This window comes from Carassius gibelio, chromosome B19 (assembly GCF_023724105.1).
Source record: "Carassius gibelio isolate Cgi1373 ecotype wild population from Czech Republic chromosome B19, carGib1.2-hapl.c, whole genome shotgun sequence".
Classification (NCBI taxonomy): domain Eukaryota; kingdom Metazoa; phylum Chordata; class Actinopteri; order Cypriniformes; family Cyprinidae; genus Carassius; species Carassius gibelio.
In genome coordinates this window covers 31,721,938-31,830,961 of record NC_068414.1, presented here as the reverse complement: position 1 = coordinate 31,830,961, position 109,024 = coordinate 31,721,938, and the positions used below count along the sequence as shown (strand labels likewise).

General features: G+C 36.9%; 2 protein-coding genes across 4 annotated transcripts in view; both read left to right on the top strand.

Annotated features, from left to right (window-relative positions):
- The first annotated feature begins 15,447 nt into the window (after window positions 1-15,447).
- Window positions 15,448-100,258, top strand: LOC127979501 (glutamate receptor ionotropic, kainate 5). 3 transcript variants are annotated; one of them, XM_052585009.1, is made up of 22 exons: window positions 15,448-15,757; window positions 16,061-16,099; window positions 18,653-20,155; window positions 57,201-57,374; window positions 58,388-58,552; window positions 60,067-60,164; window positions 62,066-62,231; window positions 63,709-63,887; window positions 64,278-64,331; window positions 70,591-70,752; window positions 71,503-71,655; window positions 73,029-73,133; window positions 73,534-73,641; window positions 76,675-76,878; window positions 81,087-81,200; window positions 82,398-82,507; window positions 82,613-82,786; window positions 85,438-85,603; window positions 86,667-86,892; window positions 92,253-92,381; window positions 97,369-97,535; window positions 98,581-100,258. In XM_052585009.1, the coding sequence occupies exons 4-22, from the start codon at window positions 57,251-57,253 to the stop codon at window positions 99,190-99,192; spliced, it is 3,216 nt and encodes a 1,071-aa protein (XP_052440969.1). In that variant the 5' UTR covers window positions 15,448-15,757; window positions 16,061-16,099; window positions 18,653-20,155; window positions 57,201-57,250; the 3' UTR covers window positions 99,193-100,258. The 3 variants fall into 3 exon arrangements, with proteins under 3 accessions (XP_052440969.1, XP_052440970.1, XP_052440968.1); XM_052585010.1 differs by lacking the exon at window positions 15,448-15,757 and adding an exon at window positions 15,817-15,953 and having other exon boundaries at window positions 97,369-97,490; XM_052585008.1 differs by lacking the exon at window positions 15,448-15,757 and adding an exon at window positions 15,817-15,953.
- A 7,636-nt stretch (window positions 100,259-107,894) lies between these two features.
- The window catches only part of si:ch211-264f5.6 (carcinoembryonic antigen-related cell adhesion molecule 1), a 12,885-nt gene continuing 11,755 nt past the window's right edge, over window positions 107,895-109,024 (top strand). Inside the window, exons 1-3 of the mRNA XM_052585014.1 lie at window positions 107,895-108,029; window positions 108,245-108,298; window positions 108,748-109,024. The exon at window positions 108,748-109,024 is cut by the window's right edge and continues 8 nt beyond it. Coding sequence (XP_052440974.1) covers window positions 107,981-108,029; window positions 108,245-108,298; window positions 108,748-109,024 — 380 coding nt within the window. The 5' untranslated portion in view covers window positions 107,895-107,980. The remainder of the gene's footprint in view (window positions 108,030-108,244; window positions 108,299-108,747) is intronic.

Sequence of the window (109,024 nt, the reverse complement as noted above, 5' to 3'; positions counted from 1 at the left end):
ATATACTTAAAAAAAAAAAAGTATAGCTGAATTTTCAGCATAATTACTCCAGTCTTCAGTCACATGATCTTTCAGAATTCAGTCTAATATGCTGATTTATTATCAGTGCTGGAAACTGTGCTGCTTCAAGTTTTTTTTTTTTTTTTTTTTAAAACAGTGATACTTTTTTCTGAATTATTTTATGAATTAAAAGTTAAAAACAAAATAATGTTTTTAATATCACTTTTAGTTTTTGTGATTCAAAAATATCGCTCCACTTTGTTGCTATCATTATAGTTGTGGTGTGGAATTCACAGTTTTTTATAGAATTAGAGTGATTATTAAAACTTAAAAAAAAAAAGCAACTTAGTTACAACTACAGTTTTCATTCTTCTGGGCATCCGTTTACTAGTATTAAAATTACTGTATAATTAAAATGAAGTCCTTTGCTTTTTTATGGTTATTTTAGTCTCCTTCTCTGCTTGTATCTCGCGATGCACTTCAAAGCTATTGAATTGGGTTTTAAAAGCATGTATAGCTGTTATTTGAATCAGAATCTTTATTTGTGATTTGAAAGTATACATTTCTGTTTTGTGAACATTCAGTGAAGGTCAGTCAGAAATGGCAGGGCCATAGCAGGATAAAACCTCAACCAACTTGGCAAGGCTGGTGGTGCTCGGTGAATAGTAAGGTCGCGTTGTGACCTATGTGCTCATCACAGTGTGACTCAAAAAGGAGCTTGACCTTCATTGGCTCTCTCACTCCAGGCTGAAACCTCTGTTCTGTGTGTTGCGTATGCCGTGCACACAACGCTTTGCTTTCAAATCTGTCCTTCAGCAGCACCTACTCACCACGACCCATCATCCTCCACAACCACTGGAGTCTACAAATGTGCAAAGCCACATCCAATAATACCGTAAAATACTTCCTCGCTCAATACAATACAATACAATAGCTCATTCATTTTTAGAAAAAAAAAAGATGGTTTCCACCAAAATCTGATGCAGCAAAACCGTTTTCAACATTGATGATAATAATAAGTAATGTTTCTTGAACAGCAAATCAGTTGGAGTGAGTATAAATCTGCATTACTAAAGTTTGCTTTGCTACAAAAGTTTTATACATTTGCAGATCACTTGCACATTTAGAAACCTGTATTTTGACAATGTTGCTTTTGCTGTCATCTTCTATTTCCTTCTCCATCTGCTTCAGTGGTTAGTGTGGGAAGCGTTTCCAGCAGAACATTCACCTGCGGAAGGGCAGGCCTTCTGGCCTTCTGCGTGTAGCATGTGCAGTCACAGGCTGGCAGATCATCCATGCCCACACAATGGAAAGAATTGGCACCTGTGCGACCTGGCCTTCCAGCCGATGTCCAGCCTGGACAAACACAGCTGCTGCTTGTGCTGTGTACTGTCCACAACGCTAGAGCAGCCGTTCTCTAATCGGTGAGTACAACTCAATCACCTGATTACATATCATGATCATTAACATTTCAAACAAATTATGAGTTTTAATACTAGAAATGTGCATTTTATTTCTACTTTCATGGTGCTGCAATGAATCACAAAATAGTATTGACCCTAAAATGAGAAGTAAAATAAAATGGCTTTTCTAATAAGCAATTAAAAGCTCTCTGGGTTCACTTTACTTGCATATTTGTGTGAAAATAAAAAATGAAGGACTGAGGGTTTAACAAGGATTTTTCACTGAAATGTTGTGAAGTTAAAAATATATATTTTTAATTGTCTCTTGAGGTCAACAAAGGCTGCATTTGATCAAAAATGTAGTAAAACACTAATATTGTGAAATAGTATTACAATTTATGTATGTGATCAAAGCTGTATTTTCAGCATCATTACTCCAGTCTTCAGTGTCACATGATCCTTCAGACATTATTCTAATATGCTGATTTATTTATCAAGAAAAACATTCTGATTATTATCAATGTTAAAAATTGCTTAATATTTTTGTGGAAACCCATGAAATTTTGAAGAAAAAAAGTTACAATTTTAGATTAAAATTTAAAATATAAATCTTTTTATTTTTCAATAAAATGTTTCTAATGAAATATTTAATTGAATGAATGCATCATTACGGAACAAAAAAAAAAAGTACTGATTTTTTAAAATTAGTTTCCCAAACTATTGAGTGTAATGTATTCCCAAAGCAGAGTAAAATCCCTTGGATCAAATTACATTTGCCTTCATCTTGCCATCTTTAATAACATTACTATTTTAATAACACAGTTAAATAAAATCTTAAGCATATATTGACATGATTAGCAAATATCAGCCAAGTAAGTATTAGCCAGAATCTTCCTATTTTATAATAATATTGGTGAGGCAGTTCTCTGATATTTATCAGTTTATCTGAACTAGGGCATTTACTGATAACATAGCAACTGGATGAAGCAGCATCCTGCTTACCTGCCATTTAGCATATCAGCAGGGCTATTGGCTGAACGTTACATCACCTAATTAATATTCATGAGCCAGCCACATAAGTTCTATAATGTGTCCCTCCCACTTTTCAAACTGCTTACACGCCTCCTCTTCTGAACCGCTGCTTTGTGGAACCACTATAGAGACTGATATGTGTGGTGGGATTAGTATTATGGGATGGCTGAGACAATGGATGTGGACAGTTGGCAGCTGCCCGGGAATGCCGGCCAAACTCTAATGGTGTCAGTCTTCCAGCATTGTCCTTTTCCTAATGCCCAGCACATTGACCTCACAGTGTCATGATACTGGCTCCGGCCTGCCTCCACCACTTAGGCCTGAGTCTGCAATGCAGGGGAAGAAAAGGTGGGAAGGCAGAAGGGATCGAAAAAATAAGCACGCAAGTTTCATTGCACGCAATGACACTGTCGTGATGCCCACAGGGTCCTTCGACATTTATTGCTGCCTCCACTTTGCAGGCAAATAGCATTATCTTAACATTATGGACAACCAGCCAAATGACATTTGCAAAATGATGCTCTTGAAACTGATCTGAGATCTGTCCTCAGGGGAGTGAGGTAGGCAGTCACCTTTTGCAACTATCAGCATTTATCAAGAGCAACATTACATTAGGTGCTAACTCCTCAGCCGCGCACGTTCTCACGGAAAGCTGATCCCAGCAAATCTCTGACTCAATGTGAGAGCACGTTTTAATGCCCATTTTCCGATAATTCATCATTGCTTGAGCCTCGTGTCTGTTTGCAAATGTCCGAGGTGCCTGGAGCGTTGTGATAGTCTTTGGTTGCGTGGAGCGGTTGAAGAGCAGGGTCAGAAATGTTCCAATATTAAGGGAAAGGATGGTAATTTGAATTGTGTATTTGCAGATGTTTCTGATCATATATTGTGTGTGATTTAAAGTCACTTTTTTGCATTTGATGTTGATTTGATTTGATGGATCAAGCCAATAATTGGGTATTGTATTTCAGTTATTCTAATCGATCGAGTCATTTGACAAAAAAAAAAAAAAAAGTGTAATATATTTTGAAAGAAGTCATCATGAAGCTACAAATTACCCCTGAAAATCAATTTAAATGGTAATTCAGTCATCTTTTACTCACCCTCATGTCATTTCACACCCATATGACCTTTTTTTCTTTTGTGAAAGACTAAGGAATTTTTTACTGAATATCTTGGCTGCTCTTTTCAGTATAATGAAAGTTAATGAGGATTGTGAACGTGCCAGTTATCATATGGCTTCAAAAGACTAAAAGAATATATGAATGATTTTATATGCTTTTGTGTTTTTTGTCATTTTGGAGTTTAAAGTCGGCATGAAATGAAAAGTCTATTTTCTAAATGCAAGTTATAGAGCTTATTGTGATTAATTCATCCATGCACGCACACACACACACACACACACACACGTGTGTATGCTTATATGTATGGATCACAATAATTTTCATTTCTTGCCAATTTTCATTAAAAACTATAAAAAAATTTAATTGAATTGAAAAAGTCTGTTTCAAGTCCTATAGAAGACGGTAACTTTGTGAACATACAGTACATTTAACTTATTGCAAGTAAGTTACAAGTCAGTCATCTTTCTGAAAGTCTGAAAGTAGTTAAAATGTAGTTAAAAGGTAATTTGAAGAATTCATGAACAAATCATTCTTTTGAATCATATCGTTACAATTATTTTTTAAATATATTTCACAAGACTAGTCTAAATAATTTGAATCTTGAGTGGTATGATATTTTCAAGCAAAAATATACATTTCAGTTAGTTTCACACAAAAAGCTATCAGTTACTTTCAGGTTACTTGGAATATAGTGCACAACTCATATAGACAATTATTTATATGTCAGTGTAATGCTTTTGTGTCCCTTTATATGTAATGAATTGTATTTGGAAACACATTATACAAAAAAAAAAATATTTTGTGTTCCTTTGAGAGAGTCTCACAGGTTTGGAACGATATGCTTTTGAACTTTTAATCTCTTGAATAAAAAGCTTAATGTGAACAACAGAGACAGGGCACTTAACCTCATCTAGACCTGGAGGGCCCAGGTGTCTTGTGGTACATGGACAGTTCAAGTGTCAGGTTAAATGTAGTGACCTTCTGTGTAGACAGCGCGTGGGAGTCTTGAATGACAGGAGTGCAATTATTTCCAAGCCATGTTCTCACCTCGGTTATGGCTGCTTGCTTTGTGCAATGCTGCTTCAGGTGGTCACCGTGTCATTTTCAGCTACGTCACCTAAAAGCAAGAAGGGGCTAAGCACGAAATGAGCCTTCACATGCCACTGAAGGTTAAGGGTTCCACCAGTGGCAGTGGAAAGTGTTGCGGCGTTAAAAATGTGGTCATAGTAGACCAATACCAAGAAGCAAGAAAAAGATGTGAGAAACAAACCAATGGCAAAGCTAATCAAGTCAAGGCTAACAGACAAACTCATAAAGAGTCCTAAAAGCTCTTGAAATGCCCTTCTCCTTAATGGCTTCCATCCTAAATGTTGCCCTTCGCGCCACTAAGCCCTGCATCGAGAGGTTTGATTGCTTCTATCAGATGTTTTATTCACATTATGCTTAGAAGGAATGCTACTGAAGTTATATTGATGCGTTGAAACCTCTATTATTTGTGTTGAAACCTCAATTTCACGTGAGACTGGCGTACTGCTGAACGGATGGATTTTAAATTGACCGGAGATTTGGTGACAGTGTTTATTTGAAGACTAGCGAGATTTCCGAGAGAGTTCATAATGGTGCAACATTGCATGCTTTGTACATTTTCACTGTTTTACATTTGCCAGAATTGAAGAGTAGAAATTTTCTTGTAGTAACCTTTCACTTGAGTGTGGCGTCTTGCTTTGTTTAGGGTTGTGCTGTAAAGAAAGCAAAATTTTATTTTTTATTATTTGTTATAATAACACTAAAGAACTTTTCCATGATATTCACATTTTGTGAGATGCACCTTTACATCCACAGGAATGTTATAGAAAATATGAATGCTAAAATGCCGTCTAGTCAAATCAGTGAACTGGAACTAATTGTATAATTTAATATATATATATTTTTATAATAAAGGATCACATAAGCCACGTTTCATAGACAGATAATGTGAACATGTGGTAGAGCATATTGCAGGATGTAATCTCCACCATGCTTGGTTGCATATTCCGTATGTCCGGAGCATTACATCATGAAATGATGCACTGGAGACTCACCTTCCCCCACGCCGTCCCACAAATCACTGCGTGCTTTTGAAGTGAAAATGTTACATAATTGCAGATGGTCGTCCAGATGGTGATTATGCTCACCTTGAAGATGACCACATGTTTCGGCGATGCTCACATTGAGCTGCTCTGCTTTCAGAAGTCATTGGGAAGACTGCACACTCAAGCCTGTGTAGATTTCTCCGTCACATGGAGCCTGAACCGCGCTGAACTTTTGTAGCGCTTCATTAATTGCAGTGAGCCTCTGGTGCTGTCGGACTGCAGTGCTGCTTCAGTGGCGTGTGTTTGGAGGAGCTGCTGTGAGATCATTTTTCCTCTCGCAGATTCCTATCATCACATTGATCACTGCATGTAGCACATATACAGCGAATGATGGATCCCCGCTGAACACTCTGTGAGAGATGATTCCCTCCTCTCATCCCTCTCGTTCTTCCGCTGTCAATTCTTCATCTCATCTCTCTTTCATCTTTTTCTCTCTGTTGTCTCTTCTTTGTCTCATACCTCTTTTTCTATCATCTCTTCTTTCATGCAGTCTCTTTATACTTTTTATTTGTCTCTTCCCTTCATCTCTTCTTGTCCAATCCAATCTCTTTTCTCTCTGTTATCTCTTCTTTCTCTCATCCCTCGTACGCTTGCATTTTTTATTCCATTTCTTTCACTTTTCTTGCCTTTCATCTTTTCTCTGTTCTCTTTCTTATTCCTATTTTCTTCTATCTCTTTTTTTCATGTCAACTATTTTCTCTTGTTGAATCTACTTCATCCTCAACACTTTTTCTTTCATCTTTTTTCATGCCATCTGTTTTCTCAGCTGTCTCATCTTCATCTCTCCTGCATTCATTTTATTTTTTCATGAATTCAAATTATAATACATTATTATTGCATACTGTTTTAAAATGTACTACACTACAGAGGAGCAGATAATTGCCTCCATTTGCATTAAGTAGTATAAATAGCAGCTATTTTAACAATAATCTATAAATATTTGCACTTAGTGTAAATAACATATCTTTAAAAAATACTGCTTTTTTAACATAGTGCAAATAGAATCCATTGCTATCTGCACTTAGTGTAAATATATCACTGTTTACACAGTGCAAATAGCCGCTACTTTTATATATTCCACCTATTTTTAGTCACCTTTTGTAATATCAGTTATTCTGTCTTTTATCCCTTTCGTCAAATTTCTATTTTTTTATTCCATCTTTTTCTCTCTCTTGTCTCTTTTCCGTCTCATCTTGCCTTTCTCTTCTCATTATTTTCTCCTTCTTGTCTTTCATCTCGTCCTCCTGTCTGTCATATTTTCTCTCAAACCTTCTTATTATCTTATCGCCTTTTTCTTTTCATTGTCTGATTTCATCCCTCTTTCAGTCTTTCACCCCTACAGGAAATCAAACAAAATCTCTTTAATATCCCAATAGTTTCTTCTTACACTAGAGAGCAAACGGAGAGACATTTACTGCTTCTCAGACCTCTCCTCCAGAGAACAAGACCTCAGTAATCTCTTTATATCGTTTCCTTCTCTTTACCTTTCCCCTCTGTTTTCCACCTCGTTCCTGCGCACACACACACACACACACACACACACACACAGTCCTCTGTATCCTAATATCCGTATCTCCGTGGCCTTGCTAAGGTGACTCTGCCTGCAGTATCTCTGCCAGCGAGTGTAGAGAGAGAGAGAGTGAGCACACATCTGCACATGCGTGTGGACCTGTCGGCCTGTGCCCCTCTCGCTCTCCTGTCTTCTGTGAGGCAGTATGAGTCAACACGGTGAACGTGCATGAATTTAGCCGTCCTGTGGTTTGTGTGTGTGAGTGTGCATGTGCGCTCACCATACATCTTCATCAGTCACGCTTAATGCTTCATCTCCGCATTTGTCTGTACTTTGCATCAACATTCCCGTGCTTCCCTTCCCCTCTCCTCCTCCTGCTTTTCCCTCCCTCTTCTCTTCATCGAACCTGCAGCCCACCCTTTCCCACCTTGTCTCTCTCTCTCTCTCTCTCTCTCTCTTTCTGCATGGCTCACTATCTCTCACTCTGTCTCACTCACTCATTGATAGTGGAGCGCATGTGAGCGGAATGCTGATTGGCTAATCACTATTCCATGGATGAGGTCGTGTTGTGGGATGGAATGTCAATCTGCCTCTCTCTCTTTCTATGAACAGAAGGACCACACAGTCAAACCCGGGGAGAACAGAACGATTCTCTCTCTCCGTCGTGTCCTCTTTCAGTCCAGCTGACATATATAGGGCCACATAGTGGTGAGCTTGATTACGTTTAATTTAACCTGGATTACTTGTCTTTTTTGGGGGGTGGGGGAGAGTGTGATAAAATCTGCCGCTTTTCTCTTCTAGTTCTTCTCCAGTCAAGCAGAAATAAGACATTAACTAAAGCAACTACTAATTATATATGTTTAAAAAGTGGTCCAGTGAGACAACTTACCTCACATTGGGAGTTTACAAGAATCATTGGGAATATGTGAATGACTTGCATACTAAATAAATATGGGAGTAAAATTATTTGTTAATGCACAATTACTTATTTTGCTCAACATTGATCCCATTTTCAGAAACCTGCCAATTAAAGGTGTAATAATTAAGAGTAGGTGGGTCACAATAACAGATTTCCACTACATGATTATCATAGCTAAATGAATTCATGTTATTATTGTGATACAACAAAACTGAACACTGAAATTTATAACAAAGCTGAATTTTCAGCATCATTAAGCTGGTCTTCAGTGTCACATGATCCTTCAAAAACCATTCTAATATGCTGATTTGCTTCTCAAGAAACATTTCTGATTATTATCAAAGAAAACTACTATTTTGTGACATTGATTCAGAATTAATTGATGCATTCATTGATGAATCCATAGACATCATTTATTTGAAATATTTTGTACCATTATAATTGTATTTTACGGCCACCTTTGGTCAAATTAATGCACCTTTTCTAAATAAAAGTATAATTTCTGATTTAAAAAAAAAAAAAAAAATCTTGACTTAAAACTGCATGTAGATTTATTATTGAGATGTGAATGGAGAGAGGCAGAATTAAATGGCAATGCTGAGAAGACTGAAATAGGTTGAGAAGTTATTAGTAGTTTTGCATTTTGTCTTAAGAGTGTTCTGTAACTTGTCAAATAAAAACTGACAAGATGTGCTATTTTGCATACCTTAAAAACAATAATCAGTAGATGTTACTAGATCATTTTGGACATTTAAGTGAGTTTTTATTAACACAAGCCTTAATCAGGGCCCTTTGTGTAAGTCTTTGCTAAGTGACATTTTATTTACTATTACTTCTTTAATGGTGATTTGCAGCTGATCTTGCTTTTATGTGTTAACAAACACAGCTGATGATGGCGATCTAACTCTCCACATTTACTTACTCAGTTGTTTTTGTTGTGATGTTAAAATGAATGAAAATGACAGCATCAATCAAAGGCTGGTTTTAGGAAATCACATTCATATCTCTGTGTACATGACAGGACTGGTCTGCAGTTTGTACAGAGCTTAGAGGAATTTGATTGGTCTCCTTGTTTCATCTTTCCTTTTTTTTTTACATAATTATCAAGCCCCTAGATATACATAAGCCTATATTATATTTATGCAAAGCCTACTGTCAGCAGATGACCCTATAAATGACTTTATGCTATAGACTTAAGTGTTCATGCAACAGGCAGTAAAGCGTGTCCATGAATTTTAAAATCCTCACAAAGTTTTGAATTATAATCTTGTTTTTCAGTCATGAAATGATTTTTATGTATATTGGATTAGATGGGAGAATCATAAATCCTTCTTCCATTTAACACAAATTAAAGTAGCGTAAACGATGCTAACACAAATGTAAGGAAACTTTTCTCATTTACTGGAGGTGATCACTTTTAACAGTTTCTAATTCATTTCTGTGAAGAAAGATATTTACTATAGATATGGATTTTTTTTCTGAAAGAAAAACATGCCTGAAAATGTAGTTGACATACTTTTTTTTTGATGATGATTGGAGAAACTTTTAGCCTGTTTAGCATTCACTAAATATGCATCTAGACCTCATTACTTATCTAATAATACATAATAAATATTTTAAAAGTTTGCATACATAGTTGCAATCAAAATTATTCGACCCGTTTGACCTGCAAGAAGACATTTTGCTGCAGATGACAAGATTTTATGAAAACAAAGGTAAACTAGTAGAGAATGTTTATTAATAAACAAAGAGGTGAGTTGATGAATAATGGAAACAAAATCTAATTGGTTCAAAAAATTATTGTACAAAATAAATCAACCCCAAAAAGTCAAACTGGTGCAAGATCTTTTTTTTCTTTATTACCTCCAATAATAAATGCTGCTTGTAAGTGCTTAGAAACTTCTGTCAGCTCTCTACTGCAATCTTGGACCTATTTTCACTTGAAAAAGCTTCCAATGAAATGGTGGTTCCAGTGATCTTTGGTTTTCACATCTCCACCGCCTTCTTCAATCCAACCAAAAATATTCAATGAGATTTAAATCTGAAGACTACAGGCCACTCGAGAACATTCTACAACCCATCCCTGAACCAATCTTCATTAGTTTTGGATGTAAACATTGGGATGATTGTCCGGCAGGAATTTCCACTGACCTAGCTTCAATTTCTGCACCAAATGCTTGACAATGGCCTGATTCTTCAAAGGATCCATGATGTCCTTCATACAGTCATGATTTCCACTTCCTGCAACAGCAAAACACCTCATAACACAACTGGTTCTTCTCTGTTTGACCATGGGGATGGTGTTCTGCTCAAAATCCTTGCCTTTTTAGACCAGACATATCACTGCTCCATGGGTCCAAAAAGTCCCAGTTTGGTCACATCACTCCATAAAACATTCATCCAGAACTCCACAGGTATATCCAAATGAATTTCAGCATGTTTTAAGTTTTCTTGGCCAAAAGTACCATTGAGCAAGATTCCCCAACATGAGGGCCCTACTTGCCTTGTGTTCTTCTTATCTGCATTAAAAAGATTTTTCCTTCTTTCATCAGGTCATTTTGAAATTCTTTGGCAGTACATAGCAAGTTTTTCTTAGCTTCTCAGATCGAACATTTTATGATATTGTGCTTTTTCTGCAACACCCTCAGGTTTTCTGGTTCAACACATTTGAAGCTAAGGAATAAGGCTGCCTGCTGCGTTTCCAGGCATTTTTAGTGTTTTGGAAATCTTCATGTAGCCTTAGATTTTCTAAAGTGATAAAATTACAGTATTTCCTCTCTATAGCTTTTGTGAGAGCTCTGTTGACTTTACCATATTTGCAACTCAACTTTCGCAAATACATGTTTATATACCAGCTTAAGCTAATTCTGTTTCTAATAGCATTTCTAATGGCTTAATTTTGTTCGCTACTATACAAATATGTAACTTAAAAACAGCAATGTTTACTTGGGTTGAATAATTATGAGATTATGAAAAGTTGACCAAACGGCATCTTTCAGCTCAACTGCACAGCACTTTCTTCTCGGCATTGGTGGATTTTTTGTTGTTGGTTTCCCACACAGCTTATCACTGAACAAAATAGACTGTGTGACGCTGGACGATTACAGAGGTTGCTTTCCATTCAGATGTGAATGTATTGATTTTTGAAATACATAAAATATATTATGTTAATCACATATAATGTGAATCACTTTTGTATCACCTGTGTGCCATATTCCCAATTCCTAATTCATTTAGTTCCATGTTCTATGCCTGTCATTTTCTCAGATAAATGCTAAAGCTATTGCTAGTTTATATAAGAGGTTATTTAATAGAAAACACTTGCTCACTTGATACAGGTAGTACAAATCGCCAGAAGGGCAACTCGCACCTTTCTAATGTAATATTCTGGGGTCAATAATAGTTTGTGAATTCAGTTAACCTTTCATCTCAGTGGCCCTGTTGGCATTTTCGTTTTCTGTGCTTCCGCGCTCCATGTTCCCTCCCTCATTTCTGCTGCTTTAATCTCAGGTGAAAACACTGCCATGCATTACATACATCAATAAGCTCCTGCTGCGAGATCTCATTTCCTGCTGTCACCTGTGCGGACCAATGTCCCAGCGAGAGCTGACTCTACCAGAACAGAATGGATAGCTCATGCTCATGCTAATGATAATAAATCATGTGCGCTGTCCAATCAAAACACACTTTTGCTTCTGTTTGGGGTGCGTTCAATGTCTCTTCTACGGGAGGAACATGTACGGGAATGATTGTTTTACAGAAAGAGAGGGAAAATGAGACCGACGAGGGACTCACAATAACCAATTCCCTACAGGGCATCACTCTGAGCTGGAGCAGAGCGAGAGAGAAAACTGTGAGTGTAAATGCATGTGATTGAATGAGACAGTACATGAGAGACTCCTGCAGTGATGAGCTTAAAGCCTCAACCTTGCATGTTCAAATATGTGCAAACACTCTTTTACGTACAATTATGTTTTAAAATGAGCCATATTTTATTAAATATTATATAAATTAAATTTTATAGCACAATATACAATATTTATGAATCTTGTTGGATGAGGCATATTTATACCTTTTATAATAGCTGATATATACGTACACTTGTGTCAGCTGAATTGTACATGGATGTTGCTTCAGACTATTAACACTTAGAATTCACTTGACATTGTGACTGACATACTCCTTAGTCGTGGTAAATTCACTGTAACACACACCGTCTCATGGTTTATTACTTCAGTATTGATGTATGTGCATGTGTTATATGTGCATACATCCATGAAAAGCTGCTATGTACATTGATGTCTTCCAGATATTGTGTGTGACTGACATGATTTTCAGGGTAAAGCGCAGTCAAACTAGACTTCGCACTCCACTGAATTGCCACATGAAGAAAAGTGGAGTAGATGGTACTGTAAATTGTATTATTATTATTTGGGATTTATTGTTTACTATAAACCGAAGCCCTCGAGTATGACATCACATCTGGCTTGTTGTGTGAATAAATTCCTCGGCTTAAGGCTGAAAACACTATGTAATTTAGGGATAAAAGTCACTATCACAAAATAAACCTCAACAGAGCATTCGAGAACATGTACCTGATCATAATATCGCGCATAATACTCTAGGATTTTTTTTTTTTTTATCGTGCAAGGATGGTTAGGTGCCAGATATTTGATCTGTCATTTGTTTAAATCAATATTTTTCAATTAGACTTTAATTTACAGTGCATGTACTGTACATATTGTGTACTTACTTGAGAAAGTACTGGGTAGTATAAAGCAACACATGGCATAAGGTAAAGTCCAGGATTAGTACCTAGTTATTACCCAGTTATTGTAAATGCAATAATTGTCACACCACAGAACTGTCTTGTTGTGTTTTCATTCCCCATGTGCTCATTGTGACCTTAATTTCTCCTCGTGTCTGATTATGTCATTCTGTTCACCAGAGTTCTATTAATTATTATCATTTGTGTTTGTACTTTGTACTTTGTTCGGTATTATTATTCCCTAAGAAGCTTATGTTGGATGTTACCTCTCTTGGATTACCTGTTCTCCTGTCGATTTGAAATAAACCACTGTTTGATTGTATCTTCTTCATCTTGGACTTATGTTCATCCAGCCTGTTCAGTGACAGAATACCGAACCACAAAAACTATTTTAGCAGCGTCTTCGCCTCGTTTTGTTTGCTGTCTTTGACCGTTTTTATTTTTTTGTATGGATGAACCTGCCATCCTCGTCCTCCAGGGGAATCGCTCTCTTGAGGACCACACTAAAGACTTTGTGCTCCTTGCTAACCTCACACACTACCTGGACAACTGCCTCTGCTCGCTCTATCGAGCTGGACCTAACACCATCACACGAGCGCAGTTGTCTGGGGATGGTCCTCAAGAGGTCATCGTCACCTTCATCGAGTGAGTGCTGGTGTCCTGCAAGTAACATCTGACCGTGGACATCTCCAACAACAACACAAGCCCCACTCAGGACCAAGAGCCCAGTCAAGGACCAGCCTGTGGTGCAGAGCAGCCCGAGCCCACCACAGATGGAGAGCCCAGAACCTGTTGTGGTCATTGAGCCATCACCATCAGGTGCGACAGAGATGACGATTGCCCTGGAGGCTAGGACCCAAGTGTCTGACCAGGTGTGAGAGCCGACAGCTCAAGCAACAATGCATACAGCTGTGGAGATTGCTGGGCAATGGGAAAGCCCTGCCCACAGTGCCACCACTGGGGGTGAACACAAACTGGACCTGGGAGATTTAATAGACTTGCAGTCAGAGATAACCAACCTTCAGTTTTCACCCGACCAGTTTACTTGGGAAAATATATCACCCAACCTCCCTCGCCCGCCTCCTCTCATTGACCTGTTCCCTTCCTCAACACCCTTCCCATCAGCCTCTCTGCTCATCATCTGTGGTGTGGGCTCACCGCTGGTCTGCCTGTCTCCAGCTCCACTGGTGTTGTGTCTGGAGGATCCCTTGAAAGGGACTCGGTCTTGAGACCCATTGGTTCCACTATGGTTTCCAGCTCCCTCGTCTCCACCGTAGCCCATCAGTCCACCAACTCCACTGTGCTCCCTCATCCCTCCCTTGTCCCTGCCCCCTGGAGTCATCAGCCCTTCATTCTGCCCCCTAAATGGCTCCTCCCTCTGTCATCACCTCCCTGGACTCTGTCGTTCATCCTCCTCCTGGTCATCCGTTCACCTCCTGATCCTCTTTCTGCCAGCCCTTTGCCATCCACTGTCACCATCCCACATCCACTCCTTTGTCCTCCTCCTAATTCCCCCTCCATCCCACACTTTTTCCTCTGCATTGCGAGGTCGCTGTCACACCACAGAACTGTCTTGTTGTGTTTTCATTCCCGATGTGCTCATTGTGACCTTAATTTCTCCTCGTGTCTGATTATATCATTCTGTTCACCTGAGTTCTATTACTTATCCTCATTTGTGTTTGTACTTAAGCTCTAGTTTGTTTTCTTTGCCTTTGTTCTGTATTATTTGTCCCTTGAAGTTTATGATGGATGTTACCTCTCTTGGATTACCTGTTCTCCTGTGGATTTGGAATAAACTTCTGTTTGATTGTATCTTCTTCGTTGTGCATTTTTTCTTTTGAACTATTCATTAATGAATCCTAAAAAAATCACACCTTTTATCAATATTGATAATAATAGAAAATCAGCATATTAGAATGATTTCTGAAGGATCATGTGACACTGAAGCCTGGAGTAATAATGCGGAAAATGTATCTTTGCATCACCGAAATAGATCCATTAAAAAAATATATTCTAATAGAAAAGTTATTTTAAATTGTAATAATGTCACAATATTACAGTTTTTACTATATTTTTGATTAAATAATTAAGCCTTTGTGAGCATTAGAAACCTTTACATTTTTTTTTTTTTTAAATTAACCGTTAATTTGACATTATTATGTGAGCAAAAAGTCATTCAAAAGACACGAGACTACTAATGTACAACATTGTTTGCCTGGAACAACAGACAGTTTCATATCATATAGTTATAATCATAACTATATTATTATAGTTTCAGTAGTTTATTTTGCTTTCTGTAATGGTTTAAACTTTTTTTAAATCACTTGTATAGTAACTTCTAAATGTCTTAATCCATCGTTTCTACAAGGAATTGTAGAGTACTGTACATGGAAATCATCCTTGTCATGGGGTATGTGTGTTTTAATGGTGGATAAAGCTCAGGAGACCAGTGTGACTGTGATGAATGTACATTTCAATGTTTATTTTACAGTATTTGTGGGAGCGAGAGAGACAGGGAGAGAGAGAGAGATGTGCTTCTGATTGGACTGGAGGCAGTGCTGAAGAGGCACTGAAACACAACGAGAGAGTGAGAGAGAGAACGAGAGGGCACGAATGCAGTTTACACATTAGCCCAGCTGCCAGAAATTACAGCAAGCTCAATTCTGCTGGACTGGAACAGGGGGGGCGTGAAATGGAAGGATGGCAAGGACGCAGAAAATGAAGAGGACCCACCATTGCATTCTCTTGGGAAATGATCTGTGGTGAATAACCAGAAACCGCAGAAGAGGCTGAGAGAGAGAGAGAGAGAGAGAGAGAGAGAGGGGAAGAACAGGGGGAAGGAGGAGGAGGGGAGAGCCTAGCGTCCTCTGAGGTAGTGCCTGTGGAGCCGGTTCATGCCGCTGTGTGCATGTGTGTGTGAGTGCATGAATGCTGACATGTTGATTTATAGCCCCACGTGTAATTCTCTAAGACTCCGATTAGCAAGTCATTTTGCATGTGTGCATATGACCGGGACTGATGCAGCGAGCCGCTCAGACACTTGAGCTCCTCTTATATCTCCATCTGATGTTCGTCCTTTTCTCTCTTGCTCTTTTTTCTTTGTGTATGTGTTTAGAATATCAGTTCTTTTGGAATTCTGTTGAGGTTTAATTGTTTGTCTTTCTCTCTCTGCCAGGGCAGTAGACTAACAGCATCGCAAGTAAAGTGTGTACGGGTAAGTGTCTTGCTTTTCTTGTTTGCTCTTCTTCATTCCCCTTTTTCATGCATGATGCACTATGAGTTGACTACAATCATACACCCCCCCCACCCCCGAATTCCCTTGATCTGTTGTCCATCAGCCATTTTATCCCTTCTCATCGTCTCCTCCTACTCTTTCTTTCTATCTATCTTTCATTCTTTCTCTCATCTGTCACGGTCCCCCCACTCCGCTCCCCCCACTAGCCCCCTTCTGTCCATCCCTCAACAGCCATTAACAACTGTCTGTGTCACGGGAGCGCTCAACCTAAACCAATGCGCTCAGGTCAAACACATCTTTCACACGTGCTTCGCACAAACACACACGCAGTACTCGTATATCGTCATGGCCGTATATGCGTCTGCTGATGAACTCTGCTTGTATTTCATGGGTGAGGCAATGAGCATGCAGATTGATGGTGATTGTGACAGCTTACCCACGATGCTGTGCTTGTGCTGTCTATGCTATGAGAGTGTGAAGGTTATTTAACTTTAGCACCTGGGAGGAAGGGGAAGCATATAATCAAATTTATAAAACGCTCATTTTGGATACAGCAGCTTTTATATGGCATACGAACTTGTTGCAAATAAATCTCCCAATGAGTTCTCTTCAGTATCTCTTGTTTCTCTTAGAGAGTGATGTCACTTAATGGAGACCAAATGGAGAGACCTCTAAGATGTTAATTTGTTGTCTCAAGTTTCACCAAAATGCCAATGTTCGCAATCAAGAGCCAGGGATCTCAGGGTTAACCCAAATTCTCATCAAATACTAATTCTGTTTATAATAAATTAATAGCTCTGTATTCTTACTGTATTTCAAGTGTTGTCTTATTTGGTTTTCCTAGACACCAAGACCTCCATTAAGACTTCTGAGCGATGAAAGAGCAAACGCTGAGCAATAAACTTCCTGTCAGTTGCTAGTCAACCGTAGTATGAGGATCTCCCACCTCTTGACAACTCAGATATAAGGACAACATTTCCTAAACAATTGCAAAAGATAACAAAAGTATAAAGCAGCGATGATGAGTAAGGCGATATACTGGAAACCGACTTATCGCCTGCATGACGTGATTCATAAATTTCCGTGAAATAGAGTTGCGTGATATTACGGAGTGAAATACTGTTGTTGTCTCTACCTCTGTGTAACTGAGATGATGCGAGGCATCGGATTTATCAGGGAAATCTTCAGAGTTGTAAATCCTTTTCAGAGCCGCTATCTCAGACAGAGAGGGGCTGGAATAGAGGATGACAAAGCAGACCGAATTATGTTTCACTGTGCCAAGCGCGAGAAGTGCAAAAGAAAAACGAAACTCGTTTTCAACCTCTCACCTTCACTTGGTTTCTTGGCACGTTGCTCTGACTCGCTCGCGGAAGCATTAGATCACAGAGAGAAAAGTACAGAATGTGATCTTGGCGCCCTTTGCTGAAGTCTTTGTTAATATGTGTGCCGAAGGTACGGAGTTTGATGTCTGCTAGGGCTCAGACCTATTGATTTAACATGACTGCTTCTAAAATGGTGTAATAAGGCTTTGAGTAGGCAAAAATGGATTGGTTCGGCTTCATACACAATCAGATAGTACTAAGAAGTGCCTTGATTTACCTGTGACATGGCATGTTTTTCAAGGATAAATGCACTGATGTGCGTTTGAAGGGAATGTTTTCCCTGGAGAGACACATTTTGATTGTTTTCTTATGTAAAACACATTGGCACAGCTGTCGCACAGAAACCAGGACAACAAATCCCAAAATCAGATCAAATGTGTCCAAATATTTATAAAAGTAATACATTATGTTAGCCAAACAAACCCAAATCATTGCCTGTAAATACCTAATTAGATTTGTTTGAACGAGTCAAAACAAATCAAATTTGATTTGAGAGCCAAAGCATTATGTATTTTAATGGCTAAATGTGTTTACACTCGATTCTCATTCCATGCTGTAAAAAGCATCAGCTTGTGAGCGTTCATGTTTAAAAGCACAGTAGATTGGTAGATTGGCAGATTTAGAAACATGGCAACCACTTGACCGGCTTCCCCTCTCTCTTTATTCCAGCTCCTGCTAACAGGCTTACATAACATTCAAGCATGCAAGGAGCCAGTGTTTCGCTAATATTTATCAGAGAACATTTTCCATACGGTCCCTCGTAACACCACTTCACTCGCAGCGATTGTTCTCTGTTTAAAGCATTTGCATTGGCTTCTCACTTCATGTGAAGGACAATCGACTGTAATTACTTTTTATATAGAGAGAATTGTGCTTGAAGCTCGTATATATGGAATAAGAGGCAAGACTGTATTGAAAGAGAAGTTCAAGGACAGAGGTACACAGAAAAGATGGGAACGCTTGAAGGAAGGGAGAATGTCAGTGCAAGGACATCATAGAGTAAGAGGTGTGGACGATGCGACTGCACTCATAAAATGAGCAAGTAATGGAAAAAGACCATTTCGGGCCACTCTAGATCCCTGGCATTACATCATTATGTCTTTTCCTGCTTTAATTATATGTTCCTAATTGTCTGTTCCTCCGGCTCCAGGCTGTTTCCTGCTCCGTAAAGGCCCATTTCTCCACCCTTGGTGCATCTTACCGCTCCTGCCTGCTGACAGCAAGTTCTTCTTCCATACATCCCCAGACGCTCTCAGAATGCACCTACTTTCCTGCAAGCAGAAACACGGTGACAGGAGCACAGAGACTTGAGGATATCTGGCATTAAAAAGGAAGTAGGACTGAAAAGAAGGAACAAATCCTTGATTGGGATTTTTTTAATGAAATCACTTGACGTTTACTACTCTGAATCCATCCAGCGTTTTAAGTTGGAACGGAACCCTGAGGGGCTAAAGGAATAAGTGTCATCCAATCAAACGAAGATCCTTTGATTTCATATCGCACAGAGAGGATCCTAAGCGATACCATTCAACGGGAGATAATTGAACTTCCTGCCTGACAGGCAGCTGAAAATGGAGAACTAGAAGTTCAAGTGGTTTTTCTGGGGGATATGTTCAAGCACCCCACCACTCAGAATCAGATTGCAGGCCAGTTCTGATGGCCATCTTCTAGCGATCTGTGGCATTTGGTGTTGTTTTTTTCTCACTTTTTCTGATAAGGGAAAGACCTACTTTGGAATTATTTTGTATCTCAAATTTTAGACTAACATTCAACAGTTTTACGGTGTAGGTCTAGAAAGAAAAACAAAGAAAGAGAGATCAGATGGTGGCATGCTTTGGATTGACAATTCCGTTCTCCTCCAATCTGGGTAAAAAAGGAAAAATGTTTTAAATGCTTTAGTTTTGCTATTCAGATTCAGGTAAATTGAAAGTCAGTAGGAGAACAAGACCAAAGAAAGCGAAAATTGGAGGGAGGGGGCCAGATGCCACAGATCGTCGCAAACTCCTACCTTTTTAAAAGTTAAGCTTCTTTTTCCATTTTCATCTTCTTTTCATCTTGAAAATTAGATTTTTTTGTTCTTTCAGATGACCCTTAAGACTGTAAGGGAGACCGTAACACATTGCAGTGACTGAGATAGGGTGGGGAAAAGGAGGGAGAAGCTTTCCCCCCGTATCTGAAACAGAATGTTCTGTTGGCTTCTCATTTTTGCAGTTTTAGGTATTTATCTTGTCACTCCATTCTCAAACTCCATTTTTATCCCCCTCTCCGTGCCTCTGGGAGAGCAAAGGACAGAATTGAGTTATTTTATCCCTGCTGGAATTTTTTTTATTTGCCTTCCCGACTGATTTTTCTTCTGTACTCCTGTTTACCCCAGACAAAATGCTGTTGGATCTCAAGTCAAAATCAGGAACCTGATAGCATTTGGCAAAAGATTCCACAAGGAGAGCCAGGCAACAAGAACAAGAGACGGAAACCTAACCTCCGATCTTAAAAAAAGCGTGAGATCTGCTTTCCCCCTCCCCGTTTCAGAGGTGTCCTCCGATATTCCTTCCTCTTTTCCCCCGGAATCTGTCAGCATTCCCGACGGGACGCAGCCAGCTTGTATCCGTGCCAATCCTTTGATATTAGCTCCCGGTGTCGTCTGCTTCATTCTGTGAGTAGATCGCGCTCTCTCTGTCTGTGTGAGTGTGTGCAGTCATGTGTGCGTGTGTGTATTTGACTTTGGCTCCATATGGTGTTCAATCCCCTGTGTAGCTGTGCTTATCTATCGTCTGTTTACAGTATGTGTGTAAGTCTGGGTGGGTGTTTAACTTGGATGTGTACGGCTACGCGAACGTAAAAATGAGTCAAGGTTAATGGCATGGGCTTCTTTGCTGGGCTACTCATGCAAATAGTACATAGCTTGTTTTCCGTAATGGACAAATATATGTTCTGCTGCAGATGCAGTGTGTTTGTAGAGGCACGTTTGTCGTGTGCATGCACCTTTTAGGCTATAGGGTGACACCAGACTATGATTAGTTCCTGGAGGTTGTGCTCTAATGAATGCAAATTGATGGAATGTATTTTTCGTAAAACAAGCTCAATGGAGTGGCATATTTATTCTCTGTACTAATGCATGTTTGAAGTTTATCTGACAATAGCTATTCGTAATAAATGTGACTGACAATGCTGTTGCACCGAGACATTATTGTGTTTTTTTTTTCCTGCTTTGCCCCCCAGATTGAACAGCTGTGGTCTCTGTCTCTTGTCTCAGCCTTATTCCCCATCACTTGCTCAATCAGTGTCTGGACCTCACTTGGGGCCGGCCAATAATTGAAAAGCTATATTGATATTCTGCTCGGGGGAGACAGAAGGGAATAAATTCACTTTTATTTACAGTAACAAAAAGTACTTGTGAAACATGTTAGGTTTGAGCATCTTTTCTGGTTAATTGTTTCAATGCTGTTAGCTGGACTTGAGAATAACCAGAAGGTTTTTTGCTTTGCTGTGGGCTGACCATGTCTTGTTGTTTGGCTGCTGGTAATAAGCTTTGGGGAGATGAAAAATGATCCTGACAGGGCAACAATATGGATAAAACTGGGAATTTTGCGTGGTAGGCCACAGTTCAAGGAGGATGTACATCTCAAATGACAATTGAATTGAACTGAAAAAATGTTGCAATAGTGCTGATGTGGAGGTGTATCTGTTTTAGGCCAGAGATGTGATTCATTTACCACCTACATTGTTCTTAATAGTTTAAAAATGCAGTTTTGCTCCTATAAGAAATATATAGTTTAGGATTTCCATGATGGAAAAGCTTCGTAAATGTATTTATTCTCATGTGCTTCCTGTGGAATGACACCTGTTGGTTTGCTGCCTCCTGTTGAAAGTGTGTGGTTGCTAAAGTTATTGGTAATCTCAGAGTCAGAGTGGGCTCTTTCCAAAAATGCGGTGTTCCTATCTGTAGTCCTGGCACTGCACAGGTCAGCTGCTGCCATTCCGGTCAACATCTGTTGCGCTCTTGATCACAGCAGGTCCAGGCTATATTGCTTGCAAATTGCATGTTGATATTTTGCTCTAAGGGAACTCTTGTAGGAAACTCTTCATGCAAAAGAAGATCTAGAGATTGCAGTATACGTGCATAATAAAGAACACAATATGTGTCATAACATCTGCTCAGACAGGTTTTGAATCTGTGGTTTTCTGCGTAAAGTAACGTGTCTTGTTCTATTGATAGAATTATAATATTTCCACAATATCTAAAGGACTGCAGCTGCAATGTATTTTGGTAAATGGTTGGCAGAAAAGGTGAAAACCTTAAAACAGACTTGTTATCTATACTTAACTATGTTTAGTTATTCAGTAGAATGGTTAATGGTTTATCGGTTGTTGCCCACATATTCTTATATCTTGATAACTAACTAGCTGATGTATATCAGGGTTTCCACACATTTGACCAATTAATTCCCATTACATTTACTTTTTAAAGTAATTCCAATAATTTTATACAGATCCTTAACAGCTGCTTAAAGCACTAAAGTTTAAGTAGAAAATAATGGTTTACAATAGGAATGTATTATAATGTTTCTGCATTTTGTCCTAGTTTTCCATTTTTATAATTTATTATTATTGTACATACTTTTTCAGGCATGGAAATCATATTTAAACGGTTTTATACTTACAGATTTCAGTGATATTTCTAGTCATGTGTGATTCATATATCAAGTTAGAAACAAATGCTTCACTTTAATTTTTCTTTGTTTTGATTTTTCCTTCAGTTTTTTTATTATTGTTATTTTATATCACTGACTTTTTAATAGGCTAGGATTTTTTCTTCTTTTTACTCATGCCTGTGGCATACAAACCGCTACCAATAGACATACTGGATGAATAAATCTTTCATCTGTAGCTTTGTGGCTCTTCTGGTCAGATATTCTGGGTTTTGTTGGAATAGCGAATCTCAGTCAACAGTGTTCAATTGAGCGAGACACCTTGTTTTTTTTTCTGTCGCCCGTCCTCTTCCCATCTTTCATATTCTCCATTTGCCTTTGCAGCCACCATTTCTTTATTCTTCAAGTCTCTTTCTAAGTCTAGCTTTTTCTTCCAGTCCATGTAGAATTCAGAGGTCAGAAATCCACATATCCTTGCTGTGGTCACAGACTGCCACGGAGAGATGAGAGGGAGGACCAGAGCTTGAGAGCTAATCCATCACCGCAGTCAGTGCCAGGTCCCCTTGCGTGTGTATGAATGAGAAGGAAAGCACACAGACACCGTATAAAACAATGCTGTCCAAATACTAAAGTCCTGCTTTAATAAGCTTTGCCTGCACCTCCTGGATTTCTTACAATGGCGATTATAATGTCACATAGAAAAGTCAGTTCTATAGTTTTTCCTCACTTTTCCATCAGCCTTTGGAGAGTTCACCCACTAATGGAAATTCTTTATTTACACACACTCGTGTCATTCAAAACCCGTTCGAAAAAGACTTTTTTGCAGAGGACAAAAGAGCTGCACTATAACGTACTATAAAAGCATACAGTGACCACGAGCTTTCAAGCTACAAAAAGGAAAAAAATGTACCATGAAGGCACCATCAAAGTAGTCCATTTGACTCATGCTGCTTATTCCAAGTGTCCATGAGCATTCCAGTATGGCACTTCAAGTTTGTTATCTATGACACCAAATGCCATTGGTTCTTGTCTGGCTGCTCATGATGTGCCAGGTATGAATATGTGGACTAGCAAATGAATTTTGAGAGTTATGGCAGAGAAGACAACCAAAGCTCCAAATGGTGTTTATTGAGGAGTACAGTTGAAATACTTGTATACTCCGCTGTTTAAGATTACTTGGTTTTCATATTCAAGTACTGTACTTGTATTTAGGATGCAGCTTATCTAGTGAAAGTAGAAACAGTTCTACCAATCAGTTGCTAAAACCAGCCAGTGTCCAAAAACCGGAAAAAATGTTTTTTAGTTTATTATGCTTTCAAACAACTGCTTTTATCGCTGCTGAACAAATTTAATATTACAGAATTTTCATAACTTTTCAATGGTTTAAAATTTTTTTTTTTTGTTTAGAATAAATGTATTTCTTTTAAATATAAATATATACTTGAAATACATTTCAACCTATAGAATTCAGTTATGAAAATATTGATAGTTTAAAAATATATCAGCAGCTATAAACTTGTGGTTTAAGAATAATCCAAAAAAAAAAATATATACTTTGGTTGCTTTTCACTTGCTTTACCTGTTTTACATGTAGATGGATTTTGAAAATCAAAGACCATATCATCAATTTCACTCACGTCGCAAGATGCATTGTTTTTGGAAATGATGTATTATGATAATTTCTTCCAGTACTCGATAATGTAATCTCTACAAATGAGTCAAATACATTTTGTATGTATAAAAACAAATATAGTTCTGAAACCACATCCTGACTTTAGGTGTACAAAAGTGATTTGGTAGATATCAAAGTACATAATTAATAATTAATCCTGCTCTGCAGGAACTACATACTGTTGAACAATGAAATCCGCTTTAGTGCTAATAACCAGACTTTAACCACAAATGAAGAGTTATTCTACTTACTAAAGAAAATATGGGAGGAATGCAGTCACTTAAAGGTAGTTTGCAGTAGATACAGTAATGTTTAAATGGAAGCTATTATGTTCTTTTCATGGCAGTGAATTGCTTGTGACATAATATACTGCACCCTTCCTTTTGTAGCATTTCTATATGTAGCATTTGAAACTTTTATTAAGTGATATGTTTGTTTGCCAAGGAGACTTGAGAAGACTCTCAAATACTAAGGGCTTTGAATACAATGTTAGTGTGATCTGACCTTACAGCTCTCTGTACATCCTCTTATAATGTACATCTTTTATACCTTCTGCCTAATTCACCTGCAGGTTGAGTTACCAGTTGTCCACAACCAAAAGGTCTAGTCTCAGTTGCTTACAAGTGACAGATTAAAAAAATATTATTGATTAAAAAAGGCACTTCTATAGATTTTCTCCTGAACTTGTCAGGTCTTAGTCTTCATATCTATATTTAGGCACGTGCATGAATCTCCACCGCTACCGAGCCTTCACTTTTCCTCAAATAGCTCAGAGCTACAATAGCATGAATCTTGTTCTTGGCAGTTTTTGGTCCAGTGAATGTACATGTATTTTTCTAGATGACAGACACTAGGGGCCATCTCATTCACCGTGAGGCGAGCTGACTCCTGGCTTTAATTACACCAGCAGATCTCAAGGCTAAGGGCAGCCAATCACAGGTTCATCAAAACTGGCCTTGGAGCGCAATTCATCTCCATGTGTGGAAAGCAGATGGGGGGAGAAACGTAAAGGCCTTTTGGGATGAGCAGCACAAAAAATCAATATGTGCTGTCTAATGTATACACGAGCAGGGAGACCATCCCTACCTACCCAGAGGCTTACGTTTTAGATCAAAGGACCTAAAGAGACTAATCTTTGCTTCTGCTGGTAGATGGGGATGAGCAAAACAAGAGGGAAAGGGTTTAAAGCAGTTTACCATATGGATTAACATTGCACTTCCATTAAGGCCTGTTTCAAGCTAACAATTAGATATTTTATGTTAAGAAATTATGTTACAACTGTGCAAAATTTTATATTGTTAACAACTGAATAGTTGCCTATTATAATTAATATGGAAGCACTGTGTAATTACACCAGTTTTAGACTGATCAGATTTATTAGGAGGCATTTATATAAGGACTGCGAACAAATGGAAAAATATGCAGGGTCTCTCGCGAGGCAGTTTAAAAAAGTGGTAGCACTTTATTTTACAGTCCTGTTCCCCATGTACATACTATGTACTTAGTTATTTTAATTACTATAATATGTAATAACTAGGTACTAACCCTGAACTTCCCCTAAACCTAACCCTACCCCATGTAGTTACCTTGTATTACCAGAACTTTCTTAGATAAATACACTGTAAGTACACTATAAGTACATGTAAGTACACGTACTGTAAAATAAAGTGCAACCAAAATAGTTTGACTATTTTATTAATTTACTATTTTTATTATTTGATTATATTAAAGATGCAGGGTGCTCAAGAAACCACGTCCGTCTGAACGAGCAATGAGAAAGTTTTAATGTGCACAGCTAAAAACCACAAAGTCGTCATGCTAATTAAAACACCACTGCTGTCAAAGCTAAAAAAACATATAAGATATAAATATCTCAGCAAAAGATTCATTTCATATTTACAGCATCCTTCAGGTAATTATGCTTCTGCATTGATGTTTGGTATTCGGCTGCATAAACATGCTGTGAAATGAAGTTTAGCGTAGAATCTAAACAACTGGCCTATAAATTGCCTAATGGAAATAATTTGCTGTTAAGACCAGTAGGGAATCTCATCCTATTATAAGACTGTTAGGATATTAGCCTGCTGTAACATATACAATTCCAGCCGTCTAAGCATGTTCAGTGGACAATGTCATCATCGCTCCACCACAGAGTAAAGAAGCTCATTATACAACACCATGATGCTTCATTTCACATCTATCAGCAATTTTCCAGTGTAAATGAATGCCTTCGGTGGAGGACACGCACAGTATTGCCAGTCTTAGATCGTTATAAAGTAAACCATGTGTGCAGTTCTTTTCTCATATTACGTTCCTGTGAAATAAGTTTAATTAACCTTCTGCATGCATAACATAATTGAAGTTTCTCCTCATTATAAACCCATATCTATAGGCTGCGTCCATTAGAGGGCCTTTAGTACGCAGATATATCAAGAGTGCCTGCTGTTATCCAGCACAGATGCACAGATACAGAGGGATTGGCTTCTCCCCAGTGACACCAGAGTAATTTGGGACGCAGACCTGAGTCCTTCTGGACGGTAATCCCCAGGGCCCCATCTCTTCTTCCGTCTCAGCCACCGAGGGTTCCCCTTGAGTTTTCGTACAATTTGAAAAATTTAACAGGGATTGCTAGTTAATCTTTTGTTTCATATTTTCTCATCTCCAGCTTTAGACTCATAAAGTAGAGCGTGCTCTGACAGCCCGCGGCACGCAGCTCTAATCTGGGGAGGTTATTCCAAGGATGCGAATATCCCAGTGGCCGCAGACCTCTTTAAGCCAGGGCCTGTTGGAGCCATGATGGCACCCAATCAAAACGCATCGATCTGCTGTCAGCTTGAGGTATGTGTTGGAGAATAAGTAGAAGCACAGGCCTGGGCGCAGATTTAGCTTTACTTCAGACTCAAGGAAGACATGATTGAAGACCGGAAAACCCTGTTCTCAGGTCAGGGGAAAAAGGGCAGATTTCAGCAAGAGACTTTAAGTGCCTCCTCTCTTAACTTTATAGACTATCTACTGTACGACAACAATGGTACTCTATAAAGCTAGTATATTAAGTATGATTACATATAGATGAGCTGTTTCTTTTTTTTTTTTTTTGCAACTCTTACGTGAAATCAAAATGTCAGCATACAACCGACAGTTCTTTCATGTAATTTGACTCTTTAAGAGCTCCGTCTGCACTGTAGAAACGGTACACTGTGACATCTCTTTGAATATGATCTCTTTGTTCAACAATGTTTTTTATAGCTTAAATCACTGTCTTCATTTGTCCAACAGTCTTCTTCTATAATTTTGCTGACTATTAGGGGTGGAACGGTACACAGATTTCACGGTTCGGTGTATATATAATAGTTTAGCATTCAGATACGTTACGCACGTCCTGATATTGCTGAGTTAGATGTGTTCCTAGGCCAACATATTTTGTTGACCCTGGAACAACATTTTACTCAAAAAATGTATTCTTGACCATATCTCTACACCTAAACCTAACCTTAACCATGAGTGATCCTTAAAATAAGAGGAAATGATAGATGAATGACACTGATGTACAAGCAACAAACAGTGATTGTAAGCGTAAACTTCACAAAATCTATAAACTGGTTCTTCAAATCTGATTGGTTAATCATAATGTTGTTCCAGGGACAACAAAGATGTTGTCCCAGGAACATGTCTCACTTGGTAAAATCAGGTTCTGCGATACGTTACATCACAAATATGGAAATATTATGGAATATTTGGATTTGTGTCAAATGAGAGAGGTAGGAAACACGAGCACAAAGCTCCATTTGGCAAACAGTTGAGTGCACAAGCCTTTAAAGTAAACTCCTTTGACAGTCTGTGAGAGACAGGTTCAGAGTCAGCACATGGTCAATGTCTAGTGGACTTTATATTAATATCAATTAATATGCTAATCTAATTAATATGCTGATTGGCTGCTTAAGAAACATTTCTTATTTTAAATGTTAAAAACCATTATGTTCTTGAAATTTTGTGGAAACTTCTGTCTTCTTCAGTGGAAAACTGTGTTTGGAGTAGGCAGTGCTTACAAAACTAAACCAGATTATTTTTTTACGACATTTGGTTTTTGAAAGTACATTTTTCCACCGCAGCAGACAAAACACTGTTCTGAAATACTCTGACAGTTCTGTCCAGCGTAGCAACAAGTGTAGTCCAATTCCTGAACCAATGTTTTTTTATGAGCTAATTAGTTTTCTGAATCAAAAACATAATATAACCCTACTTTTATAGACTGAGCGATTTTTATCTTAATGATTTTATTTTATTGCATTATGCTAAGGTCTGACACGACTACTTCATTTGGCAACAGACTGCTCAGAAATTCTCTTTCTTTGTTGCCCCACATATCTTTCTCTGAAGTACTTCTGTTAAGGAATCATTTAGAATCAGAATTATGATAATTCCAGTCCCTAAATATTAGTTTACCCTAGAGCTAGCATTTTTTAATGCCTTTAAGATTAAAGGAGCTAAATTTACTGATTTATTAATTTTCAGATCAGACTGATTCACCAGGTCACTGACAGTTGACATCAGTTTATGTTAAACAAGCACCAAACCTTGCTTGCCTAAGACAGCAATCTGGTTAATATGCATAAACAATTTAATACATTTACATTGCTGTGTAAATACTGTATGATTGGAATTGTTAATGAAGACAAAGTAATGCAACAGTTTAGTATGCATAAACAAGCCCCTTACATTAATGTGCTTCACAGTTCGCTCATTTGCTAAAGTAATTGATTTGGTTAATGATGATGCCTACCTCTAATAAGCCACTGACATTTCATACTTGCTCAGTGGTAGTTTTATATTCCCTGCACTCGGTTCACTTCTTACCTTTGAGCTTGGTTAAAAGTCTGCATATAAGTCATATTTCTCAGTGTAGCTGTTTCAGTCTAGCCTTAATGGTGTGATTACCTGCACAAAGACATGTTGAGACTGACAAATAGCACAGGAAAAAAAAATCAAGTGTTGCTTTGCATGGTGCTAAAATGCGTAGTTTTCTCTTAGTTATATCATTTATTTTGGCTAAAATTTGTTTGAAGCAAATGTACTAACTGTTACACGACTGCGTATCTGGCCAGAGCATCTGTGATGGTTTGGCAGGCATAGTGTGGTCTGCTAAATATAATCCAGTATCAGTCGAGCACATTTTTAAGTTATGTGCTGTGTGCAGAGTTAATTTTAAGTTTGTACAATTTCATTCTGTAGTATGTGATTATGAAATAACCCAGTAAAATAGTAATTTGAAGAGTTTGTGTAAACACACAAGAGTAAAGCAGTCATGTAGAATGGATTGACTGGAGATCTGTTGGGACAAAGGTACTGTAAGGCTCCCATGGGCGCTTCAGGCTACAACACAAGACATTTTTATAGCTACAAGTTGTCTTACTCTACTAGTATGGTATAGTATTTTCCTTATGTGCTGTTGTCTGCAACGTTTTGCCAGTTTCAAAGCGTATTTACTGGTGTGGGTGGTAGAAACTGTGTGAAGAGACATGGCCAGTTGGCTCAGTGGGTTTCAGATTGGTTGGTACGTAATAAGGCACATCTTGGGACATCTTGAGATTTTTTTTTTTTTGCATACGGTTGGACGGTTCTTTGAAGTGCTCCGTGTTGGAGCCTCATACATAAACATGAGCAATGTTTGCTTTTGGCATAGAAGCAGCTTGCTTGTGGAAGTGGTGTACATCACTGTTTTGGGGCTAAAACAAGATTTGGCACTAAAGATTGCTGTATTGTTTTCAGTATGAACAAAATCAATGAGGAGGTTATTCCAATTATTATTCTGTTGTCAGAGCGAGTCAGTTAAGTCCATTTTGCACTGTTTCCAGTTCAGAGGCCACTGTCAGAGGCATTGCTTTCAAAACTTGTACACAAAATCCTGTCACTTTGTCGTGCATGACTATTAGCAGCACACACTGCCCAAGATAAATCTATTTTATTATTTTGCATCTGCCACACATCGTTGATCAATCAGAGCTAATTTTATGGCACTGAAAACAGCCAAGCTTGTTAGCAAACGCTTCTCCCACTGCTCTGATATTTTAACTTTATTGCAAATAACATAATACTTTGTATGTACAGTAAATGTTGTGTGAGATACCGTCTATATCTGCACTTAGTGTGAACAAGATTCTATTTGTTTTTATATTGTGCTAACAATGTTTACCAGTAAGAAAATAATACTATTTAATTCAGCAAAGATGCATGGAATTGATCAAAAGTTACAGTAAAGACTTTACCCAAATGTTTCTTGAGCAGCAAATAAGCATATTAGTGTGATTTCTAAAGGATCGTTTGACACTGAAGACTGGAGTAATGATGCTGAAAATCCAGCTTTGCATCACATGAATAAATTAGCGTTAAGTATATTACAATAGAAAACAGATATTTTGTACTGTATTAATACTTAATATTATGGTTGCACTATATTTTTATTAAATAGATGAAGCTTGGTTGAGCATAAGAGATGTGTTGACCCCAGACTTTGGAAAGGTAGTGTGTAGGTAGTCTGACATGTTGTTTTTATGTGGTCAAGAACAGCATTGATAGATTATTTCCCTTCAGTATATCTGTGCATTAATCATTTAGGCCAGTTTCTGATTAATGTAATTTTATTTCATTAGCTGTCACTTGCATGCAACACAGAATGCAATATTTACAGTAATAACCTCAATCAGAAATGCAATATGTGTTCATAGCGGGCAACATTACACTTGCACTGATGTGTGTACAATCAGATTTCAATAATAGACTCTTTCTCATTGAATATTCTGTTCATATTCATGCAAAACTTGTCCAGATACACAGTGTGTTGATCATTATTTTGAGAAATCAAGCATAGGAATGTAAAATGCCTTTTAATCAATGAATCATTTTCTACAAGCTAGGCTGAAGAGAGCTCCATCATCAGACTTTAGTCGACTGAGATCAGATCTTTACGAGATAATCTCATCTGCTTCACATGATCTCAACTCATCCATGTGATAATCAGATCAATGAGCATATGTAGTGGCTGTTCTGCATTGATTCTGTTCAGTTGAGGAGCTTTTAGTGGTCTTTACTAACTCTGATGACTTGAGTGGTTTATTGCACCGCCAAAAGCAGAGTCAAGTCACACCCCCATGGTCTCTAATATCTCCTATAATGAAACGCTGACCTCACCTCGAATCCTAGGGATCAAGTGTCTTGAATTTAGTTTCTCTCAAGTGAAGAATCTCTGTTAAAAGTTTTTTTTTTTTTTTCTTCAGTAAAGATTTTAAAGCGTAGTGAGTTATGATGCTCTGCTGACGTTCTGGTGGATTGGATCAATATGAGTGGCAAAGCTGGGATCTAGCCATTGGTTACCCTTCATTTATTGCCGTTACAAGGGAAACTAAAAAAGCTCCGGTATTGTGATCCTATGCGAGTCTTAATCCAGACTTTGATCACATTAAAAGTGTGCCAAAGCTCTCTAACCTCTCCTAACACCAGTAGAAATGGGCTGTGAGGGTATGAGCAGGAACACTGCAGGCCTTATCCATCACATATGTGCTCATGCTGCTTGTCACATCTGTTATGCATGTACTGTACCGTGCATACATTAATTTGAGTACAACAGAGGTAGACTGGAGCTTAAATAATGCATCACATTTGAGGCAATATTTTTCATCGAGGGCCAAAAAAAAAAAGAAGCTTTTCAATCATAATTAAGCTTGACTTGAGGTTTTGTACAAGGCGATCAGCTCATAAGTCGGCTGTTAACACTGTGGAGGCGTCAAATGTCAGTCATTGTTCTCCTCGCATTCAGACTTTGCAAGAAAATGAAATGCCAACTGCAATGCATTTAACTACATATTGTGACATTTTATGTGAAAGTGAACGGAATGTTTAGCATGAAATTATGTAGGCTGGTTCTTGACTTCTGTTATAATATCTGTATTTTTGTTCTAGTAGAAGGGTGGCATTTAATTCTTTCAAAAAAATAAAAAGTAATATATAACTTTGGTTCTTTATATTAGCTACTATTGTGTGGTAACCGTTATATATTATATACATTTTGAAGTGGCATCAGTTATTCAGCTATAAAAGTGTTGCCATGGGGGGAAACTAAACTAGTTGCAGGAACCAGTAGTGGAGAGAATTGTGTGAGATGCTGTACAGTCTACAATGGCAAGAATTCATTATCCACACAATACTGTCTGTCACACACTGTTTTTGAATTATTTCTTTACATGCTGTGTACTATATCCAATTCCCAGTATAATCTGCCATGGCCTGCAGAAAAAAGAAAGAAAGAAAAAAAAATGCTTTTGTTTCGAAGCATGGTTCAAATCTCCAAATGTTCAAAAGTTTCAAAATGCTGTCAAGATAAAAACCCTGAGAGTGGAGATGCAGGATGTGACCGGTTGTCCGTAGACAGTTTTTCCTCCTTTTGTCTCTTTATTTTGTGAGCTAGATATCTCTTGGCAGTTCTACCAGATTAATTGGTTGTGACATGACAAGCCACACTGAGACTCAATTTTTAAGACAAGGCGAACATTATGAATACTCTAAAGCCTTAGATCTGATCTGAGGATTTGCACGTGGCAGAGCAGTTTTGAGAAGCTGTGATTCACCAGAATGACGTGTTTGTCATCACCTTTGTGTTCTGTTTACAATAAAAATACAACTATAAATACAGTTCCTAAAGAAAACATGAGTGGTGCTTGCCTTTGAAAAATTTGCTGCAATGTGAATGATTGCCAGAGTGTTGCTATGCCTGTTACCAGGGTGTTATGTTTTCTGCTGGTTGCTAGGGTGTTTTAGTTGATAGGGTCTTTTAAGTGGTTGATGGGGGTGTTTTCTAAGTGGTTGATGGGGGTGTTTTAGGTGGTTGTTAAGATGTCCAAGGTGGTTGATGGGGTGTTTTGGGTGGTTGTTAACATGTGCAAGGTGGTTGATGGGGTGTTTTAGGTGGTTGTTAAGATGTCCAAGGTGGTTGATGGGGTGATTTGGGTGGTTGTTAAGATGTCCAAGTTGGTTGATGGGGTGTTTTGGGTGGTTGTTAAGATGTCCAATGTTGTTGATGGGGTGTTTTAAGTGGTTGGTGGGGTGTTTTGGGTGGTTGTCAACATGTGCAAGGTGGTTGATGGGGTGTTTTGGGTGGTTGTTAACATGTGCAAGGTGGTTGATGGGGTGTTTTAAGTGGTTGATGGGGTGTTTTGGGTGGTTGTTAACATGTGCAAGGTGGTTGATGGGGTGTTTTAGGTAGTTGTTAAGATGTCCAAGGTGGTTGATGGGGTGATTTGGGTGGTTGTTAAGATTTCCAAGGTGGTTCATGGGGTGTTTTGGGTGGTTGTCAACATGTGCAAGGTGGTTGATGGGGTGTTTTGGGTGGTTGTTAACATGTGCAAGGTGGTTGATGGGGTGTTTTAAGTGGTTGATGGGGTGTTTTGGGTGGTTGTTAACATGTGCAAGGTGGTTGATGGGGTGTTTTAGGTGGTTGTTAAGATGTCCAAGGTGGTTGATGGGGTGTTTTGGGTGGTTGTTAAGATGTCCAAGTTGGTTGATGGGGTGATTTGGGTGGTTGTTAAGATTTCCAAGGTGGTTGATGGGGTGTTTTGGGTGGTTGTTAAGATGTCCAATGTTGTTGATGGGGTGTTTTAAGTGGTTGGTGGGGTGTTTTGGGTGGTTGTCAACATGTGCAAGGTGGTTGATGGGGTGTTTTAAGTGGTTGATGGGGTGTTTTGGGTGGTTGTTAACGTGCAAGGTGGTTGATGGGGTGTTTTAGGTGGTTGTTAAGATGTCCAAGGTGGTTGATGGGGTGTTTTCTAAGTGGTTGGTGGGGTGTTTTTGGTGGTTGTTAAGATGTCCAAGGTGGTTGATAGGGTGTTTTAGGTGGTTGTTAGGATGTCCAGTGTGGTTAATAGGGTGTTTTAGGTGGTTGATGGGGTGTTTTAAGTGATTGGTGGGGTGATTTGGGTGGTTGTTAAGATTTCCAGTGTGGTTGATGGGGTGTTTTGGGTGGTTGTTAAGATGTACAAGGTTGTTGATGGGGTGTTTTGGGTGTTTGTTAACATGTGCAAGGTGGTTGATGGGGTGATTTGGGTGGTTGTTAAGATGTCCAAGGTTGTTGATGGGGTGTTTTAAGTGGTTGGTGGGGTGTTTTGGGTGGTTGTCAACATGTGCAAGGTGGTTGATGGGGTGTTTTCTAAGTGGTTGGTGGGGTGTTTTTGGTGGTTGTTAGGATGTCCAGTGTGGTTGATAGGGTGTTTTAAATGGTTGATGGGGTGTTTTAGGTGGTTGATAGGTTGTTTTGGGTGGTTGTTAAGATGTCCAAGGTGGTTGATATGTTGTGTTAAGTGGTTGATGGGGTGTTTTGAGTGTTTGTTAAGATGTCCAGGGTGGTTGATAGGGTGTGTTAAGCGTTGATAGAGTGGTTTACGTAGTTGTTAAGATGTCCAGGGTGGTTGATAGGGTGTTTTAAGTGGTTGATAGGATGTTCTGGGTGGTTGCTTTTGTGTTTTTACTAGTTAATTCTTAGAATGATTTGTTGGTGTAGAAGTAATTTTAGATCATTGTGGGTTAGGGATGTTCTTGTTCTGGATCGTACTGTAAGTACAACCCTATAAGTTTCAGAAATCAAAACTTTCTTTTACGTCTAAAAAAAGCTTATACTAAATTCAAGATGCCAAAACGACCCATTTTGGAATTTGTCACATTATGGTGTCATAGTGCAACTAAGGACCTGCAGAAGAAGATAAACGCCTACTTCTATTTGTGCATGTAGTAAATAACAAGAGAGGCAAACACCAATTTTCTTAGCAGCTGAAAGATGGCTCTGAGACATTTGTTCACTTCCTTTTACCTAAGATTTGTTTTTAAACAAGACAAAATTCAGTTCAGGATATTGAAACCAAAAGACAATGACGTGTCAACTAAATAGGATATGACAGTAATGTCGCAAAACACAAGTTTGAGTTACAGTGTTTTTATCATTTGTCATTATTGTTTTGTCTCTTACTGATAGTTTGATATATACTGAGAAGAATCAGAATCTGTTTTTCGGGTAGCTTTGCAGGTAGGAATCAGAATCAGAATCATTCCTTTCAAAACAGAGCAATGTCTCCAAGAAACTTCAAGAAACCACCTGCAAAGCTACAGTACTGTGCAAAGTTTTAGGCAATTGTGTAAAAATGCTGTAAAGTGAGGATGCTGTCAAAAAGTGTCATAATGTCATAAACTGATATTTACTACTGACACACTACAGCAAAAGATAGACATAACTGACTTAAAAACATTTTTTGTTGGTGAAAATACTAGTGGCCTAAGACTTTTGCACAGCAGTGTGTGTGTATATATATATAATTTTTTATGTAAAAATCTTGTGAGCATTGCAAATGGACCTCATTTTAGTTTTTACAATCCCTAACTCCAAGTATTAATAAAAACGTTGGTGATGCTTGCACCAATGTTTAAAAAAAGAGTAATGTATTTTTAAAGTTAAACAAACTAATCTGGCCAATAAGAGAAAGTGTGATGAATGCAATCATTTTTTGATATTTTACTTCAAAAACATTTTTGTGGCCATCATCCCAGTCTTTACCAGCAGGAACAGCTTGGGGTTTGTTCCACACAAATGACTGACAGACTCAGTTCATTGGCAGACTGCATGTGTGTGTGTGTGTGTGTGTATGTGTGCACACGAGTCTAAAATGTGTCCGTTTTTGACAGAGCTGGTATGCAGCTTGTTGTCCTGGAGATATCTATTATAAGTGAGAGACGAGCTAAATTTGTTATCTTAATGATCAACACTGCAAGAGAGAGAGCGAGAGAGAGAGAGAAGAAATGAGATTGAGGGAGGGCGAGAGAACAGAAGAGAAGGATTAACGCTGTCTGAACCCTTTGGGGACAGAAAAAAAAAGAGAAGCCACATAAACGGATGTGAAAGAAAGAAATCAATGAGAGTAAACTATGAGAAAGTAACTGAATAGAGCAGTGCTGGGAGAACAGATGGGACCAAGTAAATAAGAACAAATATGTGCTTAAACAAGTTTTTGGAACTGTATTATTATTTTTTTGTGCTACCTATGCCGTAAAGTTGACTAAATTGGCTATATTTGAACAACATCTTTATTGTGTTGCATTCCCGCAGGCTTTTTCTTCTAACAGTAGATGCATGGGACAAACATCAGGTCTAATTTGCAGTAATGAGCAAGCTTATTTGGATTCCCAAGAATTGTTTGCTTAGCTGTGTCATTGCAGATGCTTGTTTGTTGTGCTAGTATCATGTAGATGTTGCTCATAACCGCCAGATTGGACAGGAAATGAAACATGCACACAGGGAGAAGGCCAGGAACTTCAGCTTGAAAGGACTGAGCATAAAAGTAAAAGCATCAGTTGCGCTAAACAACGTGGTTTCCTTTGATTAATGTGTCTAGTAACAGGCTGCTTCTCTCTTGCTGCAGTCAAAGAAAAAAAACAGCAAACATTTGACCCCCAGTGGCAAGGAGAGAAAAAAAAATGACTGTCATGTATGATCGATCCTCTATACAAAAAATGCCATGCTTTGAAACACTGACTACCAATTGATGCACTTAAGAAACAGAGGTCCTACACCAGACTGGGAGTATTTTTAACAACATAAACTCACATATAAACACATTCCTGGAGACTATTCAAAATCACACTGGTGTTAGATGTCACTGACACATTTCAGTATTTATTTACTCATTCAGTTTGTTTGTATTTCTTTGATATTATTTTTTACATTAATATTTTTGTATTTGTATTTATAATGTAATATAATTATTTATATTGTTTCAGAATTTTTATATATGTTACCCGTGCTGGCAAAAAGAGTCAGAATTTCCACATTCTCATTTAAATACCTTTAAAATTGTATATGTATTTATTAATTATTATTTTAAAATTGTATATGACTTGTTGGAATCTGAAAAAAAAAAAAATTCAATCATCTGAGTTGATTTTGAGTAAAATTGAGTTCGCTTTTTTTTTTAAATTCCAATGCAAAATCACCAAGCAAGGTTGGATATTTTCCTCCAGTTCTTTTCTTAATAATACTTACTATATTATTAATCACATTATAGATTTTTATTTTATCTTTGTTATTAAAAATAAGAACAAAGATACAAGTAAATGGTAGTTTATTCAAGAGCAGTAAGTGATTCGGTTTTTTTCTTTTCATGTTTGATTAACATTGAAACAGATCTATATTAATGCATGGATCTAATATAATGTTACATATCGCACATTTGGAGCATTAGGATCTCATGAAGAGGCCTTAATGAACTCATCTTTATGAAAAACTTCCACTTTTTTCCATTTCTTTTGCCTGTAGGCACATAGGCCTATATTATGTATGAAATTATATTTTACATTTTATATAAAATTACACACACACACACACACACACAATAATTTTGTCATTCAACTTCAACCTTCTTGTCAGTCAGCTATATTTAATTTATTTATTTGCTAACCAATTTTTTGATTTTGTTTTCAATCTTTTATTCTTCCATTAGTCACTCAATTGATTTGATTTTTTCATTTCATTCACTTTTCCTATCTTTTTAAATCTATTCACTTCTGCAGTAATTTGACTGATATTTTGTTCACTTGTTGATTACTGCAACGTTCACTTGTTATTTTGCACCCTATAGTTCACTTATATATTTACATCTCATACTCTGTCACGCTCTTTCGTCCCTTTCACTGCATTCTGTTTCCTCTTTTACCCCCCCCCCCCACTCTCTCTCTCTTACTCTCTCACCCTCTCTCTCTCTCTCTCTCTCTGACTGCTGCCGTGGCAACAGCAGACCAGAAGCTCGAGAGATGAGATTGGTGTCAGGGCTTGGCAGCTGTGTGTGTGTGTGTGTGTGTGAAAGGGAAGGGTGCAGCTGGATTGTGGCAAATGTGTTTATTGGTGTGTGTGTATGCGTGTATGTACCCAGCGTACTTTAATACATTTTGACCTTTCTCCTCCGTGTGCATGATTGTGTGTTTGTAAGTGAGCCTGTTGAACACTCTGCCTAACCCCACAGAGCAAAGCCATCATCTACATCCCCACCGTCTGAACCCACAGATGAGGCTCCTGCAAAACACACTAGAAAAGGAATTGCTGTTATAATTAGCAGAGCTATAGAAATAGATCCAACTCAAATGAAAATTGTCATCATTTACTCACTCTCATGTTGACCAAACTTTTTTGGAGAAGTAAGCAGAATGTGCATGCTGCCTTTTTTTTTTTTTTTTTTTAACCATAAAGTAGTCCATATGAATTTTGCACAACATTCTAAGTCTTATAAAGCCATAGGACAACTTTGCTCATGAAAAGGATGAAAATGTTATTTTGTTTAAAGAAAATGCACTGTGGCTCTCAAAACTCATTCTAATTTAAATATAGCAAAACAGCATGCGTTGTGCCAGGTTTGATGTCACCAATCACAACATGTCTGTATGAATATGCGAACCTGCAAATGAGATTTGCTAAAGGTGGGAAGCTTTTAGCTTGTTTGTCAAATAAAGCCTTCATGACTTCAGAAAACTTGAAATATGTTGTACTTTAAGTTGTTGTTTTTGTTCCAAGCTTGATATAGCACCTGTGCCAATTAACCTGTGCATCATAGACTGAAGTACACTGCAGTTCAAAAGTTTGGTAGTTGCTAACATTATATTTATATTATATCTCTTATGTTTATCACGGCTGGATTTATTTGAGTAAACAATACAGTAAAACAGTAATATTGAGAAATATTATTCAAATTTGACAAATGTTTTAAAGTAACTTTTTTTAATGAAGCAGTAATTCCTCCAGTCTTCAACAATCCTTTATAAATTATTATAATATGCTAATTTGGTGCTCAAAAAATATTTCTTATTATAATCAATGTCGACAACAGTTGTGCTGGTTAATTTTTGTGAAAAAAAAAAAAACGTTTTTCATGATAATTTGATCAATAGAACTTTCAAAAGAACAGCTTTTATTTTAAATAGGTTTATTTTTTAAACACAATAAAACTCTTAACTGTCACTTTTAATCAGCTGAATGTATCCTTTCTGTATAAAAGTATTAACTTTAAAATAAAAAAAGCACACTGACCTCAGATCACGGCAGTGTACAGGTGTGGAAGAACATGAGGACGAGTAAATGAGAACTGAACTCAAGCGTTCATCTTTAAGCGTTACTTCCTCTTTCCATGAGTCTGAATATCTAAATTCAAAAAGAAGAGAATCGAGTCATCTTAGTGTGTAATTATACTACAGCAGTCTGTGTGAGAGTCCAAAGTTATTCTGCATTTATTCTACTCATCACTGGATCAAAATAGATCCACTCATGCCGCAACTGGGCCAGATATTTAATGTGTTTCTTCCTATATGTGTGTAGTAGCATTTCTGTCTTTGACGTTCTTGGCATTTTTGTCACATATAGGCTGTACTGAAGTGAACTAGAAACCTAGACGGCATTTTTAAACATTCCAAGATGCCCAAAAATACCATCTAGGGAGACAGCTCACTAGGTTTGAACCGCAGCCATATATTCTTGGAGAACAAGGCTTTGCTGCAGCACTCGGATTAGCAGAGGTGTTGCGGTGTGGAACCGTGTGTTGGAGGAAGATCCATGTTTGGGTGTCCTTATTTATTGATCCATTTGCTTTAGCTCTCTGGCTGCTCGGCCTGTGTAAGTGTATTAAAGAGAGTTAGAGAGAGAGAGAGAGAGGTTGGTCTTCAGCCAATGCAGGTCTGTACTACAGAAGTGTCCTACTTTATGCCTGATTTGACAAAAGGTGTCGCATGGGAGTATATTTTTGCAGCCATGTATTTCTGTGCGTGCATGTACATCTGTGTGTGTGTGTGTGTGTGTTCAACACAGAATCTCAATGAGCTGTCTGCCTCCCGCCTCTGCTGCTGTGTGTCTGTGATTCAGCACTTCTCACAAACCTCCGTCCGCACACATACACATGCTTCCCGCATCCCGGCAAAGACCGTCCCTGGGGACGTCTTCCAAGGACCCCCTCCCTGTTTGATCAGAGGTGCGTAATACAGATCCTGCCAGAACAGTAGACACAGCACGGAGGCCAGATCCTCGCAGAAGAATAAGATCATGAGACAAAGAAGCATGCAGTGACCCTTTCAGTGTCTAATGCATTGACGTGCGTTTTAAAGTGTTACACAAGAGAACAAAAAAAAACGAGTTTCACACGTTTGGTGCAGATCCCTGCTCAAATGACCGAAAAGTTTAATTGTAGGGCTTGACATTAAGCTTTTATAGGTACTTGTCTTTTATGTATCAAGAGAGATTGAATCTGTATTTTTTTGGTGTTTGTCCAGGACAAGTGGATTAGTTTAAAAGTAGTTTTCTGGATTTAGTGCAAGTTAAGTGTTTAAGGGATAATCGTGATTACCACAGAAATGAGACTTTCATTCTGACTTTGAAAAGGGACAATTAAAGTAATTATTTTTAAGGCCTTTCATTGAATTCCAGTTACTGTACATGTTACACTGTTATATATTTTTTATTTATTTTAATCGTTATTTGAACTTTTAACTATAAAGTTGTCAAAATTGTAAGGTGAACTATTTTTCTAGGAGGATGAACATAATCCTTGCAAATCTTCAAGTCTGAAAAAGCCTCTAACGCTCACCGAGGATGCATTTATTTGATAAAAAATTCAGTATAAACTGTAATTATGTGAATTATTCATACAATTTAAAATAACTGTTTTCTATTTGAATAGATTTTAAAACGTAATTTATTCTTGTCATGCAATGCTGAATTTTCATTCTTCACTGTCACCTGATCCTTCAGAAATCATTCTAATATGCTGATCAAATGAACATTTCTTATTATTATATTTGTTGAAAAAACTTGTGCTACATAATATATATATATTTTTTCAAAATGTTTTAAATCACAACGTTTTAAATCACATCCCTTCATGTTGCCTTTGCACATGTCATGCAAAATGAATCTGGTTTGCCAGCATTAATAGTTTTACGTAGTCATGATCAAACTGAAGGACTGGATTTAATGCTACACAGACAGTCAGTAAGGCTAGTAAGCAATTTTACATCACGTTAGCACATATAATGTTTAAGCCTTGTTGCATTTCTGTTAAAACGGTGTGTTTAAAAGATTTTATGTCCATGTGCATCTTTTCCAACAGCAAAATAGAGCGACAGATAGAAGAATAGTTTGAGAGAAGTTCTTTTAATTCTGTCCCAGTGTGTGATTTAGAATTGATTGCAGGGACTTCAGTGGCTTTTATTTAACCAATCTCAGTGTTTAAGCAGATTGAAGTGATCTGACAGTCTGTGCATTATACGTCTGACTGACGGACAGCTAAACTAATTGCATCATGGCAGTAAGTCTAATAAGGATTCTCAATCACTGTTCCTTCGAGACACCAGCCCACGAGACATTTCACTGCGAGAACTCTGAATGCATCCGCTTGCATAATCTTGCAGCAGAAGCCTGACCTGTGATCAGTCATGATTAACCCCTGCAGACAAACACCAGTGCATTGAGGATGTTGAAGGCCACTCTTGTCTGTATTCACTCTCTAAGTTCTACAGTCTCATATAATGGCTCTTTGTTGTACAGCAAGGGTATCCAATTCAAAACACATTTTCCATCCTTCTTTGCACACCGCAGCCAGACACCACAAGCCATAATCAAACAACACGGCCCATCTCTACATTATCATTCACCAGGAATCAATCTTTTTTTCTATTTTCTAGGAACATAAGCTACCTAAGCTGTAAAGCAGTGGGTGTAGCTTTCCATCCTCCCTCTTTGCTTTTCTTTAGGGATATCTGGTGATTTTGGAAAGGGAAAAAAAATGTTTGTGGCTCACTTACAAATCACACTGAGAAGACATAAAGATTGAAAAGTTCACTTCAAACACTGGGTGTTCAATCACCCTCTCTTGCAATATGCACTTGCTCAAGAGTAATAAAACAGCGTAGTTCTGATGTACTCGCTCCAAGTAATGACTCATTATAACTGTGTAGTCAACAAAGAGAGTTGTGATGCTAGCCTAGAGTACACTGTATTAATATAATTCAATACACAAAGGCCCTAAGAATACATTTAAGTACCACTTCATGATTGAATATCAAAATTAATGGCATTTAAAAATACAAACACATTTTATGTATACAAAAAAAAAAAGATGTAAAAAAAAATGGATTTGTTTTAAAAATTATACTTTTTTTTCTGAATTAAGACCAACATTTTTAAACTACATTAGTGGATATATAAAGTTTTTTGGTCTTAAAGCTGCAGTAGGTAACTTTTGTAAAAATATATTTTTTACATATTTGTTAAACCTGTAATTATGTCCTGACAGTAGAATATGAGACAGATAATCTGTGAAAAAAATCAAGCTCCTCTGGCTCCTCCCAGTGTCCTATTGCCATTTGCAGAAATACACCGCTCCCGGTAAAAAATAACCAATCAGAGCTGCGGCCCGTAACTTTGTTTGTGTTCAAAATGTAGAAAAATGTATAAATAGCGAGTACACCATGAATCCATTTTCCAAACCGTGTTTTTAGCTTGTCCTGAATCACTAGGGTGCACCTATAATAAGTGTTTATATTCGGACTATTTTAGATTGCTTCGGGGATACCGCGGCGGAGTAACCCAGTACCTTTGTGATTCTTCATAGACATAAACAGAGAGAAGTAGTTCCGGCTACGATGTTCTTCCGCAAGACGCAAGCAGTTCTGTTTATTAACCGCTAGAGCGTCAAAAGTTACCTACCGCAGCTTTAAATTCAGTCTGACTTAAAATTTTCCAATACATTTAGGGCCACTGTATGCAAAGAATTAAATTTAATCATTTAGTGTTATGCAGCTAAATCATTTGCATGCACAAACATACCATAAATAACATTTATGTTTTAGCATGATTTTTAAGCATATTTCATGAGTTAAATATATACTGAGGCAGAGTATAAAAAACTAAAATGAAATATTTGAAAAGGAACCCAGTACTTTGAGGCTGAAAACATTGAAATAATAAAATGGTCGGCCCAGAATCCTGATCTAAAACCGACTGAAATTATCTGGAAAATCGTTATGGCTGAGAAACCTGCTAAAGTCATCAAACTGTGGAAGAGACTGGAAGAAGTGTGCACCAAGATCACACGAGAGCAGTATGAGATACACATACACACACACACACACACACACACACATTTTTCTAACAATTCTCTATTGCGACCAAATATTTAAGGCGAAAAGAACTGATTTCAGCTGATTTAAAATAACCGTCTTTCATTACGCATTAGAAGAGATTCATTGTCACATTAAGAACTTCCTTAAGACCTCGATCTGATGGATGTCTATGGTAAACCAGGTTGGCCATACGTCTGTATCACTTGTTCTGACTAAGCAGTGTACAGAATGAGTCATTTGCCTCCTTGGCTTAAGGCATTAGCTAATTAGACAGATCAAATGTTGTGCTGCATGGGTGGAATGAATAATATGCAGAACCCTTTGCCCTTACAGGACTCCGTTTAGTCGCCATATTTTAAGATATAAAACATCTTGGGGTCGTTTGTGTCAGCCAGGAGGTTCAAATTAGCATAAATTATTTCAGGAAAAAAAGCATCTGGTAAGTGATAATGTTAGCTTTAAAGTCGACATGCTGCTGCATTCACAACACATTCACCCAGTGACATGTATTAAGACAGGCAATAAGGTTAGTTTTGATTTCATGTTGTCTGTAATGATTCTGAGCAGACGGTTATACTGGAAGTGGCTATCAAAACCACATCAGGTACTATGAATGTCTGAAAACTGACCTCATCTTTCTGTGGAGACTGAGCATAGCGGAAAAAATGCTTCACTCATATTTATCGCAAGCATCACTGGTTAAGCTGAATTTGAGGCTTTGTGCTGCCACTGCAGCATTTTAAAACTCTCAGTATTTTCTACTCCTATGCATTTATAATGGAGGTTTTGCTTTGGATGGAGAAATATCACCTACATAATATTCATGCTATAAAATAATAATGAAAAAAATATAAAATAATAAATGATAATAATAATAACAATAAAAAAAACTCTCTCTGTGTGTTAGTGCATGCTAGAAGATGTTTTATGCCACATTTTTAGTGCTAGCGACTGACATTTAGAGTAAAAGCCTCAGGGACACATGCATTGATCAGTATATTAACCCTCTTTAACCTCTCTGCTGAAGGCACATGCAGGTGGGTGCTCAAAAGCTGCTATTCTTCTAATGGTCAGACGTAACAGGTGATTAGGAGCACTATGGTACATCAGGTGAGGCAGCGTTCACGTTGCTACTGGAGACAGGATGACTGTGAGTTAGCATGAAGAAGTCAGTCATTTACTCAAGAGTAAAAACTCTTGAAGTATGTGCCAAAAGGGATGGCAATAGTTTGGCCCTTTTAAATTTGACTGAAAAAAGCATTTGTTTTTTTGTTTTATAATATTTGTAATTTTATTTAAACAAATCTGCAATTTTGGATATATATATATATATATATATATATATATATATATATATATATATATGCTAGTTGCAATGTGTCCTTGGATTGCTCAATATTAAGATGCCTAATGAAAAAAAAAAAAAAAAACAATAACAGCAATAATCAGTTGATTATTTTGCTTCTATAAATAAAGTGCTGGGTAATAAACAATTATAATTAGGCAGTGGCTATAAACACTTGCAATTGTTAATATGTTTCTTGCAATTATCCACTGCCTAATTATAATTGTTATAACACTATTTACACTAAGTGTAAAGAGTCATTAGATGCTATTTACACTAAGTGAAAAAAGCATATTTTCTTAGCGATAGATGCTGTCTTTACCAAGGGGAAATAGCGATGGGTTATATTTACATTGATGATTATATGATATTTTCCTCTTTAATGTTGAAAGGGGAAAATGTAAAAAAAAAAAAAAAAAAATCTGAACAATTTAATACAAATGAATGTCTCATGAAATGATCAGAATAAAAAAAAAAAAAAGAGGAGTCATATGGAGCTTGAACTGAGGCAAATTATCTCTCTACAAATTAAAGACTGTAAAACAACATTTATTGTTTGTATGTTATCATAAAATTGACAGACGGCTGAGACTTTGTGGTAACAAAGCACAAAGCTGTGATTATTGGGTGGCTTGCGTGCTAAAAATAAGGAATGGACTTGAAAACCTGAAACATAATTTCCAAGCATTAGTCATGACCCTAAATAAATACTCACGATTCACATAATGTTATTTACTTCAGAAAAATCAACAATAGGGTCTAAGTTAAGTTAACCGAGTTGGAGCCCATAACGTTTGGGGGGCCTGTACCATTTTTTTTTGCATTTGGGCCGAGTCTGACTTGTTATGCCACTGCTTTACAGCAATTACACCGTGGTTAAGGCTGTCAGGTATGATGCAACAGCCCTTAACACTGCCGTTAGGCGTTATGATGGCATAGGCAATGTGTTGAAAGACACAGATGTTCATAGAATAATTTAATGCATTATTAAAAATTGTCAAGACAATAAACAATTCTCCCTCTAAGTAATACATTTCATTATCTGCAGAAAGTTGCCAATCAAACATCATTCTCTGAAACCCATGTGTTTAGTTGATCAACTCTACGACTTAAAAATGGGGCTCATCCAATCAGATTTTAGAGCCGAAACTTTGCAATTAGCTATAAGGCCTTCATCACAGCGGAGACTAATAAAGGCATAGTCAATTATGCAGCTCGCCTCTGGAGCACACAAAGCGATTTTCTGAAGAGCAGAAACATTTAGATAAGTACAGTGTGAAAGGAAGAAGGGTTTGACTTCAGGCGTGTATGAAGCTCGTCAGCACCACTGTCAAAGTGACAAGTGAAAATAGCTGTGCAGGACAGGCTAGATACAGCGCAGACAATTTTCAAAAGAACTGCACTGATTGCCTGGCAGTTTATCGCTTATTGGTGCAGTGCTCAGAAATCACAGAGTAGACGCACGAAATGCTCCAATCCTCAATGCATTATTTATTTACAGCACTTACCGTCGATATTTTACTCAAATGTTTTTGTTTTTTTAAACAGTCAGAGAAGACCCAATCCAATTGCCGAACAAGCTAATCTAAATACTAACCAGAGGCATTTGTTTAGGTTTGAAAGTGTAGCGGGTTCAGGGAGGTGAGAGAGATGTATGCCACACAGACACAGGCGGCTCGTTAAGGCTAAAGTTATCAGCAGGCAGCATCGGACCTCAACACCACCTGCTCCCAAGAAACACCGGGAAGCAGCATCGACAGTGTCTCGCCTGGCCTGTATGACCTCCTCCTGTCACTGTCTCCCCCCAGAGCACCCTCTTCACACCTTTAACACCATACTGAGAGAGAGAGAGAAAACAACTGGGGAATGGTACAGGTGAAAGGACTGAGAGCCTGATGTTAGTCAGTCCAACAGCAGTTTTGGTCTCAAAGAGGCTATACAGATGCACAGATTTGTACCGATATGTACTGAATTTAGCAAGGTGCTGGGGTGGACTATGCCACAAAATTCTTCCTCACATGCTTCCAGCGTTGACGTTTTTAAGTATAATTTTAGTGCAGTGTTCAAATTGTTATTCTGCTCTTTTCTGAGTGGTTGAAAGAGCTTTACGGATGGGCAATTTCTCCTTTTTAATCCACATCTGTGATTCATCCATCCAGAGGTACCTTTTATATATATATATATATATATATATATATATATATATATAAAATGGTCACCAAATTGGCTTTTTTTTCTTAATCACAAGTTACTAAAGTACTTAAAATTACTGCTGTGTAATAGCTGTTTTCTATTTAAATATGGATTAAAGGTAATATTATTCCTATGATGGCAAAGCTGTATTTTCAGCATCATTACTCCAGTCTTCAGTGTCACATGATCTTCAGAAATCGTTCTAATATGCTGATTTACTGCTCAAGAAACATATTAATATTATGCTGATTTTTAACTGTGGTACATCATATTTCTTTGAATAGAACATAGTGGTGGTGTTGTTGTTTTTATCAATTTTACTATCACTTTTAATCAGTTGACGAATAAAACATCCTCGCCGTTCCACAAAAATTAACCAAATAATTTTTTTAAATTAAAAGTCTTTCTGCACCCACAATTTTTTTTTCATATTTTTTTTTAGTGCGTGTGTGTGTTTGTGTGTGTGTGTTGGGGGTGGGGGGTAAAAAAATACTAGGGCTGCATAAAAATAATATTAAATTCCAGTGATTTTGATGAGAGCAGACAAGAGCAAAGGAAAAGATGATATGTTAGTACTGATAAAAAAAAAAATGCAAAAACAATATACCAGCTCAATACTACCTTTATTTCTTTTTGTATACTTTTTCTATACAGAGTATATATATATATATATATATATATATATATATATATATATATATATATATATATATATATATATATATATATATATATGTGTATATATATATACACATATATATATGTATATATATATATACACACACACACACACACACACACACACACATACATATATATATATATATATATATATATATATATATATATATATATATATATATATATATATATATATATATATATATATATATATATATATATATATGTGTGTGTGTATGTTTAAGGCTAGGTTCTCAGATCCTCGACTGTGATAAACTTCCCTTTTTTTGATGTAATAAGGTTTCACTGCTTAAACCTCCAGACAGATTCCAATATTAAGAAGAGGAAATGTTCTCTTATATATGTATGTATGTGTATATATATATATATATATATATATATATATATATATATCCCATCTGTTCTAGAGGTTTCACAGCAGAAAAACCCGAGCTCAGCAGGTGCCCTACTGTCCTTTGGAGTTCTCACTAAAAGGTCCGAGGAGGATTATCTAACCGTGTGAGTAAGAATGAATATGAGAACGAATAGCAACCTTTCTTACTAACACAATTTCTTTTCCTTGATGTTAGAAACACCTGAACACATCAGCGTCACTGGTCAATCGATGGAGTCTTTCAAGCATGTCCTTCACTTCCACTGGCTGATACCATAGTATTACTCAACCACAAGTATAGTACCAGGATGGAGGTAGTAGAGGTGTTCACATGATGAACAGACCATGGAATCCATTGCTTTCCACACCTATTAAAAATAAAAACATTTATAGGTAGATTTAACAGAGCTTGCAATGAAAACACCTCTTGGAAATGTAGTAATTTTTTTTCTCAAAGCTAGTAATCTGTCTTAATGTCGCCACCTTGGCTTTACGTTTTGTAATCTGGCTTTATGTTTGGAATCTGGCTTTGTTACCTGGCACCCCCTGATACATGTGTAATCCACAATCATGCCGCTTATCTAGCGTTTGTGTCATAATCTCGAATCCTACACCTGCAGTCTTGGCAGTGTGCCTGCTAAGAGCTAGTGCATCTGTAGCGTGCTATCATTACCATCTGTTTCTATTGACTTCAGAAAGTTGAGTCATCAGACGAGATCGGCCATGCTTAGGGTGGTATAGGGTTGATATGAAGGGAATGTTTACAACACATCCCGCTGTGGCAAACCGTCTGATTACCCACAAAAACACGCAACCATTTACGTCAACTAATATCCCCAGTTCTGATTAACAGCCAATTCTCAAGTTTACCACTACACATGATCTACACAGCAGACAATTTATACAATTTATAACAAAATGATTAAAACATATACCTGCAAAATTAAAATACTGGCTTTCTGATAGGTTTTTCAGTGGCTGATGTTGATAATGAAGTCAAGACAGCAGGATGACCAATATGTAAGTAACTTAAAGGGGTCGTTCACACAAAAATTTAATTCTGTAATAATTTGCTCACATTAGGTGTTTTTGCACTGCGTAGTTCTAGGAAGTAACCGACATGGGGGTTCCTAGTGAACCGATTTGTTCCCTCTGGGGCATTTTCCTGCTTGCATTAGCACTGGCAGCAGGAACTACTTTTATTTTGGTAACGATTTATTTTGGACCAGTTCTCACGATTAACTAGTTGCTTACTAGCATGCATATTAATAGCATATTTTCTGTTTAAAAAGCACATACTAATGCCTCATTCAGCATGACCATTTTTTAGATCATACCTAAACTTAACAATTAACTTACTAACTATGAATAAGCAGCAAATTAGGAGTTTATTTAGGGAAAACTCTTAGTTAATTGTGAATATGTGTTGTTTAAAAGCATTACCTTTATTATTATTATTATCAGTTATTAGCTGAATAAATGAATACAAAACAACTGATATTGAACATGAATACATGTATGGGAAAAAAAAAACACATGAACAGATGCAATGAAAACGATGCAGTCAAGTTCCAGTGAAATATCTTTACAATCATTTATGATGCTTTAAAGTTCATCCTTATGTGTGTACTGTGAATAGCAGTTTCTCTCTGCAAATTATGAGGCTGTGGGATGTGACCAACACACAAATCTGTTTAAGGTTACAATGTGTCTCTTCTGTGTGTTTAAAAACAATCATGTATGTATAATGCATGTATAAAAGCACCAAGTAGCATGAGCCCTTCATAACAGTAAAATTAAAAAGTGTTATGTTAAAAAAGACATGATTGGTAGGAAACCAGTTACAAGTCTAAAGTTAAAATGTATAGAAATTTTAAGAATTAAATCATTTACCTGTTGAGTCTGCGTTGACCGTGTGCAGGTGGAAAGATGAGTCCCAGAAAATCAGTCACAAAAAGCCATCTTTTTTGTGGAGTGTTGTCTATTAATAAGACATATTGCTGACAATTTCTTTTCTAGTTTTCAATTTAATCTCTTATGTTGCCATCTTGTCAGCAGGTTTGCCTCTGGAAAAAGTAGCTTGCAATGCCAAAGCCATGGGTTTAATTCTCAAACAAACTGATAAAACGCACGCTTTGAGTGCAGTTAAGTCGATTTGGATAAAAGTGCCTGCCAAATGCATGAATGTAATTACATTTTATCTGTTTTCTCTCCTGATTAATGTACTCTGTCACTCTGATAATGGCCATATATTTACCTAACTACAGGTTCAACAACATTAATTGCAAGCTAGATAGAGTCGATTGCAGTTGTAAAAATTGCCTGTTTCAGTATCTGGAAGAGAAGGGGAAACTATCTCTATCTATTTTGTGTTTTACAGATGACTCCAAAGCTCGACTTTAAAAGGACATTTGTGTGTCATAATTGCAGCAACAATGATTAAATGCGCAGCTGGCATTTTGCAGCAACATTTGACTGTTTTGGCAAATTGAATCCTCGCAGGAAGCAAAGGGAGGACATTACTGCTAAGTGGGAGGTTGAATGCTTTTCTTTCTTGTCTCCTCTGCTAAATTTTGTCCCATCAGCCTCCTCCTGACTTTCTCAAATGAGGGAGGCCGCTCATTTAAAAACTTGAAACGGGGGCTCCCCGTTCTAATTTTTAATCATCGGTCCACCTCGGGGATTATTAATTGTTTGAGAGGAGAAGCTAGCCGGAGGAGCAATTTCTAGAAATAAAGGAGCAAAATAACAAGTTGGACATGCTTTAATGCTATCCATAAATGCTTTCAGCACTATCAGAGACGAGCTATATTGTCTAATCATGTCATCATTTATGATAGTAGGGTTGAAACATCCCGTTATTTTCCTGAGGGAAAGTTAATTAAAAGAAAAGGATGTCCTTGGCACCCCGGTGGTTGTCGTTCCCAGAACCACTAATTGCCTCTGAATGTAAATATTTAATGTTGAACAGCTCATAAAATGGTATGACAACAACAAGTTTGAACATAGCATCTCACCCTCAAGTGCTTTATGCTGTCTGTTCTTTTGTCTTGGCAAATCCTTGAATACTGTTGTTCCGAAATGTTCCTCCTGCTCACCCTATTCTACCTCATTTTCTGTCTTTTATCATGCTACTGAGATTGTGTGATTCACTGATCAGGTGTGGGGACGTGCCGAAAACATGCAAATTATGTATGAAATGATGGTTTAGTTGGTCTTTGTGGATTTTTGGAGAGGTTTTGAGGGGATTCAGGTGTTTTGAAGAAACATTGGTCCATTTTAGACCACATTTCTGGAAAGTCAGTTACTTGATATTTACTGCAGTATGTGGTTTAGTATTACAGCGTTGAACAGGGACTCAGATATATATATAAAAAGTTGAAATTGTGATATTATAATGGTAGGATGGGGCTGTAGGAATTAAAGTTCTGCCGTATAGTTAAGAGCGAGTCAATTGTTTGTTTTCTCTTGAATTCACATGTATTAAATAAACTTAATTATTGACAAACCGTTACATAGGCTTCAGTCTAGCAGATACTGTACGTGCTGTATTTGCATGACTGGAAATTTGACCGCTGATTGAACTGACTTGTTTTAAAGAGATTTTAATTGCATTTATCGTACGTTATGCTTAATGAGTCTATGCGTACAGTAAGTAATGGCTGCTCTCTTTTAGCACTGTTTAGATCAGCACTAAGTCTGCCCAGGGGTACAAATTTTGCTTTGTATGAATTCCCCATTGCATTTGAATTATTGCACTGTCAGGTTTTTATTTTATTTTCTATATACAGTAAATAACTGTTTGGTTACCAATGTTTTGTTGTGCATTTAAATGCACTCTGTGCTTTATTCTCATCTCTGCTTTCTTTTCTATTCTGTGTACATATAATAATCCAGAATAAATTAAGTTGAAAATCCAAGTGCTTTCTTTTGTACCTGCTTGATGTTTTTGTTGTTAGGAGGTATTTAGTAGTGAAATGCCATTGCATTTAGAAAGTTGTCAGAGCTGTTGCGCAGTGGCTGGTGCACAGTTTGGATGCAGTCTTGAAGCTGAAAACCAAGAATTAATCTTTAAAATTAAGATAATATGAACACAAGATAAAACATCCAGTTAGTTTTAGAGCCTCTGTAGCAGAGGACAGATAGTTGGCTGCATGGGTGTTTATTTTTAGCATCTGGAGGGGGCTTGTTTGTGGGAGATTGCATGGCATGTGTAGCCTTGAGCCAACAATTTGTGAAGGTGACAAGGAAAAGGTCTGGAGAGAAACAGTGCTTGAGAGTGAAGAAGTAGGGTGAAGTCACTGTCATTTTGTGTTGGGACAGATGATGGCTCCTTTCACAACCCAAGATGATGGTCACGAGCTCAAGCCTGAGGCACTGGCTAAATAAGACGCACACCCTGTCTGCACAGACTGCAGAACTCTGCTGAAACATGAGCAGGGTCTAAATCTCTCTCTCCAGGTCTATGACAAACGTATTCTTCGACTTATTCCTCTTATATTCCCATATTTGTTTCTTGATGTTTCTTCTTGTTAAGGTACTCCCCAATTTATTTTCTTTTAATTGCATTGAAATCTGTGCATGAAGACCAAATCAGCAGTTCACAAAAAAAGAATGTATCACTTTTTTTTTTTTTTTACAAAAATATTAAGCAGTATAGCTCTTTTCATCTCATTGGTCGTCCATTTTTTAATGTGAAGCATCAAACCAAAACAACGAGGCAAAGACTTTTTTTTTTAATTACGCTTTTACCTCTTGCTTTTTGCACGTCGGTGTGCACACTCACGAAGCATTAAATGTCAGTGATAATCGCACGTGCGGTGTGAACTAGTCTTCAGGCTTATATTTTTATATCATCCCTTTTGTTCAACAAGCCACCTTAGTCCAGATGACACTGTTTGTTTCTGTTTATTTCTGTCACACGTCCAATCATTTCAAGCTGTTAGCTCTTCTTCTCGCTAGTGTTTTAATGCTTGTTCTGCTGCGTCGTTATGCACCGTTATACACACACACACCTCACCCATCACAAAAAGAGAGCAAAATATATCCCCTGTCTGTGGCTAAATGAGAGGATTATCCCTTCATTATAGCATCCGAGGCAGCACGGATGCCATACCATTGCTGCCTCTGAGGCAAACAAACCTATTTATTTGCCTCAACCTCACAGGATGAGCCGCTTTAATGTCCCGAACACAGAGACGCATTACAGTGAGGATGACAGGCATATTAGGAACACTGTTTTAACATTTGTTTCTTCTTCTAACAGCCTGTGGAGAAGGATCACAGCCAGTTGGCTTGGAGTGGCTGTTCCAAAGTAAATCCGAATGAAACCGCGGGACAGCGTTTGAGGTGTAATGTGAGAATTAGGATATTGGATTTGACAGCATGGGAGCAGTGTCTGGCTCGAATATTTTCCGCGGCCTAGTCGAAAACCTGTCTTCTTCAATACCTGATAATTTTAGTAGTATTATTTAGTTTGAGCCTCTTGGTACTTAGACTCCCAAAAGCTTTAAAAGCACAGTCTTAAGTGCTACCTTTGCCTTCGATCAGAATCCAAGCAAGGTCAGAGCCTTTCGTTCTTCTTAATTTTCAACAAAGCATCTAGAGGCGGCACTAAAATGACTTTTTTTAAGGTCAGGAATAATAGATGTCTGGGATTGCTTATGCTTTTTCACTGGCCTGATGTCAGTCATTTGTCAGACACCCATCTAAGAACAGGATTTGGTTCTAGTCTTATGTTCATTGTTTAAGATGGGTTTCTGAAGCATAAAATACCTTTCAAATGTCATGGAGATTTAATATGAGCTTTCAGGTTATTAAAAAAGGATAAATGCTTTAATAGCAAAGGTGTTTAACAGCAGATTTGATGCTTTTAGTTAATATAGGATGTTTTAATGTTAAAGGTCCACTGAAGTGGCTTGAAATGCACAGCTTTATTCTATTTAGTGACGTAATTTCATCTGAAACAGGAAGACAGGGCAGGGATATATTGAACAGCTCCGCCCCCTTTTTCAAAATAGCCAATAGCATTTCATTTATATCAGCTCAGCTAGAGTCATTGAGCTGGGTGAAGCCACATTTGACAGCTTATGAGAGCCAAATTCTAATAGATTTAACAAATTCATTTTTAATTTAATAGGGACTTTAAAGTGGCTGCAAATAAATGAAGCAAATTCAATCATTCAAAAATTATTTTACTCAGTGTTGCATGTCTATAAGAATTTTTAGGTTTAATTTTAAATTTAAATTGTAACATTGTAAAAACAATTTAACTAACAATTTAAAATGATGATTCAAAATAATAATATAATATATGTGACCTTGTCGGTGAAATCCAGGCTAAAAATAGTCTAAAAATAGAATTATAAAATAACAAGCATCAAAGTTTGTTTTCAAAAATTAATTTCACTATGATTTCAATCTTTGACATGGCCTCAGTCAATATTAAAGATATCAATGTTACATTTTCACAATTTGTTCTTTACCTTGTGAAGTATGATCTTATATAGAAAATAGTACATTTATTTAGCTGGGTTTTCACAGCCACACACGAACACACACACACACACACACACACATATATATATTATCATTGCAGCATTTTTTTTTTTTTTTTTTTTTTTTATACATGTTTTATGTTTTGATTAAAGCTTTTTGTGTATTTTTACTGAATTTTTATTAAAATTTAAATGCTTCTGAATTGAGCTTCTGTGTTTGAAGGCCTGCATCAGCCACACTGAACAGATTATGTGATTCTTCATAATTAAAAAAGGAAAATGACTTCTGGAACCCAGACCACTGGGCCGAGAAGAAGATGGTCACTGTTGAGATTTGTAAAGGTTAACAAGGTGTGAATGTCCATGCATCAGTCTTGGGATGTGTTAAACACATTATATATTGTTATAGAGAGTGAAAGTAGAGCCCCATTGATTAGGTGAGCCTGCAGGCAATTACATTGACTTTTAAATTCAATGCAGGCAGACGGGAAAGCTAACACTTAAATAACTGAAACAGCCAAGAATTTCTGTCCATTCAGCATACTGTCACCTCATGTGGTATTTACTTATGTGTGTTAATGCTTTCTTTTTCTTCCGACCCTCTCCCCTCTCACAATCTCCTTGGGTTTGCTTTCATCTTTCTCTCCACGCTATTTCTGCATATCTCATCCCGGCTGTCTTTCTTCTGTCCTCTCCTCCCTTTTTGGTTCGCTCACTTCATTTTAGTTCCATTCAGGCTTCAATTTGAATGCATTCAAAGGGCCTTATTGGCAGGAAAGATAAACATTTACTTCATGGAGCCAGAGAAGGCCAATACAAGTCAAGCTGTTGACTAAATCAAACACGGGCAGCTTTAGGGATGATGCTCTTGATCTTTAGGTTGACTTATGTCTCTGTTTTGTGCGGCCCATGCATGCACACACACACACACACACACACACAGCAGACCGCAGTCTTTTTGGCTCTATTATGCTGCATTCGTCAAGCGTTCAATCTTTCTCGCTCTCCTCTTTGTCTCCCAAAGCCATTTCTGAGTCTGTTTCTTCTGGCTGCATTCAATTCTCTCAGCATCTCTGTATTCTGTTGTGGATTTTCTTGTGGTGAATTGTTTTTTTATCGCAGCATGCTGTCTTTGCTGAGATTGTGGTACAAATAATCATTATACGTCACTTTGACGGACTAGGTTGTAAAATTTCTGTCTTGGTCTATTTTTGTACATTTTTGATTTCCCTGGTAATTCGTTTATTGTTTCATTCGCATACGTGCTCATTTTTCCGCACATGCATTACACACCTCTTCTGAGATTGCTTTATCTGTGAGCAGCATATGTGAAATATCATGCACATGGTATTTTATTCATGCACAGTAATAATGTATGCCTTATATCAGTCTTGTTTAGTGACCTGATCATATTTGAATAGATTTTTTTATTTATATGCTTGCATACATACACTTTCCTCCTTGCCCGAAAAGTTTTGGAAAACCAGATATAGTAAGGTCATGTTATTCTTCAATAAAATATATAGCATCCCAGAATTACTATGTGAATCAAAGGAAAGTATAGAAACACAATAGCCCAAATGCTTTAATATTTTATCTGTCAAAATGACCATTTTGAATCATCCATCACGGTTTAAAAATGTGGTTTTCGGTTTCCAGTTAACAACCTCAGCAAGTCACTGCAACTGCTGAAAATATGTTTTCAGGTGCTAATAAACAGCAATGTACACTTTGGCAGCAGTCCTGAATATTTTATCGCATCATATCCAAGTCAGCGCTGGGACAAGTTACAGGGATTTTGGTACATCTCTTTTCTTGATGTGTGGATGGGAATATATGGGAATTGTGTGTGTGTGTTAGTAAAGGGCATTGAAAAAGCAGGCATATTATGTTTAAAAGTGGTATGTTTGTGCTACTTGCAAACCAAAATGGTCAACGAGGAAGCCTTTAATAGCTTAAGTGGGTGATGCAACACATGGACAGAGTGCTGTGGACAACAAAGTTAAAACAAAATCAAGGACTATGTTTAGAATGGAATAATAGCTGCCAACTGCAAGGTGTGCATTAAATACTGTTTTTTTTTTAAGTGCATTAGTCAATGCGGTGACTAGCATCTAGTTATCTAGGTTTGTTTTTAATTATTTAATTATTTAATTATATTTTTTATTTAGTAATTTTATTAAAAATGTAAACTAAATATTTTGGTTCATGCATTTGGTCAACCAGGTATTTAACACATACACACAAAAAAGCATGGTGCTATTCTCAACATGCCATATGTTTGTTTTTGGGATGCACAATGTTTAATAATGCATGCTCATTTCCCCAGTTGTTATCTAACACTCACTTATAGTTAGTCTTTAAAGCCAATAATAAAAAAAAAAAAAATATATATATATATATATATATATATATATATATATATATATATATATATATATATGTGTGTGTGTGTATTTATTAATTTATTTTTATTAATTTATAAATATTGGTGTAATTATACATATACATGTATTTTGTGACTGATTCAAAGTGATAGAAATAATCTTGTTTGATCTCACCTTGCTTCATCTGCTCTGTTAAAGAAAAATTAATTTACTCACTATTACATCTTGGATGGCCTGAGTGTGAACCTTTTTGGTGAACTATGTAGTACCTTTAACATATCGAAAGAAATGCTGACACTGCCCTGTTCCCTTTTGTTCTCTCTTTTTGAAAAGCATCAATCAAACAATTAAACAAAAAAAAAAAAAATCATAATACTGTTAATGCAATCTTTAAAAAATCTCAAAACAAATCTACATTTTTCTTATAGTACATTAACAATGGTGTGAGGTCTAAATTATTTGGTAACATTTAACATGACAGTTTAATATTTTAGTATTTGAATATAATTTTTTATAAATATATTATGCATTTAGGCATAATAGAATTTTAATACCAGCCCATTATTAGTTACTGTCTATAACACGAAAACGATCACCTGATTTTCGATATCGGATTTAATAGTGCATCCTTAGTTTCTTTCTTAATTCTGTATGTCAGTGGATGACTTCTCATGCATACTTCCGTACCTGTCCTCCAGGTGGCGGTGCAGGCAGCCAGACGACCTTTCTCCATGAGGAGCAGTGGAAGATGCCGGCTCTGCCAGCGCTGCTGCTGTCGATTCACCTCCTCTTCCTCCTCCTGCTGTTGCTTCTGCTGACCATGGCCCCGTCCTCTCACAGCCAGGCACCTGCTCTCGCAGCCGTCAGGATGGGTGAGTCCGCCACTTCCTGATACAAAACACACAAAATTGCTTCTTTACATCATCTCTTTGTTTCTAGGGTGTGATTTACTGATCCAAGTCAAAACTATGGGAACATCTATTTTATCGTACCCAGCGAAAATAGTACATTGCTGAGAGAATCTCCTTGAAAAGCCACATAATTTGAGGTATCATTCATGTCAGTAGCACAAACTGTGTTGGAGAGGTTAATAGTCAGGGATAATAGTAATAGTACTACTGGACTTCCTCCCATGCAACTGCGGCACTAACCTTTCTACCCATTAGAAGGTCTAATTTTGTCTCAGGTCTTCCAGTGTGAAAAATAAAACTCTTTTTACTTGGAATTAGCAGCGGTAGAGTCTCTTGATAACCCAAATGGTTTTTCTCGTAAGGGAGGCAGCAAGCATCAAAGTGAAGCCCACATTTATAGTGACTACAAAGCTTGTTCTTTATTTAATGTTTTAAACAGATCTTCTGATGTACTGACCTCCCACTAGGCCTCATTTTTATTCAACGAAACACCTGTTATGAAGAACTGAGAGCAAGAAGCGATAATCTCAGAGTTGTGTGTTAGGACCGTTTTGCTTTTATTTTTTGTTGATTTATCAAAAATAATATTAATCCGTTTTGAATCCGTTCAGAGCAGAGTTCAGGCGAAGAACGGCAGTATTATCGGATTCAAGCAGGAGCCTTTTTCAAAGTGGCTTGTACTTGGCTGTTGCTTCACAGCATGTGACTGATTGCTTCAAGCATCAGCATGTTCATCTTGATTATTGCAAACAATAAAGCATCAATTAATCTCTGGCAAGCCTCCAAAGAATATGCACTCAATAGCACAATCTAATCAGTTAAAAATCACAACATGCAAACTTGTTTCTGTTCAATCATGATGAGTAACTTCATCTTTTTGCAATAACAAATGCAACTTCAATCGTCGACATCAGAAAACTCAATTAAATTCCAGAGCGAAAACAAAACGCAGAGCTCTGTCTGTTCCTCTTCAGCTGCTATTTTAGACGATCAGTCAGCGTGTGGACGTGGAGAGCGGTTGGCATTGGCTCTGGCCCGAGAGAACATCAACAGTGTGATGGAGGGCCCATCAAGAGCCCGTGTGGAGGTCGACATCTTTGAGCTGCAGAGAGACTCTCAGTATGAGACTACAGACACAAGTGAGTCCAACAAAACAACTACACACACATACTGATACCCACATTCACAATTTAACTTCTGTAATGTGAAGTATTTTGTGAATGTGAATGAAACCTCAAAAGCTTGAATGAAAATCCAACAATAACAACAACAAATTGTAGGCTGAGACAGGATTTTATTGGAATTTTATTAGATTAATAAAAGTTTTTAGATTAATAAAACATAACTCATTTACCATGATAATACGGTGGCTGAGAGAGCTCAACACGCTGCAATAAAGGAAACACATGCAAATTGAAAAAACACCAGCAACCAGCAAGCAAAACGCGCTGCAAATCATCACAACACATGCATATAACGAAACGCGCTGCAAATCCTTCACAACACATGCATATAACGAAACGCTCTGCAAAAAAACCCCTCATCTTTCAGTTCACCAATAACTCCACTGAACAGTAGCAACTGCACGATAAGCAAATCCCAGCCGGGTCCTATATCTTTTTGGGGTCTCCTTGAAACATTTCTATGCTATTTGCAATGCGTTTGTTAATTTGCACGTGTTGTGATGATTTGCAGCGCGTTTCGCTAAATGCATGTATCTTATGGTTTAATCTTATGATAAATCTTGTGGTTTATCATATGGTTTCAAATAATGGTCCATAGTTATCAAAAATGTGTGGGAGCTCAGCTAATAGCATCTTTTATTTATGACATGACATAAAGTGAATGGGAAATTAAAACCAAAAGTTTTGTGTATTGTGAGGGTTGAAAGGCACTCTGGTGATATTGACCCATCTACAAAATTACTTCTGTAACTATTTTTAATTTTTTACTTTCCAATAGCCATTTGGCTGTTGGTTAACATTATTTTCATTGGAGAAAATTGTTACATTTTGATGAAAAACTTATTTTTCTTTAGAATATGTACTGCTGAGGATTGCACAATACAGCCAAGAACCATGTGTTCTTGGAAAGAAATATTTTTTTTGTCTATTTTTAATTCAAGTTTGCTTTAACCATTGGACTGAAATGGACCGATAACACACACATGTGAATGTTACAGGATAAAAGATTTTCATTTGATGCTAAATGAATTACGTACCCATGTCACACATGCACTGTGCCCTGAACATTTAAATTCAAAGCAGTTCAAAAGCAAGCAAGAAAAAAAATCTTTTCATCTAAATATACACCCTGTGTGCTCTCTCTCTTCCTCGTTCTTGTGTAGAATTAGAGCAGCAATCTCCTGTAGGCAGAGCATAAATCTGTGTTGTGCTTATTGATGTAATTAATCAAAAAGAGCTTTGCATTGACTCCTAATTTGATATATCATCTAGGAACAGGACACAGAACTGGACGGCATCCAAGACATTGGCTTTTTCTCTGCCCACTGCAATGTCTGTCTCTCTCTACCCTGTCCCTTTCTCATTCAGTCACTGTCTTGCTCTATAACCTCGCTCTCTATCTCTCTCTCTCTCTCATGGTACATCTAGTTTTCCGTCTCTTTCTGATAATGTATCTTTACCCCTCTCAGTGTGTCAGATCCTGCCAAAGGGAGTGGTCTCTGTCATTGGTCCTGCCTCTAGTCCTGCTTCTGGATCCACCGTCAGTCATATATGTGGGGAAAAAGAGGTGAGAATAAAAAAAGAAGTGCATTTGCGTATGTGTCTGTGAGAGCATTTCTTGAAATGATAAATTTACACTGCTCCTCAGCCACAGGCCATTATTTCCTGTGTGCCTTTGCTTTGCAGCTTGAAAAGCATCTCCCCTCTGACCTAATTTCCCGTAGTTTCTCTCTTTTCTCCTTCCTTACGGTGAGAGATACTGTAGAATGATATATTAGCCAGGATGATTAATTGGCCGATATCTGGCCGCTTTGGCGCCCACTCAAGCAATTAACAATTTAATATTGCATAAAATGAATGTTCATTTAATTTAATATAATTTCAGTTATTTTGTGTACACCTAATTTACTGTTATTAAATTGCATTATATTTATAAAGTGTGGTCAGCACATTTAATCTAAAATTTTCTGTATAATTGAATACTAGAAATGACTAAAAAAAACAATGCTGTTTTATTAAGCAGAGCTTCAAAGAAAATATCGTCTAATGATCTATCAGTCATTCTGTCCTTCTGTCTGTAAGGCCTCAGGCCTCAAGATTTTTTCAACTATTTATTAAACTTCTAATCAAGTATTTAAAGCAAACATTTAAAGTCTAAATTCTATCCAAACTTTGATTTTACAGTAAAAATTGCAATTATATGAAATGCTTAGAATTTGAATTCTACTTTTTAAAATTTAAATAGCAACATTCAGCATTCTGTCTGGAACCTCAATTCAATTTAAATTTAAAATACTTAAGTTCAATTCTGAATTTAACTTCTCAATCTTCATTTCTGAGTTGTATTTTTAGTATTATTATTTTTATCTTAGGTCTTGATTGATTTTATAATTTTTTTTTATAAGCTGTATTTTTAAGATGGCAGTGGTGACAGAAATGGTAACAAAAGAAAATAATTAGTTACCATACTTTGAATACTTATATTTATACTTTTGAATATATTCAAATGGCAAAAATGTTTATAAATTAGGTGTGTAACTGGTACACAAATGGTTCAGTACATACCTCGGTTTTGACAATATATATTCTTAGGGATAAAACTATAGTTCTTCTGCTCTAAACTATAGGGAGCCCTTTTACATTAAGGTTACAATTAACAACAGAGCCCAAACCTAAATTCAATGACTATTTATATTTAACTATAATAATCAACACTCAAATAATAAAAAAATGTGTATGTAAACATGTAAATTGCACATAGTCTAGTTTTTAAATTACATTTTAAATTATACAATTTCTATTTGTTGTTGAAATATTTATAATATCATTTAAACACTGGCTGTCATAACTTGTTTCATAAAAGATTTATTAAAACTGTCTACATTAGCTAAATAATTAAGACATCAGTGACACGTAAAGTAAAATATAATGTATGTTTAGCATATAGTGTAATATTTCTCAAAATGCTCTTTTCTAGACTTCTATTAGCTTAAATTGTCTCTAGCAAAAGCTGTAGACACAGATGACCTGACTGAGGTACTGATTACCTTTTTAAATCATAGATTCACATTTCAATGTTGGTGTTGTTTTTTTGCCAATCACTATTGGATTATTATTATTATTGCTATTACTATTATTATTATGCTCCACATAGCTGCATTTATTTAATACAAAAATGGTAAAATTATGAAATCTTATTACAATTGAAAATAGCTGTTTCTATTTTAATGTATCTTAAAACATCACATGCTCAGGTTAGTTAAAGGAACTGCTTCTTAACCAGCGGATGTTCTGAATCAACTGTGTTAAAAAAGAGAGATGTAGAAAATGTACAGTGCTGTTGGTCCCCTGAGACCAAGACTGAAAACCGCTGTTTTAGATCTTGCCATCAGCCATAGAAAACCTGTTAATCGATCCCACAATCTATTCTTCTAAACCTTCCTCCTTATTCTTGTCTGTTCCTCTCAGATCCCTCACATCAAGATTGGTCCAGAGGAGACTCCGCGCTTGCCATATCTGCGCTTTGCCTCAGTGACGCTGTATCCTAGCAACGAGGATTTAAGCTTGGCCATCGGTGCCATCCTGCGCTCTTTCAGTTACCCCACGGCCAGCTTGATTTGTGCCAAAGCAGAGTGTAAGTCTGCAGGGAAAACGCAGACACGGTCAACTATGAACCGGCCATTCTGTCTTTCTGCTGTTATAGATCACACTGAACCGTTCACTGTGCACAGTACCTTTATAATTCAGTTCACAGTAACCAATTCACGCCGCAATTCATTTTATTTTTAACACAAGTGCATTATCCTAAGGCTTTGTGCCTATTATACGATGTTATTAAAGTCTATGCCACCGCTTCAGCAAATTACGTTTTTATAAGATTAAACCTCTTACTAGCTTTATACGTGTGGATTCATTTTTTCTGCATGATAATGTTAAAATGACATTATATTCAACAAACATATTGGATTTGTGTATTAGCAATAGCACACATGCATTAGCTCATAGTACATGAATTCAAATAAAGTATAAAAGTAGAATAAAAAAAAATAGTATGGGGTTTTACCATATGTATAACCATGCTGAACAGTTAATATAGTCACGGTTGAAGGGATTTGAAACACTTGAAGACTTCTTAATTAAAAAGCACATCTGGCTTTCAGGTGATGTCAGATGATTGTCACTGAGTATAGCTTTTAGATTCCCTCACATTAAGGAGTGTGTCAACAAGCCAGCAAACAAGAAGAAATATTAATTGTATTTGTTCTACTTTGTTGACTCAGCTTAATGAGTAGTAGTTAGCGCACTAGAGTGAAGCGTATGTTAGCCGTTTACGATGTTGATCTCTCATGACTTGCTGATGCGAGCAGCTCTCGCTTGATTGGTATAGTCTGGGTAATGGTGCTTTGGTTTTATGCACCACTGTTTACTGCTGTTTGCATATCTGCACTTATCTCATCCTTTTCCGTATAATTATTGCAGTCTGAGCTCATATTAAAGTGAAAGCGAGCGTTTGTCTGTTTAAGATGCATGCGGTAGTGTTTAGGTTTGAGTTCTCTGTGTGCATTAGCATGCATGGATGTGCTCATCTACACATTGGTTCCTTACTGATGTGGATGTGTGTGAGAGCATGGATACATGTTGTTGTTTTTTTGAGAAAGCACTCTTTCATCACTTCACCCTGCTGTTATCGCTAGCCATGCATCTTGTTGACTCCAGTCCAAAATCAATGGAGCCACCATATGGATTTTGCGGTGGCTTAGAGCACAAATTTATGTACATACAGAATTAACTTTATTGGCTCTCAAAGTCACTTAATTCGATAGTCACTGACTTTAATACGGAGGAGCAGGGTGGAATGAAAGGTAAGGTTTACAGCAATTGACAGTTTATGAAAGTTGTTAAAAGGTTTTAGATTGTAACATGACATTTATTTTAATCACAACCCGACATATGCTGAATGACCGTTCTGATTTACAGTCACTGTAAAAGAATTCTTTCGAGTTTTACAAATCTTTCACAAACTCCCAGGAATATATGTTGACGATGTTTTTTAACATGCTTGCCCAAATGAGTTGTATAATGCTATAATGGGGTTTTATGCTACATCTCAGGCCTGCTGCGATTGGAGGAGCTTGTGCGTCACTTCCTTATATCCCGGGACACACTCTCAGTCAGAATGCTTGATGAAAATTTGGACCCCACCCCCCTGCTGAAAGAAATCCGTGATGACAAAGTTGCAACTATTATCATTGATGCCAATGCATCTGTGTCAATACTGATACTAAAGAAGGTATGTGTGCTCATATAGGGGTCAAAAAGTCCGAAATATTTTTTTTTTTTAATTCATATTTTTTTTCTTTAATTTCAAAATTTTTGTGAAAACTAATCTTGTATATTATTTATGATATATTTAATATTAATTTCTTTCTTTCATTTTTTGTATCACATTTGTTGTGTTTAAGTGTGTGTGTGTGGGGGGGGGGGTCTTGTATATTATTTATATGTGTATATATTTTTTCTTAATACTTGCATTTAATTAATTGCAAAGTTTAAATTGGATTGTAAATACCTAATTTGTAGTTTCAGACTTTTATATTCAACACAGCTGAAAAACAGATGCCAGACATGACTCAATATAACTCTTACAATTACAACAATTGGTGTTTTTTCCTCTCTCTAGGCCTCAGAATTAGGCATGACGTCAGCCTTCTACAAGTACATCCTCACCACAATGGTAAACAAACCCCCTTTTTTTTCACTTTCACCAATGACACACTACCCTTTCTCCCCTTAACCCACTTTCATCCAATAACAGCGACGGCAGGCCTGGCCAATGACCAGCTCATCACAGATGCACAGCGCATGCATGCCGTTTATCATCATCATCGTGGATGAGGTGGATTATGTCCTTGTTTTGAGGTCGCATATGCTTCTGTTGTGAGCGTAGGATTATAATACGACTGTTACAAGTTAAAGTGAAGTAGGCATTTGACCTTGAGAGGCAATTGAATCTTGGAGGAGAAGATGTGAGACTGTTCAAACATAGTGGTCCTTATGGCCTCGGTAAATGGCAAATATTTAAAACATTTCGAGATTAACTTGCATTTTTTATGAAGTTTTTATTTATTTTTCTTTTTGGAATTGGGAGGAAGCCAGACTTCACTCTGCAGTAAGGCAGCAATTCAGCTGAGAGCGTGCCAACCGAAAAAAAAGTCTATATAGATACATGAATAGGAGTATGAAAGAAGATGAGTTGAATTACTTTTTATTGTGAATGTTTTAATTTAGTAATGCACCGTTATGTCATCATAAAGAATTTTCTATGTACATTTTTTTATAAGGACTTTTTCTCTCTTAAAACTGCTCATTTAAACCTTCAAATTCAAGCTTAGCCATTCATTAATCAGACTTTGGCAAGCTTTTTCCAAAAAATATGGACACATGCAGACAACCTCCAGGCAATACTGCAAATGTATATTCGATTCCTCGTTGAGTGATGGCTTTCAGTAGCAGTTTCTAAAATTAAGTCTGTGTCTTGAATAAGGTCATCTTCTTGTCAGTTTCACATTGTCAGCAATCTAATTGAAAGCAGACGGAAGATGAAAGATACTTGCCATTATCAAGCCCTTCAAAAGCAGTAATGTTATCTGTCATACATCCATTCATAAACTATAAGACAAGCATCCTAAGTAGGAATCAAAAGGCCTACTGCTGCTGAAGGGTCAATGACAGATCAAGGACATTGTTCGGCTTGGCTTGAAATGCACCTCAACTCTAGAAGGTCTTAACGTGTTGGGAATTTTCTTGGGGATCAATGTACTATATGCAGACATATTGGGAAGCTCTTTATGAAAAACTCAATGGGTGTCTTTATACAGTAGGTGGAGTTGGATCCTCCTTCAGCTGTTATTTAGATGCCAACCATTTGTGATAAATAACCTAAAAGCAGCTTTTCTTGGGCACCAATTGATGGATTCACCAATAGCTTCCCTATGCTGCTACACTGCTATAGAAAAAAGTATTTATTTTTACCATTAACAAACTCATTGTTTATTGTTTGTATCTTTACTCTATTGTATTTATTTGTGCTGTTGCTTGTTGTTGGATAGAATATTCTTTTTTTTATTATTAGAAAGTATAGTTTTTCCATAAACATAGCATATACCGAACTGTACCGAAACCATGACTCTAAATCCGTGAAACAAACTGAACCGTGAAAAAGTTGACCCGTGCCATACACCCCTACTGCCTCCTGTACCTGTGGGATTATTCACCTGCCAGTAAATAACAAAGCACTAGAGCTGATTGATTTGGTGGACAAGGTGAAAACCATAGTACTCTAGGACAGCTAAAAATCCCTTTTTTATAAAAACAAATTGAGCCAATTTTTCATGTTTTCCTTGAACATTCCCAGTGGGCACCACTTATGTTGAGTGGAATTCTAGCTGGGTTGAATATTGCCTTCAGTTAATTACTATTTATTTAAGGATGAGGTTTTTCCAAATCCTTTAGGGAGCAGCAGACATTTGCAAAACCGAGGAGGCAAATGTTGCTATTTTAAAATCCTGTAGACCTTTTTTAAATGATATGTAAATATTGAATTTGAGTGAAGCACACATTTAAGAAATCACTATTAATGTTTTATACAATTTTTTGCACAGATCTAGAAAAATATTGATGGGGTGGCAAGAAAGGGGCAGGATTTTTTGAGGGGTGGCAACATATGGCAGACATACATATACTGAATTTAGTCACAGTTATCACAGTTTGATGATAAAAATATTTGCACACTACAAAAGGACACAGGCTGCCATTTACAAACGTAATCTCATGCAATAAATGTCTTGCATTTGAAACAGTTATAACAAACATTACAAACATATAAGGAATAAGTGACCATACCCCATAAGCACCACCACACTCACTAATGCATACAGTATGCATCGACATGTAATTAAGAGCATTATAAAAGGTTCAGTGTTATCAATATGTCAATTTATTATAAGAAACACAAGACTTTAACAACCAATGACATTTCCAGCTGGGGAGACTCAACTGATTTTCTACTGTTTAGTGTTCATCACCATCTATATCAACCAGTCAAGACTACATTTAGCCTTAGATGTTATATGAATATGGTCTCTGAAGCATAGGTTTTATTAGCTGACAATAATAATAAACAAATAAACTTTATAGGCACAAATACAAATGTACTTTTAGAAATTGTTTTTGAAAAATATGGTGTTATTGTTTTGGCAAGCTTAAATTAAAACTTCTATGAAAACTTGTGTGATATTCCTTTAAAATAATGTTTAGTATATCTTTTTTAAGTATATTTTACTAAGCAATTTCTTACATAATTTCTTTGAGTTAGACCAAACTTTTATTTTGGTGAGTTGTAGACAGAGTTTCTGTGTTTTTTAATTAACTATTATTATTAGCTAATAGGCCTACTTGACGTATAGCATACTCTACTGTTCAATACTATATTTCTGTTTAAATTTCTTCAAGTTATACCGAGATTTTATTTTGACAGGTTGTCGTAAAGACATTGCCGTTTCTGTCAGTCTGTGTATACGATACGAATGAATGACGATAGTTTTATCAAATGAATTACTTTAATCAAATAAAACACTAAATCAATAAAGTGTATTATTTAAAAATCACAATTGTAGCTCTCGACATTTACCTGTGGCTATAACTTTATGACTCTAATTTATTTTATAGTCTCAAGCATTCAGAAATCATGCAAAAGGAAACTAAGCAGTTTTACTATGATAAAACCATGTTTTTTTTTTAGTAAGGGTTGTGATATGCACGTTTTTTGTTGAAGAAATTATAAAGCCTGTGTCATCTCTAGCAAAAAGGTAGCCAAAAATGAAAGATTTAGTGAATATTTGAATTAAATGTTTGGTCAGTAGCCTAAACAAGCATTTGATTGTCCTGTAAGTGTAACAGCAGCAATCACATGGCATCTGTAATGACATGTACATAAATAGTTTGTATTTGACTACATTATGTATTTTAACAGTGTTATTATTAACCAATCATTACTGCCTCATATATATTTTTTTTTTTATATAATGCATTTTAAGTCATTTTAAAGGCTATTGATGGCTTAGGTCTGTTTTTATAGCAACAACAACAAAAAAATATTACAGTATATTAATACTTTGTAAATTATTATTTGAAGTAACAAAACCATGGTTAATTTGCAGTTTCCATGGCTACAAGAACAATGATTTGTGGTGTTATAGTTAAAACCATGGGTAATTTTCGTAAGGGAATCTAAAAAAAAAAAAAAAAAAAAAAAAAAAACCTTTTACAGGAATGTGCCTGAAAGTGATAAATGGGCCTCATTTTTACCTAAGTGATATATTTATATATACTTAGATACCTAAGTGATATATTTATATAAACTTTATTTTAATATATATTAAAAATGTATAAGGTGTGCATTGTAGCTGAAACCTAAATGAACACATTACAATTGTTTTATGACTGCAAGTCTTTCTCCTCAAATGCTATTGAGCTTTACATTTGCGTTTGAGCTCATGTGAAAGAGTAGCATAATTTACATATGATTTACAGATTATTTTAATAAATATCAAACATTTAATTCAATTGTGCATTATAGCTGACACCTACATGAACAATTACAGTTGTTTTTATGACTATAAGTCATTCTCCTCAAATGCTACTGACGTTAGAAAAGTGTATACCAATATCGCATGTAACTTTAAAGACGGTCCCTAAATTTGAGACTCTCAAACGTTCAAGGTAAAGCCAACTTTATGTCTGTTTTTTTGTTTTTTCTTTTAGTTTTCTTTTCTCCTCGTGGATTTGATTCATCCATCAATTATGAACATTCAGCTGCAAACATGAGGTGCAAGCGGTCGCGAGCGCAGATGGGAGAATGGAGGAAGTTTTTTTTTTTTTTTTTTTTTTTTGGAGCAACTGGGATGGTGCCCCCTCTGGGAGTTGGTGCCCTAGGCAGATTGAGTCAGAGCGGGAGTTCGGAGCGGGATCGCGAATCATTTGAGTCAGTTCGCGAGTTCAAAGCGGGTTCACGAGTCATTTGAATCAGTTCGGGAGTTCGTAGCAGGATCGCGAATCATTTGAGTCAGTTATGAGGATCGCGAATCAGTTGAGTCAGTTTGGGAGTTCGGAACATGATCGCAAATCATTTGAGTCAGTTATGGGAATCGCGAATCATTTGAGTCAGTATGGGAGTTCGGAGCGGATTCGCGAATCATTTGAGTCAGTTTGGGGATCGCAAATCATTTGAATCAGTTCGGGAGTTCGGAGCGGCTTCGCGGATCATTTGAGTCAGTTCGGGAGTTCGTGGCGGCTTCGCGGATCATTCGAATCAAATCGAGAGTTCGGAGCGGGTTCGCTAATCATTTAAATATGTTCGGGAGTTCGTAGCGGGTTTGCGAATGATTTGAGTCAGTTCGGGAGTTCAAAGCGGGTTCGCGAATCATTTGAGTCAATTTGGGGATCGCAAATCATTTAAATCAGTTCGGGAGTTCGGAGCGGGATCACGAATCACGAAAGATTCGCGCTCGTAAATTTTCAAATTGGCCATAACCTTTAATTCGTTGCTGCCAACTGGGGTGGCAGCAGGGGTGGCAAGGCTTTCTTTTAGGGTGGCATTTGCCACCCCGGTAGATCCGCCCCTGCTATTATGCTGCCTGACACTGTTGCATTCAGTTCTGTCATTTCTTCAAGATTTTCAAAATCAATAATTTTCTAAATCAAATCTGTTCAATAGTCATTAAATTGGTTGAAGAATTTGAAGTTAACTTTAAAATAATTAAAAGCTGTGTTTAAGTTTGCAATCACAGAGGGTTGAAGTCACAATACATCTGGAAAATGACATTACAAAAAAATCAAACATATACATTTTACTTTTAAGAGCTCTCAGTATACTTAGCCTTACTGTGTTGCAGTGTTAATAGTCTAAAACCACAAATTAAGTCCTCATATTTTTACCAGCATGACCCTGAACTTCAAATAATGTAAATTAAACTATGTTCTCTTACATAAATATTACAGCAACTTCTTTACTATATTAATAATGCTTTTAAATAATATACAGACCGAGTTTTTATCCGTAAAATGGTCAAATTGAAATATTTATAGCGTTAAAGCAGTGCTGACAAGGTGTTAAAGAATATTCTAGTAAACTCACCTCAGCTCACGCTAACAGGATGATAAAACAGCGGCCAAACTGGGCTGACAGAAATAACAGTTTATACTAAATACTGTGAGAAAACCATGAGTAATTTAACTGTTAAACACTCACCTGTATCATGAAACTGGTGTAACAGTAATTAAGTATATGAACATCGCGCCAGTTTTCAGAAATAAGTAAATGATTATGCGCATGCGCACCAACTGACAGAAGCAGAATGTGTAATGAGTTTAGTGGCAGAGCTAGGCTACTGATTAGCGTCTTCATTTAACACAATACCAAGAATGTGCGCTTCTGTTAAGTAAAGCGTTAATTAAACCTTTGAATTGTTAAAATCACAGCATTCTATGTCCACAGTACTTTTTTGGGTAGCTTTGGTAATCTCTCCCTCTCAGGATTTCCCTGATTTTATTTTTATACACACAAATTATTACATGGGGCTATGAACGGACAATTTTTAGACTTCATTTGAGGTCAAACTAAAACGGCAGTCTATTTAATAAACCGAATTGATGTCTGTAATAAGAATGTTGAATTGTCGTTTAAGGGGCTTATTAAGGCAATAATAATACACAAGTTCATTTTGTTGTTGTTGTTGTTTTATTCTTATTTATCTACACATTATAAAACTAAAAAAATGTGAAGAGTTTTGGAGTGTAGAAACGTTGTGCTGGACTGAAAACGATGCATTGCTTTTTGTTAAATTAAGTAAATAAATTAATGTGACTTTTTTTTTTACTTGTTTGTATTGTTTGATGTTTTGTATTAAATAAAGGTGTTGCAATCTCTTTCTCAGGATTTCCCTCTGTTGAGGTTGGATGATGTGGTAGATGATCAGTCAAATATTGTCGGCTTCTCCATGTTGAACAACAGTCATCCTTTCTACCTAGAGTTCATCAGGAGTCTAAACCTGTCGTGGAGGGAAGGTTGTGATCTCAGCCCCTATCCTGGTCCAGCGGTGAGCTTACAAAGAGACTTACTAAATAATATAAAGTATGTGAACCTGGACCACAAAACCAGTCATAAGGGTCCATTTTGAAACTGATGTATAACTAAAATGTATTTTTGTCTATTGCTACAAAAATACCCGTGCTATTTATGACTGGTTTTGTGGTCCAGGGTTAAGTGATAAATATGACAACTCACATATATTAATCAGTGGCAATTAAGCATTAGGACACAAACCCTTTAGCTATATATGAGCTGTTGTGCTACTTGAAGTGTGAGAGGTTATGATTTTGTTAACATTCTTAAATCAAGCAACTAAAACGTTATCTATTAGGAGATGCATATGAATAACAGTGATGTGTTTGGTTGCGTTTGAATCTTAAAATCCTTTTTCAATTCTAAGAGCTTCTATATTTTCAGTAATTTGATTGACATTCTGTTGCATTATTTCAACCAGATTTTGCTTAGATGGGGAAAACTGTGAACTGTAAACCATAGTATCTACTAAATCTATGGAATAATGAGATGTTATTTCTGCCAGAAGGTTTTTTCGAAATCTTACCAAGTAGGATGTGTGCCACACAACGTAATTAAGGAACCACTGTTGCTGTAGGGCCCTAAAAGACGTGAAGTCTCCTTGCCCCTCTAATGACCTCATCTGCTGTCTTTCTCAATTCAGCGTTCCTTTATTCTCTTTTTCTTTCTTTCTATATTCTGCACCTTTCGTCTCCTTTCTCTCATGCTCTCTCTCCACCTACAGTTGTCATCAGCGCTGATGTTCGATGCAGTGCATGTGGTGGTTATAGCGGTGCGAGAACTGAACCGCAGTCAGGAGATCGGAGTGAAGCCTCTGAGTTGCACGTCTTCACTCATCTGGCAACACGGCACCAGTCTCATGAACTACCTGCGCATGGTACGTGTCACCATGGCTACCCTTTTCGCAGCCATTTTCTGACTGCCTCGTTTGATGACTTTAGTGTTTAGTCTTTACAGCTGTTGTTACTGTATGTCACTTTGATGAGCTGTAGAAGCCTAATCATCAGTGTCCTCGTGCAACTGCTTATTGGCTTTTATAGGCTCTGTTAAAGTCAACATGAAATTGACCTTATTTACTTTCTCAACGTACAATATGTTCATAGTCTCTTTGTGCACAGTTTATAAGTGCATGCTTTGGAAAAAATACATTCTTTGTAATCTATGCAGCAGCCCCTTGGCGTCGATAAACAAGGTTCAGGGAGTTTATGACGGTTGCTTTTCAATTTACCCTGCAATAAATCTAAACCTGTGCTAATGCATTATTGTGCATTGAGTGTCGCTGAGCATCATATAACATCATCACGAAACATTTAGCACAGTTCAGCACTGAGAAACTATGCAGAACACAGCAACAACAGCAGCAAATGAACCAACTTAAATAATTGTTTTATATATATAATTAAATATATTACTAAATTAGTAATAAATTACTAAATGAATAAATGCAATATCTATGCAAACAGATTACAAATGTAGTTAAAAAACTAACCACAGGCGTCATAGGCTTATGCTACTATTTATGCAACAAATGAATGTTAATTAAAATTAATAAAAGAATTCACAGGTAGCTGGAGTTCTTAATGGGCTGCCTTTGTCACAATGTTCCCAGTTGTCCCGTCCATCGACAGGCCTGATGATGACCAATGCCGTATGACTTTTATGTCCTCTGTGATCATTAAACCCAGCTAGAGTAATCTTACATCTGACCTAAGTTTCAGAGCAATTATAACTGTGCCCTTAACACCAGATGTGCATTGTTGATTGCGACCTGTCTGAAGAACTGCTTGTATTTGATCATTTTAATGCAGCTATTATACTCCGTGAGATCCTAGACGGTGTTTGTGTTGTCTAGTCACAAGTGCGCTCTTTCATTCATTGTGTCCCTCCATCTGTTTTGCAGTTTGTCCATCACTCCATCATTTCAGCACTACATTTGGCACCATCCCCGCACCTCCTCTCGCCCGCCGTTCTCGGTTTGTCTCCATAACTCCAAGTGTTTACCTCCCTTGCCAATAATAATGAAAACAGTCATTATTTTTGCGATTGCATTTGGTGACGCCGGTGGAGCAGAAGTGACACTTCATCTTAACTTTCTTAATCATCTCAAAGTTTGTCCTCTGGCTGTCTCTCTCTTTTTCGCCACCTGCGCAATAATTTCTACCTTAATATTGTAGGTTCAAATGAATGCTATTTGTCATTCTTGTTTGTTACCCTTGGTTTAAATCCCCCTCTCTCTTTTTTTCACATTAGGTAGAGTATGACGGCCTAACAGGCCGCGTGGAGTTTAACAGCAAAGGCCAGAGGACCAATTACACGCTTCGTATTCTTGAGAAATTCAAGGGGGGTCACAAAGAGGTAATGTGCGCGCACGCACACACACACACACACACACACAAGCTCATTCTCATGAACACTAACTCCGCATTTTATCCGGAATCACGGGAGAGGTTGTGAGGTCTAATGAATGGGTGGTAGCTGGAGTAATCACTACTTCACTCCTCTCTTATTGATCATAGTATTGATCCCTCACTTCATGCTCATTTATCTCTCCTTCATCCCCTCGTCTTATTCGCTCAACTCGTTTATTCCTGCCTGTTTCCCCCCCGCGAGATCAAACATGTTTTTAAATGGGTCGCAAATGATTTTGTATGATTTAGCTCTTTCAGCTTAGATTTGTTCATGAAAGTAGTTCTAACCGTCTTCTTTGTTATTAAAGGCATCTTTTTTCTTTTTTTTTTTTACTTCACATTTGCAGATCGGTGTCTGGTACTCCAATAACACGTTGGCTATGAACTCCACATCTTTAGACATCAACACGTCTGAAACCTTAGCCAACAAGACGCTCATCGTCACCACAATACTGGTAAGAACTTCTCCAGATATGAGTCTGTGGGCTTTGAGGAGCATTTCAGACCAGACGTTTTTGTGAATTATAGGGTTTTTACAAGTTGGCACTCACTCTTACAAGCTTTCCAGATTCAAATCTAGCACATGGGTAGGCAGAATCTCTTTAGAGCACCTCTCTAAACCAAATTCTGCATTAAAGAGCCAGTAAGATGAAAATTCTAAGCTTCCTATCACTGTTTATAAGTCCTGTACATTAGGTTTAAATCCATCCAAGGTTAAATAACATTGTCATTTTGACAAAAAAATTTAATTTTAAAATTACCTCAATTCTCAGAGATCCCCAAACAGTTCACGCGAAGCTGTCCAAAAGATTCAGTTTCCTTAAACCCCACCTTTCGGTTGCATACTGTGTTCTGATTGGTCAACTGACATAGTTTTGATTGTTTGTTCCGCACACACCTCCATGGTAAACTATGCGTTAGCATCTGTTTGGGGTGAATTATGTCTTATTCCTCTTACCGCGAAGCAAACAGTAAAATAAAAAACTTGAACAGTCTCGCTGCTATTTCTTCTTTGTGGGTGTATTCAAACCGCGCGCTTCAGTTTGAATCTGAATAGCGCGGGGGCGTGGTCACATTTGATATAATGAAGGGAGACGTGAAAAACGGACATCGCGTTGTTTTCATATGGATTACTTCATCACAGAATATCTGTTTTCAGCAGCACTTGTTTAGTTTTAAAGTAGACATGTCAAGCTTTCTATAGATATCTCTCTCATGTCTCTTCGTTGAGTATTCACGGAGTTACACTTCATTTTAATGACGTGTTTGTAAATGACGATCAGCGCAGACAGGCTACAGACAGCACACATACTGATAAGACGCTCGGGAGAAAACAAACACATAACTTCATAATCATACTTCGCATTGTGATTCGGAGATGCTCATTGGTCTAAATAAAGTTGGTAATGAACCCTCTTTTATGGCCAAACGCTTTGAAAATCCCGCTGTACTCACCGAAATTAGCAAAGCAGTCATCAGTGAAATGTTGTGAACACAACAAGGATTTGTTGTACTGCTCTGGTATTGTGGTAAGAGTTAATTTTAGCCATTGTTTCTTCTGATCTTCATTCTTTGGCAGTGAAAATAAAACAAACTTGCCTTTACAATTAAAAACACACTGTCCCCTCGACATGATCCTATCACACCAACCAGAGCGTCTGTGTGGGGGGTGGGGCAGCTCAGAGTTCCGTTTCTCCCAAGACGGTAGGCAGAGATTATTATGCAAAGTGTTCCTAGTGATGTACATAGAGATGGGCAAAAGATTTGAAATCTATAACGACTCGTTTCAGCGATTCAGAGTCGACTCCTTACTTTAGAAGCCAATAACTTTATAAATCGTGTACTTTTTGGTTTAATTACTTTGCACATTGTTTACACTGATGGACAGCTACATCATACACTGTAATACAGGTAATTTTTGATTTCCCATCTGTGTGGCTCTTTTAGGTGTCTTAAATGTTATTATGGGCTCTACAGATGTTTGTTAAAGTAATGCATTATTTAAATCAGGGAGGATATGAGATTATTCAGAAGCATTGCTTGCTTACACAGAGCTTATACAGTGTAATAATGTTGTTTCTTGCATTCATGGTTGTAAGATGAGGCTTTCTAGATTCCGACTTAAAAATCTCAAAACATAAATTAAAGGGGTAGTTCACCCCAAAATGAAAATTATGTCATTATTTACTCACAAAATGGCAGTCAATGGCTGTAGAGATTCTGAAACAAAATAAAGGGTATAAATCCATCGTAAAATGTACTCCACATGGCTCTGGGGGTTAATAGAGGACTTCTGAAGCAAAGTGATGCGTTTAAAAAAAAAATCCATATCTAAAACTTTATTAACCGTAATCTCTAGCTTCTGCTAACCGTTATAGAGTGGTGTTCCAGATGACATAGGCAAACGTGATGACGAACATAAAAGTGACAAACACAGAGGAGAAAGCTGTGTGGTGCACTTTCTATGGATATATTCACATCTATCGGACTTCATGATCCATCCAACTTTATCTTAGACCCCATTCACTGCCATTATAAAGCTTGGATGAGCCAGGACATTTTTTCATTTAACACTGATTGTATTCGTCTAAAAGAAGAAAGTCATATACACCTGCAATGGCCTGATGGTGAGTAAATCATGGGGTAATGTTCATTTTTGGGTGAACTATCCATTTAATGCACTTTCCTAGTCTTATTGTGGAAAAGCAATCAGTTTTTAGCTCGGGCTATTGGATGATATTAACCAAGCTGATTTTAATGTATACTGTTTTAAGCAACAATTTCTATACCAACTTTCTGTCTCATTCCACTGCGGTATACAACAACCATGCCTCAGCATCCAGTCTACTCCAGACGGATAACACAGAGAATTGCCTTGCACTTTTCTCATTTAATTTAGTGTTTCACTCTGAAATATGTCCCATTATGAAAGCAGAGTGGATAATACCACAGAAGATCAAAATGTAAATTAAAAACAACAAACGAGAGTTGCAATATTTTCTATAGTACCTTTATTGATTGCATCCATATTCACTGCATCATTCCACTATCATACAGTGTTGCTTCCAGGCAACTAACACATATAAGCTACTCCTAATAACAGAATGTTTTACTGTTTGTATTTGTTCTGTTTTTAAGAAGAAAAAAAAAGCAATCTCATGGCATAACAAGTCATCGCTTTATTGTTAACCATCTTATTTGCATCATGTGTTTGCAAAATGAAGAAAATAGCTTTGCTATCCCGAGGCACTGTAGAAGAAATAATACATTCAAATCAGGAATCCGCAGCCAGATAGGAACTTTCACATGTCAAGGCCAAGGAAGCACCGTTTCACTGGATTTTACTGCCATTTCATGGCTTAACACCAATCAAAATGCCACTTCCACTCTATGGCTATTGACTTTGATTGAGTTTATGGTGCTTCACTGTATTGAAATTGAGAGTGGAATATTAGAGCATTAAATGTTACCTTCATCCTGTTTTATAGGAAGATCCATACGTGAAGCGCAAGGCAAACTACCAGGCCTTTCAGGGTAATGATCAGTACGAGGGCTTCTGTGTGGATATGCTGCGGGAGCTGGCAGACATGCTGAAGTTTTCCTTCCGGATCAAGCTGGTGGATGACGGGCTGTATGGAGCTCCAGAACCTAATGGGTCATGGACTGGCATGGTGGGGGAACTCATCAACAGGGTATGCATGTGTGCACATCCCTAATTAAGCTCTGTGGACACCTTGTGTAAAAATAGAGACACTTTTCAGTTACCTCGACCCTCAGTGAAACTCTTGGGCTTTTTATAACATGAGTTTTTTTTTTTTTTTTTAACACTGCATTTGTAATTTAAGTAACGTTGAGTAACTGTAATCAAATTACATCAATTCAAAATGTAACATATTGCTTTACTGCTTTACCAGGAAAAGTCATTAGATTACAGTAATGCGTTATCCACATCTCTCTATACAGTATTGTTCAAAATAATAGCAGTACAATGTGACTAACCAGAATAATCAAGGTTTTTCGTATATTTTTTTATTGCTACGTGGCAAACAAGTTACCAGTAGGTTCAGTAGATTCTCAGAAAACAAACGAGACCCAGCATTCATGATATGCACGCTCTTAAGGCTGTGCAATTGGGCAATTAGTTGAATTAGTTGAAAGGGGTGTGTTCAAAAAAATAGCAGTGTGGCATTCAATCACTGAGGTCATCAATTTTGTGAAGAAACAGGTGTGAATCAGGTGGCCCCTATTTAAGGATGAAGCCAACACTTGTTGAACATGCATTTGAAAGCTGAGGAAAATGGGTCGTTCAAGACATTGTTCAGAAGAACAGCGTACTTTGATTAAAAAGTTGATTAGAGAGGGGAAAACCTATAAAGAGGTGCAAAAAATGATAGGCTGTTCAGCTAAAATGATCTCCAATGCCTTAAAATGGAGAGCAAAACCAGAGAGACGTGGAAGAAAACGGAAGACAACCATCAAAAGGGATAGAAGAATAACCAGAATGGCAAAGGCTCAGCCAATGATCACCTCCAGGATGATCAAAGACAGTCTGGAGTTACCTGTAAGTACTGTGACAGTTAGAAGACGTCTGTGTGAAGCTAATCTATTTTCAAGAATCCCCCGCAAAGTCCCTCTGTTAAAAAAAAGGCATGTGCAGAAGAGGTTACAATTTGCCAAAGAACACATCAACTGGCCTAAAGAGAAATGGAGGAACATTTTGTGGACTGATGAGAGTAAAATTGTTCTTTTTGGGTCCAAGGGCCACAGGCAGTTTGTGAGACGACCCCCAAACTCTGAATTCAAGCCACAGTACACAGTGAAGACAGTGAAGCATGGAGGTGCAAGCATCATGATATGGGCATGTTTCTCCTACTATGGTGTTGGGCCTATTTATCGCATACCAGGGATCATGGATCAGTTTGCATATGTTAAAATACTTGAAGAGGTCATGTTGCCCTATGCTTAAGAGGAAATGCCCTTGAAATGGTTGTTTCAACAAGACAATGACCCAAAACACACTAGTAAACGGGCAAAGTCTTGGTTCCAAACCAACAAAATTAATGTTATGGAGTGGCCAGCCCAATCTCCAGACCTTAATCCAATTGAGAACTTGTGGGGTGATATCAAAAATGCTGTTTCTGAAGCAAAACCAAGAAATGTGAATGAATTGTGGAATGTTGTTAAAGAATCATGGAGTGGAATAACAGCTGAGAGGTGCCACAAGTTGGTTGACTCCATGCCACACAGATGTCAAGCAGTTTTAAAAAACTGTGGTCATACAACTAAATATTAGTTTAGTGATTCACAGGATTGCTAAATCCCAGAAAAAAAAAAATGTTTGTACAAAATAGTTTTGAGTTTGTACAGTCAAAGGTAGACACTGCTATTTTTTTGAACACACCCCTTTCAACTAATTGCCCAATTGCACAGCCTTAAGAGCGTGCATATCATGAATGCTGGGTCTCATTTGTTTTCTGAGAATCTACTGAACATACTGGTAACTTGTTTGCCACGTAGCAATAAAAAATATACTAAAAACCTTGATTATTCTGGTTAGTCACATTGTACTGCTATTATTTTGAACAATACTGTATATGTATGTTTGTGTGTGTGTCATATACCTGATTTAAAAGAAAATTCCCAAACTCTTTTTTATATAAAAAAATTTGCTCTGGATTTTTGCCAGCTGATGTTTCCATCAGAATAATTATTACTGATATTAGCACTATTCGCACTAATGCTAAAAATAATGGCAGCAATAATAAGAACGGTAGTGTAATTCTATTAACCCCAGTGTATGCAGGTCTCGGCAAAGCCCTTTTGAAATACGCCAACACACACACACATGCTAATCAATTCATTTCTGTGTCTAATTATCCTGTGGTGCTATACCATCACAGCTGCTAACACTAGAGTACTGTTGGTACTTGTTGATGTATTGTGTGTGTAAACTGTGCCCATCTTTCTCCAAGGACATGCACTTCAGCTCTTGCCTGACACCAGCGTTTGATGGTTTACAAAGCTATCTCTCAGTAATCAATTAGCCAGTAATTAAGCAGATTGAGAGATATCTGAGGTACACTTGGGGTTTTGAACAGAATAAACTGCTATTGATCACCCCTACTGTTAGGGAGACTATTTTGCTTGACAAACTGCAAGCTACTTTGTTGTTTAAAATCATTCACGTTGACAAAGTTAGACTACTAACTTCTGATAAAAGCCACAGTAATTGCATTTAAGATATTAAGGGGGATATCAAAGCTGTTTAAAGGAATAGTTCGACTAGAAATGAAAATTTGCTGACTATTTACTCTATGTAAAAATGTTCATCAAAATAATGGATCCTCTGCAGTGAATGGGTGCCATCAGAATAAGAGTCCAAACAGCTGATAAAAACATCACAATAATCCAAGAGTAATCCACATCACTCCAGTCCATCAATTAATGTTGCTAAAATCCAACAATAACTGATGGACTGGAGTGGCGTGGATTATGTTGCTAAAATCCATAACAGTCCATAATAAATAATACTGTTTTCCAGTGGAAAAAGTTGCCTTGTTCTTTTGAAACAGTTCAGCTACTGTCACACTACTGAGAAATGCAGTCAAGTTAGCAGCCTCACTACTTTTAGTGACTCTAGCACTGTCACCCCCTCCTCCTGGAGGAAGGAAAGAAAAAGGGCAAAATAATGCCACAGTGGGCTTTTTTTATTCATTATTGTTCTTTTCCTTCCTCAGGAACTTTCTTATTCTCTCCCCCTTCATTTTTCATGCGTATCCCTCGTTCCCTTCATCTCTCAAGGGCACAATATTCCCTGTTTCTTCGCTGGAAGCCTGTCTTTACCATCTCTCTGTTCTTAACCATTCCTCATCGCCTCTTCTGTATCTGTTTCTGCTCTCAAGGACCGTCGCTTTATTTCTTTTCCTTTTTCATAGGCACTTTTTAGCCCTGTTTTTCTATCTCTCTCCTTCCCTGTAATAAATAAATCTCTTTCCTTTTACCCAAGGACTCTCATATCGAATTCTTCCATCAACCCAGGCTTCTTCCAGTGCACTTACATCCCTTTATTATCCGTCCATTCATCCATCCAGCTGTCCAGTTTTGACTTCCCCCTTTTCAATTCTTCTCCCATCTCTTTGCTCCTTCTACTTGTGCTAAATATCCTTTTTCTTTTGGCTGCCGCTCCTTGTCTTCATCAATGAAGATCAGATAATGTCAGACACTTTTCTTCTGGAGTGCTTCTTGAAACCAAGGTCAATGTTTAGCGTGGGAACACACGTGGAGCACCAGTGACATATAACCAAAGCACAGGCCTGCTTCCAGTCAAGCATTTTACAACTGACAAAGCGATATGCTAATGAGTGCTTAGCTAAATTATCATCACCATGACTGAGAGTTGAGAGTTAGTATCTGTCAGTAAAAAATCAGTAAAATCTTGAAACATACTGTAGTTGTCCTGGATGCCCATCAGGTTTATTATATCTCATTTTTTAAAATACTTCTATTGTTCATTCAGTCTTGACTGAAACTTTATTTAATTGGTCTCAAATTATATAGGAAGTAAATGTAAGACTTCAGCCATTTCTTTAAATATTTTTACATAACCATTCTATGTGTAAAGCATTTATTGTTGTGCTTGAGAAATTAAAATCAGGGTTAAAATAGGGGTTTTGTGTCTTTTGCTGTCGTTCATGTGTGTTTAAGGTCATTTATGCGCTTCTTTATTCTAATTAACTCTGTTATAAGACATTATTGGTGACAAATACCTTTGCAAATGTAATTTAGTATCATAAAATATGACAGGTGGCACAGGTGGCTTAGTGCATTCTATTTTTTCTTTCTTTTTTTTTTTTTTTTTAACTAGTATGCTAGTCATTCTCTCTTTTTCTGTTTGTTACAGAAAGCAGATTTGGCGGTGGCTGGATTTACCATCACATCAGAGAGGGAGAAGGTCATCGATTTCTCCAAACCTTTCATGAACCTTGGCATCAGTATCCTGTACCGCGTCCACATAGTAAGACACATTTGTGATATACTGAATTGTGACTATACTACATTGGCGTTTATATACTGGGAACTGTTGAATATGCAGCTAAAAGCAAGAAAATGTAAATGAATAAATGAAATGTTTAAACACTCAGTATATTATGCTTGGCTGTATAGTATTATTGTGTCAATATTACAAAACGTATTGATAATTATATCAATATCGAGCATTGATAATAATAATAAAAAAAAACAATAATAGTATTATTATAAAAATATTTATTATTATTACTGTTGTCGTTTAATTTTCTCTGTCTGAAAACCAGTCAAAACATTTCTAACAATTACATTAATTTATAATAAAAACAATTAAACATTAATAATAATAATAATAATAATAATAATAATTATTATTATTATTATTATTTTAATAGTAATAAGAATAATTATAAATATGTATTACTGTTAATGTTTGATATCGCTGAAATATTATTATTATTATTATTATTATTATTATTATTAGTGTTTACTTATTTCCTCACAAAAACATTTATGATAATACAAATGTATAACAAATTTATATAAATATTAATGCTTGTTTTATAATAATTAGTATTACCATTTTTGTTAATATACATGTTTTCTCTATTATTATTTATAATGCCTATTTTTGATTGTTACTGCATAATTTAACAATTATTTTAAAGATAAATGACACATAAAAAGATCCAACCACATAAGAAAAAAATCTCCAGTCAATTTTTACCACTTTATGACCACTGTTATATGTTGAATATATTATGGGATGATCTGAATTGCTCATCTGGGTTAGTAACAGTAACCAAGTGTCGTTGCTTAGAGAAGAATTTGTTTGGTTGAATTAGTTTTTTTCCCCTTATTTCCTTCATGAAATCTTGCATTCGAAAAGTAAAGCATGGTGTGAGTAACGGCATCAGTTCTCTGAGAAGATCTTGAATTCATCAAATGTACACCTTGAATGCATTGTCACTTTGGATAAAAGCACCTACCTGATGCATAATGCATAAATGCACAAATGAAAAATTGTGCATAATGTTTTGTCCGTATCAAAAACAAACTTTTACCCAATCTCTTCATATGAAAGCATGCACTAAACAACAACAAACAGCGATTGCATCAGGAAAAGCTTTTCTCTGGCTGTATGAGAGGTAAAAGCATTGTTTGTATTGTTATGTGCCTTCTACAGGGCAGGAAGCCAGGTTATTTCTCCTTCTTGGATCCCTTTTCACCAGCTGTCTGGTTATTTATGCTTTTAGCTTATCTGGCCGTTAGCTGTGTGCTCTTCCTGGCTGCCAGGTACCAGACTGACACTCAATACACACACATCTAGTTATATTCACAGTCCAGTGTTCTTCTTGAGGTAACGGCTTCTTTCTCTGTCTCTCTCCCTCCCTCCATCAGGCTGAGTCCGTATGAGTGGTACAACCCCTTCCCATGTTGGCGGGACCGCAGGGACCTGCTGGAGAATCAGTACACACTGGGGAACAGCCTGTGGTTTCCGATCGGTGGCTTCATGCAGCAGGGCTCAGAGATCATGCCCCGGGCTCTGTCCACACGCTGTGTCAGCGGCGTTTGGTGAGTGTGCCGATGTTTCGCACTTCCTCAGAGGTGTAAGAGACCATGCTGTAAGTGTTTGTGTGTGTGTGTGTATCTGTGAGTGCAGTATCAGTATCGACACCAGCTGGCTCTGCACACATGATCCAAAAGCTTACGTGTGTGACATCATTGCTGTAAACTAAAGACTGGAATATGCCACAAGATTTTTACAGCCTGGAGAAGTTGAGCCGACGGATTTCATAAAAAATCCCGGAGTACATAATAGTAATAGATTTTTAGCTTCAGAATTTGATTCCCTTGATAACACATGTTTGATATTTTGAGCCGATTTTAGCAACAAGGTGCATGTTTCTGAGGTTGTTGTGATCAGAACAACTTTAACTTTAGATTTAGAAAGTAAGAAATGTTTAAACGAAACCACCTGAAATAAATGTATTTATAAATATATAAAAATACGTATATGTTTTTCCATTTACTATAAATAAAAGCACGTAAATAAAATAAAAAAATACTAAAAAGTATAATAAAAAAGGTGTAATGACTTTTTAGAAGCAATATTTATTTTACAGGAATTTAAAGGTTAGAATATCATTATATTTTCTATTGTTTCTTTTAAATAGCTTTTTCTAGTGTTAGAACATGGTTAGATTTTCCCGAATTTCTCAGTTTTGTGATTTTGTCTCAACCCAGACTTTGTAACTTCTCTTTTTTTAATAAAGTGTTGAAAAATGATTAAAATTTTTTTTATATATATATATATATATATATATATATATATATATATATATATATATATATATATATATATATATATATATATATATATAAATAATTATACTATACTTTTGCCAATTAACCTAAAATATATTTTTGTTCATTTATGTAATCGGTATGTATGTACACACATACATACATACATACATATATATACAGTTTTTCTTTTCTTTTCAAATTCATATAATCACTATCAGCAATATTACCAGTGCACTAAACATTTTGAGAACAATTGAGTTTTGTAAATGTAAATATTTAATGTAAGTTAATTTTATTTGTAAAAATATTTATACATGTAACTGATTGCATTCTGGTGTTCATTATTTTCAAGATTTCAAATCAAGTGCCTCTAACTGAATACATGCTTAAGTCTTATTTGTTGGTAGGTGTTTCTATTTATTTTTTGGTCATTTGTGAGAAAATGTTCTTCAAGGCGGATTTTCACACATGGCGCTGCTTTATTTCAATTTAACATGGACTGAAAATCTGTTTTCTGTGTAAAGAGACCATTAAGAGTGTCTTTTCTCACTGAAGTTTGTTTGGGCATGTTTGTTTTGTTTGCCGACATACACTGTGTACTTCACTCTTCTGTAGTGTATTAGTCTCCCACCTCCAATCATGTTGCTCAGTTCATTTTGCTCTTTCTGCTATCAAGTCAAGCTGTCTTCTGTTCCATCTCCACAATTTCTATCCTGTGCCGTGCTGTTGAGGTCATTTAAGTTGAACAAACATTTTTAGGAAAAGTAACAATGGAGTTGAAATGATTGGATCTGTGCATGCAGTGGAAGCCGAATGTTTAATCATCTGTGGTGTGAATAAACACAATAGATGCGACTTTAATCCCACACAGGGGTGACCCAGAAAGCGGAGAGCTGGCGTCTATCTCCATGATGCTCTGGGGGACGTGTGTCTGCAATCGGTGTACTTTAATATTGGATAAAGAGCTTTTGTTTAATGACAAATAACTAATCTGACTGTTTGTGTATTTTTGGAGGCCAGTCACTTTAGAAAAGTTTGAAATGCTTCACCGGTCGCATGAAAGCTCTTTCTCTGAGGACTTCAGGAGTTTCCTTTCATCTGGCCATGATTCACTGCGGTGAAGAGCTCCGGGATTGTGTTGGGAAGGGCTCTCCAACTTCCTTCTGGAAAAGCCTTAGACAACATAAATCAGCATTCACAACCCCAAAGAATGCATTCTTTTTCTCAAGAAATTCTTCTTTCTAAAGAAATCAATGCTTTTATGCAGCAAGAATACATTAAAGTGAGCAAAAGTGACAGAAAAGACATTTCTGAAGGATCATGTGACACAGGAGACTGGAGTAATGATGTTTTGAAATTCAGCTTTGCATCACAGGAATAAATTATATTGGAAAGAATTTGGATTTTAAAAATATTTTACATTATTGCTATTTTTAATGTATTTTTGGTCAAATAAATGCATGAACACAGTCTTAGTATATACAGTATATATTGTATACACACACACACATTGTGATATTCTCTCAGAACACAGTTTACAAGCTTAAACATGCAATGACTTCATTTTTGCAGATAACATTGGTTGGAACATCTGACATAAAAGGTTAATGTGTAAAATTATGTTTGATTTTGAATGTGCCGTCGTGCCTTATTGATTCATTCACATTGCAGATAATTCCACAGAGCTTGCAAACACTTTTCATAGATTCATTTTTCATAGCTTGCTATTTTGCATTTGATCAAACCCGGTTGATCTGCTCGTCATTGCCGCTGTGGGTGTCAGTATTTCATTGAATGAATGAGTCACCAAATCTGCACACAGATGTGTCTAATGTAAACATCTGTCTCTAATGTACACGCTCATATTTCTGATGGGGGGAAAAAAATCACAGCGTGTTTCTGTGTGTCTGAAACAGGTGGGCATTCACGCTGATCATCATCTCCTCCTACACGGCGAACCTCGCAGCTTTCCTGACAGTCCAGAGGATGGAGGTGCCGATCGGATCGGCTGATGACTTGGCCGATCAGACGAACATCCAGTATGGGACTATTCTAGGAGGAAGTACTATGACCTTCTTCATGGTACGTATGTTCTTGTTTGTGTGAAATTGTGCACGTGTGAGATCTGTTTCACCGGCCTACCGTGTGTGCACATGTGATGATGTCATAATGCATCACTTCCTGTTTGTAGCGGCAGTTGGGCTAGTGATTCATATTCAAGCCCACACAGAATCTGTGCCAGCTTAATTTCAAAGAAAGCTTTAGGATTGAAACTTCGTTCATTCACAAAATTCTACACACCTTGCATACATGGATATTCAGTGATGTTAACAATAACTTTTGTTAATACTAACACATGCTCATAGATTCATCCATTCCCAATACAGTTTTCTCAACTACTCATTTTGACTAGTTGATGGTGTTGATGGCGCAGTGGATAAGACACATGCCTTTGGTGTGAGAGACTTGGGTTCGAATCCACTGTGAGACACCAGTGTGTCCCTGAGCAAGACACTTAACCCCTAGTTGCTTCAGAGGCGTGCGACCTCTGACACATATAGCAATTGTAAGTCGCTTTGGATAAAAGCATCAGCTAAATGAATAATGTAATGCAATGTAGTTGCCCAGAAAAGTAGTTGAGTAGTATGTGAGTCAGTGTTTAACTGATGTAAATAATAAATTAAAATACAGGCTGAAAACCAAAATGTTGTCACCACATATAAAACAAGCACAGATAAAGTCATGTGATGCACAAAACAGCTCCTTGTATTATTGGTAAAACTAATTGACTTGTCTGTGCATGTGCTTTGACTCATGTCGTAATGCATCATGTCCTGTTTGTGGCAGTAAGCAGTTGGCCTAGTGACTCACAGCTACATCCATATTCACACTGGAGGCCAAGTTCACTTCCACATTACATTAATAATGTATTATCCATCTTTCTTTCCCTTACATTTTCGCTTTCTCTCAATCTGTTACCTTAGTCTGGTTCACTCTCAATGTCTGCCAATAAAATGCCTCTTTATTCATTCACCTGTCCTCATGTCACCGCTATTATAATTTCATTTTCGATTTTTCTCCACCTTCCAATACTATATCTGTCTCACCTTTCTTTTCTCTCTCCATTACACTTCTCTAATCTCAGAACTCGCGTTACCAGACGTACCAGCGCATGTGGAATTACATGTACTCCAAGCAGCCCAGCGTGTTCGTGAAGAGCACGGAGGAGGGCATCGCTCGGATTTTAAACTCCAGGTACGCCTTTCTTCTGGAGAGCACCATGAACGAGTACCACCGACGCCTCAACTGCAACCTCACGCAGATTGGAGGCCTGCTGGACACCAAGGGCTACGGCATCGGCATGCCTCTGGGTGAGTAGGGCAGAAAAGAAAGACCTTGAAAAAAATTAAGAGAAGAAGGTTTCAGGTGGGATATAAAGGTTTAAGAAAAATCTAAGTCTGATTTTAACCTTCTTATGTAAGCAGAAATACTTTTGAGTGTCTAGCATTGAAGTCTTTAATGCAGTAGCTGGAAAAAGCTAGCCATTTATCATTCCTATACATCCAAGTGGTTAATGCAGCAAACAGTGGAAAAAGTCTCAAATGTAGCTGTATTTATTATTTTGGCAATAAATATGCCTTATAAATATAAAATTCTAATTACATTCTAACATTTGTTTATATATGGCAAAATGTCAGCTTTCTGTGTTTTAGTTGTGTCTGAGATGTGGCTTAGCTGTTATAGTACCGCACATATTCTGAGATGTTGAGCCATGGTGCTCAAATGGATGATATCGGTTTGAGTGTCGTTGAAGTCGCTTCCTCTTTTTCTCCCCAATATTTTCTGTTCTCTCTCCATTATCCCTATGCATAAAAAGTCCAAAAGTAAAATCAAAAATAGTGTTTTAGTTCTGCTATAGATAAATATGATTATGGCCCAGAGAACATCACACAGACAAGAGAGCCTCTGTCACAATGATAGCATCTCATCTTGCTCTGGTATTGCACATTTCTTTCTAATTTTTCTCCTGGATAGATGGCTTGCCACTTTTCGCTTGATAAATAGCAATTCTGACTTTGTCTTTGACATTTGGCATTTACAGCAATTACTCTGTGACAGACAGAGTTATGAAGGAGGGAAAAGAAACAATTTATGGCATATGTGTTTTGCATTGAGGGCTTTAGTGGGTGTTACAATGAAGGAGGCTGGAAAAGAGAAAACGTGGGGTCTTAATCCACTATTGAGCCACTGTATGTGCTGGAATAATGTAGAAGGGCTTTCTGGACTTGAGTGCAAAGGGGCTTTGTCAAGTCAAAATTTAAGAAGCTTACATCCAGCTGTGAAAGTGAAATAGGCCGTAAAAGTGTTATTGGCGTCATGTGGTGATTTCGCACAGTAGGACTACTGCTCCAATTCCCAAAGACGTCTAAGCAAGCTAATAGTTCAGTTAGATTTTTCTGCATTCTTTTGAAGTTAATCAGTAAATTTCTCAAATGCAAAATGCCTTTGCTTCTACTGTTGTCAGTGCAGTTAATCAAAACACTGAAAATACTAAGCAATTATATTGCTTTTATATAATTATATTGCTGTAAGGAAAAGACAAGGGCTTAAAATATGAATGCTCTGGATTTTAATAAAAACTCTCTAGAAGATTACAAAGAATTAAAATCTATCATCAGTAGAGTGGATTTTTCCGCTGTTTATACATTTGAACTCATGACAGTTAAACACTATTAAAATACTATTTTAACCCATGAAATAATATTAAATAAAATGATAAAACTTGTATTTTTATTAAGCTTTTTGTAGAAGGTGGAGCTGTCACCAAATGCTCTTGTTGCTCTTGGCAGAAATACATATCAAGTTTTATGTCTAAGATTTGTGAAGAATTGTTTCATGTCTTTGACGTGTTACACTTGAACAGTGCAGTATATCAGAAACCTTTTAATAGCTCTTTTCTGACATGGTCTGTGGGTTTTCTGATGAAATCTGATGAAACCTGTTGGAGGATTAGAAATAGTGGAAATCTAATTGGACAGAACTTGATAACACTGCTAGCAATAAAATATATGAGAATTACATGTACAACACTGTTATTTTACTTGTATACTTCCATGGTATTTTAAATTAACTTAAATTTTTATATTTTAGTTTTTATTCATATTTTAATTTATATTTATTTCAGTTTGAGTAATTAAAAAATTTCTGAACTTTTCTTTATTTAATTTCTGAGTTTTTTTTTTTTATTAAGTTTGAGTTTTTTTATCTAATATTTATATTGTTTTATTTCAGACAGCTAAAACAGATTTAAATTGTTTGAATTTTAGTTAATAACAACATTGATATCCAAAGATTAAGTCCAAAGATTTTTGGTAAAAACTGTTGGTGGCACTAAAGGTTTTGGGAGGCAGATTTAATACTCACTACTGAGTATATTAGTGCTGTCAAACGATTAATCGCGATTAATCGCATCAAAAATAAAAGTTTTATTTACATATATCTGTTAAATATTAAGTATATGTGTGTTTACTGTGTGTATTTGTGTATATATAAATATACACACATACAGCAAATATTTACATGTATTCACATGTATATGTTTATTTTTTATATAATTTCTATTATATATAAATATACTTAATAAATAAACGTAACATCTTTTTCTTAAATATATGCATGAGTTTGTATTTATATACATACATAATAAATATGCACAGTACACACATATATATATATTATGTAAACAAAAACATTTATTTTGTATGTGATTAATCGCAATTAGTCATTTGACAGCTCTAGGTTATAGTAGTATTAAAATAATAGTTCATGAAAAAAAGAAAATTCTGTCATCTACTCATCTTTTAATTTGTTCAAAAAATATATTTATTTATATCAGCTGTTGAACACAAAAGATGATATTTTTAAAAATGCTGTTAACCAAACAGTTGATGGTTGCCATTGACTTTTACAGTATGGAAAGAAAAAAAAATTACTATGGAAGTCAATGGCTACTGTCAACTATTTGGTTAACGGCATTATTCAAAATATCTTCTTTTGCGTTTAGCAGAGGAAAGAAACTCGTAGAGTAAAGGGCAATTTGAGGGTGAGTAAATAATGACAGAATTTTAATTTTTGGGTGCACTTTCCATTTAATCAATACAGTTAGAAGGGCTGCCACTAACTCCAGTGATGCATGCATAATAACAAAAACCTTTGCTTTTTGGTCCCTTGAAAAATACATTATGGCTGTTTGTTTTAGCATATACAATTTTGGGAGTATGAGTGAAAGAGAGGACATACAATATGAAACTGGGATGCTTACAAACATCAGTTCATGAGGTTTTTGGACTGATTATCAGGTTTTACATGATGATCATTATCATGGAAGACCTCATAATATCTGAGATTTTCACCAGTGTGATTTCCAGGCATGGTGAAATCCTGAAAATTAGGCAAGGCAAGTTTATTTAAATAGCACAATTCATACAGAATGGTAATTCAAAGTGCTTTACATAAAATGAATTAAAATAATCATTAAAAAAAATAGTAGGTTAATAGATGCAGTGAGAAAATTGTGCTGCTTGCTGTTTTTGATCTTCTGTCCTCCAGGAAGATCAATCCAACAACCTCGTGACCACTATAGGCTAAACTGCCCTCCAAAACATCGCCATACGCTCATAATCGCATGATCCCGTAAATAGATTTGAAATGAGAACCCAGGAGCAGCATCCATCTTCAAAGACTATCTCCAGGTCATAGAATGTCTTCCAGGAGCTCAAACATTCATTCCCTCCTCCCGGTTCTAACTCATCTCTTCAGGTCGCCTTCCAAAGTTCTGCTGCCAAGTGATAAAACCCTCTCATCCTCTCATTCATGAAGAGGCTGGTCACCATGGACACCCCACATCCACTTCCATGGCAACCTGGAGTGCAGATGGTGTCACCACAGAGTCTTTAGACTGGGTTAGATTAAAAAACATTAAATAAAAATTGACCTTTCAAACGACTAGTTGATCACACCCATACTAATGTCTTCCTTCTGTAACACATCACAATTTGAAGACTAGTTACATAAACTATTACGTTTTTTAAAGCATTTATTGATGTAGTGTATTATTATTTTGACAATAGACGTAGTTCATTGTTAGTTAAAGGTACCTAATGCTTTAAACTAATGTTATGAAATTGCACGATTCATCAGAATATTTACTTCTATAAATACTCTATTTCAGTCACAAGGTACATCACATTACAGTAGTAAGATTGTTTGTGAATACCTTTTCATGTTTAATGTACTGTATGTGCTTTTGTGGCGAATAGTCAGCATAAATGGTGAGGTTCAGTCAGGTCATTTTCAAATAAAACAACAAATATTTAATCTTCTCAAAATATTTCAGTGCTGGAAGGTGAAATAAATTCCTTATAACCTGAGATAACAAGCTTAGAATGTAATTACAACCGAGCAATGCGATATCCAGTTGGTGACCTTTTAAAACCGTGCAGTTTTAAATACCGGATTTATTCTTGTTTACAAATACAGGTATTTGCAAGCCATTTTATAAGATATAAAACAATCATTTTAGAAATAACATAGGTTAATTGAAAAATTTTGTTTTTATAAACAACACAAAATTAACTGCAGTTTCCAGAAAAAAATAAAATTGTATTATTATTATTACTGGGGCAGATTATCAGTTAAAAAAGACCTTGCACAATTATATGTTCTACTTTTACCATAGTGCATTTGTAAACCAATACATGCTGATGTTTGCATCACATAATTAGCTCCATACGGCTTTTCTGATGTAAACTTGCTCGGTAGCTCACCTGGTAAAGCACTCAGATATGGGTACTGTGAAACATAAGTCACAAAAAAACTGTTCAAAGACTTGTTGAAGTAAGCTAAAATGGCATTTCAGATAAAACTGAAAGTAGCGCAAAACATGCAAACAATGCCGCAGTCAGGTTTCTGTGATGAAGTTGAAGTTGATTTTGAAAGCTTGCATATTTCTTAGCTTGCATGAAAATTGCAACTTTAAACACAGGGCTTGATATTTGTAAGTGATACTGACACATAAGATGAATGTTTTTTGCTTATTAAACTGAGGTGCAAAAACATGCACCTGCAAGGTACTTCACTTTCACAGCCTTTGAATGAAAATAAACTAACGTTCAGTGACAGCTGATCCATTCCACTGCATATCTGCGGTGTTTAATTTGAATTAGCATCTTTTAATTTGATGAACACATCCTTCAACATCATGTCGTTATTAGCGTGGCATGATTAGTAGTAATTTGGAATTAACCTATCATAACATTCATTTTCATTCTGACACACTGGCTAATTTAACTCATTTGCACAACATCAGTTGACTTAAGACATATTCAGTTATGTCTTAGCAGTTAGCGTATGTGTTCTGACATTCTGACACGTTAAACCAGAGTGCTAATGAGGGCAACACTGGTCTGGGTCGTGTCTTATAAATGTCCCTGTCACTAAAGGTGTCCGAAAGGCTAAAGACTGTATGTCTGTAGCATTGCTAATCTTAACATACTGTAGCATTGCTAGTCTTGCTAGTCTGTCAGAACTTTTGTAACTCTAATCTTAAGGTAGTTAGCTAGTTTCCCCAGCCTTGCCCAGGTTTTAGATTGGTTTTGTACAATCATCAGCTGGTAACCCTGGGACTTCAGTTGGCTAACCAGCTAAACTAATTTAATTCACTTTCTTGCAGGTTCACCTTTCAGAGATGAGATCACGTTAGGCATACTGCAGCTGCAAGAGAACAACCGATTAGAAATCCTAAAGCGTCGATGGTGGGAGGGTGGAAAGTGTCCTAAAGAAGAAGACCATCGTGCAAAAGGTGAGTGAAACGCTGTTATTATACTCATTAGCACCTCAACATAACATACTGTTCTGTTACTGTACGTACTCATACCAGCAGTACTGGCATTTTAATTTATGAGGTCTGGTACAACCCTGAATATTTATAACCTGAAGTCTGAGTGTGTGTATTAGTCAAGAGTAAGTTTTATTCTCACAGGGCCAAAAAATCTTTTTAATTTTGTCCTATAGTTTTTCATCCTTTTATCCTTTAGAGGAATGCTAGAACCTGATGAATGTCTTCGCAAACAAGACAGCTTTAAAAGAATGTAAGGCTAGCAAAGTTTCTTTATCTACACAGGTGAACGGTAAAAATGATAACTTATAGACATCACCATGCATTGAGCAGTTCACAGTACATTAATATTAAAGTTTTCTGTATAAAAATATGTTTAAATATGTAAATAAGGCATGATCTATTTTTCTTGAAAAGATATTTGAACAATGGATAAAGCCTTGTTTCGTTTTGTTGACACAGTACAAATATATCTTTTATCTCTGATTCACTCCATATATCAGAAAATACAGTCAACAGCCATAAAAAATAAATACATTTTTACCATGTCTTTAGGAATAAACTGTTATATAAATCAGACAACTGATATGTGAACCTAACCTCTTGGTAAAAACATTCAGGATATAGATAGGAATAAAACTGTCATGTTTGGTGAACGTTAGTGCTGCTGAAATGGAGATTTGTGGCTTACTGCATGAGAAAAAATATATATTTTGAGACAACAGCCTTTACAGATATGTATTGTAATTGAAATCTAAAGGCACAGTGTGTCATAAAATAAACACTTAATGTGCATTTAGTATGTTTTATTTTAACTATGTGTTAAAAATAGTTCATAATACACCAGTGCATGAAAAAAAAAGGTTTTGCCTGAAGCATCTTGCCGTAGTATTTTATGTCTAAGAATACAAATAGTTGTATTTTGGGGTTAAAGATGGAGATATATATATGAATAAACAAGGGCTCTCTCAGATCATCATGGAAAACATAATAATACCAGAGATTTTCACCAGTGTGATTTCCAGGCAGCGAAGTCCTGAAAATTAGGCAAGGCAAGTTTAATTAAATACGAATTTCATACAGCATGGTAATTCAAAGTGCTTTACATTAAATTAATTAAAATAATAATAAAAAAGTCACAACAATAAAAAAAGGAAATTAAAAACTTTTAATATAATCTAAAATTGATTTAAAATGAATGTAAAAAGTTAAGAACAGAAAAAGATTGTACATAAAATACAGTGCAATCAGTTTGGGAAGTAGCAGAGGATCTCAATCACTAAATGCACAGCTAAACATATGAGTTTTGAGGCTGGATTTAAATGTGGCTAATGTAGCTTTTAGCACGTCTGATCTTTTCTGAAAGCTGATTCCAACTGCGGGTGGCATAATAGCTAAATGCGGACTCCCCTTGTTTTGTGTGAACCTTTGGTATTTCTAACCGACTCAATCCTAATGATCTGAGTGCTCTGTTAGGTTTATATTCAGTGAGCATATCTGCAGTGTATTTAGGTCATAGGCCATTGAGTGATTTGTAAATGAGTAAAAGTACTTTAAAATCAATCCTATATGTACCCGGAAGCCCGTGTAAGAACCTGAGATCTGGTGTGATATGTTCAGATTTTCTGGTTCTAGTCAGAATCCTGGCAGCAGCGTTCTGGATGATCTGCAGCTGTCTAATGGTCTTTTTGGGAAGGCCGGTGAGGAGCCCAATACAATAGTCCACCCTGCTGGTGATAAAGACATGAACAGGTTTCTCCAAGTCTTGACTGGAAACAAAACAATTAAAGGGGTCATATGATGTTACGAACATGACACATAAAGAACATTATGTTGTGTATTTGGTGTAATGTAATGTGATTATATGGTTTAAGGTTAAAAAGCACATTATTATGTAGATAATAATATAATGTAGATTATTGTTGCTCCTCTATGCCCCACCTTTCTGAAACATGTTGATTTTTACAAAGCTCATTGTTCTGAAAAACAAGGCGGGACTCTGTATTTCATGGACGTCCACTTAGACTTATGCTCTCTTATACTCACATAATAAACTCTCCCTTCTAAGTATGAACTGAACAAACTGATTACCATCACAGAAAGCCCGACCCAGTTTTCCAGTCTCTCTAGTAGTATTATGATCAACAGTGTCAAACGCAGCACTGAGATCTAGCAATACCAGCACTGATATTTAGCCAGAATCAGAATTTAAGCGAATATCATTTATTATCTTAATGAGTGCTGTCTCTGTGCTGTGATGTGGTCGGAAACCAGATTGGAAATTGTTCAGGTACCCATCTTATTTCAATAATCTTGCCTTTAAAAGGAAGATTTGATATTGGTCTCTAGTTACTCAATGTGGAGTTAACAAGATTGCTGCAATTTTCAGGGAGTTTATAAAAGAGAGATCTGCTTCCAAACAGTTTAACATACTTTTGAAAAAGATGTGGGAAGTGGGTCAAGGTCGCAGGTTGACGATTTAAGGTGCTGTACTATTTCTTCTAAAATTTTGCTATCAATTGCTTCAAAAGCAGACATAGTAACTGCTTTTTGAAGTTGTGGTCGAATTTTTCTGACTTGTGCATAACATGAGGATGTGCAAATTGCCTTTCTAATATAACTGATTTTCTCAGAAAAGAAAAGAGAGAGCATTTCACTGGGAATCTGACGTGGGGGGGTTGTTATAGTCTCTCAACAGTAGCAAAAAATGTGAGTGTTATGTTATCATTTATAAGGTTTGAGAAGAAAGTCTGTCCAGCTGTGGCTAGTTCCACATTGAAATCACGAAGGCTGACTTTATTATAGTTACATGTAGTCTTACTCTATAGTCTTTTTTTTTACTCTGTACTGCTGTTGATTTTCTCCAGTGTGCTTTTTGTCTGCCAGTCTTCTTAATAACTTTTGCAGGGGCAGTATTGTTGATAACATTCTTAACTTTTGAGTTAAAGGAATCAAGGAGAAGATCAACAGAGTCTGCAGACATGTTTGGTGTTAAAGATAAAGCCTTCATAAATAGCCCACTAGTGTTCTAGTTAATGCATCTCTTTCTGACAGAGACAGATCTAGAAATATTCAGATTAAATCTTGAGTATATCTACAATTGTGTGTAGGTCCATGCACATGCTGAATCAGGTCAAAAGTGGTTATTATGTATTTTGTAGTATTGATTTATGCATTATTTATGTGAATATTAAAATCCCCTGCAATAGCAAAACAGTCACACTGAGTAAATCATGGAAAACAGTTTGGTAAACTCTCCAACAAAGGCTGGAGAGTATTTTGGAGGCCTGGAAATAACTATAAATAGAATGCGTGGAGCATCTTTCAGCACAATCCCTAGATATTCAAAAGACTAGTACTGACCAAATGACCCATGCTTGCAATGACAGACATCTTTAAATAGAGCAGCTTCACCTCCACCTCTCCTAACAGTCCTGCAGACATTTCATTGAGGATTGTTGCACTGCAGCTGTCTTCTAGCCATGTTTCATTAAAAAACATCAAATCCAAGTTGTTTGTGGTGATTAAGTCATTGATCAGAATTTTTTTTTTTTTTTTTGTGAGCGAATGTTTACAAATTTTAACTTCATGGCATTGTCTTTTTGTCTCAACAGCAATCTTAGTCTGATGCATAATAGGCCACAGATTAGATAGGTCGTGTATGTAACCTCTTATTAAAGGTTAATAAAATCTTAAAAAGTCATAGAACGTTTTCTAGATATGGTCATCTCTAAAGTATTTATTTGGTTATAAATTACTATTTGTGAGAGCAATATTACCTAAATTAATTTTATGAACAAACATGGATAACAGAAATCCATTGGACATAAATTGCAGGAATCCTGAATGTAGTGTTTGCATGGTATGACTTGTTTACATACAGCAGTCTTACTTAGCCTAAGTAAGTATATCTGCTCTTCAAATAAACATATTTTTGTGTGATATATATAAAGTTTTAATATATATATATATATATATATAAAGTTTTGCTCAAATCACACAAACATTGGCAGTGTGAATATTTGATTTCCTGTCGCTCTTTATATTGTTATGATATTGTATATAGGATGTACTACATCCATCTGATTCACATGACAGATGCTTCACAGCTCTGCTAACACTGTGAGTGTTTATTCATGTGGTCTAGTGATATTTGCATTCAGTGTGTTGTAGACTCATGCTGGCCCAGGGGGAATAGTGGGAAAATGGTAGTTATTTGGTGCGCGGGCATGAACACATGTGCCTGTGTGTGTCATTTCTCTGGTGTGGTTTGCGAAGCTTGTATATTCACCAGAAAGTGACATTTACAGTCTCTCAGGTTTACTTGCAGGTCTGCAAGAAAATGTCAAATAATATGAGCTCTGTTTTTGTGATTCTGCTAAACTCCGAATTATTTTGGGTTTCCTCTTATTCTTGCACACACAAGTCTTTTAGTTGATGTTTCTTTGTAAGTGAATTATTTGATTGTATCACTGGCAACTAAATCACCTGAACCCTGGTTAAGAGAAACGAAAACCCCTGTCTCCTCTTAAGCTGTTGATGCTTCAGGATTTAAATTTTAGTGGTTGTCCAACACACAACAGAAGTTGATTATCATACAAAATCAAACAAGTTCATGTTAATAGAAATTAATATTTTGCCATTCCCCTATTATTATTATTTTATTTTATAAAATAAAATGATCTATTTAAATAGATCATTTCAGAAATGCATTTTTCAAAAAAGAGAGAAATTCTAATTTTTACTTCTCAAACCACCTGGCTTCATTCTTCCGCTTGATAACTCTTAGGAATACCGCCCACACCCACCCACATCTCTGAAATATAGTTTAATAGGATCCCTCTGGAATCCTGTGGGAATGTGGGCCTCTAATTAGATCCACAGTGTGTGTGTGTATGTGTGTGTGTGGAAGGACGTTTCTCTGTGTTACATTGCTGTGTTTTTCCTTCAGGTCTAGGTATGGAGAATATCGGCGGGATATTCGTGGTGCTGATATGTGGACTCATAATAGCTGTTTTTGTAGCCATTATGGAGTTTGTGTGGTCCACACGCCGCTCGGCCGAGACAGATGAGGTACGCCCTCACTCCTGCCCCGTCCGAAAACACAGACACTCACGAGTAGGTCACAACAACAACCAGTCAAGCCGTCTGTGTTTGTGATGTAACTCTTCCATAGCTTTCACACAGTTTACAGCTCACATTTCTGCAGCTCAAACATGGCTCAAGCAGTGGGTTTGAATATGAATGAGTGCAATCATAGACAATTTTTAGTATTTTTTGGCTAATTCAATGTAAAATGTAAATATTTTGAGACTGAAGTGCAATACTTATGGATACAATGATGGATCACAACCGTTATTTATGAGTTGGACAAGATTTGAGAACATATTTTATTTATTTTGTTTTAGACAAATGGAGAAATTGAAAACTTCTGAGAACTCTACTTTGCACACAATGTTATTCAATGCAGGTCAAGTGGCAAAGCATGCCATTAGCAGCAGCAAGCACATTTACTAATATAATATGTATCTTGAATGCATTGCAAGTCGCTTTGGATAAAATTATCTACCAAATGCATACATTTAAATGTATGGAATTTTTTACATTCATTTATTAGTTCACCATGTAGATTAACCCCTAACTCAACCAGGGGCCGTGGCTCACTATGGGGCCTCAACAAACTTCAATGGGGCATCAAGATGACTTACATCAAATGATTTATAATAGGACATGAAAAGCATTAAAATAATCTGAAACGACTAAAATCAAGATATTTCCTATTTGAATTCAAAACAAGCGTATTTGATGTAGCCTTAATTTAAAATGGGACTGGTAGACATGTAAATTTATATCCTTATATAATATATTTTACGACTATACATTGATGCCATGCTTAAAATATTTTAGAAAATGTTAGTGAAAATGCTATAAATAAGCTGTATAAGTCATTAAACCTCTAAATGTTGTTGTGCACAATGAGGGCTATTGAAGTGAAAAAGGTTTCAGTAGGAGATACAAATAGCGTTGCCCATTTCAGGATAATTGAGCAAATGATGTTCTGTTTTCACTTTACTCCTGTCCATTTTCATTTTGACCTTTTCCTTGTATATTTTCTTCCTGACACTCTTTCCTCTCCCTCTCCTTCTCTTTGATCCTCACTAAGGTGTCAGTATGTCAGGAAATGATGACTGAATTCAGAAATGTTGTCTCCTGTAAAAAGAACTCTCGTTTGCGGCGCCGACGGCCCCTCTCGTCCCAGGGCATCCTGCGGCACCCAGCTCGTCTCCCTTTAGGAGCTCCCCGTCAGATGCGGCTCGTGAGGGACATGCGTCTCAGCAATGGCAAACTCTACAGTGGGACGGGGCCATTAACTGGCGTGGCTGCAGGACCGGGACCCGGCGGGGGTGCTGCGGAAATGGGCCCGGGCCCTCAGCGACTGCTGGAGGACCCTCTCAGTGGCAGTGTCCCCAGTAGTGCACCCGCTCTGGTCCCCACGGAGGTGCCCCGCGGCTGCACACATGTGCGGGTGTGCCAGGAGTGCCGGAGGATCCAGAGCCTTCGCTCCACGTCTTCTTGCTCGCGCATCTCTCCGCTGGCCACCGCCACATCCTCTCTCCCGCGTTTGCCGCTGCCGCCCCCCTCCACCTCCAATACAAACACCGACAGCGAAGGAGGAGGCTCGGGCAGCCCACGCAGGGCCAAACCCACACCCCCTCCGAGGCCGCTGCCACCCACTAAAACTCCCTCTACTGATCTCCTCTGCAAGCAGGACTGAGACTAAGAGTTAGGAAACTTTTATCGGGACAAGAATTTAATGTAAATGAGTGCTGGAGGACAGACGGAAAGACTCTGCCCACGCCTCCAGTCAAAGTGACCTCTGGGATACTGCAAATAAAGGCCATTTTTGGATGCAAAATTACATTAATGGACACTGAGTGAGAGAAAGATGATTCAGCCAACCGCTTGCTGTCCAAGTGTCGGGTTTGAACACCACGTCTTGCCGTGGCGCTCAGAAAGCCAGTAAGGTTTGGCATGCTGTTGAGACTATGTAATGAATATCCCATGAACGTATGCTATGCAACAAGTCATAAAGGAAAAAGCAGAGGAAAACTATGAGGACTTCTGTTAGTTTTGCATAGAAGTGAGGGATCTACACTCCTGTTAGAGGACGATGGAGTCTTTACCCAAAATGCGACCCTGGACCACAAAACCAGTTTTAAGTCACTGGGATATATTTTTAGCAATAGCCAAAAAAAAACATAGTATGAGTCAAAATTTTTGATTTTTCTTTTATGCCAAAAATCATTAAGATATTAAGTAAAGATCATGTTCCATGAAATTTGGCAAATTTCCTGCCGTAATTGTATCAAAACTTCATTTTTGATTAGTAATATGCATTTCTAAGAATTAATTTGGACAGCTTTAAAGGCGATTTTATCACTATTTCTATTTTCAAATAGTTGTATCTCGGCCAAATATTATCCGATCTTAACAAACCATACATCTATGGAAAAGATTATTTATTCAGCTTTCAGATGATGTATAAATCTCAATAAAAATATATATATATTATACTTTTGTGGTCCAGGGTCTCAAATGTGCACACGTCAAACTGAAATGACTTTGGTGCAAATACATTTGATCTTTTCTTTCTTTCTTTAAATACCGTAAGGGGGAGGGTTACAATTAATTTGTATTCTTGAATGCCTCTTGCTTGTTTTACTTTCTAACTTTTTCTTCGGTTTTATTCTTTTAACCTTATATATATATATATATATATATATATATATATATATATATATATATATATATACACACACACACACACACACACACACACACACACACACACACACACACAAACACAAACACACACACACACAATACCTGTTTTTTTCCCACTTGCTTATTTCTCTGAGGACTAAGTATATAGATTTTTGTACGTTTTATGGGTGGTTTTGTGGTCGGGAGTTGGTTTTCCTCTATTTCAACCTCTAAGATTACTCAACTGGTTTCAGTTTCTCATCTTCTGTCTTTAAACACCAACCTTTAAAGGTTAAAAACAACACGAAAACATTAAAAACCCAGTTTACTTCCATTGTGTGACATATTTCCAGGTAAAACAGGATATTAAAGACGGAATATTTAGGGTGGGATTTTATCCATCAGCAATTGATTGGATATTGCAAAGTGAGTGTTCCTGGTCTGAATATCATTGGATTGTAGAGTTTCACCCTTGAGACCATCTCAGCAAATCCCAGTGGTAACACTGATTTTCCAAATCTATACTTAAATCTATACTTTATTTGCTATTTTTGCCATAAACTTTTTGTTGTTACCTGTCATTGAATTACTGTTAAATATTGGCAAGCTTTTAAAAAGGCTGCATTACTGTACCAATTTGGCTGTTGGTTAATACTAATAGCTGCACAATCTCAATGATGTCAACCGAACAGGAAAGTTTTTTCCGAAACCAGAAAGTTACATTTTTTGCATTTTCCTTAACTGGTGAATAATTCACAATAAGGCCAGGATTGTGTTTAAAGAAACTAAATAGGATCAGCTTCGATTTCATGTTGGCTTTAACAAGCTGCATGTCAATATTTGCAATTTGTGAGGACACCGAGAAACATTTTTCATCCCTGGAACAATGACAACAACAACAAGATGAGACCGAAAACCCTTTGTGCACCTGAAGGGGCATTTATCTGATTATGTGAGAGGACAATTAATGATGTTTTTCATTACAGAACTAAATGAGCCTCTATCATGAATGGTTTGTTGAAGTGCACTAGAAGTTACTGTCTGGATGCTTGTGAGATGCCAATATCCATTTATATCCAAAGTGTAAACATAGCAGCCTTGTTTAGAATCTGCAGCATTACAGCATTCGTATGTTGGTGCTTTATGATTGTGTCTGAGAGTGAGTGCATTTGTGTCAAGGGAGATGGAAATGTGATAGTCATTTTTTAATCAAAGCTGATTTTTTTTATTTCTCATTAATTTTCAAAGATTTCTATACCAGTGCTTAAAGAATAACACCCACAATGAAGAAAACAAGGCAAATGATTCAGATTATATATTGTTATTAATATTCCAATAAAGCTGTGGGGTAATGTAGGAGGGCTGTTGCCCTCTTTCGTTAAATATATAGACACGTTTGGAATAAAATGGTGATTCAAACTGTGACTTTCGCCCTTAATAAATGTTTCTGTTAGTCGATGAACTAGTTTGATTTACCCCTCCTTCTCTCTATCTACAATACATTATATTTTTTGGAATGCTTTCAAATCATTACACCGTGTCCTAATCAGGTGTGTTCAAGGTAAAATTAATTCATTTTCAGATAAAAGTTTTAAAACTAAGTAAATTACCGTAGTTTTGTAATAATAGGCTACTTAGGCTACCTGTACCCACAACATGCGATGAATGACATGACATATTGTGGTCATTTGGTTTCTACGGCTGCGTCTAAATGAAGATTGCTGTTATTATACTGCTTTTGATCTTTATGCTGTGTTCACACCAAACGCGAATAGAGCGTCTGGCGCGAATGATTTCAATGTTAAGTCAACGCAAAGGCGCGTTTACGCGCGTCTGGAGGTCTCGCGGCCCGATTGAGGTGTTTAGCGCGGAAGACGCAAATTCACCTTATTCGCGTGTCTTGTTCATGCGAATGACGCGAATTGAGCGTCTGGCGCGATTGGCGCGTTACGCGCGAATTGTGCTTTTGTGTTTTAGCGAATTCGCGTCTGCCGCCCAAATTGAAAAATTTGAACTTTGGCGTCAATTCGCGCCGCGTTAACCAATCAGTAGCAGTCACTCATTCAACATGGAGGAACGACTGATGTTTTCAGTGAGCAGTCAATCGGAGCTTTATGACACAAGTATCACACACAAGTTCATATTTCAGGAATAAAAAAGCTTGGAAGAGTGTGTTGTAAATACACATTTAACTTTTGAGTCACGTACACGTTTATCGACCCGCGGCCTTCTCGCTGTTTTTTTACAACTATTTTCCCCCTAATATAGCCTACAGCTACTTTTCGCTAACAAGATAATGCGTTTATTCCATAGACAGTAAAAGAAATGGACACGGCGACCCCATTGGAACTCAATTGAGACAAGTGAAGCCCGTTTTTAGCTATTTCTAGCACTTCTGTTTCTGACACGCAGACTCAAAGGAAGCTTGACGACGTCAGCAACCTGTCTGACAGATGTAAATCTTCTAGTAGCTGTGCGTGTAAACTGCCATCGTTAATCTTGCAGAGACGGCGAGTTTGAGCGGGGAGTTCTTTGGCGAGAGTGAGCAGGAGTAAGTATTCTGATTAATTACTTTGTATAGTATTTTAAAATGTAACGCCAGTACGCCATGTTAAGTTAATTGCCTACAAGCTTCTCCTCCTGTCTTTACGGTAATACGACAGAGAGTCGAGTGGTTATGACGCAATCGTTAGCCTATTTTTACAAAAACTGTTTCTACCGGGCCATAATGTAACATAGAAGGTAATGGAGCCCTTTATACATTGTCGTGTATCTTTAGAAATAAAAAATGGACAAATGGAATCTTTAAACGCCTCAGATGTAATGTTATTCGCTGTCAAAGTGACGTCAAAATGAATGGGAGGTCAATGGGATGCTAACCATAGACAGTAAAAGAAATGGACACAGCGACCCCATTGGAACTCAACTGAGACAATTGAAGCCCATATTTAGCGTTTTTTAGCACTTCTGTTTCTGACGCGCAGACTCAAACGAAGCTTGACGACGTCAGCAACCTGTCTGACAGATGTAAATCTTTTAGTAGCTGTGCGTGCAAACTGCCATCGTTAATCTTGCAGAGACGGCGAGCTTGAGCGGGGAGCTCTTTGTCGTGAGTGAGCAGGAGTAAGTATTCTGATTAATTATTTTGTATAGTATTTTAAAATGTAATGCCAGTACGCCATATGAAGTTAATTGCCTGCGAGCTTCTCCTCCTGTCTGTACGGTAATGTGACAGAGAGTCGAGTGGTTATGACGCAATCGTTAGCCTATTTTTTACAAAAACTGTTTCTACGGGGCCATAATGTAACATAGAAGGTAATGGAGCCCTTAATACATTGTCGTGTATCTTTAGAAATAAATAATGGACAAACTGAGTCTTTAAACGCCTCAGATGTAAAGTTATTCGCTGTCAAAGTGATGCTAAAATGAATGGGAGTCAGTGGGAATGCTGACGCAAGTGAAGTTCTGCTAAAAGATGGCAGCACCCGGCCGACTTCAACTTCCGGTCGACTTCCTTGCCACCTGGTTTATTCTGAGGACGTGTGCAGGAACAAGTGGAAAAGATATGTATAAATCTATATATAAAATATATATAAAAACACATTCTCTCACATTCTCTCTCGTCTGAAATTTCATCCTTTTCCGTGCGCAGCCAATCCCCGCGAAGTCCTTCTGTGTGGCCCCGCCCATAGTGGAATATCATTGGTCCAAAACCCTGCTCAACATAACCGTCATATTCCTGTACAAAATTTTAATCCAGTGCAAGAAAAGCTTTAACCGCAAGTATTTAATTCTACAGAAGTTCTTATAGTAATTGTTTCTAATAATGCCTGCCTGGTTGTTTACAGGGCTCTTACAAATATTCATTTTTATTTAATGTCTCTTGCTGCTATCGTGACAAGCAGGTAGTCGCTAGTCAGTTTACCGAGATGTTTACATGAAGTGGTTTGTTTGAATCATGCCGTGTAGCTTTTCCCGCTTTCATTGTGGATAGGCAATTTACTTGCGTCTCGCCTTGTTAGGACACAATTGTTGTGTTGAATGCTACAGCTAGGTTCTTTGTATGTTTGTAATCGGATGGGTCTATTATGTTTACAATTAAATGTTTAAGCATTCTTTGAAGGACAAGCACAGGTGAGTCACACACTAACGTTACACTAAACGCGTTATTTAACAAACTGTAACCAGATCACACCGTTTAAGATTAAGAATTCAGCAGGACAGGTGATATTGAATCATTCCCACACATAAAGTATTCTCGAGGAAACCTGACATTTGCTTATTTATTACACAAAAGGATATGATAAGATGAGCTTTTTGTGCTTTTACATGCAACAGAGAAAACAGGGTGAAATAATCTGTACAAAACTGCCTTCCAGTGGTTGACAGAAGCATTACCAGAGGATAGGGGCTACATCTAGATGTTCACAGACGAATGCAGTGTGTTTTATGTAATGTTCTGGCCTGGGGTAAAATTAGGGCAGCAAAATAAGAAAACATAGGAAGAATTATCGACTGTGAGCTCAAGTGAAATGAGCAACTCTATCTTAAAGGAAAATACAGAAAAGGACAAAATGAGTTAAACAGTCTTCTAGACCTAGTGAAAGGGTCAGAACATTACAGAGATAAATGCTTTAATCATGTATTTAAAATATTTAACCTCAGATGTTGTGCCCCACACATGGTCTCTGACATTATTGGATTTTTATTTAATTCCGAAGATTTTTCCGAAAATTTTTGTAGGTATATTGCTGTGGCAAAAATCATTCATGTACATGTGCATATTTGGTCGGTCTCATTTAAAAAATTGTGCGATTAATTAGTTAATTTTTTTTAATCGATTGACAGCACTAATTTACATCTGTTCTCTCTTACCTTACCATTTTGACATCATCTGAAAAGGTGTTTTACCTAATCTAGCAGACAGTCTCTTTGAATATGCTCCCATGTTAATAAATATAGTGCTTTGGGACTAGTCTTTGCAAAGGAATATTTAAGAGTTTGTCTGTGAATACTGTGTCTGCCCCCCTGCCACATGCTGCTCCCCTTCCTCATCCATCCTGCAGTCAAAGGACATGCAGCTGCGCTTGTGTGTAGTTCTGTGAGAACACCTTACAGAGACAGATGCCTTTGAAATACACAGTCGTCTGTGAAGCTTTACAGATGTTCATACTTCTTACAGTGATCCCCTGGAGAGCTGAATGACAGTGGAACAACACTACTGGCATTCGGTCTGCTCAAGAATGAGCTGAAACTGAAAAACAATTATTTAAGATAACACCATTTTCTGATTTATGTCTACCTCCAACTAATACCTGCCCAGGGGTGTTGCATATAGGAAATGAGTGAACTGACTTGCCATCACATGTTTTCTTATCTAGTAGTACAGGGCCCCAAATTAGACATTTTTTTACCCTTCAGGGAGAAAAAATATCAAGTTGATACATATTTTGAAATAAGTAGTGCTGAAAGCTATCAGTATAGTTAAATTCTTGCCCAGCTGTCGCAATTAAAAGACTGAAACTTTTTGGATATGTAAATGTAAAATGTAAATAATTAATGTAAACTCAAGACAAAGAAACTATTTAAATTCAAAATATGATTGTTTATTGGAATTTTTGTTTAACTTGTAACACAGATTTTCTCATGTAAACAACATACCTGCAATAAACCATCAATATCCTCCAAATTAACTGTTGGCTTGAAAGCCATATTTATTACAGAAATAAAAACACAGGCATGTAAGTACCATTTGAATTTCAAAACAATCAATGCCAATAAAAAACAAAAATGATTTCCATGTTGAATTCTAAGTGGACTGCAAAAAAATTCCAAAGTATAGTCATTGCCAGTGCTTTAAATGGGCCGGTATGCACCGGTACTCAGTACCGCCACTTCCAAATATAGCTCTTGAGCGTACCGCCACCTCTCCGTGCGCCCAGAACGTGCTTGTAGCGTACCGGTACGCTCATTTGGACATCTGTTTTAATAGAGGTTTTAATCTTTTACCTGCACTGCCGATTTTCAGAGCGCCCTTCACAAGCCCTGCAAGCTTCCTTATTCATCCCACCCAGAGCAGAAACTACATTACCCATTCACCCTTAAGTTACACAAGTGAATAGCGCATGTGTCGCTTTTCCCACTGTTAAGTGTCAACAACTCAAAGTGGCCGGAGAAGGTGTGTGAAACTCGTTGTGAGTTATACTAAAGCAAAATCTTGAGTATTTATTGTCTGATAAATATTAAAAACTGTCTGCGGATGTTGAGTCGTCCTGCAGCCCCCGCTGGCTGTTCATTGGCTGCAGCATCTTTTTTCTAAGGTCTAAAAAAATACCGTAGACGGCAAGGCACAAATTTAGATATTCATTTATCTAATTAATCTATAGCCTATGCACAAAGACAATATGGTCTTTTTGTCCCCTTTTTGTTTTAAAGCTTGATGAAGAGAGCGCAAGTTGCTGCAGCTGCGAGGAGGACAGTGATGCACGCGCACAGGAGTGATTGACAGTTCGCGGCACTGTGTACAAAAAATACTCCGCTACACAATTATTTCGTTATTTTCGTTTAAGCTTATTAACGTTAGCGTTACAGAAAGGTCTGGTTTACGCACTGTTACAGTCATTGTTTTTTTTGTTTTTTAAACAATGACATTTGAGTTCATGATTTTAATGTTGCTGTTTCTTGTGGCAGACTAAATGAAAATGTTTCTTGTGGCAGACTGAAGAGTAATCCGGCAGAGTTTTATACTGAAACTTTCCGTCTAAAAGTCCTTCCTTGGTCTTATCCATATTTCTTTGCACGTTGAACACACATAGGCCACAACTGGAAATAAAAAAAACTGCAACCGCGTTAATTGCGTTATTTTTTTTAACGCGTTAAATATTTCAAATTAATCGAATGCGTTAACGCGCTAATTTTGACAGCACTAATGTAAATACATTGATCTAAGACACTGCTTGTAAAAATTAAATCACTAATACCAATTTACCATTACCAACTGTTGTTGCTTTTTTTTTTTTTTTTGCTACAGCCATATGGAAGCATGAAGTGTCTCATTTTGACACTAGGAGTCAGTAGAAGCAAAAAATACATGCCCATCCCCACATTAGACTTTAAAGTATAGTTTAATATTATCTGCAATTGTTCCTTAGAAGTATGATTTTATTTTATTTTATTATAAGTTTTAATACACATAAAATAAATAAATAAATCATTCAGTTATTTTCACACACACACACACACACACACACACACATATATACAGTATATATTCAATTTTTCAATTCAATATATATATATATATATATATATATATATATATATATATATATATTATATATCAAATTTAAATATTTTTATTATTCATGTTTTATTTGTATGTGCATATAGCTATTGTAGTGTTAATACAACAGCCTGATCTTGTTCTTACTTTACTTTTGTATTTAATGTTTATTTAATAATAATAAAAAAAACTTTTTATTTTTATTTTATTTTTTATTTTTTTTAATTTATACTGACAGTTTGTTTACATTCTCTGATTAAGTATTCTGTGCAAATATGCAACCTGCTGCGTGCTTTTAAAATGGTAAGAAACAAAATGCCAGTGACAAATGAAGTCTAGGGGGCAATGTTCACCTTTCTGAAGCTCGGTCAGTGATGAGAACGGAAGAGTACAGGTTGAACAGGGCGGGTTCGGGTAAACTGCTTGGGTGTGTCGCGTTAACTTTCTCAAGTTCTTCCAGAGAAGTCTCACCGTCGCGCATTCCTGTCTGTCGCTCCAGGGACTCGCATCTCTCCATATGGATTTCTCTAACTTTAGGCTGCCTTTGCTCATTTTGGCCGCTCTTGGTAAGATAAATACAAATTAAGACAAAAATGTCACTTAGCACATGTATTCTTTTATTTTTACATTTCAAAAACTTAAATGTTGTATTTTTTAAATATTGAAAGCTTTTAAACAGTAGCCTAGATCAGGACATAATGTGTAATGTAGTTTAATTTACGATTTAAAAAGTTAAATTTCTATGCTTAAGTGTCCTGACTGAAAATCGTTCCTCTAATAGGATGCTGTTCCGAGGGCAGCCCGCTTGTCACCGACAAAGAGAAAGGCGTTGTCGGTGAGTCGATCTATGGTTTATCATTGGTTCGGTGTGTTTTTGTTTTCTGTTATTTGTTCATTTTAAAAATGTCTGGAAATCTTGGAGAATAAAAAACATGTGTAAGTAATTTGATAGTTTATAAGTTTACCACAATTTATTATTTATTTTAGAATATAATATCATAGTTTTAATTATATTTACTTGAAAAATGTCTACCAAATCAAACTCAGTGTGGCATAACTAAGCCATTTTGTTGCCACGTGAGGAAAACCTGCTGTGTACTCACATTTTTTCAAGGTGCAAGGACAGTATTTGAGTATAATTTCAGTAGATGGTTGCACCACTGTTTGTTCTTTAAATCAAAATATTTATAAAAATGTATGAAGCTATTCATAAAATATTAGATACTTTTCTAAGAACTTAGAAGGGCTGTTTTATCTAGATTTCTCCTTACCTCATTAAACCAGGTAAAAATGTGACCTTCAAGACAACAATCACCTCAACACAGGATTTTCTAACCGTAACGTGGAATTTCAACAAAGCTACAGAAATTGCAACGATAATTACAAGTGTCCCATCCTCAAACACCAATAACATTGAGGAGAAATACACCAACAGAATCATCTACAATCAAACAACATGTGAGCTTCAGCTCGGGCCGCTGGTGAAGGAGGATGAAGGGGAATATATTCTCACTGCAGTCACTGTCAAGGGAAAGTCACTGACCGGACAGATTGATCTTGA

Coding starts and splice junctions, on each gene's coding strand:
- LOC127979501 (XM_052585009.1), top strand. CDS start 57,251: ATGCCGGCTCTGCCAGCGCTGCTGCTGTCGATTCACCTCCTCTTCCTC. Junction 57,375..58,387: donor TCTCGCAGCCGTCAGGATGG/GTGAGTCCGCCA, acceptor GTTCCTCTTCAG/CTGCTATTTTAGACGATCAG. Junction 76,879..81,086: donor TGGGGGAACTCATCAACAGG/GTATGCATGTGT, acceptor TGTTTGTTACAG/AAAGCAGATTTGGCGGTGGC.